A 134,205-nucleotide genomic window follows, 5' to 3' on the forward strand; every position below is an offset into this window, starting at 1 on the left:
ATTAATCTAGTTTAATTAAAAGAAAGATATAGCAAGAAAGAGCCATTCTCCAAGGGTTTTAAAAATTTTCATACTTTCAATTGGTAAAAAGAAAAATTCAAATCTATTGATGATTGTGCTTTAGCATTGTTATTATTTTTTCTTTTATATATATATTTAAAAAAAAAAAAAAAAGATCCTAAGTAAATGAGTATCTATATCATAATGCAATTTGCTTTTTAAGAGTATTTCACTTTAAAATATATCAAAATAATTTATTTTTTTTATTTTTAATATCAAAATCATTGAAAAAACATTAAAAAATTAATTTAATATTTTTTCAAGCAACAATTATAAACACAAAAACAAATGATGAATAAATCATAAGACTTTTTATATATATATATATTTTTAGAGCTCGTTTGGTATTATAGTAGTGGTTATTTTTTCAAAATGTTTTTTATTTGGAAATGAATTGAAATAATTTTTTTATTTTTTTAAATTTATTTTTGACATCAACATATTAAAACAATCTAAAAACAATTAAAGTAAAAAAAAAAATTAAAAATACTTTTGAAACACAAAAACAGATAGGTATTGTTTGGCTAATTACATCATTATTAAATTAAGTAAGTTAATCTTGAAATCTCTTAATCTAATTCTTTGTCTAGCCTAAGTTTAAAATTAAATTATATAAAAGTTATCCCGACATGATCTATTTAGCTTGATGGATTTAAAAACTTGAATGACTAGAAAAAGCATGGTTTGATTTTTTAAAAGAATTCAAGATGATTTTTTTTAAAAAAAATATTGACATAGAAAAATATTAAATCGATTTGGACTTTACAGCTTTACTTGTTAAATCTGTAATCCAAGTTCATGGACTCCACTGGCTTTAAGAATGTTTTTAAAACTATTTTTTATTTAATCATAAGATAACAAAAATAATCACTCATAAAATTCAATACAAACCAAATATTGTGATGTTTGTTTGAGATTATGATAATCCCATAAAAAACATGCAAAATATTTTATAAAGATAAATTTAAAATCAACCAAATATTAAATGATTAAATTAAAAAAAAAAACCATCTCTTTCGATGTTCATATGAACAATATAGGAGGTGTGTTGCACCCTTAGTTTTTTAGTATTTAGTATTTATTATTATAATAAAATAGATGCTTATAAAATCAGTAAAAATAAAATATCAAAATATTTGTTTAAAATTGCAATAACTTTATAAAAAACAACTCAAAATAATTTATGAAGATAAATTCAAAATGAAGAAAATATCAATATTAATGTTGAGTATAAGAGTTTTCTTCTACTTGAATGATGAAGAAGAAGACGTCCAACCCCTTAAAAGAAGAAAGGAAAAAAAATTATAAATATACTCTGAATAACCTAAGCAAGAGGTTTATAATCTTCACTTTCAAAATTTATTCTCAACATTTATATAAAATGAATAAAAAATAATTTATTTTAAAATATAATGCTCATTTACTGCAAATTTTTCATAATAAAATTACTGATTTAATTATTTAAAGGTCCCTAAAAATCTTGAAAAGAAACTATTTTTGTAAGAAATCCGGTCTCTTTCACCAACCATTAGAATCCTTGATTATAGATAATAGAAGATTGACATAAACTTGTGATTATTTATTGTCCATACACGATGAAAAAGATTATGGAGAATAAAAGATTGACATAAATTTGTGATCATTCACCATCTAAACACAGGGAAAAATAACTTTCTTAATATTCTAGATTTTTGAAGCATCATTAAAAAAAAAAAATAGCATAATAGGCACGCTACTTGGGCTGGCTATCAATTGGGCCTAGGGGGGATGAACTCACATTGAAAAAAAAAAAGCCGAAGAGTTCATAGACTATTATTGAAATTTTTTGTTTTGAGCCAATTTTGCCCTGACCAAAGGTTTGATCACCTCTTAGCGTCCTTATGCTAAATAGGAAAGAGAAAAAAAGGAAACCATTTGCATTTTATAGCCTTGTTTTTTCCAGGACTTTTTTCCCTGCTCAATTCCAGTCAACGGAAAACGTTAGCGTAGGAAATGTTTTTGAAAACACTTTCCTTTCTTTGTCTCAATAAACCAAATCTCTCCCAAATAATTCACGCAGATCAACTGCAAGCATCTTTCATCTTCCAGGTAATTTTTTTTCCTTGGCAACCATGCTTTGTAAATGGTTAGAAGCCGGGTATTTCACTGCAACCTCCCATGCTCTGTTAATTTCACTGGAACCTCTGATGAGAAGGCAACCCATTCAACCATAGCAAACCGAAACCTCAACCACAGCAAACCCACCCAAAAATTAACCAAACACAGACCCATACACATACACGGTTCACCATTGTTGGTGGGTGAATTCAATTCAATTGCAAAAAATGGAAAAAAACCTGTTGGTAGAGAAAGAGCTTGATGAATGGAAAAAAAATGTTGGGATCGGTTATGCAGAGGGAGTGCTTGTAGTGATTTTATTTTTGTTTTGATTGCTTTTTTTTTTTTTTTTTTTAAATATTAAAGAGATAATTGCCTTTACGTGTACAAAAAAATATGTATCATAAAAATATTTTTGTATGATACAAAAAAAAAACCCAAATATATAACTCTTACCATAAACTAACATATGAAAAAAAAAAACTTATTTTAAGCTTTTAAAATTGAAAAAAATATATATTAATAACGTAAATATTTCACAAGCTTATTTCTCTAATTTATAAAATACTAGCATATGCTTTTAGATTTCAATTTTTTTTATTGTAAGTGATATTAAATATTTATATATATTAGATAAACTTGAAAAAAAAATTAATTCATTAATAAATTATTTTCCAGTTCATTTTCCATACTGGAAAGTGTTTTCCAGTTCATTTTCCATAACACTACCAAACATCGGAAAATACTTTCCCGGAATTCACTTTCCAGGAATTCACTTTCCCCGGAATTCACTTTTTCATGTTTATATATTATACGATTCCCCCTAGCTTTGGACTTTGCAGGGTGCGTGGTGGTCTGGTTCTTACCAAGGCAGCCCCGCAAATATGTTGGGGGGCAGGCAGGGCAGCTGTTTTCAATTTGTTATATACTTTTTCTGGAAGGCCTGGAGATAACCCTTCTCCCTTGTAATTTATATAATATAATAGTGGGAACTACTACAAAAACTCAAACCTTGATTCACTGAAATAAACTGCCAACAATAAGCTGCCAAAAAGGCAATTCCCACCTGCAATCTGCAATTATCCGTTGTTAATCGTCCTAATCTGCTTCAGATTTCAAATATGCTGCCGAAACTGCAATCATCCCTCATCTTCCTCTACCTACAAGCCTTGTTCTGTAGCATCCATTCATTTGCCTTCAAAAAGCAATAAACTTAGGGTGGTTCCCCACCTTGGACGAGGCAAAAGAACACTAACAGCAAGCTGAACACCAGACCACTAAGTACTGCAGATGAGAACATCTAGATAGATACCCCTAGTTTTGCAAGATAATCAGCGAACATGTTGGCTTCACTACGAGCAGACGAAAACTATTCAGATCTTAATTTCTCTCTGCATTCATAACTTATGGGTGCACACTGACTGCAAAAACTCGAAAAGTATCAGAATATGGAACACTACGTAACACCCAGAATAGAGAGACTACTTATGTTTCAACCCTCAACTCATTTAAAATGGCCGCAGCAGTTTGAGATCACCCACCAAACTCTTAATTCATTTCGAGGGTCATTTCCAACTATAGAATAAATTAAGAGTCAACAAAAAATACAAATAGAAACACATTTTTGTAGCTTATCAAGACAAAAAAGATGCCAGGGAGATCAAGATCCATTGTGATTGTATCACATTCGTACTATTAAGGTGTCGTACAAAATTGTCACAAAACCAATTATAGGCATGGTTAGCTCTCATAATGCTCCAACTTTCTGAGCTTTATTTGGTCTCCCATAATTGTTTTCTCTAGAGCGGGGATGTTTGCCACCACCCCTGTAGTGTTTCCCACCCCTGAAAAACATAAATAAAATTTATAATGGCAGAAATATTTAGCAAAAATGAACCAGCATTATACCCATTGAAGTGAATAACCATATCCCCCCACTCATCAAGACATCAACCACCCCTGGTTTTGGAGGGAAGAACCATTTTTATCAAGTGCTTTATCATCCAAGAGAAGTGGAAGTAAGAATTACAATAATACTGACCTTCCTCGGTTGCCCTTATTTTCAAATCGCCTTTCTTTTTGTCCACGGAGTTGGTTCCAGTATTCCTTTTCTGCCTCACCTGAGATTAAAAATAACAGTACCAGCTCTCTCAGTGCCACTTAAAATAATGCATGATTAAAACAAAATAATCCATCAATTAACAAGGAAAATACAATTTTATGACAGAATTCTAGTCGAAAAAACACATCACGACCACTGAAAATAAAGAACCCAAATCAAATTGTAACCAGGGACCCATGAAAATTATCTTTCCACATTTAATGACAGTAAATAAAATTGGTCAACAAATAAAAATGTATATGCAACAAGTTCTGCTTATGTAATCTTGTTATCAAAACTAGAATTCCAAATCCAACAGAAACATTAGATACTGGACTAATCAGCCTTGGAATAAAAGACTAGAACATAGCTAAAAAATAAGCATTTTTCGTCTCAAGAATCACATACAAAGAAAAACATTAGTGTTTGATTGATCCATATTTCCGAGATCCTAGATCCTTCTATTTTTCAACAACAATTAATACATTTTAACATTCTTGGATGTCAAACACCAAAAGCAACTGTGAACCTAGCATGGGAAACAGTTTCATGCTAGCTAGCTAGCATCTATCACAGACAAACAGATTTCTTAAAAGGAATCCATACTGAAACCTTTGTAACAGAAGTATCAAAAGCGCTCATCTTAAAATAACAATTCCAGACAACACTCTCCTAAAAGTCAGTTTTGGTGCTCACCAGTCACAGGTTCTAAAGTCACAATGAAATTCTTCACAACCAGACCCTCTTCTTTAGCCAGTACTGCAGCTGCTCGAGCTTTCTGAGCTGCTTCTGCTTCTTCAAATCGAAGGTATCCTGATTCATCTCCCATCTTGAAATCAACATACTACCAAAGTGGCATGCATATGAAAAGGAGTCAGTATAACAGATAAAGAACAAAAGACTAGACAGCACCGCATGATTGAAAACAGAAAGAGAAGGCATGCGAGATATCCATGAGAGATCAATGAAAACAGTGTCAAACTTCTAAATAATCATTGCATAACACACACACACACAGAGGGGGGGGGATCATAGAACCTTCACAGTGCCAAATCTTTCGAAGACAGCCTTCAGATCTTCACGCAGAACAACATTCTTGTCATCCTTGGAAGCAGCTGGGTTAGGTTTTTCCTTCCCTTCCTCCTTTTCATTTGAATCTTCAGATGATTTCTCCTCTCCAGTTTTTATTACTGTGCTTTCAGAGCCATTGTCCCCATCAACATGATCCACATTGTTGGCATCATCAGTCTTGACATTTTCTGGCACCTCCTGTTCATTTTCTTTGGTTGTATTCTCTGATGAATTTGACCCTCCATCTGTTTCACAGGCATTTGCATCACCATTGGCAGGCTCCTGTGCACCATTTTGTTCTGCAGAACCTCCAGCTAGCTTACTCTTTAAAGCAAACGCAATAATTAAGCCCTTCGGGTAGCTGTCATCAACAAAAGTGAGAAAATCAGGTTAACAAACAGTCCTATGTTTGAGTTGGTGGTTGAAACTCAGTTTCATAGCATGAAAAAACTCAAATTGATGCTTTTCATGCTATGAAACGCGGTTTTGACCGCTTAACCAAACCAAGCCAGAGAAGACTCCACAGTCCCATAGGAATACATGGGAACTGTTGATTACTTACTTGCCCTCTCCATTGGAACTGTTCTTGTTATGGGGGCCTGTTGAGGACCGGGAATTTTCAAATTCCTCTTCTTCTTGTGCTCTTTCTGTATCAAATTCCTTCCTGAATTGGAAAGAGAGCATGTTAGGAGCATAAAATATGGAGCAGCAGCTTCTTTATATTAAGTTCTACACTGTGCACAAACAGTATAACTGATTAAAATTTAGCAGCAAAAGATAGATCAAAGGCCCAAGGACGTCATATATTTCAAAAATTATAGTGCCTTGTCAAATATTGCCAAAAAAACTTGTTATACCATAATTTCCAACCTTTTTGTTCCCACAACTTTAATTATCACATGGAACTCTAACTGTTCTACAGATCAAATCACAAACATAGCCACTTCCATCTAAATCAAATAAAAATTTGATAATGATTTCTGTATGATTTAGGTCAAAGCTTTAGCTCATCTGTCACCGCCAAAATGAGAGCAGAGAAACTTGCAAAAGTATAGAATATCACCATTGTATATTTCATGTCCCCCAACTATTTAGTTTAAAATGCTTTGACTATATAAGAATAGATATATAACCACAATTTTCTTATAAAGGTCACCAAGTATCTTATATCACAAGAAAGTTTTAGTCCATTTTATATTTCTACAATGAGAGTAAAGGATAAATAGGAAACCTAAATGTTATAGCTACTAGGTATTTGTCTATGTGCATTAGCTTACTTTGGTTTTAATTCTAGCTCGGCACCTTCAAACACCAAGCTTTGATTTAATATCTTTTCAGCATCTTCCTCTGATGAGAACTCGATCAAAGCAGTGCCACAAAATACCCTTTTGTCACCAACATGACGAGGCATCCTCACACTTGTAACCTGAAATAAGTGTAACATAATCACTCATACTCCAAGCAAAATTTGCCAAATATTTCCCATATTTCCCTCCTCACATGTCAAAAATTGAAATTGAAAACGCAGAGCATTAACAACCAAAACAAACAGGGACCCTTTCATTACCTTCGCATGTTGACCAAAAAACGACTCCAGTTCTTCCCGCTTCGCATTATATTTTAACGGTGAGACAGCAACTGTTCTTACATCTAATTGCTCTATAGCCTCATCCGGCTTCAATAGAGCTGCCATCCTGCCTACTTTCTTACCTGCAAACCACCCACCATGAAGATAAAAATAGACGAAACACTGATTACGCACATGTTCTTAAATCATATCCATTAAACTTAGACCCCACCCAAACAAGATATTTTGCACTCTAATTTCTCCCAACATAGCACAAGCATTCCAGAAATTCAAAACTTTCTTTGATCATCCACTTTCTAAGTAACCATACATTAAAATAAGATCACTTGGGAAAGGAAAAAACAACTAACCATCTTCAGAAACTTTAAGAGAGGTAGATTTTCTCAACGTTTCTGCCACAGCCTGAACAGTAGATTCAGGTATTTCTTCAGGCTTTACGTCCATTAATTTCAAGTAACCTTTCATCTTCTTAAACGAACAAATCAAAGCCAAACTCACCACTATTATCTAAAGTCAAGACCAACAACGGCAGCAGCAGCAGTAAAAAAACAAAACTAAACTCAAAAATAACAAAAACCCACAATTTGTATTGAAGAGAATAAGGATACAGCCATCTTCACTGGATTCGATTGTGTTTCTCAAGAAATTATCACGAGGTATGTTGCTGTCACTGAAGTAAAATTCAACCTGAAAATAAAGAGGGAAAAAAAAAACAATAAAATAAGGATCCTTTTAATGGTTCCAAGAAATTAAGAGAACTATAGTGGAGAGAAAGTGACCTGTCTAAGGACTTCCTTAGCGGTTTCTTCGTCCAGAGAAGGAGTTGCCATTGTGGTGAGGATGAAGGTAGAGAGAGAAAGTTGTAGAGAGAGTTGTTTTTGTTAGGGTTTTGGTGATATTTTTGGAACTTGAGAGTGCGCTTTTGTAGAGCGGAGCGTGTGTTATATACTATTTCAGTATTTTGCTCTTAAAATAAAAGGGGCAAATTTAGAGGAGAGTTCAGGAAAAAGAAATGATGTTAATTTTTATTAAAAAATATATATATTCCCAAAATTACTTTTCTAAAAAGATCTGTAATTTTATATTAAAAAAAATGATTTTGAGAAGAATGTTTGTAAAGATTTAGCATTGCTACAAAGAAAAACCTAAAATTTGAATGAGATTCTATGAAAGGAGGAAAATTTATATGAAATTCACTTCAAAATGGAAATTACATTTTATCTTATAGGTATATCAAACCCGACTTGAGGGTTTAACCTGGTCAAGAAACCGAGTTTCAGATTACATGGAATTGAATCTGGTCAATCCAAAAAAATTTTAAAAAAAATATTTGAATTTTTAATATTATATATCAAAAAAATTAAAAAAAACAGTCCATATAGATATAAGCTAAAAGATTATTTCAAAATATTTTTATTCCCGTTAGAAATATATTATCTTATCCTTTTGAATTGAAGTATTTAAATTAAAATTTTTTTTTTTATCCCGCATTAAAAAAACATAATTTTTTTTCTTGTAAACATATAAATATATATATTAATGGGTTTTAAATTCCATATTGAAAAAATAAAATATTCTTCTAATATTTATATAATGAAAATTTGATATAAGCTAGTAACTAACTAAAAAGAATGAAGAAAAAAAGTTCTTTGGCTATAGAGAAAAACATAATTGAAAAAAAAATAGATTTTTATTAGGTTTTATCAGGTCACCCGAGTTTTGAGTTGATCCCAACAAGTCTAACATTTTCTTCAAGTCAATTGCAGACCCGAGTTTTGAATGAAACAGTCAAGTCAGACTAGGTATGATAACTATGTTTTTTTTCCCAAGAAAAGCTTGCGTATAAATATTTGAAAACATCATATTTTTTTAATAATTTCGCTAATACGAAATATAATATTTCCTTGCAACAAACGTAAAAAATAATACCTGGTATATTAAAATGAACTAAAACCCTTTAGGAAAGTAACGTTTTTTTACTATTCATCGGAATAGTTTAAAGATATTTTCACCCCTAACACTAAAACAAACTTAAAATATGCTTTAATGCCTTTTCCTAGATTTTTCTGGAAATCATTTTTCTTATTTCTTTATATTTAACAAATATAACAAAAATTAGTTAAAAAAACTGAATTTCAGTAATATACTGCCAGGAAAGTATTTTCCTTTCTTTATTTTAAGAAAAATACTTTTTTTTTAATTGATAAAATATGTACTGTCATCGAGTGATTATAAGGAATGGTGGATAAAACGAAGGGAATTGAAAAATAAAGGATTAGGTATAGCCACCATGTAAGAAATTAAGATAGAAAATTAAGAAGGATCCTCTTAATTTGTTTTAGATAGAAATGGAAGAGCTCATATTCTTCCATTTCTTTTTTATTTCTAATACTTTCAATTTATATAAACAAATCTGAGAAATAATGTTATTTCAGCAAAAAAAAAGCTAATAAGAAAATTATTAATCATTTTATTTCAATTACAAGAAACCTTTTTGTTTTCAAATTAAATTTAATTGGTTCTCAGTGACGGAAAAATTAAAATTAAAATAGTTGTTAACCTAATGTAATATTTTATCCTCAACACAATACTTATTTAAAAAAAAAAAAAAGGACTAATAATCACTCGTCAAATGCATATTAAAAAATCATCAAAAAAATAATAAAAAGGGACTAATAATCACTTGATGTTTTTTCAAGTTTTTTTTTTGAAGTAGGAATGTTTTTTTAAAATGCATTTAAAAACAGAAACTACCGCACTCTCGAATACATAGTAACAAATGATATACAAATAATTTTCATGCTTGTATCTATTGATCTCAATCATATATATTCCTGTTGTTTTAATCCAAATCACCTTAATGCTTGTATCTATTTTCATGCTTGTATCTATTAATCTTGATCATATCATATCAAAACTTAATATTTATGCATGACCTATGTTTGATCTAAGATATTTATATTTATTTCTTAATACTTATTTGATATATATTAAAGGGATATTATAGGGATAATTGCCTATACTCGTAAAAAAAAAACAATCTTTATCAAAAAAACCAATCAAAATATTTTTGTATTTATTTATCTTTTAAAAAAATCTTCATAACCAAAAAACCCAAATATCTAACTCTTATTTAATACCATAAACTAATTTGACTTTCTTCATATGAAAACAAACATATTTTAAGCTTTTAAAATTAAAAAAATATATATTAACAGGTTTTATTTATGAAAAATTCACAAGGTTATATCTCTATAATATTATATGACATATATATAGTTATATTTTATAAAATAAGCTATATATGAATATAGGATATAATAAAAAAATTCATCATTATACTTTTAAGATTTTATTCTTTTATTGTAAGTGATTAAATATTTATATTTAATATTTTTAATATATTAGATAAATTTGAAAAAAAAATTAATTTATTAATAAATTATTTTCAAGTTTATTTTCCATAACATAATCAAACACTGGAAATGTTTTTTAGTTTATTTTCTATAACATTACCAAACATCAAAAAGTAATTCACTTTTCAGGAATTCACTTTCCTAGGAAACCACTTTCCAAAAAAAAACTACTTTTCTGCAAACAAACGGGCCTAAAGAGCATGTTTTTTTATGATTTATTTATCATTATCAAATAAAATGGAGATAAATAAGTTTTTTTTTTTAATCTTAATTCAAAATAAAACAACTCAAATAGAGGGGGAAAAAAATTAAATCTTTCGTCAAATGGTATTTTTGTATTTTCAATAATTGAAGCATAAGAGCACTTTGGTATTTACACATATATAAAAATAAAAGGTAATAAACAATTTAAATTTACAATGAAACTACAAAAATAATATTAAATAAAAAAAATAAGTATTAGGTCAAGGGATATTTTTGGCTTTTCAAAATGATTTTTTTATAATTATATATTCAACTTAGGGGTAATTTCATGTTTAGCTAAATAAATAAAAAACAAAACAAAAAGGTGGGCGTGTGGGAGGTGATCGCTCCCTTCGAGTGGCGTGTGTGGCTCCTCAAGGTGTCAAAAAAATGCCTTTTCACTGTGTTATTGAAAGGTGTTATCGTGTTCTTTTCTTGATAGTGTGACGCGTATTTTCATTGGTGGTCTAATTTGGTGCCGATATGCCTTTTTTTTTCCTTCTCTCTCCTCCCAAAAAATTAGAGTTTAGTCCTCTTAGTTGTTGGTATTTTCAACTTCAATCCCTATTATTTTGATTTTTGATTTTTTATCTTAGCTTTTTTATAAAAGTTTTATTTGTTTTCAATTTCATCCTTCATTCTAAATTTACCAAATATTATACTCTTCCAATGTGGTCCTTATTATTTGGATTTATAATTTTTATCCTTGACCCTTTTATAAAAGTTTTAGTAGTTTTTCAATTTCATCATTTGATTCAAATAAATGGTATTATATTTTTTCAATTCGATCCTCGTTGTTTTGATTTATTATTTTTTTCTTGGTTCTTTTATAAATGTTATTATCCTTTTTAATTTCACTCTTTAATTACAACATTGTTTTTATTTTTTATGTCAGTTGGATCCTCATTCTTTTTTTTTAAATGTCTTTTTACTATTTATTTTTTAATTTCATCCTTAAATTAAAATATAAGATTTGATTTTTTATTTTTTTTTATCCTTATTTTTTAATTGTTGTTTTTAAAAATTGTTTTGTATAATTAAAATTTTTTCATAAAAAAAAAAAAAAAAGCTTTATAATTCTCTTTATTTTTTAATCGAGTTATTCGAAACTTGTGATATGGGTTATTGGTTTAGTGAAATATGGGTTGGCTCACCATTAATTACTAGGATAACAAGTTTACCATGAATGATTTTTTATATCATTTCAACACTTTAACATCATTTTTAACAAAATAAAATAAAATAAAAATCTTATAACAAAGCGCGGGGACAAAGCTAGTAAAAGTCTTAAAAATCATTGTTGCCATTTTTTGAACATCATTTTTAGAAAAAAAAAAAAAAGGTCTTATGGCAAAGTGTGGGAACAAAGCTAGTAAAATTTTTAAAAATCACTGTTGCCATTTTTTTAAGAAAAACAAGTGAAAATTAGAGTTATGTTCTTTCTAATTTAATCGACTGTCTATGAATCTGGAATTTGAGATATTATATGGATCTGAGCTTTTTTTATTTATTATCTTTTAACGTTTTTTTCAAGTGGATTTAAAGAGTTTAAAGTATGTTTTAACATTTTTTAAAAAATATATTTTAACAAGATTGAGAATTAGGTATCTCATGGAAAAATATTAAAGAGGGTTCTTTAATTAAACTATTCTTCTTCCACTACCTCATTTTATTTGGTGTAAAATAGTTTCTGAAAATTATTTTTTAAACTTTTATATATTTATTTGCTATTAAAACCCTCGTTCTTTGTTTTTTTTTTTTTTCTGCATATTTGTTTTTGCTATATGCTTAATCTACATATATTTACTGTTAAATACAAATCTTCTGTGTGATGCATCTTTTTTTATTCTTAAGCATTGATTATAAAAATGATATCATAACTTGATGTGAAAATGCAAGCTGCCATAGCCTTCTTTGCAGCTGAATACATAGATAGAAGGGGAAATCTGGTTGCCTCTATACCTAATTCAAATTTACAACCTTTTCTTATTCAAAATTCAGCAACCTATAATTGTGATCCAAGTAAAAACTATTGAAAGAGTTCTTTGAAACTGCTAATTAACAAGGTCTACTCTCTACTTGAATCCCTAACTAGTTTCTTCAATATAGTAGTATTTCAGCCAAATTAAAAATTATAAATCAAAGTTGGTTGTTTCCTTGCCATGATTATTTAAAATAAAAAAAAATGGTTTTTTCTTTCATGAACACTTGTACTGATCACTTCTATGAATATACGTTGTTGTTGATGAATGAGAATTTAAGAGGATAGGATTTTAGGATTTCAAGAAAAACCAACTCTCTTAAATTCTGTCGTATTTTCTGTTTTTTATTTTTATTAATTTGAATTTTCTTTCTTATTTTTTAATATTTTCTTAGATGAAATTGAAATATTTTATATAAAATTTAAAAACAATATTGAAGTTTATTTATATATATTCTGTGTTACAATTACTGAAAATGATAAAAAAAGATTGTTACAAAAATAAACAGGCTGTTAGTGAATTCATTTATATCCTCTAGTGTTAACAAGAATGTCTGTACTATCTCTTGCAAATGACACTGAGAAGTTTTATAGATTTTTTATTTGTGTATTTTAAAAATAGTTTTGAAAAAAATTTATTTGTTTTATTTTTTTTTATTTTAGATAAATTTAATGTGCTGATATCAATAATAAAATTTTTAAAAATAATAATATTATTTTAATATATTAAAAAAACACTTTTAAAAATAAATGTTACTACACCAAAACTAGGGTATTCGGTTTTTAAATCTCCAAGCATACGGCTCCATCTCGTGGAAAACATTGCATGATGGCGATGGGTCTCACGGACCCATATCATGAAAAAAAATGCATCCGGTAGAAAATTTGCTGCAATGTCTTCTGCATCAAAATCCTTTTTGTTTTGATATAAAATATTTATTTCGTGTACATTTGAATTAGGAAGATTAATAAAATAAAGTTGAAAGGATTATTTTTTTTTTCATATATTTTTTATTCAATGATTACTTAACATCCTTATATTAGTTTTCAAGTTTTGAGATATAAGTTGATAGCTCTTTTCTCTTCTAAGAAAAAAAAATATACCACAGGATTAAAAACTAGTTTATATTTCATTATAATAAATAAATAAATTACTTATATAGTAACAATTTTTTTTTTCTTGAGTAAATAAATTGGTTTATGTTATAAAATTATGTATCAAGAAGTTTACAATAATAATATAATTATTAAACAGTAAATAGAATATATAAAAACAATAGAAATTAGGGAGATAAAAAGAAAATATTTTTATTTTATATGGATTTGTAGTTATATTTATTGACAATACTTCTATTTACTCTCTCAACAATGCTTTTATTTATAAATACATATATATAAATACTTGTAAGCTCAAAAATTATTAAAAAAATATAAATTTAAATGAATTTTGAAATATTCTAATTATAATAAAGCATTTATATTTCCATTAATTAATCGGTAGTTCCTTTTTTTTCATGATACTTGAAAAATATATTAAAATAATTATTTAAAGAATGATCAAAACAAATGAACGAGAAATCAAGTCAGTTGAAATTGCATATTATTCCTTTTCAAGCGGCAATGGTCTCACTGCCCATCTTGTAGAAAAAACGCTTGAAATCATTAATGGTCTCACGGACCATCTCAGTGACGCATATAGTAGAAAAATACAGATGACAATGGTCCCCACATCTCACATGTTAAATAATATATTTATTTTGTTTTATTAATTAAATGTAAAATAATATTTTTAATTTAATTTATATATATTTTTTTATATTTAAATTAAAACAAGTATTTTAAAATAAAAAGATTAATAAGAATTTTTTTATATTTTATATTTTATATTCATATTTTTTTATATTAATTTAAATTGCTTTAACATCATAGACCAATTTACACTGCAAATCCCTATCTCTTGACTACATTAAAATAATAGATGATAATAATGTTTGATTTTGCCAACACCATTACAATTAAGGCATGATTTTCTTCACATGATTTCCGTAAAGAAAACAGCGAGGGCTCTAGTATCCATCATGAGCTGGCTACTCAACTTTTCAGTTAATTATTTTTATACAATTTAATTTAATTTTTATTAATGTTAATGTTTGAATCTTATATATATCTTTACTAATCTCACGAGTCCTAAAATTAATAATTATATAAACTTTTAATAACTATTATATTAACAAAATTCAATTTTATTTTACTACGTGGTATCAATCAATGCTAGTTAGATCCAGTTTAGTTTGACAGGTTCATCCATAATATCTCTCTATAATATCTTTATAGGTTTACATACCTCATTTTGCATGAAAAGATATAATTATCAAAATTTTATATTTTAATATTATAATTCATAAAAAAGATTCAGGTTCCTTATAATTTATGTTATCAGAACCTTGAAATATCTAAGATTTTCATTCCAAAGTTTTTTGAAAACCAATTTTATTTTTACCAGAATCTTTTTTTTTCACACTTGAGAAATTCAGCCAAAAAAAAGTTCTAAGGACATTTGTGGTCAGATTTGTAGGCAAACAAAAAGGGTCAAAACCCACTAATATTCGTTGATGATGGCATTTAAATTATTCCCCTTTATGAATCCTATTCTTTCTTTAAAAGTTCGTACCCAACTTATCAATTATACATTGAATTAATTGGTGCCGCACAGATTCGTATAAAAAAAAACGTTGCGCGTTCACAGCCTGCAAAAGGAATTATTTTCTAGACCTTGCCTCTTCCATTTTGTTGCCATTTTCTATAATAAAAATTTGTAAACTGATTTGAAAATATCTTTTACTGTGAAGTTAATATTATTAAACTTTTATTTTTCCATATTTCAAGAAAAAAATATCTCTTACTTTAATTTCATTCTCATTTTTATAAGAATAAACACAATATTTCAAACACGCACGAATACAATATCTATAGAATAACTTTGATATTGAAAGTATTTGGCAGTTTTGAATTTGACCTACATATTTAATTTTATTTTTTGAATCATATTATTCCTTTAGTTTTGGTGGGGTTAGTATTGTCCTTCTAATTGCTATTGTTTTGTTTTTTTACCATACAATAAGTGAAATAAATTTGAATTGATATTTGTTTTGTAATGTATTCCCTTTAATATTAAATATTTTTAGATATTTGTGTTATAAATTTGAATTGATCATCTGTAAAAATCAAGTAATAATGTAATATACAAGGGAAGTAAAAAGTCATGGAATTGAAAAGCCCCCCTGTATATAAAGCCTCAAAACCAAATGGAACTGTATAAATTGATACAACATCGCTTAAGTATGCCTCTAAATTTGTTTAAATCTTAAAACTAGAATACACAACGATGCACCAAGTCTTGGTACCATCAAGGCTTTGAAAACCCAAACTTTGATAAAATGGAAAGATTGTCCACTAGAAAATAATAGCAAATGTTGATGCTCACCTCAATAAAGTGAAACCAAGCTCGTCGCCAATATGGATTTATGTATAGAACTACACCTATTACCAGCAACACCATGATGTATGCAACCCAAAAGGTCACATAGAAAACCTTCATATCCATGAAGCCACCATTATCTTCATTGTTCGTTAAAGTTGGCGTTGGTGATGGTGGCATAGCCGCACCACATATTTTGGGTAGCGGTTCTCCACAAAGAAAAGGGTTGTCCTTGTAGCAGCTCTCCTCAAACGTGGCAAACTGTGCAACTCTCGTAGGAGTCTTACCGGATAAATTATTGTTAGCCACACTAAAAACTTCTAGAGAAAATAGTTCAATAAGTCGAGGTGGGATTTCTCCATCCAGTTTGTTGTAGGAAAGATCCAAGCTCTCTATTTCCTTTAAGTTTGAAAATGTTGGTGGAATTGGTCCGGTCAAACTGTTGTGTGAAAGGTTCAATGCCTTGATCATATTGAGGTTTCCAATTTCAAGAGGAATCTCTCCTGTCAAATTGTTGCATGAGAAATCAATTCCTTTGAAGTACCAGATAATATCGCCTTTATAAGAAAGGGATACATTCTTCGTTGTAAACTCGAAGGATTGTTGAGATATGACCAGAAAATCAAAGTAAGTACTTTTTACTGGGAAATTATGAGTAGATATCATCCAAGAGAGGATGTTACCAGAAAGGTGGTTGTGAGAAAGATCAATCAGGATTAATTGGTCCAACTTGGATAATTGAATTGGGATTTCACCTTCAAGATTGTTATAACTCAAGAGTAAAAATCTCAAGTTAGATAACCTATCAATCCATTCTGGAATTATACCGGTTAAATTATTATGGGAAAGATCTAATGCGAATATCTCAGAGGAGTCATAAAATGCCATTGCGATCGACCCTTGCAACTTATTTCTAGACAAATAAACATATCTCAAATTTGAAGAAGTGCCAAATCTAGGTGGTAAACGACCAGAGAAATTGTTCCATGATAAGTCCAAGAATTCAATAGGAGACATAATCCCTATCCATCCAGGGATCTGCCCTTGCAAACTATTGTTGGATAGGTCTAACACTTGCAGCAAGCTAATGTTACCCAACGAGAAAGGAATGCTTCCATTGAAACCATTGTCAGACATAATTAAAAATTCTAACCTTGGTAAAAGAGCTCCGATTTTTGAAGGGATTTGGCCTTGGAAGTGATTCATGGATATACTTAGGAATGACAAATTCACATGAGAATTCTTTGGCAACAAGAATGGACCCGAAAGAGAACAGTTTTCTAAATCAAGCTCTTGTAGGTATGTGTTGTTCTCAATCAACCAATTTGGAAACTCTCCCTTTATTTGAATGTTTGCAAGACCCAAAACTTGCAGGCTGAACTGATGGTAAAGGAACTTGGGCAATGCTCCCGCACCTTGTCCATGACCGCTCAAAATGAGGGACTCTAACTGGAACTTTGGGCTCAGATTATGATCATCTTTATCTGGGTATATTTCATTATCAAAACCATTAAAAAACTTAAGTTTTGAAAGGTTGTATAATGGGCTCAATGAAATAGGAATCTTTAAGTGATTGAAAGAGAGAGAGAGTTCTTGAAGGGAAGTCAGATTTGCCAGACACGGAGGCAAGATACCACTAAGATTATTGTCGCTGATATATAGCACTTGGAGATGATGTAAGTCGCATAGGCCTGGTCACATTATAATTTAGAGAAAAATAAATTTCCGAGTGTCTAATGAAAAATATATAACCTCAAGAGAAAGAGAGAGTAAGAGTAATCAACCTTACCTATGGTTTGAAAGATGCTATTGTTAAGAGTATTGGAACTCAAATCCAAGAATTCCACATTCTTGAGATTAAGAAAGCCTGCCACAATTTAGAAATTATAATAATGTAGAAGCAATTAAAATTATAAAGGAAATGAAAGACTAAGAGTTATTAACCTTACCTTGGGCTATAGGTATTCGGCCATTTAGTTTGCAGCTCTGCAAATATAAAGTTTTAAGAGAGGTCATCGTTTCGATGGCTTGGAGGATGCTATTACTGAGAGTATTGTAACTCAAATCCAAGTATTCCCATTTCTTGAGATCAAGAAAGCCTGCCACAATCAATTAAACAAAAAATTATATTAAGGTAGAAGGAATTAAAATTGGAAATAATTCATTACTTATTAATCATGGCTAAAAAAACTAAAAACATATATTAAATGTAGAAATTGTATTGTCCATTTAATAGAAGGATTTTTTATACATCTAACCCAAAAAATAAAAATACACCATTGTTAATTTATTCTCCTCCTAAAAATAGCACTCTCTATGTATGAAGTTACCTTTTCATTAAAGAAGTTATTGTTTTTTATGTTATCATTTTATTTACATTATACTGAATTAGAGTTGAGAGATAGGGGGAATTAAATTGAAATATTATTTATATTAAATGGATGGTAGAATTTTAAAATAATAAAGATTTCAATTGAGTTAATTTCTAAATTTTAGATTTAATTATCTATCCAAGACTTGTTTTGTAGGTTGCTAAAACATAAAAGAGAAAATCTATAGAGACACCTAATTGTAGCAGGTATAAAAAGAAATAAAATGATCAATGATAAGTAATAGTAGAGTTAAAATTTGTTAATTTACCTCTAGAAGGTACAATGCCATTAAGTTCTTGCAATGACAGATTTTTTAGAGAAGGCAATGCTCCAAGGCTTTGAAGAGAGTGTTCATCTAAAGAACAATCATCCAAATACAACATTTCCAAGGAGCTTAAATTTTGAAACTCTGTTTGTTGAAAAGTAGCAAATTGAATTTTTGAATTAAACCCAAATATATAAACATCACTATATATATAATATAATATATAACTTACCGTCTCCTAATTTTCTTCCTCTAAAATCATTGGATGGCAGATGAAGTGTTGTAAGGTTTGGGAATGCTCCTAATGATTGCAGTAACTGGAAGCTACTTCCATAGGTTGTGATATTACCTAGCCATAGAGTACTCAAGTTGCTTGGACCTGCAAGTTAGTTAGGGAAGAAACATATAATTAATATTGTATGGATATTATCTTCTTGATGCTACCAGCCAAGTAGGTAATGTGAATGTGTTACTAATTACCTCTTGAGGTTACTAATTTGTTGATATTATTGCCGTTCAGACTCAAGTGCTCCAAGCTGCTTAAAGATTCTTGATATTTATATATAAAAAATAAATTAATACAATACTCATTAATTGTGTTTTTTCAAATTAAATTTAATAGATAATTGTGTTAATTAAATTTAATATTTATAAAAATAATAGTATATAAAAAAACTAACCTTTCAAATCTATTAACCCCTCCAATCTATTATAATCTAAATATAGATATTTGAGAGATGGAAGCCCCTCTATATATGATAGAATACTGTTAGCAAAGCTATTATTTCCCAAGTGAAGGTACTCCAAATTGCTCAATTTCTGTAACTCATAACCACCTATATAAACAAATAAAAAATAAATTAATTAAGACTTCATGTAGGGAATAACAAAAAGATATTATTGATCAAGAGGCATGTAATTGGTACGATGAATTCATGTAAAGAGGTTGAAAGAAAGATTATAATTTACTACTTGTCTATTGCTTCCATCACTGGCTTAGTGTTCGTTATGAATATACATTTACAGGTAAAGCTGCTAGCATGCATTTCACCGTCAATGAGAACCAAAATGATTATATTGATAATGTAAGGAATTAAACAACTCCTTTTTACTAAATATGCTTTCTATTTTCTTCCATAGAGAACCAAAATTAATGATAGTAATTAAACAACACCTTATTTGATTAATTCTAAAAAAATAAAAGTAACATAAATATTTTGTAATACTTGAGAGAGCAAACCTTTCTTCTCAACCCAACTAGCTATATGATTATCCATCAAGGAGAGATACTGGAGTTGGTGGAAAGGAAGGAACAAGGAGGCATTCAAGTACCAATCTCCCAGCTCCTGGTTCCTCACGCTGTCAAGATAGAGCCTGGTGACTCGACCTGTACTGCGGTTGCAGACAATACCTTCCCAATTGCAACAGTTGGCGTGGGCTATTCTCCAGGAGGGAAGGGAGGTGCCATTGGGATAGTTAAGAGAATCTTTGAGGTGCAACAGAGCGATCCTCTCTTCCTCCAAGCAACCAAGAGGCAGGGAAACCATCAGAATCACTAACAGTACCGTCAACATCTTAATATCAGAATATAAACCCAGGCTTGATCAATATTTGTTATAGAGGACAACTAGCGAGGAGGTGAAGGCTTTAATTTATAGAGGGCTTCACGGGCCCACCTCTTGGAAACGATTATCTTGGCAAGTAGAGAGCGTTGGAGAAAACTGCATGATGGCGATGGTCTCCCATCCCCTCTCGTGTAGAATATATATAATTCATGACTTTCTTATACTAGTTTTAGTACATTTATCTTTAATATATATATAATCTATTTCTTTCTTATTATAATACTTTTAATCTGAATATATTTTTGAAAAAAAATAGATGATGAAAATTTGGTTATTAAACTTTTAATTGTTATATATATATATATTTTTTTAATTTTATCTCTTATAATTTGATTTAATTTTATTTTTATATCAACTTTGGTTCTTATTTTTTGTATTGTCATTGACTTTTTTCTTATTCTTTTTTCAATTAAATTTTTTATCTGTCAAATTTAATACTCATTCTTTTAATTTCTATTTATTTAGAAAAAACAAAAAACGCTTGATAGCAATGGTCTCATAGACCATCCCACTGGTCTATATCATGGAAAAAAATGCAGATGATAATGATTTTACAGACCATCCCATTAATCCACATCGTGGAAAAAATGCAGATAGCAATGATCTCACAGACCCATTTGACACTGCATCCATTTTTTACTTGTTGATTATGTTATAAAAAATACTGATAAGTACTTTAGAAATAGAAAAAAGAAGACTTGTTTGAAAATTCTATTTGGCAATGTATGATTTGAAAATTCTATTTGAATGGTAGGTAAGCCAAATAAAAAAAAAGGAGTCTTACCTCATCTTAATGGTATTTAAAACTGGCTAACATTATTTTTTAAAGTTTTTTTTTTTATATTTTTTATCTTAAAATATTTTAAAATCAATATATCAAAAAAAAAAAAAATATATATATATATATATATATAAATTTAAATAAAAAATCAAGGGCATATCTAAGAACAGTCTAATAAGGAACAAAGTGTTTAATTGATATAATAACAAAAAATTTGGTATACTGATTAAAAAAAATCTACTAAAATAGGTGGCATTCAAACAACTCTGAATGTTCACATGTTTTATCTTCTAGGCAAGAAGAGATAATAACAGTAGGTGATGTTCTTTTCTCTAGCTATAAATGGATGGAGACATTAATATCAAAAGCATGGATAATTTTTTTTTTTCAATTTGAATATTTATATTCACAAAATCTGATCAATAAAATATCTTCATTAAATACATAGCAATTTACATTAGGAATATTGATAAAAAAATAAATATAACCAGAAAAAAAAACAATTTTTTTTTATAATATTGGAGAAAAAGAGTATCTAATTCTAGTAAAGCATTTAAATTTGCATTGAAAGATGCATAGTATATTAATCTAAGGTCCATTTTTCATTAACTAATCGGTCGTTGCATTCTAATGCTTGAGATTTATTTTTTATGTTTAAGCATTTAATTCTTTTTTATACACTAACTTGAAATTAAAGCATATTACCCCTTCTCGAGCTTATAGGGCAATGGTCTCATGGACCCGTCTTGTAGAAAAAACAAAAAATGCTTGATAGCAATGGTCTCATAGACCATCCCACTGGTCTATATCATGGAAAAAAATGCAGATGATAATGATTTTACAGACCATCTCATTAATCCACATTGTGGAAAAAATGCTGATAGCAATGGTCTCACAGACCCATTTGACACTGCATCCATTTTTTACTTGTTGATTATGTTATAAAAAATACTGATAAGTACTTTAGAAATAGAAAAAAGAAGACTTGTTTGAAAATTCTATTTTGCAATGTATGATTCGAAAATTCTATTTGAACGGTAGGCGAGCCGAATAAAAAAAGGAAGTGTTACCTCATCTTAATGGTATTTAAAGTTGGCTAGCATTATTTTTTAATTTTTTTTTATATTTTTTATCTTAAAAATATTTTAAAATCAATATATCAAAAAATTATATATATATATATATATATAAATTTAAATAAAAAAATCAAGGGCATATCTAAGAAAAGTCTAATAAGGAACAAAGATATTTAATTGATATAATAACAAAAAATTTGGTATACTGATAAAACAAATCTACTAAAATGGGTGGCATTCAAATAACTCTGAATGTTCACATGCTTTATCTTCTAGGCAAGAATAGATAATAAAAGCAGGTGATGTTCTTTTCTCTAGCTATAAATGGATGGAGACATCAATATCAAAAGCATGGATAATTTTTTTTTTCAATTTGAATATTTATATTCACAAAATCTGATCAATAAAATATCTTCATTAAATACATAGCAATTTACGTTAGGAATATTGATAAAAAAATAAATATAACCAGAAAAAAAAATACAATTTTTTTTTTTGATAATATTGAAGAAAAAGAGTTTCTAATTCTAGTAAAGCATTTAAACTTTCATTGAAAGATGCATCGTATATTAATCTAAGGTTCATTTTCCATCAACTAATCGGTCGTTGCATTCTAACGCTTGAGATTTATTTTTTATGTTTAAGCATTTAATTCTTTTTTATACACTAACTTGAAATTAAAGCATATTACCCCTTCTCGAGCTTATAGGGCAATGGTCTCATGGACTCGTCTCGTAGAAAAAACAAAAAATGCTTGATAGCAATGGTCTCATGGACCATCCCACTAGTCTATATCATGGAAAAAAATGCAGATGATAATGATTTTACAGACCACCCCATTAATCCACATCGTGGAAAAAATACAGATAGCAATGGTCTCACAGACCCATTTGACACTGCATCCATTTTTTAATTGTTGATTGTGTTATAAAAAATACTGATAAGTACTTTAGAAATAGAAAAAAGAAGACTTGTTTGAAAATTCTATTTGAACGGTAGGCGAGCCGAATCATAAAAGGGAGTGTTACCTCATCTTAATGGTATTTAAAGTTGGCTAGCATTATTTTTAATTTTTTTTTTTATATTTTTTATCTTAAAAATATTTTAAAATCAGTAAATCAAAATATATATATATTAAGGGCATATCTAAGAAAAGTCTAATAAGAAACAAAGATATTTGAAGAATAATAGAAAATAAATCAAATCAAACTAAAGCCCTGGAATTAGAAACAAAAAGATGGACTAAATTTGTCTCTACAGTGAGCCATCTTAGTGGTGGGGCAAAAACTTGATGGAGAGATAATTATTTATTTATCAAAACAATTATTTATTTTAGAGAAAAACCCAAGCTCAATTTTATTTGATCAAAGTCACACCATCAAAGAAAACAAGAAAAAAAATATTTAATTGATATAATAAAAAAGAGTTGGTATACTAATAAAAACAAACTACTAAAATGGGTGGCACTCGAATAGCTTTGAATGTTCATATACCCTATTTTCTAGGCAAGAAGAGATAATAAAAGTAGGCGATGTTCTTTTCTCCAGTTGTAAATGGATGGAGACATTAATACCAAAAACATGGCCAAAAATTGTTTTTTTTTTTTCAATTTGAATAGTTATATTCACAAAATCTAATCAATGAAATATCTTTTTTAGTTTTATTATGATGATGTTATAATTAACTCTTTTTTAGATAAGTTTGAATTGATTTTATTTTATTTTTGATTTTTGAACAATAATCATATTATTTGCTGATTATAATAAATTTTATCCTCAAACTTTTAATTGCTATATATTTTGTTTTGAATTTTTTTTTTTCAATTTCACCCCTTAGAATTTGATTTAATTTGATTTTTATATTAACTTTACTCCTCATTTTTATAATTATTATTTAATTTAATTTGATTTTTATATTAACTTTACTCCTCATATTAATTTCTATTACAAATAATTTTTAATAAATAAATTTATGTAAACACAATTACGTAGATGACCGTTTTCTTGCTTTTGGAAGAAAGAAATCTTCTCATGTTATCATAATTGTTTTATTTATATATATTTTACCGTTTGTTATTATTATTATTTTTTAATCTATCTCACATAAAACTAATTTATTAAGTTTTTTTCCTTAAAAAAAAACGCAATTGCAACACATAAATATTTTACCAGTCTAGTACTTTCCCTTACAAAAATTCCATCTCCTGTCAAGGGAAATCCAGATCAGGTTGCAGAGTGTACGGTTTCTTTCTTGTGTCTGAATTTGAAGTCGAAACAGCAGCAACTGGAAGTGTCCTTTTCTACCTGCGCTCTCCTTCTGAAAATACCGAAGGAACAGATAGAAGGAATCTCATTGCTTATGCCTGTATTGAAAATTTATGAACTAAGCTTTGCATTTCACTAATTGCATGGATCTCGAGATAGACTCAGTTCTCACGGGGAGGGATGGGGTAGCCATGATGCACCTGGTAACTCTGCAGACATGGTCAGCTCTCATGATCATAAAACAACCCTCCAGATCACAGGAAACTATGCATACAGATTTTCCAAAAGAATTGATTACTCATGTCTAGCAGTTGAAAAATATGGCGTGATAACCCTCGTTTTCTTGCTCTTCAAAGTTTCCATAACTTCATAGTTAGTAGTTTTCTAAGATGCACTGGTAAGCAAGTCACAAAGAATCCATCTAATTCAATATCCACTTTTCAATTTGTGAAACGGAAAGGATATGCCCATGACCTGAATACACCACATCAGACCGTGGAGCATTCCGTGTGAATCAGTCAGCAAATGGCTGACCTGAAAAAAACCAAAAATCTGAAGGCTTGATGATGACCTGAAAACCAACAAATCAACCATGAGAAGGGAACTACCAGGTGATTAAGATTGTGACAACCAATCGCAGTTCATTTCTTGAAATCCTTTGAAGAGTTATTGACATGAAATTTGATAAGCAATGCTAAAAATCAGAATACTGAAACTTCAAAGGATCAAGACTTATTCCACATATTCAGATCAGCGTGCATGCATGTGTGCGTGACCTAAGAGAAAAAAAAATTCAATAAACCTTGTTGCACAGACTGAACGGCAATATTAAAAACTATCAACTGTGAAAAATGATGTCTATCACACATTAACCACAATTAAGTCTCAACCATGATTGTCTGTCATCATCATCATCAGAGTACAACTTACATCAGACAGGTAATTCCCCATCCATCAACCTCAACCCACCACTCTCCTCCCTCTGCTCGGCATTAAAAATTCCCTTCCCAAAATTTATAAGTTTATTCATAAAATGCTTGAAGTTACAAACTGAATGACAAGCCCGCTTCTTTAAGGGGCAGCAGTATGGCAGAACCTTTAGATACTGTTGTTTCACATAAAGTCATCTTCCAGCTCCTGCAAGGATTTGTTTTCAGATGCTATTTGTTTGTTAGATGTCATCTTTTCAGCCACCATCAAACCCTTGTAGCTCCTCATCTCTGCCTGTCTCTCCTTTTCAAGCCTTTCCATTTCCTCACGTCGTTTCTGCAAAGCCAAAATTGAGATTTTTATGCACCTTATAATTGACAATAAAATGGGACAAGATTGGCTCCAACCGGAATTGAAGCACTCCATCATATCTCCTCATATGGCAGAAGAGCAGGAGTCATACTGTCATTGTTGCCACTTCATTGATTAAAGCAAATATTAAGTTTTTATCTCATGGAAGAACTTATATTTTAACTATTAAACAAAAGAAGCAATAAACAGAGAATTGGCAATCCTCCCACAAGATAAAGAAGAAGACTTAAATATGAAAGCCCAGAAAGAGGCACTGATAAAATAAGAGTCATCAGAGAGAAACTCCTGCATAATCCAGGGAAGCGTCACATTGAAAGGAGAGTAGAAAAAATTCTATCCCACAACAGTGGTTCGGATAAAAAGCAGTTTTCAAAGTTTCAAGCATCCCTTTCCTTCCATGAGCACAAAATAATCAAAAGAGGAGCACGTTTCCAGAACATCCAGCAATTGTTAAACATAATAAATTTAACCACACCCTAAGAAATGAGATGAAACATTCTAGGCGGGAGACCAGCCAACATATGGAATGTCAATAAAATTTGAAGCAAGGATTTGCTTCACTTAGATGCACAGTGTACTTGAAACTACAGACTAGGAAATGAACAGGTATCACACAACTAACCAAAGAACATGAACTTGCAAGACAAAGTAACTTAATGGCCAAAATTGCTTAAAATGACAATTGGCAGCTTAAAGTAGATCTCAGCACCGAGAGGTTAACTCAATGACAAGTTTTCTAGATACCAACTGCACAGAAACATGATCCAGATATAAAAGGCCATACTGTTGCCATCTAGTATTCATCAAATTCACCATGTGAGAGAACCTCCTTTTTTCAACAATACCCAGGTCAATCAAATAGCTAAAAGAGCAACCAGTGAACATTTGCCAACATTAAATGCTAGGAGAAGATTAAATCCTAGGGACAGTTAAAATGGTAATACAGCCAAAAATCCTGCAATTTAAAACTTAGAGTTCATAACATTAATCCCTAAAAACAAAACAGGTTGCAACTAGTGTTAGAGGCATTGCAACTGGTGATATAACTAAAAAATTTGCAATATAAAGCTTACAGTATTCATCACATTAATGCCATAAATATGTAACAGCTTGCAAGTGATGATACTAGGAGAAGGTTTTAAGAGTTTCCACAATGTTTGAGATCATTGGAAGCATGTGCAGTATTTCTTGCAATGTGTTTAGATAAATTGTGTTGGAGTTTTTTCATTTCAATCACATCATCACTAAAAAATTGGGTATCAAAATATCTGATAACTGTCCTGGTGCTGCAAAAAGAAAGCAAAAGGAATCTGTTCTTTCCAAAGGAAATTAAATGGAAGAATGCTCAGTATGTTTTAACCACTAACTAAGCATGCCCAAACTGACATTTCACATCCTGAAATTCAAATGCAGGCTTAATAATCTCAACCATGATAAACTGCTGCCCCTAAAAGACAGTCGCTTGAGGACCTAAGAAGAGTCCAAATCTTATGGAGACTAGAGGAGCAACAAGGTCAGTTGAACTTCCCAGTTAAATCATATCCAATAACAAGAACAGAAGGACGGGGTGAAAAGGGAGGAGGAGGCCAAGGAGAAAGAAAACTATCCTATCTTCAAAGTTTGAGTGAAAAAATCTAGACAAGATTGCAAATAGATATATTTTCATCAGGTATAGCTCAATGTTACAACTCCAAACCACTCGATAAAACTCACTTTATCTCTCAGATGAAGCTTTCTCTCTGCTCTTTCTGCTGCATTGACTGCTTCTCTCTCGGCTGCAATGATACATGGTAATTCATAACTATTAGCATCAACAAGGCAGACGAGAAGAATTTATAGAGCTCAACAACTAAGCAATAGAACAGAAAACATTGCTACTGGAAATACTAAAGCACTCAGTACTTTTGGTTCTGTGCTTCAAATAAGACCTAAGATGTGAAAATTTTAAACTTCCCTGCCTTCCATTTTCTGAACAATAGTTTTGTACTAAACTAAATGATAGGTGAGATCAAAGGCTTACCTTTCAAATCAGGCTTTCTTTCCACCTTTGTTTTGTTCAATCTATTAACTATCTCATTTATCCGCTTTTCCACTCTCACCGTTCGAACCTAGATTAAGTATATCCAAAATCAGAGAAACATATATCATGCTAATTATTGTTCTAGCAAGTTGTGAACATAAACTACAAAATAAAATAAATCACCATCTTTGAATTGTGGAAGCCGACTTGGCCAACATCCATGGAAGCAGTTTTCTTCAAATTGGCCCATGGAGTGTAAACAACATCGATGTTGTTCACCTTGTTGCCTGCAATGTGAAAGAGAAACAGCTTAAAACAACTAACTCGTTGTAACTTGCCTCCATGTTCAAAACGAAAAGGAATACTTTATTAAGGGAATGGCTGTAACTTTCTATCACGAGACAAACATTGAGCTTCTTATTTAAAATCATAAAGTAGCAAATTCACAGTGACAAGGGAGAAGCTACTTTATAGACCATCCAGGCATAAAAAACACAAACTCCTGAATCATGTAAAATTAAAGGGAGGTTCAGAGACTTTGCCTTGAATCGAATTTGCTTTGACAAGCTGCACGCAATCCTCAAGTACACCTTCACTTATACCATCGATGGTCTGACCTTTATGCAGCCTTAAATAAACATGGGCAGAAGACATTTTGTCCACGTGAAACCTACAACAAAGGAATCAAGAAAACTCCTTCTCAATTCAAACAAAACCCGATTAATGAAATTACAAACACCCTTCCTTTCAAGACCCTATTCTAATACATGGGCTCTTCGAATTCTAAGCAATGACTTTGACTTAATAGAGAAACCATCACACTACCTCCTTGAATTACTCCCTACCCACTTAAAAACTATGACCCATAATAAATAAATAAAGCAAAAGAATCAATACGCAGATGGAATCCTGATCTTCTAAAAAAGAAACTAATTAAATTACAATCGACCAAAATAAATCAAAAGAACCAATAAATCAAAGGCCCAGATGGAAGAAGATTGAAAATTTGAATTGGATTAGCAAGAAACTGTAAATAAAAATAGAAGAAGAACAAAGAGTACCAGATGTCTTCAGGGAAACCATATTTGATAAGCTCCTCGTTCTCGTGCTTGTCAAGACCCATAAAAATAGTGTAATCTCCTGCCTCTGGTCTGGCTTTGAAGTAGAACACCATCTTTTTTGCTTCTTTTTTCAAACAACCAAAAAAAATTCAGAATAATTTCTGTGGTTTTGTGTTTTTCCCCCCCTCAAGGCTGCTTTGTGTTTCTGCTTTCTTTTTGGTTTGACAGAGGTTCGCTGATTTTGGTTGATCCGGGGATAACGTGGAAATAACCTGGGCGTATTTTATACGCTCTTTGAATTTCTTTCTGTCCATCAGAGCGGTGGGCCTATCAAGGAAGCTACTTAGGCCCAGAATAGAATAATAATAAAAAAAAAACCATGTTTAAACTTCAAAGTTATGTTATATGTTAAGACACCATTTGACATTACGTTCCAAACCATGTTTTGCCTAAATTAAATTTTTTTTTGTTAAAATTGAGTTTGGTTTGTACTTTTTGGATCATTTTGATGTGCTGATGTCAAAAATAATTTTTAAAAAATAAAAAAACATCATTAGCATGTATTTCGGTACGAAAAGCTATTTGAAAAGCAACCGCCACCACACTGCCAAACACGCTCTAACTATTTCACTTAGCGTTCGAGCCGCGTGTCATATATATATGTATTTTTTTAAAAAGTTAGATATATACACTATTTTGATATATTTTTTATTTAATAAAATTTAAAATGTAAATCAAAAGGTTGATGTAAATATCTAATTTTATATATATATAAATAAATAAAATAATTAACAACAATTGAAAGCAAAACTTGAAAAATTAAGAGATAAATATAAATTAAGATATTTAATTCCATAAAATAACATATTTACTCAGTTGTGCTTACTAAATTTATTTATTAAAAAAAATAGAAATGGACACACATGAAATTGATTGAATAAAAAAAATTATTATACAAGATTGACATATTAGAAATATTATCTAAAAATAAATATTTTTTATTTTAAAAATAAATTTCATCTATATAAAAAAAAAAACATAGATGAATCACAATAATATCTTTAAAAATTAAATACATATAAAATAATTTTTTTAAAAAAAATTATTCTAAAAAGATATGCAAAACCCATGATTTAGGTCTTGATACCAATGTAAATTGATAGAAAAGATTTTGAAGATGACCATGAGACCATTTTTTTAAAAAATAATAATATAAAACAATGAAATCAAAAAAGAAAATGAGCAAAAAAAATAATGTCAAATCACGTTAATTTTTTAAACCCATGACTCCAGTTATTAGAGTAGAAGCATTACAAATAAAAAAATTGTGAAGCTCCATCCCCAACAAATCAAATGTTGAAGGATGAAACCATAAAAAAAAATCAATTATATAAAAGGATAAAAAAAATTATAATTAAAAAATCGATAGTGAAAATTGAAATAAAAAATAAATTAGAGGGCAATAAAAAAATTCCAATTGGAAGGATAAATTAAAAGGAAGTATAACTAACAAAAGAAAAAACAAATCAAAAGAATAAGAGCTAAGTTGGAAAATAAAATACACCATAAACTATGATTGAATGATGAAAATGAAAACCAATAAAATTTTAACAAAAGGGTGAGGATAACAAAACTAAAAATCAAAAGAATATAGACCGAATTAGAAAAAAATAATATATGACAAATTATAATTAATTGTAATTTCAATTGGTTTGCCCACTTCCAAGATGTTAAATAGTATAATCTATTAGCCACTGCTTCTAATCATAGTCATATCATGTTGGTTGTTTGTAAATGCTTGTTACATTATAAGCATGCTCGCTTCAAATTTGAAAATGTTTGGACAAGGTATCTAGGGCTTTTATCCTTTGGTGTGTATGATGTGAGAGGATTCAAGGGATATTGATATACTGAAACAATTTGAATCGTACATGAGAAAGCTCACACAATGGGGTAAGAATTTATCACAACAATTTAAAAATGAGATTCAATATTGTTATACTCATCTCAACACCTTAAAACCATTATGGGATAATGTATCATTACAGTCTTACTCTAATTACCATGAGAAGTTGGCCTAATTACTAGCACAAGAAAAGGCCCATTGGAAATAACATGCTGAAAATTTTTTGTTGCAAGAAGAGGACTTTAATACACGTTATTTTCATGTTTCAGTTACATCTAATAGAGAAATCGAGTTATGAGATTAATTGATGAGAGGGGGTGATAATTGAGGATAGAAAAGGTATGCAAGATGTTATGATTAATTACCTTACCTAACTGTTCAATGCAAGTCCTGACTTGAATAGTGAAGTTATTAACTATATTCATTCATATGTATCAATTTTTATAAATGGCATTTTGCTAGCACTATTTCAAGATGAAGAATTTAAGAAAGTCATATTTCAAATGGGTCTAGACAAATCTCCTAATCCAAATGGGTTAAACATGAAATCTTATCAACAATTTTGGGATTTAATTAGAGCATACATAACTAATGCTTGTCGAGGCTGGTTAGCTAGCAAGACATTTCCATTATCACTAGTGGAGACTCTAGTGGTTCTTATCCTAAAGGTTGAAAACCATAATCAATGAAAGACCTTCATCTGATTGCTTTATGCAATGTGTTGTATAAGATCATTGGAAAAACATTGGAAAATCGGATAAGGAATATCTTAACAAATATTATTTCACCTATATAAGCAATATTTTTCCCTAACAGACCTATTACTAATAATGTGGTGATTGCTTATGAATTAATACATTTTATGAAGAGGTACACAACGGGTATGAAAGATTGGGCAACATTAAAAATCGATATTAGTAAGGCCTATAACATGATCATCTGGGAGTATTTCAAAGAAATTATATTAAAATTAAGTTTTACTTCTGAATGGGTAGAGTTGGCGATGCTTTATATGAAGTTTGTTCCATATTTCATATGTTTTAATGGCATAAATATGAGACCAATAAAACCTTTAAGGGGATTACATCAAAGGGATCTTTTGTCCTTATATTTATTTATATTGTGCAATGCAGGTCTTACAACTCTTTTCAGGAATGCAGAAGCATGTAGAAAGGTACATGAGTGCAAAGTCAATTGAACAACTCCACCAGATTCTTAGTTGCTGTTTACGGATGATAGTTTCTTATTCTTCATATAAAATTCATATGAAGGCATAATTATGAAACATCGTGTACATTAGAAAGGGGAAACTTTGGGTTAGGTCATTAATTTTCAGAAGTTGGGCATATTTTTTTATTAGAAATGAATATATTCAACATATATCACATATCTTAGGTATCTGTTCTTTTTTAAACCAAGGGAGGTACTTGGGTTTGCCATTACTTATTAGAAGGAATAAAATAGTTGTATTTTCTTTTATTATAGATAAAATATGGACATGGATTCATAGGTGGAGGAATTGCATATTATCTAAAGAGGACATGACAATTATGATAACTTCAATTGCCTAAAAACTTCCAACTTATAGTATGAGAGTCTTTCTTATCCCATTGATATTATGCGAAGAGTTGTAATGAATGATGAATAGTTTCTTATAAGGGAATAATCAAGAGAATGGACATGTCATAAGATAAAAAAGGTGAGAAAGATTTTGTAGAAGAAAAGATGATGGGGGCATGAGCTTTCAACATCTACACAACTTCAACTTGGCTTTGCTTAGGAAGCTAGGATGGAATTTAGTAGCTAGATGACACTTGGTGAGTTGAATCATCAAAGCTAAATATTATCCAAAATGAGATTTTTTAAATGCCGATCTAAAGCATGGACCGAGCTTTGTTTGGCATAGCATTCTTAGTTCTTAGGGGATTATAATGAGAGGTTGTAGATGGCATATTGGTAAGGGTACGGAGGTGAATGTATAGAAGGATCCATGGTTGCTTACGTGTCCTAACAAATTGTTGGAACACTTATGAATGAAGGATTGGAATCACTGCGGGTATGTGATTCGATGACTGAGGGGGTTACTTTTTGGGATGAAAATTTAGTAGAGACATTGTTTTCTTCAGCAGATGTCATTGCCATTCTGAGTACCCCACTATCAACAAGACAAATAGATAACAAAATCAGCTGGCACCATACTAAAACAAGTGTTTACTCATGTAAATCTAGCTATCACGTTGTCGTTGACATTAACAAGCCCAATCTAAGAGATCATATAGATGGAGATTAGTGTGAATTATGGAATTTGAAGATCCCTCTAAGGATTAAATATTTCATTTGATGAGTGTGTCAAGATTGCATTCTAACTCGTAATAGATTAATTGAAAAGGAGAATGAAATTTCATGATATCTATATTTTTTGTGAAGGAGTAGGGGGATCTAGAGAATATATCTTCTTTCAATGCCTATTCAAAATTGCATATTGACAGGAGATGGAAATGGTCTTTCATATATCAGGCACGATCAACTTTCAACAATGATTTTTTAGTTTGTTTGCTATATTGTATAAGGAGAAGATGGAACAATATGCTGCAATTATTTGGTTCTTATGGAATCGGTGCAATAAAAAGCTATGTTATAACAAAATGCTAATGGTATCAGGTGCAATAAAAAAGGGAATTGATTTTTTAAATCAGTGGAAAACAACTCAGGTACGTCGAGATGGATCCTTTGTCAATCACTCTCTTATGTCATGATGAAGAAACCACCACCAAAAAAGTTAAAATGCAACATTGATGCAATGTTTTTTTAAGGACATCTCTACAATGGAATATGATATATTATTAATGATAATGATAGGGCAATTATATATTGTGGAAGCCAGACATTTAAAGGAGCATTCACTTTAGTAATGAGAGAGGCATTGGTATTAAAAGATATTCTACAAAAACTAATTTCATTGAATATGAGGTGTGTTTTTGTGAAAACTGATTTAAAACTTGTAGTAGAACACCTGGCATCTATCAATACTAATCTTAATGAGTTTGATTTGGTGATTGAAGATTTTCAAATCTTATTAGGTGTTGCTGAAAATTATCAAGTGTTATATATTAAAAGAACTACAAATGTTGTTGTTCATTGCTTAACTATAAATTATAAAATTATGATCGGGATATAAGCTGGAGTTTTGTTGTAGAATTGTTTTTGAATGCAATGCTGATTGATAGTTAAAGAATTAAACTTTTTTTTTTTTAAGGCTATTCTTTTAGAAAAGTAAATATTAAAAAAAATTATTTGATTTTATAAAAATAACTATTAAAAGTAAAAAAATATTTTTCATGAAAAATAATTTAAACCTTGTTCAAATTTTTAAAAAAGGTCTTGAGCCCAAATTAGCACAAAATTTTAAGCCTGTGAAATAAGCTACTTGGGCCTAGAGAGAGAGTTTCGAAATCCGAATTCTTTCGGATTTTTTTTTATTATTATTATCAATTTCTTTTCTTGTGCAAAAATTAAAGTCTTATAAAAGAAAAGCTTTTAATTTCCTTCACCATACAGATCACAGACACCTTACTTCTTTCTCGATCGAAACTAAAGTGTAAGTCTTTCTTCCTGAAAACCAGTTATTCTCACAAATTTGTAATGGGTTTTTGTTAGTAATCTTTTTTGCTTCTTTTTTGTTGATTTTTTCAACACAGCTTAATCAATGGAGTCTAATTCTGAAACCAAACAGCACACCCTTTTGAGCTCTGACTATGGCATTCAAAGAACCCAGTATGCCACCCTTACCATCTCTTTCTCTATCTGTCAATGTTTATGTGGATTTTTTGTTGCAAAATAGACACATTTTAGGGATATAGCAGTTTAGTTTTTGAGTGGATTTGTTGTTCTATGTCTATGTAGGTACCCATACGTGACTGGAACATCTGTTGTTGCTTTGAAATATAAAGATGGGATTTTGATGGCTGCTGATATGGGTGGTTAGTTTCCCTAATAACCCATTATCTTGTTATAATCTTTGTGGGTTTGTTTGTTATGTTGCCTGTGGATATGCTTATGGTTAATAGGGGGAAAATGTGATCTTTGGCCTTATTTATACCTTATAAGTGAACCCTTTAGGAATAATTGCCTAAAAGTACTATAATAAGTCCTGTTGTTGATGCATTTTGTGACATTGATAATTGCTAGGTTCTTATGGGTCCACACTTCGATACAAGAGTGTGGAGAGAATTAAGCCTGTCGGGAAGCATTCTATTATCGGTGCTAGCGGAGAAATAAGTGATTTCCAGGAGATTATGCGATATCTCGATGAGCAAGTGTAAGTTTTAGGTTGTGTTGTTGAGGGAAGAATTCTTTTTTTTTTTTTTTTTCTTGTATTGTTGTTGTTTTTTCTCTTATGTTTTAATTGTTGGTTTATATTGTTTAATATCTGCAGCCTGAATGACAATATGTGGGATGACAGAAACTCTTTGGGGCCCAAAGAGATTCACAGCTATTTGACCCGAGTTATGTATAATAGGCGTAACAAGTTTGACCCGCTTTGGAATACACTTATTCTCGGTGGTGTGAAAAAAGGACAGAAATTTCTTGGCATGGTAAGGCATCGGTTGCATAGGTTGTTTTCTTTTCTGTTTTTAAATCTTGAAAAAGGAGGGGTGAAAAGGTGTGTGCATTTTGGGGACATGGGTCAATTGTGTTTTTGATTGTGTTGCAGGTCACTATGATAGGAGTAAACTTCGAGGAGAATCATATAGCAACTGGATTTGGAAATCACATGGCACAGCCATTACTTCGTGCTGAGTGGCATGAGAACTTGACATTCGAAGAAGGTGTTACGTTACTGGAGAAATGCATGCGAGTGCTTCTGTATCGTGATAGATCTGCTGTCAACAAGTTTCAGGTTCCACTCCTTTTTCCTTACAACTGTATGAGATTAACGTGTTATGGAATGCGATTTCTAGGAAAGTAATTAAATTTCATGTTAACTTGCTGGAATTGCTGCATTGTTTGTGGGTGGATATGTTATTGCTGTATTCTCTTTTAGTTCAGTTTTATTTTTCCTTTTCCACTACTTTTCGAGAGAACCTCTTGATCATGCTTTCTCTTTGCTTTTGCTGAATTGTCACTGTTTTCAAAATTTTGATAACAACGTGGTATCATATCACCTCATATGATGTTTTTTTTTTTTTTTAATGTTTAAAATTCTCTATACCTGTCCACAAAATCGGTGCTGAGAAAAATCAGAATAACAAGCTTTTAATTAGTTAAACACCTTGAAATAATGTTATTTAAGTGTTCTCCCCTGATCCAAGTTAAAAAAGCAACCCTAACAATTTTTGGCAACACTAACTTAACAATGGGGTGAGAAAGATGAAATGAATCATTTTATGTTGTTGAAACTTGAAATAATCTCAATTCTTTTCATCTCTTGTATGATGGGAATAGACAGCATTTCATAATGATTTGTAATGAATAGAGACTTTATGAAGGGAATCCTGTGCGTGTTAAAATCTTGTCCACTCGGATGTGCTGAGCATCCGTGCAGTCACACACCTTAGGAAGACTTTTTTCTAGTAAAAGATCTTCAATCTGGTAACTGCGGCAAGCTTCTTTGGGATTCCCTAAGGTATTTCTTACAGGGGCTTAAACTGGATGGCCGAGGAACATCTTGATGTTGTCCTCTTTCTATAGCTATTTGTGCTCAGGGTCTAGCTAAGGATAGAATGCAACTAAAGGGAACCATTCTTCCAATTATTGTTGTAGGGTATGTTTTGTTAGGTCTAATACCAGATAATTACGTGAAGCAATGTATTGTCTGATTTGACATCTGACAAGTTCACAATTTCCCAACTGCAGATAGCTAAGATTACTGAAGAAGGTGTAACAATTTCTCAGCCTTACGCACTGAAGACATTCTGGGGATACAAGGCATTTGAGAATCCAACTGTTGGTGCTGAAGGATCATGGTAGTCAGCTAGGAAGCAGCCACTTCGGAAATCTTCACTCAGTCTACAAATGGGACCTAAAGGCGTGATGAGTTGGAAGTTATTGAAAGTCCTTTCAATGTTCAATTAATGTTTAAAACCTTGAATTGTTAGCTTGGCTTGATCTATGCCACACCAAAATTTCTGCTTTAGGGTTGGTGGCTGGCTTGTGAGGGAAAGGAATATTTTGAAATCACCTGAACTATAAATGCTCATCTTCCTTTACTAGCTGCTACTTCACTGCTATGAATTATGAAGTTTGCTTTTGTAATTTGTAATTTTTTTTTTATTTTTATTTTGCATCATCAAGTCGGGGTTTAATTTATTTGATGCGCTCATGTCATTCCAATTAAAAATGGTGGGTTGGGAGGAAAAGCTAAGGGTGATTTGTGAATAATAAACTTTTCTGAAGTTAAAGTTTTGTAAATGTTTGATTGATCATTCAATTCATGTTATACTTTGGAGGAGTTGTGGTTCGGTTGTGAATTTTGCCTGTATTGGCAGCTCTCAGACTCAGTGGCTTGGTTTTTTCAGCCCTTCTCCTCTTCCTCCTCTCCTCTCTTCTCCTCTCTCTTCACTTTCCTGGGTTCAATTGGCTTTTTTTCCCTTTTCCTCTTTTTCTTCCCTTCTCTCTCCTACCCTTTTCTTTCCTTCTTTGGTCATCTTGGAGCCCAAATAGGCTTGTTTATCTTGCCCCGTCACATACGAAGAAGATTCTTGACCTGAAATGGGTTAGGTCCTATTTGATCTCTGCTATCCTGTGGGGATTTTATTATTTTTTAATAAAAAAATTATATATGCAAGGTTTTTCGACAAATATTTATATATAAAAAATTTATAAATGTAAATTAAATTTTTTTGTATATATATAATCTAATAAATTAAAAACTATGCGTGTTTAAAAAAATTATTAATGAAAATAGAAGAAATAATAAATATATATATCAAGATATTTAACATTATAATATGGACAATATATATATATATATATATCCCTGAAGTTTTTACATATTTGGTGATAGATGTTAGGTAAAAACGTACTAGAAAGTGTGGATGATTGGTAGCCAAATTGATTATTATGAAGGAAAAATTGAACCAGGGCCCACTATCGATACCTATCAGAAATCAGAAATCCGGAGTCAGCAGACATTACGGGCACGACTTGTCCACAGGCAATGATCTTAGACCAATCTGTGGAGCATCCGAATCTTTCTTTTCTATTTTTGTCCCAATCATTGACAACGAATAAAGAGGCTTTAATCCATTCGGGAACCTGCTGAGGTGTAATTATATCTATACTTTACTGATTAATCACGAGATCATTATTTAAAAACGAAAAAACATTGATTAAAAAAAACCTATAATTTATAAATTTCTTTTCTCAATCCGGAATAGCCATCCATCTTCAGGAAACATTGAATCTCTCCCCCCTCCCCCCGAATTATCAACAAAAAGCGAAAAGGTGAGAAGTTCAAGCATGGATCCAATGGCAGGCTGCAAGCCGTTGCTACATGCAAACTTGAAGTTACGTGAAATTTCTTCATTCTCTGGATGCTTGCTGCTACAAAATGAAACTAGAAAACAAAGTTCAATGGCATTTTCAATCTATCTTCTTCTCAGAACTATTGTTTCCCGCAAAGAACATTGTCAGGTACGACATGGAAAGCACATACAAGTTCTTGAGAAGTGAAATTTTTTTTATTACTCCTACATCCTACCAATCCAAGCCCCCAGAACAGAGAGGAAGCATGAGGCATGATTTGCGGCCTCAACAGATACATTACAGCACAGGGGCATAATTTAAATGTGCGATACAAAATTTAAAGACAAATATTGCTAGCCATCATACTTGCAGAGGTTCTCAAATCCCATGTATTCATGACGATGAATCTTTCCTATCATGTTTGCTACACCAACACCACCTGCAAAGGGAAGCGAAGAACTCTTTGAGGATTCATAGAGTTCAGAGAGTTTATAATTTCAGGCCTCAACTAGCAGGAAATAGAAGAGCTCACCTAGTGAGATTGCACTGATAAATATGGTGGAAGCTAGAATGAAGATGATAAGAGATGCCCTTCCGAACACAATGATCAACCTTCTCACAATATGCTGCCCTATGAAGGCAGCAAATGTAGCAACAGCTACGAGGTAAACAGCTGCCAGAAAATTTGAAATATTTGAGTCCATTGGAGCTAGCATAAACTATATTCCACCATACATTAAGAAAATAAACATATCTATCACTTTACAGGGTGTCTTTAGACTGATAAGAACAAATAAAAGAAAGGTTGCATGGATGATGTGGGCACTTACCATAAGGAACAGGAAAACGTTTCAGAAGGTAGTATTCCACGACAGACATGGATGACGAGAAAGTCATTGCAAAGGTGGCAGTTGCACTTGAGACCTGGAAGGAAATCGTAAAGAAATTACCAAACTATTTGGCCTTTCATATGGCTTTGTCTTCGAAATATACAAGCTTCAGTTTTTCCAGTTTGTAGCTTGACACATGATCATACACTATTATTACACACTAGAATGTAATAAAACAAAACAAGCTAACCTGAGGAGGGATTCCGAGCTCCAAAAATAGTGGACCCATGATAAATCCTCCTCCCAGTCCGAGCAGCCCACCAACCACTCCAGCTAGTATACCAAAGAGACAGTAGATCACAAGCTGAAGGACTGTGAAATTTGTGCCTCCAGTTCCCTTGGATGCAATTATTCTGTGTCCCTTGTACAGACTGACTGCTTCATACATTGACACCCCAACAGAAACTGGGATCTGGAAAACAAAGAAAGGATGATTCGAAGAACTGTTTTATTAAAGAGTAGGACAGATTTCGATATGCTACAAGATCGTTCCCCATTTCACATACAGACATAAACAAGAAGGCACAAAAAGAAAGGATAGAGACCACTGCTGTGATAAAAGCACCTGTAACAAGTTTAACACCCAATATGTTGTCGAACAGGTAGATGTACCCTCCTGTTACAAAAAGAAAAGGATTTCTCATCATGTATACATTGATTTAATATAAGCTAGGAAAACAAATGTAGGATGTAATCATTATGATAAAGCACAACAGACCTTTGTAATCTGCAGCACGAGGAATGAAACCCAGACAAAAACAAGAAGACCAAGTTCTTTCCAGTAAACATTCTCAAGAATAGAGACCTACGGTAATGAATTGTATTAGTTTTGAGAACTCTTCGATGCTGATTTCAGCTGACAAAGTGTACTCACCTCTTGTTCCTTGTCAGCCTTTTGAGGGCCGTTGCTCGGGCCACCAGGAAGAGGCTTGTATTCCACTTCCCCAGCGCTGGCACCTGATACAAAGGAAAATATATACTGAGAAGCAGGAATCACTCGCTGGGCTTCCATAAAATCAGGAAACAGTAAGTCAACTCACCATCTGACTCCACACGCTTTGCAGCCTCCTATAATGGGAGAAAAAGTGCCATTCAAATGGTTAGACTTAAATTTACATGTTTCTAACACATAACTATGTGAAACTCTAGTCATAAATCCTTCCATTTGTTTTGAAGTTCATGAAAGCACAAATATATCCTCATGGGGCAGTCACCTTGGCAATTTGAGGACAGTGCCACATATAATTTGTTCTAAAATTAATAATTGAAAACCTTGTTAATAATAAGCAGGCAATGAAACAATTTCAGTTTGAAATGCAGCCTGTGCACGCCCGAAACCTATGCATAAATCATGAACAGGCTGATGAGATTACCCGTTTCATTATTGTTTCCTTTTTCCATGTTTCAACACCCTTCAAGAATGCCTTTGTTGATGTGCCTGCAAGCCATTACAATTAGCAAAAAGAATTAGACGAGAGAAACATGAGTAAATTCCAATGAAATTCAACTAACATTACCTAAGAAAAGAACGATGAGCAGTACTGTGACCATCCAGTCTGCGAAAACGACATTGAAAGCAACACCTATACTAATTCCAAGCATAAGCATTGGTTGGATGAGCAGAGCCAGATCATAGTCAATAATGGGCATGTCAAGTGTCGGATGCCTTAGCTTAAGATTATAGTAAACTGTTGAGATTGCTGCACCCATAATCATACCTGCCAAATTTATACATACCAAAAATCCATTACTTTTTAAGTAACATATGAAAGAGCAATTTATTTTCCAACAAACCAGCCCTTTCACATTTGCTGTAAGCTACCTCACTGTTCACACGACACATTGCATGTTGTTAGCTGCTTACTAGTCAGACTGATAAATCACAGCAGATGGATTAGTTACCCATACTTTACTGTGCAATCTGAATCGAAAAAAAAGGCATTTTTAAATGCTGAAAGTCTCCTCCACTGTTCAGTAAAGCCCATCCCTCCTTAGCATACAGAGGACACATGAACAAATAAAATTTCAACTGTTACAAATCTTTTGAAGAAATAGGCACTGCACCTTCCCCTGACTGTGCTTCCAAGTTTCTAGCTCTAATTCAACATTTTCAAGTTTAACAAAAAATGCCATGACAAGAAGAGCTAGTGAAAGGTGCCAGTCATGGTAATAAATTAGTTCTCCGACTCGAGAAAATCTTTGTACTTGAAAGCTTCAATGATTAAAAAATCAGTTAAAATAGTCATTACTTTTATGTAAACTGAATTTTGAACCAATTAAGTAGTAGATTCAATAATTTAGTTACCTGCCCCACCCAATCCTCTACCTCTCCCCATACTCTAATCAAACGAATCAAAAAGGTTTTCCTTTCTCTATGGTGGGGAAGAGCGGCGTAAAAACAAAGGTCACCCTTTTCACACAGAAGATTCAATGGTTTCTTACATTTAGAAATAGCTGTTGCAGATTTTGGATCGAACCCAATTACCAGGCTAAGCATGGGAACAAAAATGCCGCCGCCACCAACACCGCCTACACTCCCAAAAGCAGCTCCAAAAAACCCAATAATCGAACCCAAAACAATTTGCCAGCCAAATTTCATTTCCTGCCCACACAAAAACATTCATATATCAATAATTAAAACAAAAACCATACAAGACAATCACTTTCTGATTCCTTCCACAAAATGATCACATAATCTAACAAAAAAGATGTACCTTTCCTACATATCAATCACCAACTAAATAAGTAACCAGCACATAGAAAGTCACCCGTCTTCTCATTTCATGTTATTTTAAAGAGCACTACAGATTCTTACAGAAAAAAATACTTAATTCAATAAGTTAAGAAAAGGGGTATCGGAGCTTTTACCGGCCAAACATGTTGATAACCTTTGTGATCAGGCTGCCACAAGAAATTCACAGCTTTGAGAACATAACTTGACACAGAATCTCCTGTTTCATTCATTCTAGTAGATGTTGCTTCACGTTTCAAACCCCTCTCAGCTGAAACGAACACAAAAGCTAACAAAAAGTTGAGCAAAACCATTAACACCGATCTTAAACCCCTCCATTTCCCTCCAAATTCAGCCATTTATCAGATCCTGGATTCTCTCTCTCTCTCTCTCTCTGTAAAAAAATTCTCTCTTTTTTCCCCTCCTCTCCCTCTCAAAGAGTTGACCTTTAGCTAATCCTCAATAACTCAACACTAAAAAAACAAAAACCTCTGTGTAACAAAGAAACAACCCTTGCATGCAAATGGTTGGTTTGTCGGAAAACCAAGAGGAGAGATAAAAGGAAAGGAGAAATGAGATGCTTGTGACTCGGAGTTATGTTCCTACGAGAGATAAGCGAATAGATCCTTGAAAACAGGAAACAGGATGTTTGTGACCAGGAAAGTTTGGAGTTGAAACAAATAGTCTGCGTTTGGTCTCTCTTCTGTGCTCTGAATATGGGAGGGGAAGAGAGAAATTATGTTGAGTGAATATTCACAGAGGTGGCAGATATGATACAATCTTGCTCTTGACAAGAGGAGGAATGGCATTAATTTATTTCTATTTGTGCCTTTTTAAATGATAGCTCCCTTTTTTTCCACCACAATTAAGCATTTTTGTGTTAGTGTAAAAAAAATATTTTTTTCACTTTTGGTGGCTTGGACTCTTAAAAAATGCTTGGTCACAAGAAAATCATTGTTTAAACTGATATAATGGGTTTACACGTGAATCACGTTATTCGGGATTTTGATTATGTCAGATTTTAGCAAAAAATAAAATTAATATGGTGTAATCTAGTAAAAAAATCTAAATTAACTTGTTATTTGGTCGGTTTGGAAAAAAACGGGATCAAAACTCATTAATTTTTTTCTTCAAAATGATGTGATTTATATTTTTTTTATAAAAAAAAAAATAATAAATTAACGGCATGAATTGTTTAAGAAAATAATGAAATCACTCATCATGATTATTATTTTGCCATCAACATTATAATAATATAATTTATATAAGTAGAATTAATCCAATACTTGTATATTTTATTGTTCTATTTAATGAAACATGATTTGAGTTTTAGCGGCCGTCGTTTTTTATTTAAGATTATTTAATAATAAAGTGTTGAACCTTTTACTAGTCAAAAAAATAATTTTTTCATCCATGCTTTCTTTTTCAAGGCCATTTTTCCCCCTACATCACAAGCATATAGAAAAACAGTTAATTCTTAAAAAAAAAACCGATTAAATAAGGATAGAACACTAATATTATTACAAGAAATAATGATTTATAAACAAACTTTTCATGTTAAATTTTTATCTAAAATGATATGTCATCATGAGATGTAAAATTCATGAATTTTAAATGATTTAGATTCTATAAAAAGAATTATTTCATATGCTTGTATGTTTTTCTAATGTAATATTAGTGATATGGTTTTGGAAAAGTTGATTTAAAGTTTGTTTATGTAGTTAAAATTATATTTTATCTTGATTATAATTTTAAAAATATTTAATTAATTGTTATACATCTTAGTTTTTTTATTGAAAACCTTCTCTTAAAATATTTATTAAAAAAATTAATAAATTATAAATTTTTTTAAACCACAACTATAAAAACTATTAAATATCATTAAAAAAAATTATCAAATGCAAATGATATGTAATTATGGTACATATAGTAGTGAAAGAATGGGAACAGAAGACTAAGACATAATAATTTACAGTTTTAAAAATATTATCAATTTCATTAAAAAATTTATTTTTAAATTTTAATTAAATAAATTTATAATTCATAGTCTTTTTATTTGAAAAAAAAAATCTATCTCTTTAAAACCACAATAAAAAAAAAAAAACTACTCGCATAAGATAGTGTCGAATGCAGAGGATTTGTAGTACGGAGAGTCTGGGGACAGAAGACTGGGACCCCAGCGACCTAAATGAAACGACGCGGTTAAATGCTCTTGTCTGCTTGTCATTCAATGGGGGCCACTGGTGTAACAGTAAATACTACAGCCCATAAGAAAAAATCAAATTTACCCCTAAACTATTATAATTATTTAAATTGATTTCACAACTTTTTTTTATTCTTTATATATATATATATATGGAAAGAGATATTGGTAGAAATCTAAAACTTAGTTTTTTTATATTTAGTTTTTTAAAAATTCATCTTGAATCTGGTTTCAAGATGATAAAATCCTGAATTAACTGTTAGATTAGGTCAAATTAATAATAATTATATATATATATATATTAAATTTATTTTTGTTTCAGCTAGAACACAATATATGGAGGTTTGAAGCTTAATAATTGATTTTAGAAAATTGAATTAAAAAGTAGAATAAAAATACCACGCTAGTAAATATTATAGTGCAAGTGGCATGAGTTTAAAATTGTTAAGTGAAAATGATAGAGCTTAATTTTTCTTATCACGGTTTTTTTTTCTTGAGTTATTATATTTTATTTTAGAAAAAAATCACGTAACAAAAACATGCTGCACAACTTGAACTAGAAAATAAAGAAAATTTGTAAGAAGTTATCAATTAAATTACTCTAACAATTTCTTATACAACCGAAGAAACGGTCCATGCTAAAAGATTAGCAGCTAGCCATATACACACATTAAATAACATCGTTGCCAATCTTCTCATCAATGGCTAGCTAGTTTCTTCATTTCTTTTTCGTTTTCTTGTCCGTCTATCAAAATACAATCTCCTCATTAATCAACAATATTTTATAGGATATAAGAGACAATGACATATATATAGCGTATGGTTAGTGTTTCGTTATAAAAAATACAGAGATAAAAAAGTATTTTTTAAAAGTATTTTTACTTTAAAAATATTAAATTGATGTGTTTTTTTTAGTGTTTTTCAATTATTACGATGTGTTAATGTCAAATATTAAAAAAATATCTGAAAAAATAATTTTTTTAATATATTTTTAAATAAAAATAATTATTTTTAAAAAATATTTTATATTATAATATCAAACATACTAAGAAGACAGACAAAAACAAAGGCGTAAAACTAATTTATCGTTCTTTCAAAAAGATTTGGAATAATTTTTTAAATAAAAAATACAAAAATATATGTTTTATATATCCTATTATCTTTATTTTTTTATTATTATTTTAATATGCTAATCAAATGCTGCTACCGTATAGATTTTGAAGATTAATAATTATCAGCAGCTATTTACTTTCACATTTTTACAGTGGCACTAACATTAAATAATAAATACACATTGATTGACATAATTGCGAATCTTCTGTATGGCTAGCAAGCTAGTTTCTATCTTCCTCTCTTATTGTTGTACCAAAAGAGCAATCGTGGCTGCCTTCATCACGACAAGTTGCTTGGTCCATGGCGTGCATGGACCCTTTATTTATTTTTTTTTTCTAAGTTTTCTTGTTCTTCTCTCTTGTTTCACCAACTACAATTTAATTTCTCAACAAAGAAAAACCCTAGTTGAGCTTTTTTTATATATAACTGACAACCATACCATGCATGTTCAATGAATGACTTTTTTTATATATTTAGTGAGTATTTGGAATATAGTTGAACTCGTCTTTTCAAAAAAAAAATTAATTTTTTTTATAAAAAATTAATTTTTTATATATTTTGAATCGTTTTAATATGCTGATATCAAAAATAATTTTTTTAAAAATAATAATTTATTATATTTTAATATAAAAATATTTTATAAAACAACCACAACTATATTTTTAAAATATCATGAATGAAACACGCTATGTCACAAAATCACGCTGAATGATGCTCTTGATTTTGTGTATATATATATATTTTTTTTATTGAGATGCATGATCAATGCATGTGTTAAAAGCTTTTTTCTTTTGATAAATGTATTAACAACTTTTAATAACTAATGCATATATATACACATAATTATACATACACACGTATATATATATATATATATAAACACACATCCCGTCGACACAAGGACGAAGCCAGGAGTATATTCCTTGTGTCGATGGGATGTGTGTTTATATTCTGCTCCTGCAAGTTATGCTCATGATTTTCAACAGGAGGTTAGGACTTAACAATATATATATATATATATATATAGTTTTCAAAACCATTTATTCTTACAGGGATGATTGACTAGACGTTTACGTACACAAGAGCATCTACCTTAACATTTTGTGGTTCTTGTTTCTTTCGTACCAAAGCAAGCTTGTAAGATTGCGAAATATCACCGTAGCTTTGAGTTGTAAATTGATTTCCGTGACAACCTATTCGTACATTTTTTTCGTAAAAAAATAAAAAAATTGTTCAAGTCTTTTGCACAACTTGCTACCTTGAATTTTTTAAAAATATAAATTGTCTAGAACTTTCGCATAATTTAATATAATATAGTTATAAAACCTAATATAACATGACAAGAAAGGTGATTCAAGAATTGATAAACCTTGTAGAACATAGTCACAATCCCATTACAGATTTCTCCATTTCTTTTTTCTTTTTTACTTTTTATATTCATGACCTAGATTTTATTTTAAATCGAATTTTAAAATCATAAAATTTTAAATCATGTTAATTTTTGGGGTTGAAAAATGTGTTTGTAAAAAAAAAAAATTTCAAGTGTTTAAAAGACTTAGTTAAATTTTAAAAATATTATCTTTATATGAAACAAATAAATATTTTAAAAATAATGTTTTCATATTTCAAAACCAATTAATTTTATAACTTTTTATTTGTTTTCATATTCAAACAAACACTCTGAGTAGAAGTCTTGTGGGTGATTTTTTAACCTATTACAAAAAAATTATATATAAAAACACTATTAGAGTATTTACAGTCATTTTCTGTGTGTTGAAAAATTAGGTCAACTTCAATTTATTGTCTAATATCTGGGGCGAATCCATTTTTTTTGCCTGAGATTTTAATCTTAAATTATAATCATGAATCAACCAAAGTAATTTTTTTAAAATATTAAACTTTTGAGATTTGACTTGATGACCTTTATTGAAGACTTTGATAAGGTTAAATCTTATACTCCCGATCAGAAGATTTAATCAATGATCTCACCTTGGCTGTTTATATTTAAAAATATAGATACGAAAAATACCAAAAAAATAGTAAAATATATATCAAGATAAAATGTGTATATATACACGAAGAAATTCTAAACTATAAATTCATTAAAAATACATAAAATGAATATAATTATTTCATGTATCTTTTAAATTGATGAGCCACGCATTTTATCATAAGTTTCATGTCATCGTTAATTGGCTTATTAAATATATTGTTGATTTGTTAGTTGATAATTAACACGTTTTCATGCTTGGGTTAACTACCGTGTCCAAAATTCTCCTTCCACAGCCTTCATCGTATCTAAAAACACACTTGTATTTTGATATTGGTATCCATAAAATTTTTTAAAAGTATTTTTTATTTAAAAATATATTAAAATCATTATTTTAATATTTTTTATTTTTTTATATCAACATCTTAAAATTATTAAAAATATATATTATTTTAATATTTTTCAAGTTAAATACATTCTTAAATTAAAAAAAAACACATCACTCAAACACCACACAAATCCAAAGAAATAAATTTAAGTGGTCAATTCAGATAATAATAGTAATAAAAAAAAGGGTCATCTATGTTGAAGGTCCCACTATTAACATACGTGTGATTAAAATAATTATTTAAAACATGCATAAAAGGGACTCTTGGAGGAGGTGTGTCCTGCGTGGTAGAAAAGAAGTCAGAGAGGGGAGATGGCCACAATAATAATGCACGTGCTATTTACCGTGGCTTAAGATCTGCATCTCTAACAGGTGTCTGACCCGCAGGGGTGTCGGACAGATGGCGGGTGGGAATGCAATCGGCAGCCTACGAGTGGCTAAAGCTATGTGAAGTTAGTTCGTCTCATGGATGGATGTGAACCTGACATGGATCACATCACTCAGCCACCACGTTTTTCATCCACAGGCCGCTCTTGTACATGTTTTAATCACAAGCATCACAATTCACAACAATGCCGGTGACTTCAACTTCTTTCTCAAATGGGCATGATTATACTTTTTTTGAGATTTTTAAATTTTTTCAGTTTTAATTTGATTTTTTTAGTTTATTTAAATTATTATAATATGTTAATGTTAAAAATAATTTTTTAAAAAATAAAAAAATATTATTTTTAATATATTTTCAAGTAAAAAATATTTTGAAAAACAATATCACACTGATAAATAAGTACTAAAAGTGTTTTATATTAAAAAAATATTTTGAAATTATAAATTAGTTTATTGTTGTGAATGATGCAATTAGTTTGGTAATCAAAGCCAGAAATATAGACATTAAGCATAGATATAAAATGTATTTTTGTTTGAAAATATATTAAAATAATATTTTTTATTTTGATATCAACACATCAGAATAATATAAAAATACTAAAATAAATTAATTTTAAAAAAAATAAATTATTTTTTTTCAAAAATGATTTTATACGATTTTATACAACAAAAACAGAAAGTCATTGTACACCAATAATTAAAAATGCATTGGTTGAGCTACTCCTAAACCGAGGATCTTGATAAACTAATGGACAACATAATTATTCCAAGATCCGACTCATGTGTACGTAGGCACTCTGTTTACATCACATGTCCTTTGTCCCCACACGGACTGCCAAACCAATAACGTGCAAGAATAATTAATTTCTTCTTGTTTTCTTCGAAACCACGAAAGTTTTTTTTTTTTTTTTCAACGGGGAGAATGATTCAACATGCCGTTCTTAAAACATTTAATATTTTCTTATTTCATAAAATTACAGAACGTGGCACATCAATCCCACATGCCTAGAATTTGAACATGACATTGATCCCAAGTTAAAACTTACCAGCCAGCCAGCCAGCCAGGTACGGGGTAAGAAAATAAAATTAGAAGAGTCAAATTATAAATTAGAAAACTAAAAAAAACTTAAGTTATTTTTATTAAAATTATAAATATTTACAAAGAAAGGGTATTTTCTTGTAGGGCCCTTGCCAGCCCGCTTCCTCCACCACTGTAGCTAGCTACTCAAGATTAAAAAAAGAAAAAAGTATTTTAGAGACTGAAACTCCTAATTAATTTGGCCAAGAGCTTTATTTATAATTCGATCAATTATATTTTTTTGCTTTTTCTCGATCTCTAATATGTTTTTTGGTCAACTGTTTTCTTTTGTAAAAATTAAAGAATTTATGAAGATATATTTTCAGATAAAATAATAATATTATTATTGTTATTGATGTTAATATTATGAAAATATTAACATCCTCCGACCATCTAGATTTTCCTGCTTGCCTGGCTTGTCGTTCAATAATAATAGACGAGTCAAATCAAAGAATAATTAAATAGATTTCTCAAAGAAAATAAATACTTAGAATTTATAATCAATTATTACTATCACGATCCTTAACATGTATGCATAATGCAAGCAACAGAGATTTTCCCTGCTGTCGTCTCGTTCATGATTAACTCCACTGTAACTTTGTTTTACTAGGATGATTAGCATTTTGATAGCAGCTTTCGTACGGTGATGTGAATGTTTTTTTTAAAGTATTTTTTATTAAAAATATATTAAAAAAATCTAAAAAAAATAATTTTAAAAAAATCAATTAATCTTAAAAAACACTATTACACCGAAAAAACAAAGAGGCTGAAACTTGACAACTAGTTAAATTATGTTGACGTGCGTGTGAAGTCAAAGAAAAAGATAAATATGTACACGTCATGAAATGTTGGAGCTCTTATCGCTTCTACCGAACCCGACAGCCAGGAAAAAACGAAAAGAACAGTCGTACCCCACTCATTTCATCGATTTATTTCAAAAAGAATATTCTCATATTTTAATTAAATTTATTTCCTAATTCAGTTAAAAATATTTTCCGGTCGTTCCTCACTCAAAAACTTTTGTTTTTTAGGTTTTTTTTTAAAGTATATTTATTTTTTTAAAAATTAAATTAATATTTTTCCCTCTCTCTAGGGTTGCATGTAATGTCAACCCTGGATTCTATGCTGCTAAAATCTCAGATCCTAATTCTCACCGTACTATATTAATAATCTGTCCTCACGTTGAACCTTAAACACCGTTTGGCATTGGTGTTTTACCTAAATTTAAATTTTTTTATTTTTTTTGTTAAAATTGAGTTTAGTTTGTATTTTTTGGATCGTTTTGATGTGCTGATGTTAAAAATAATTTTTAAAAAATAAAAAAACATCATTGGCATGTATTTCGGCACGAAAAACTATTTGAAAAACAACCGCTATCACACTGCCAAACACGCTCTTATCGTAGCATGTGATCCGCTTTCTTCTCAAGTTCTTCTCGACTATTAATGAGAAAAATAAGAAAAAAATAAAAAGAAAAACCCACGACAGCATCTTTATAATTATTTATTTTGAATAATTATTTGATAAAATAAGGTGTGCATGCGTAGAGGATCCACATACATCTAGCAAAAAAAAAAATGCTTCCCAGGTTCAGATCCGTTTTGCGAGATCCTAATACCTTCACCTTCAATATAGATGATTTGTGCTTGAAATTATTTTTTCAAACAGCTTTTCAAATTATATTTTACTTGATAAAATATTAAAATTATGTTTTTTTAAGGATTTTAATATGATGATGCAAGACTTTTTTAAGAAAATTTTAATATGTTTTTAATTGAAAAATAATTTTAAAACAATCATTACTCTATAAGACCTCTGATCAATCTTAAGGGTTGATAAATGCATCACACTCGTTGCAAATGAACTACATAATTAACTCAAAACAAACACAGTATAAAAAAATTCATAAATAAAATATTTAAAACTATAACAAAAGAAAGAAGAAGAAGAAAAATAGTATCATGGATCTGAAACCACCGATCAAAGAGGAGGGGGTACCGCAAACTAAGCTCAAAATATGCTAATAATTGAGAAACGCCAAGGCCATGGTCCTTCTAGAAGCAACTTAAATACAAAATCACATGGTTTTTAAATCCGCCTGATTTAAGATTTGAAATTCAAGTTTTGACCAGTTTTTTCAAGTCATTTTTTTAAAATTAAAATAATATCATTTTAATAATAAAAAAAATAAAAATTAATAGGTTATAATTGGATTTTTAACCGGGTCAACTCGCTTGATTACATCGAGTTTTTTTTTTTTAATTTTTTTAACTTGACTTAATTCTAGTCTCGGGTTCTGAATTGATCCGCCTGGCCTGACAGTGTTTTAAAACTATGCTAAAATATTGTTTGCTTGTTTAAAAATAACTTTTTTTTTTTAAGAAAATAGATTCAAGAAAGGTTAATTAATTTATGATGTTTGATAATATCATTAAAAATTATAAAATAATTTTTTAGTGTATGTCTATATACACCAAGAAATTTCTTTTGTAGAACATGTAAGAACTCTACCATCTGCCTCCAATCTGGTGGTTCGGATGGAGCACATCTTTGAACCAGCACCTGGACTCGAAGATATATATATGATCATGCCTGATAAATTAAGATCAACCTGAGCTCCGAGGAGATCTTTGTTAAATTCGTGGTGTTTTTTCGAGGCAACCCAAGGGATATTATCCTGCGTCTTCTGTCAGAGTGGGAAACGAGGGCAGATCACTAGGGTTTCCTGGTCCCCATGTTCATGTCGCGAAGCTTTTATTGCCACTTTACAGTTTGCAGTTGACAAGTATGGCCACCATGATGGGAGGCAAGGTCATTCATTATCAATGCCAGCACGTATAAGCACGCATGATCTTCTCTTTATGGCCAAGCTTGTATTGCCACTTCAAAATCATCGAAGTAACTTTATCTCAAAAATTGAATTAATATAACAATTTCTCTGCTTGTTCTTGAGCAGATAACCATTTTTGGAACTATTTTCTTTGCCCTAGCTCCTCTGGCAATCGAGGAAATATTACTTTATTTTGTTAGCTTTTCCAATCAATCACCTGCAAGCACATGGTGCTGATAGCTCTAAATTTACCAGAGTATTTAACACTGGCCACCCCCACTTGATTATTTTATTTATTTTCTCAGAATCCCACTTGCAATTCTTGAATTCCCAGCAACAATAATGTATACAATTTAACAAAAAAGAAGAAGAAAAAGATAATAATAATAAAATATCGTGATCAACCAAGGTAAGAACAAGGGAAGTGCAGAATCAACCCTGCCCTGTGAGAAGATGGACTCCGATGCTAGTTTTACACGGTGGTTAATTAATCAAAACAACTCCTAAGATCGTTCTCTTCTGGTGGTGGCGACAGAAATAAAGAAAGAGACTTCATCATCTCACAATATTTTAATTATAATTACACTCCTTGAGAAGAGTACATTATGCAGATAAAAAGCATTATTTGACTGCTTGCTTGCTGATATTAATTTCTATTTAGCTGAGAACGTGCGAGAAGATGCATGAAGGAAACTATATATTATACAAACTCTCAGCAGAAATTTGTCCAGATAAATCCATACAAAAAGGGAATGTGATTATTCTTGCTCACGAACGTGTTCGTTTGTCGTAGATGATGGCATGGATGAATGAAATTCATGTGAGATTGCGAAGGACGGACTTTAAAAAGTAAAACGACAGAAATATTTCAGAAATTCTGTCTCACACGCATAGCGCACTATCAAAAGTCGGCTTCTACCTTTGTCAAGATTTTATGTGCCCTTCGAGCATGGGCAAAAGACACCCTTTTTATACATGGGTTAGTTCAAATAGTTCTTAATCATAGGTGCTAAAATTTATAACATAACCATAGGTATTAACGCTGGTCTGACCTGATATATTGTTCTTGCACCCGATTAATTTGGTGATTGGATTAATATGAGCAAAGTAAAAGATTAGGATGAACAAAAACCTGATAAAATCTGGTTTACTCGTTTGGTTGACCAGTGATTTGGCAAAACCCGAATGTAACTTTTTTTTTTTGTTTAAATGTTTTTTTTTTTCTAGCTAGAGACCTTATATATATATATATATAGTTGGTGTTATTATCCCTTTTTAAAGTTTACAGTATAAATACTAGAAGAATATTTTATTTTTTTAATGTGAGATTTAAAATTTTTTAGTATCTTTTTAATGTGAGATAAAAAACCTTTTAAAATAAATTTTTAAATTTCATTATTTATAATATATATAGCCTATATTCATATGGATTGTTTTTTTTTATTTTTTTCATATAAAATATTAAAATTTTAAATATATATTTTTTAAATTTTTTCATGTTGACCAGGTCAACCTGTTTAACTCAAGACTCGACTTTTTAACTACATCAACTCCTGAGTTTGGTTTAATATTTATCAATCATTAATGTTCGTGTGATGAAAGTTTTCATGTTATCAATTATTTCACAAGTAAAAGCTCCTATGTTATCGATAATCATTTATGTTAAATTAAGTGGAGAAAAAGAAACTCTTTAAATTAGACCCAAGAAAATCTTGTAAAAATCTACAGAAGCATGGGCATACACCCATTTTATCTTTGAAAAGTCTTTACATCCAACAAATAAATTTTTTTACAAGTTTCAACAATGCTTATTAAATATTATTTATTACTATCAATCATTGAGCTTTTTATATGTAGCGATCAACCTCAACCACCTACTTAGAAAGAATAAATGATATTGCTTAAAGGAGGAGATTATCTAATTATTCAATGCGTTAAACTTATTTCTAAGCTTTCTGGATCTTGGAGCTTGTCCTTACCCATCATCAATGTATCAACTTGATCGATGTGTCGGACAATGAACAATTTTTAAATATGTGGTCAAATATTTATTTTAGTAGGTTTGCAACTTGGGTGTCCTTCCTTCTGCAGAAATTACTTTCATTCAACTTTCCAGCTGTGAGTTTATTTATTCGTGTGGTTATAATTGTTTTTTAAATAATATTTTAATAATTTTTTTTATTTTAAAAAATTAATTTTAATATTAACATAAAAAATATATTAATTTAAAATTAATAAAAAAAATTAAAAATATTTTTAAAACGTAGAAATAAACAGTATGGCACAACCCACATATTTAAAAATGTTAATTAATCAACACGTTACCGTATAGATTTTATAGGGAGATTAAAAAGAATTATAATTTAAAAATTTATATCTTGTAATTGGAAAAGCTAACTGAAACTCGTACTTTTAACTTTCTATATTTATATTGATCCCTGGGGAGACCAGGCAGATAGCTCAGGATAACGTGTTCGCCATTTAAGAGCATGCATGCTTGTCATTTGCAGAGCGAGAGGGGGGAAATCTTGAGAAGCAAAAACTGGAGCCCAGGGTTTTGTGAAGACAGGTGGCAATTCTCAGGCCACCACTATCATCTCATGCATTGATTATCTATACATCCATTTGGAGGAGACAAAAATGGATAAATCTTCCTTTTTCTTCGACGATTCTCCCTTTTTTTACCCCTCCTCTTAGTTTTTGCTCTAGTGGGGTTGTCTTGGATCCATGTTTCCCCTTGAAGACTGCAGCCATTAATGGAATACCTTGAATCTGGGCTCCTTGGTCAACAGCTATCAGCGTCGTAGCTAGTAACCAGCCCACTTAACCTAGCCATAATTCCTTCATTATAGCTAGGAAAATTTCCTTAAACCGTGGTTCAATTAATTACATTAAATACCTTTCAAGTACTATGCCCGATGCATAGATATATATTATATACAAGATGACCTCCTTACAGTAACCATCATGACCTGCATAAAAGAACAAGAACGCTTGCTAATAAAAGTATATTATAAAATTTAATTTTTAAATAATCTAATATTAAAAAAAAAAAAAAATAAATAACTCGAGTTAGTATGAAGGATTCTTCCTTGCAAAATAAAACGGTATGTCGTTCACTCACTCCATCAACTGCTATATAGACAACAAGAAATAGAAATTCCCTCCAAAACACCAAGCAACGGGGCAGTTTCAGTTCCATTTCCAGCAAAAACTCTCAACACTAAAACCTTGTTACCCATCACCATTAATGATCAACCGCCATCACTTCACATCACGCTTTCTCAAGGTCCCTCCCTCGTCTTTTTTTTCGGTCCAAAACTCACCGATCCTGCGGATTCTCCTTCTTCCCTCCCTGCCACACCGTCTTTTTTTTTTAACTGAAGGTTCGCAGCGTTAAATCTCTTTACTTGTACCATAATCCGCTCGCTTGACAGCAACATTCTGCCATGCTAGCTGATGAGATCTTTATGTTGTTTAAGCTAGCACTGAATGTTATTTAAACTTCAAGAGCTTGATAGTGTTTATCTGAAGCACACAATATCATTGTGGAGAAACCCTGTATTTTGATTGTGAGGGGAGTCGTCGTACTGCACATTTCTCTGGTGTGGCATTGGTATTGCTTGTCAGCAGAATTCCTTCTCCTCCAGATCATGAGGGATCAACTTTGCAAGGAAAATCAGGCAAGATTCGACAGACGAATTCATGCTTTGTATATCCAACGAGTGTATATACATGAAAGGAATCCGTGATGTAATCTGTATCTCAATTCTTACGCTAATTTTACATGTTGGAGATTTGTGAATTGTATAGCACAATATAAAACTTAAACTGATCAAATAACGTAGCAAATTTTCTCTTCTTGTTTAATAGTTGTTATTTAATGGTTTAATGAAAGCCATCATGAAGAAAAGATGGCCATGATAAACAAAAAGATGTTCTGGGTTCGACAACGAACTCCTCTTGGTCTGAGCTTGAACGGCTTTAATGGCCAACGAACTTAAATTTAACGGCGACAGGGAAAGGTAAAAATCATGAGGTGCTAAAACGCACAGAAGAGCTCGCTTTTCCTTTTGCTTCATGGTTATCAACGAATTATAAGTAGATACATGGCAGCAAGCCCCCAAAAAAAATATATTCCTATAACTATATACAACAGTATGATGGAAAATTCTTTTGGGAGATATGGACATAAATACACCAAAAGAAAACAGTATTTGGCTTTCCTTCAGTTCAAGAACACCGCTGTACATGACTGTGCAAGCTGGCCTGACAGACCAGGCTGTGCTTGAGACTGCTTGCGACAAATAATTGGTAAACTTACCCAAAATCTACAGCTATGAGGAAGCGACATGTTTCTTGTGGCAAGCCATGGGCACTCCACTGAAAAATCATCATCTCTCAACACCATCCTGCCTTTTCTATGAGTTGCAGGAGACCCTTTATGGTCACTTGTAACTGTACTTGGGTTCTGCAAGATATTGGAACACGGACACCTGCTGTTTGCTTTTGATACAGTTTCTCTATGTTTCCTACTGCTATTTGATTTTCCAGTCTCTTTTTGACTGATCATTTCTTTTTTGTTTATTGTACCAAGAATTCTGCTTGCCTCTTCTGTCATTCCAGCAGCACGCCATGCTTCAGTAACAAGCAACATGGTCGATTTCTCAGGCTGAACCTCAAATTCTGTCATAACCTGGAGAATTTCTTCTCCCTTCCATGGCTGCTTGGCTTCAGCAAATCCCAAATCAGGGTCTCCGAAGTCTTCAAATTAGGAGTGATTCCATGTTCACATATCTTGTCAAAAATTCTAATTGCATATTCTGCCAGCATTGCACCTGCCACTGATAACAGTCTGCATGAGTCGAAGCACTTCTGCATGGTCAATGCAGCCAGGAGAGTTCTGTATGATATTAGTCGAGGCACTATTCTTTACAATAATAATAAAAAAAATCATTCTAATTTTTGTTCAAATAGACTTCTATAAAGCCATTTCAAGTTTCTTATTGAATTCATCCTTGCAAAAAGCCCAGATAAAAAGGTCTACGTAATTGAAATCCGAGAGAGTTTTCACTCACTATTGAACTCACCTTCTGTTTATTTTTTCCTCTTCAATGAATGAGACATGAAACATACATCCCCCCAGCCATCTCAATCAACAAGTTTCTACAGCCCTATAAAATGTCTGATTTCTCGTGAACCTCTTTTCTCATTCTTTGCACACCCTTTTTCTTTTTTCTTTTATTTGAGGTTTTGCTGAGTAAACTACCCTAATTTTTTTAGATTCTTTTTGGATTTTTGGGTGTTAACTTAAAAATATTTCATTTTTTTTATAAATTATTATAATCTCCCTAATATATTATGAAATCAGAGAGAAACCATCCAAAAATTAAACATTTACCATCCTCACTCAAAAAATCAGACGTTTCTTACAAACTACAGCACAACAACATAGACCTCTCAATTCCCAACTCAAAATCTTTCTTGTAATGTAGATATGAGCATAACAGTTCCCTGAACTGCATGCTATCCTCAAGTACTTTCCACACAAGTTCGTACATCCAACTCTATGATTAAAAAAAATCAGCTACTTAGATCTACTGGAATTTCCTTTCCTAAGCATGTGAAAATTCCCATAATTGATCATTCACACACACACACACAGACTCAAGAACAAAAAAATGCCCAAGAGGACAATATAGATCTTCACAGACTCAAACAATCAGTGAAGCTCAGCAGCACAAAAGATTGAAAGGCAATGATCTTTTTAGTAAACATAGTGTTGGAACAACAGCAACATTTTGCTGGCTACTGAAAACATAATATAGAAATCTCACCACAACCACTCATCAAGACAGAGATGTTTGAGAGTGTGATAACAGTTGTTTTTCAAAATACTTTTCGATTAGAAATACATCAAAATAATATATTTTGTTATTTTTTAAAATTTATTTTTGACATTAACACATCAAAACAATCCGAAAACATAAAAAAATAATTTTAAACAAAAAAAAAAATGAATTTTGACCAACCTCTGTTTGGGCCGCAATCCCAAACAGGCACACAGACACAAACTATTAGTTTAGCAATTGCAATGATTTGGTGGCAAGTAACTAGTTTCATTGTTAAGATATTGACAAGGTTGAACTAAAAATTAACTTACATGTTGACGAAAAATTACTTAATATTTGTCAGCATGGGGAAATAAAAATTTACATCACCTTTTCACCATGACGAACTTCACGTAATCCTGGATACTCCTTCAGAACAAGATTGTCTTCATTAGAAAACAGATCTTCTACCAAGTTGTGGTCCCCGCTTCTGCAACAAAACCTCTGTCTCTCATTTCTCCAATAAGCTGTGCTGCCCTTGATTCATCCTTGTGCTGGAGAAATCCTCGAATAATAACATTATAAGAAAATTCATCCGGAGGGCAGCCATCCCCTTCCATATTTCGGAAAGCTTCCAATGCTTCATCTAACAACCCTTCTTTACAAAGATTATTTATTATTGTAGTGTATATCTGAACATTAGGCAGCAATCCTTGGACAAAGAGTTCTGAAAACAGTTTCCTTGCATCTTTAAGATTACCAAATTTGCACATGGCATCAATCAGGATGTTATACATTGCTATATCAGGCTTCAAGTAAGTACTTTGCATTACTCGAAACAGTCTGAATGCCTTACCAAGATACCCTTCTTTGCAAAAGCCATCAAGCAACATCGAGTAAGTAAATAAATCTGGGAGATTGCCATTAGAGTGCATATTCTTGAAAAGATCTTGTGCTTCCCGAAGCCTGCCTAACTGGCACAAGCCATGAATAAGAGTGTTGTAGTTAACATTGTCCGGAGTTAAGCCTTGACGAATCATTTCATTAAAAAGCTGCTTGGCCTCATCTATCCTTTTGGCCTTACAGTATCCTTTAATTAGGATATTATAACTAAAAACATCAGGTTTACAACCCTTGGTTATCATGGCTTCAAACAGCTTTCTAGCTTCAACAATTTCCATCCGCAAGGAATATCCATACATCAAAGAACTATAAGTAACAACGTCAGGCTCCACACCCATTTCAGTCATTGTTTTAATCACTCCTTGAGCCTCTGAAACCTTGCCTTCTTTACAAATTGAATCAACTAGCACGTTGAAGGTGAAAATATTTGGCATGATATTCAAACTCGTCATTTCATTTAGCAATGCCGAAGCCTCCTTCCATCGCCTGAAATTGCATAAGCCCTGGATTAAAGAGTTGTAAGTGAAAATATCAGGGGAAATGCGTTTAGCCTTCATATAAGAGAAAATATCTAAAGCCTCATTCACCAGCTTATCTTTGCAAAGACTGTCAATGAGTATATTGTATGTCACCACATTCGGCTGGCAGCCTGCCTCTTCCATTTTCTTAAACAATCCAGCAGCCGCAGTAGTTTCCCCGATCTTACATAAGCCATTGATAATCGTAGTATAAGTGTAGACAGTAGGTTGACACCCGCTTGCCTCAAAATCATCAAAGAATTCCACGGCTTGGGCAAATTTACCAACTTTACAGAGCCCATTGATTAAGGTGTTAAATGTGACAGCATCGGGTTGAAGACCGAGTTTAATCATTTTGGAGAAGACAGAGAAGGCAAGATCGACACGTTGCAAGTGGGAGAAGCAATCAATCAAGATAGAAAGAGTATAAATATCAGGGGAAAGCCCAGCTAATTCCATTTGTTTGGAAAGAGAAATCACAGCACCGTAATACTGTCCCATTTTGACAATTGCAGACAATAATTTAGTGAATTGGATGATACAGGGCAGGGGTTCCCTATGAAGCATGTGATTGAAAGAAGCAAGGGCATCATCAATGTTTCTAAAAGAAGAAGCATCATCATATTTGTGTTTATCTCTACTGCTACTGCTACTGCTAATGCTAGAAGAAGAAATGGAGCTGGAGTGGTTGCTAGACAGCAGTGATGAAGTGGTTGGAGATAGAAGAAGAAGCATACTCATCATTTTCATTTGACATCGCTGAGTTTGGGAGCCAATAAAAAAGGTTTCTGAACCTCCTAGCCTCACTGCCGCAGCCGCAGCCGCCGCCGCCGCCATCATCGACCTTCCTCCGTGTTTTTTCTTCTCCTCGTGGTCTTTTTTTTTTTTTTTTGGTGAAAACTTTATCAAAACGACAGAGGTTGAAGAAAGGGATTTGGGAAAGCAGGAGAATGAAGAAATTTCGGGAAGAAAATTGGGTGGGAATGAACGGTTGGAATGGGCACTTCTAAAACGCTGGCGTTTTGAAGAAGAGGAAACACAAAATTTACAGCTAATACAATCCAGTCCACATTTGCTTTCAAATTTTAAATTGCGTCCATTTTCAATACTGGCTTTTATTTTCTTCAGGGAACATCTTCCGAGCAATCTTTTTTTCGTGTGCATTTTCGGCGAGAGTTTCCTCACTCTACTTGCTTAGAGTGTGTCTGCTAACCAGGATTCTCCCTGAACATTTTTCTATGAACAGGGCAGCTTGCTGATGATGAGGAGGGAAAATTTTCACGGTTAGCTTTGCCCAGAAATGCAGTTTCTGTTGAGCTTCCGGTACCGCTTATGGACTCTTTGCCATTAGTGTTCTTGTAAAGGTATCAAGCATTCATGAAAAACTGATCAAATAGCAACTTCGCAAGGAAAATCAGGCAAAACTCGATTGAAGAATTCATGCTTTGTATATCCAACAAGAGTGTATACATGCAAGGAATCCAAGGCGTGATTTGTATCTTAATTCTTATGCTAATTTTATTAAACTGATCAAATAGCATAGCAGATTTTCCTTGCCTTGTTTAATAATTGTTATTTAATGGTTTAATGAAAATCATCATGAAGAAAAGATGGCCATGATAAACAAAAAAATGTTCTGGGTTCGAGAACGGGTCTCCTCTTTGACTGAGCTTGAACTGCTGCTATTGTCCAATGTCTTGTCTGATACATCCTCGGGATCGTTATTGTGAAAAGCATCATGAAGAAAACAGTACTTGGCTTTCTTTCAGTTCAAGAACAACGCTGTACATGGCTGTGACTGAGACTGCCTGCGGCATATAATTGGTAACCTTACCCCAAATTTACAGCTACGAGAAAGAGACATGCTTCTTGTGGCTTGCCATGAGCAATCCATTGGAAAATCATCATCTCTCAACACCATCCTGCCTTTTCTAAGAGTTGCCGGAGACCCTTTATGGTCACTTGTAACTGTTCTTGGTATCTGCAAGATATTGGAATACAAGACATGAAAGAATCATCCAGAAACAAATACAAAGCTTGCATCACATTATACATTACAACAACATGAACTCTCAAAGGAATCGTTACTCGTAATTTTCATCACGGCATGGCTAGTAACAGTAGATCATTATCATCTTTTAGGCAAGCCAATTTTCAATATCAAAGGTTTCACTTTTTCTATTAGAATTACACTATAGGCTATGATATATATTTAGTAAGCTTTTTTTTCTTTTTTGATAAATGGGATCATTAAGGATAAAATAAGTTAATTGCAACAAGCCAAAAAGAGAATGGCTAAGCAAAAATACCACGTGGTATCTAATACCCACTGCACTAGAAACACAAATTTCTTTCATATTTCATCTTGTCACAGCAAGTGGACAACCCAAAAACATTTTCCATGATAGCATAGTATATACTAGTCTAATGCCTGCACTCCACTACGGGCTAAGGAAAAATAGTCAATGATTGATAGGAAAAAAAAAGAGATGCAGAAGAACAAGGGAAAACAATCCACACAAGAGAGGGAAAAAAGGAAAGGAAAAAGAAAAGCTATTTAGGCATTTTAAGCAAACCAGCTGGCCAACACTGCCACCTCCTTTGTCTGGAATGAGGCATCATCTCCCGATGAGCTATCAGAATTGAACGTTGCATTGTCTTCTTCCCTATCTTACCTGTATTGAAGCCATTTAGAAGAGAGAAAAAAATGTAAGGAATATATTCCATGGCATAAAATTCTTCAACAAATCATTAAGAAAAGAAGGATCAGCAATCAAAAGAACATTTATTAGAAGAACTATCGCATAGGAATTAAGGTCAAATAGCTGAGATTTTCTAACAAAACCTAAAAAGCCTGCATAACATAAAAAGCCAGGAGGGATTAAGAAAGTATGCAGATAAAGAAGATGGTTAATTTAGCACATCCAATGTAACAAACTGAAATTTTCATATCTGTGCTGTGCATGCTTCTTCTAGGAATTCGATATGACTCCATCATCCTCGTAAATTTATGGACAGATCACAGAAATAGTGTTGTTCCAATTTACTTGAACATGCTAACAATCTTTTTTGGAAAGAAAACAAAAAGAATGGTGCAAGTAAAAAAGATGACTTGACCATTCTTAAAATACAAAGCAATCTTATTTTCACATCAATGTTTAGCATTCGTGGACTGTCTTGACATTTTGGTGGAAATCGTAAAAGAATTACAAAAATGATTGGTTATTTGCATTTTATTCCCTATGAGTAGCAAGATGACCCAACCAAGCAACCCTAGTGTACTTTTACTTAACTCATTTAGATAAGTATTGCAAGTGGAACAAAAACTATCCAAATTTTGGTACATGGCCATGAATTCAGAAATCTTTCACTTCATTTCACTAACAAAAAAATCATAAATCACTACTATTGAATGGACAGGTCATAAATCGATTTGATAAACCACCTCGAGCTGCATTTTAAGCAGAAAAGTGTGGGATTTGGAAGCTTGTAATATATGCCTAGAAAGCGGCGTGTTTAACAAATTACCTCGTTCCGAATCTAAAAACACACCAGGCCCGAACAAAAGAACTTCAAAAACATGAAGGAGATTACAAATATTAACCTGTATAGAGAAAGGTTAAAGAAAAGCAGCGAACAATGTTGGAGGGAAAGCAAGGAACAAGTATAAGCAGCAAAGAGAAATTGATGGGGGGAAGGAAAACACAAAGAACAAATATACAAGGGGAAAAAAAACAAAATAGAACCAACTCAATATGACGGAGAAACTGCTAGAGGTAAAAAAATCACCTTGTTCATCAACAGAAAAAGAACCCAGGCCCCCACAACTAAAACACCAAGGAGAATACACAACAAATGACAACCTGCAAAGACACCAGATAATTTATCGTTGTGAGGGTAAGCATAAGGACACATAATTTAGTACCAATCAAAGTTGAATCCCATATATTTTCATGGGATTTATATTTTTTATCAACAAAAAATGCAGACGAAAAGTTTGTTTGATGATGTCAACCTAACCAATTTTTCAATTAAAATTTTATAAACTGAAGAAGAGTTTGAATATAAATATGAACAGAAATTGACATGCAAGGATATGGAGTAAGAATACTTGCATGAATGCAACATTACTCAACTGAATTAGAGCCCGATAGAAAAATCCATAGGTATTTGAAAGTAGAAATAGAGAAGGAGCTTGTTTAGATGGATAGTGGTGTCATTTGTTAGATACTGTTACGTTGCAGAGATAATAGGTGGGAGAAATTAACTAAATGCCAATGGTTTGAAACTATATTCTAAAAGTTGTAACAGATTTACTTCCTGCTTTTTTCTTCACTATAGTCCAGTTTGTCATGTCTCTTGCAGCTAATGCTAGTTTTCTGTCTTTTTTATTTGCCACATTGCCACTATTGATTTAATCTGTCACCACTCAATTTTAATAACTCTCATCCTAAATCTCTACTGATTATTTTATTCTACATACCTTATAATTTTGTTTAGATTTTACTTCAATGAGATACACAAAGCACTGGAACCAGATGGTATCAAATTTAAAATTCACTATCGTTGGATGAGTTATAACCAATGTACGACACCCCTCCTAATCCATAGCTTGTCACACTACCTATCCAACTTTCTTTTCATGATCCACTAAGAAACTTTTTTCCTGAAGAGTACATGTGTGAAGGATTCCTTTCCATAACTTTCACCATGATAATTGTTTTCAAAATTTTTCTTAATGGTTAGCTAATTCGATGGCACTATATTGCAGATTTTGCTAGGGGTGGTTCTAGCTAATAAAAAAGAAACCAAAGAAAACAGAGCACCTGTATAAACACTGAAAAGAAACAGAACGGTGGTGTGAGCTCCAAAAGTCAGGGGATGAAATCCACAGTCAAGAAATTCTCTCAATCCAAATCAATAATGGCCTGATCAAGAAAATCTGTGATGGCTACCACTGCTTGCTGTGTTGTTCCAAATCAAGGAAACCCCAATTCCCAATTTTAAAACAAATCACAAACCCTAAACCATTGGCCCCTTCTGATTAACAGCTCTCCCTGGTTGTTGAGGCATTCCTGAATCCAACCACCCTCTCTACTCTTCTCTTAACCAGTCTATATACATAGACTCGTTGTTGCTGTGGATTCACACAGTATAATGAGTTTTTTCCCCTCGATTCACTTCTCTTCTTTGGGTGACTTGGGAGCATGCTTGCAATGTTTTTTTTCCTCCCTTTTCTTCTTTGTCCCAATGGCAAGACCCTACCGTGCTGAAAAAAAGGACAAAACACAGAACAAGCCAACTATCACAGGGCAGTGTAGAACCCCCAGTCCCACGTCAAATCAAAGAAAATTAAGTGGCCGCAGGAATCAAGGAGCTGCACACAATCCCAAAAAACCCAATTAAATAAGCAGCCCTAGGAATCGAGAAGCTGCACACAATCCCCAAAAAACCCAGTCCTCGAAAAGCACAAATTGCAAGCAGGCTCCGCTTCAAGAAGAGGACACCCGTGAATGAGAAGAAAAATTGAGGAAGCCAACCACTATTTGAATCCACAGTGATTCTGTCTCTGGGTGTATAGTGAAACCATGAGCCCGTTTAGTTTTTTGTGTAATGTAGATAAATTAGCCCAGGCAGTATCCAATAAGCACTATACTTGCTTTCCAAATTGTTGAGAAAATTTGCGCCTCCACAGGTTGTCTAGTACCCACCAATATTCGCAAATTTCAAATACTGTAAGGAACATTTCTTCAAGAAGTTTCAAAAACAGTAAGTATGAGTATGACACATGGATCCTAAGCTACAACCTAAGGGACTACTTGTTTTAAAGAAGTTTCTTTTCACAATCTAGATACAATGCAAGTATCAGCAGCAAATTCCAGTTCTATAAATAAAGCATTCAACCGGTCCAACAATTAGCCTTTCACTGAACTGCCACTTTCAAAGCATGGTTCTTTTCACTGACTATGGGGTCACACTTGTTTCATAAGTTGGGCTGTTCACTCCATGTTCAATAGGTTGGGCCGTTCACTTCCACATTCAAGGACTATGATTTTCATCGAAACCAGCTTGAAATACTTGGAACCATGACAATATAACAGCAACAAGCACATCAACCAAACCATTTAGTGTCACAGGACAAATACAAAAAGGATAGGTAAGTGTTTGGTTGGAAGGACAGAGATATAAAATAAATCCATCTTTGGGATAGTTTTGGAGTAATTTCCTGTCCTTTCAAATCAAGAGGTACATGAGACATGTCCCCTCTATCTCCACTATCTTTGTCTCTTCACCAAATGCTACTTACAAGAACCTCCAAAAGCACCAATAATTGACATGCAAGGAAGACCATACTTTAACATTCAAATTCCAATATGTCAATGATTTCTGATCAATTCCATCAAACCTTGCTGTATAAATCAGCATAGAAGAAGATGAAATATGCACTACATTTTTTTCAGACTTTTCTTACAAACTATAGCATAACAACATAGACCTCTCATATCCCAGCTCAAAAGCTTTCTTGTAAAGTAGATATGAGCATAACAGTTCCGTGAACTGCATGCTATCATAAAATACTTTCCACAGCACAAGGTTGTACATCTAGCTCTATGAATAATTCATAAAAATTTCCTTTTAAAAAAAATCAGCTACCTAGATCTGCTAGAATCTCCTTTCCTAAGTATCTGAAAATTCCCATAATTGATCCTTCACACACAAACAGACTCAGGAAAAAAAAGAAGCTCAAGAGGACAATATAGATCTTCACAGACTCAAAATATCAGTGAAGCTCAGCAACACAAAAGATCGAAAGGCAATGATCTTTTTAGTAAACATCTTGTAGGCGGATTGCATAACAACAACATTTTGCTGGCAACTGAAAATATTATATAGAAATCTGATTCAATGTACGACCACAACATTCATTAAGATGAACATTTAGTTTAGCAATTTCAATTATGTGGTAGCAAGTAACTAATGTCATTGTTCAAATGTTGACATGATTGAACTAAAAACTAGCTTACACGTTGAGGAAAAATTACTTATTATTTTCCACATGAATTTGCAGCATGGAGAAATAAAAATTTACATCACCTTTTAACCTTGACGAACTTCACATAAGCCTCGATACTTCTTCAGAACAAGATTGTCTTCATTAGAAAACAGATCTTCTACCAAGCTGTGGTCCCCACATCTGCAATGAAACCTTTGTCTCTCATTTCTTCAATAAGTTGCACTGCCCTTGATTCATCCTTGTGATGGAGAAAACCTCGAATAATAACGTTATAAGAAATTTCATCAGGAGGGCAGCCATCCTCTTCCATATTTCGGAAAGCTTCCAATGCTTCATCTAACAATCCTTCTTTACAAAGTCCATTTATTATTGTAGTGTATATCTGAGCATTAGGCTGCAACCCTTTGACAAAGAGTTCTGAAAACAGTTTCCTTGCATCTCTAAGGTTCCCGGATTTGCACATGGCATCAATCAGGATGTTATACATCACCAGATTAGGCTTTGAGTAAGTACTTTGCATTGCTCGAAACAGTCTGAATGCCTTACCAAAATACCCTTGTTTGCAAAAACCATCAAGCAATATTGAGTAAGTAAATAGATTTGGGAGGTTCCCATTAGTGCGCATATCCTTGAAAAGATTGTGTGCTTCCCTAAGACTGCCTAACTGGCACAAGCCATGAATAAGAGTGTTGTAACTAACATTGTTTGGAGTTAAGCCTTGATGAATCATTTCATTAAAAAGCTGTTTGGCCTCATCTATCCTTTTCACCTTACAATATCCATTAATTAAGATGTTATAACTAAACACATCAGGTTTACAACCCTTGGTTATCATGGCATCAAACAATTTTCTAGCTTCAACAACTTCCGACCGCAAGGAATATCCATACATCAATGAACTGTACGTAACAACATCAGGCTCCACACCCATTTCAGTCATTGTTTTTAACACACCTTGAGCCTCTGAAACCTTGCCTTCTTTGCAAATTGTATCAACTAGCACGTTGAAGGTGACAATATCTGGCATGATATTCAAACTCCTCATTTCATTTAGCAATGCCGAAGCCTCCTTCCATTGGCTGAAATTGCATAAGCCCTGGATCAAAGAGTTGTAAGTGAAAATATCAGGGGAAATGCCTTTAACCTTCATATAAGAGAAGATATCTAAAGCCTCATTCACCCGCCTATCTTTGCGATGACTGTCAATGATTGTACTGTATGTCACCACATTCGGCTGGCAGCCTGCCTCTTCCATTTTCTTAAGCAATCCAGCAGCCGCAGCAGTTTCCCCGATCTTACATAAGCCATTGATAATCGTAGTATAAGTGTAGACATCAGGTCGACACCCTCTTGCCACCATGTCATCAAATAATTCCATGGCTTGGGCAAATTTACCAACTTTACAGAGCCAATTGATTAAGGTGGTAAATGTGACGATAGTGGGTTGAAGACCAAGTTTAATGATTTTGGCTAAGACAGAGAAGGCAAGATCAACACGTTGCAAGTGGGAGAAGCAATTGATCAAGATAGAAAGAGTATAAATATTAGGAGAGAGCCCAGCTAATTCCATTTGTTTGGTAAGAGAAATCACAGTATCGTAATACTGTCCCATTTTGACAATTGCAGACAATAATTTAGTGAATTGGATAATACAAGGCAGGGGTTTCCTATGAAGCATGTGATTGAAAGAAGCAAGGGCATCATCAATGTTTCTGAAAGAACATGCATCATCGTGTTTACGTTTATCTCTACGGTTACGGCTACTGCTGCTGCTAATGCTACAGGTAGAAGAAGAAATGGAGTTGGAGTGGTTGCTAGACAACAGTGATGGAGTGGTTGGAGATAGAAGAAGAATCATACCCATTATTTTCATTTGGCATTGCTGAATCTGGGACCCAATAAAAAAGGCTTCTGAACCTCGTCTCACTGCCGCCGCCGCCATCATCACCATCGACCTTCCTCTGTGTTTTTCCTTCTCCTTGCGGTCTTTTTTTTGGTGAAAAATTGACCAAAACGACGGAGATTGAAGAAAGGGATTCGTGGAAGCGGGAGCTTCTCTTTCTCAAGGAATGAAGAAGTATCGGAAAAGAAAAATAGATGGGAATGAACGGTTGGGATGGGCACTTCTAAAACGCTGGCGTTTTGAAAAATGAGAAACAGAAAATTTACTGCTAATACAATCCAGTCCGCATTTGCATTTTAAATCACATCCATTTTCTAATACGAATCCTCTTTTTTCTCTTAGGAATAAAGGCATGTTGAGAGTCATGAAATTATTAATTTAGCAATTGAAGGACCTGAGATACCTCAAATCTTTTCAGAAATTGTTTCTTTTTTTTCAATGAAGTCCCTGTTAGTTTTTCATTCAATTAAAAATATATATATATATATTAGCTCCCAGCATTATAATCCCAATTAACATTGTAATAATGGTTTTTTTTAAAAAGTATTTTCAATAAAAAATTATTATTATTATTATTTAAAAATTTATTTTTTACATATATTCAAAAACATAAAAATAATTAAATTTTTGACAAAACCCAATGCTAAACTCCCTCAAAATCTCTTAACTTGTGTAGCAACTACCAAAAGGGATACTATTGATGGCTAGTAGCTTGACTTGTCTAAAAGTTTGACAGCAAACGAAATCTTCTGGGTTGTGGTTGGGTTTGGCCTGGATTCATTGACTAGTTGAGACTCGATGGCTGTAATTGTGATGATAGAAAATAGTCCAAATGTTTGCATACACAGCCTCACAATTTTCTATGAACAGGGAAGCTTGTTGCAGAAGAGGAAGGAAACTTTGCATCGTGTCTCTCTTGTATTCTTACAGGTGTTGGAGGAAATCTTGTTTCATGGTTAGTTTTGCCCAGAAATGCAGTTTATGTTGGATCTTCTGGAGCTGTTTTTGGACCTTTTGCCTTGTAAAGGTATCTGCAAGTAGTTTTTCAATTACTATCTTCAGAAACTTTTGACCTTCTTTCTGTTAAATTGTAGATAACCTGAGATTGGAGGAAGATTCTTGAATCCATGATGTAATTTGTATATTAATTCTTTATATGTTGGAGATTTGTGAATTGTATAGAATTTAAACTGATCAAATAACATAGCAGCTTTCCCTTTTCCTGTTTAATAATTGTTATTTGATGATTTAATGAAAACCATCAAGAAGAAAGGACGGCCATGATGAACAAAAACAGTATTTGGCTTTCCTCCAGTTCAAGAACACCGCTGTAAATGACTGCAAGCTGGCCATACAGACCAGGCTGTGCTTGCGGCAAATAACTGGTAACCTTGACCCAAATTGACAACTATGAGAAAGAGACATGTTTCTTGTGGCAAGACATGAGCACTCCACTGGAAAATCATCATCTCTCAACACCATCCTGCCTTTTCTAAGAGTTGCAGGAGACCCATTACCAAAAAATAGCATACCAACTCCCACTCATATCTCTCATCTCCCTCTCGGTGCAAAGCACAACCTCCCAAACCAGCCTCCTTCATTTCAACTGTCACCACCACCGATAGCCTCCCATCAAAACCCACGGTGGCAGCTCCTCACAGCAATATCCACGTGTTTATTCTCGGCTCATAAGATGTTGAAAGAGAAGAAACTAGAAAATGTACCCGGTTTTTGTTTTTGGGCATTGCTTTATCCTGGGAGGGAGATTTCACCAAGTCCTGGTGGATGAGCAGCCCCACCAGTGGATCCGCCAAGTTTCCTTCTCAGGAGAAGCTGGGTCGCCTTTTTCCGAGAACTCCTGGTGGATGAGCAGCCCCACCAGTGGACTCCAAGGTTGTTAAGTGAATTACTTGCCAAATTGATTAGGATTGCTTTCGAGAAGAACTGGAAATGGGGGTATTTCAAGGAGTTTGGACGTGCGCTAGAAACAGAAAATTTTGACAAATGGAAAAAAAGACTAAGAAGAACAATACTAAAAATACGAGAGCAAAGAAAGGAAAATAAAAGAAAATTTTATTTAACGTTCTTGACAGCATTAACATTCCCCAACTCCTAAGCAAAGGCAGTCAACTAGAACAATAGCACAATCACATAATGCAAGAACGAGGTCATTATCTTCCTTTCTCGGAAAATAGCCAACCTCATCTCAGTTCCCCGGAAACCATTGGAAAGAAAAACAAGAGAATGAGAAAAGCTTCCAACTTTATAACTAAAAATTAGATTCAAAAGAAACCCTTTTGAATATTCACTAATCCATGTAGAAAGAATCTGTCTTTTTCTTTAGAATCTCTCTCTTTCTCTCTTAAAGAAAATATATAGGGAGAAATGTTGGAGTTGTGGAAATGGTACCAAAATTGCTTAGCTGTGCATCCAGTTAAGAAACAGGTGATTAGCTCAGGATTTGTTTGGGGATTTGGTGATATAGCTGCAAATCCATCACTCACTATACAGCCAAGAAATATAATCAAATCAAGATATTTATTAGCATGATAACCTGTCATTCAAGAAAATCCTTTTTTTTTTTTATTTGATGGTGTTTTTTTCTTCTTCTTTTTTTGGATATATTGCCTTGTTTTGGAAATGGGCATGTCTCAAGTTTTTGTCCTGTTGGCCACTTCTAGTAAGTGTTTTCTCGCATTTTCATGTATACAATTCACTTCAAATTTGAATGGAAGTTATTCTCAGAAAATTTTATCTTGAAAATCGTGGATCCTGGAGTTAGCACTTCACTGCTGCTGTCAAAAGATTTTTAATTGATGGGACTGCATGTAGTACTCGTCCGCAGATGTGTGTGAGCCATATGTCATGTGCTTCTTGTTAAACTGTTGCAGGTATGAAGGGTTACCGATTTATTAGATCACGACTTCTAATGCGTCCAAATTCCTTGCGGTTTGTTGGTTCTAAAGTAGCAATTGATGGGTTCCTCTTTGGACCACTGGATCTGCTTGTATTTTTCAGTTACATAGGTTTTGCCACTGGAAAGAGCGTTCCCCAAATCAGGAAAGATTTGAAGAGGGACTTCATACCAGCTTTTGTTTTGGAAGGAGGTATATGGCCAACTGTTCAAGTTGCCGATTTGTACCTGTGAGGTATCAACTCTTGTATGCTAACTTCTTCTGCTTGTTGGATAGTTGTTTTTCTGTCGTGGCTTGAGCAGCAAGAGGATGCTCCTTGAAAGCAATGGTTGATATCTCTTCTCCCTTCCGAGGAGCAAAAAGATCTAGGAGGATGATTTCTTGTCTTCAAGACAAGAAATCACAGCGGGTGTACAGGTAAGAGAAAAGGGTTTCGAAAAAAGTAAACAAGGCTGAATCGGCAACTTCAAATTTTCATGCGAGCAATTCAGACAAGTCATAGGATTACTCTTTTGCTATGCAGGTTTTGCTTCGAATACAAGGAAGCTTATATTGATTGTTTTCCCAACCCTGTCTTTTCTATTTTTGTAAAATCAAAGACATCATTGACACTGTTTTTGTTAGTGGTTTGGAGATTTTACTAGGTATGAAATCTTTAGAAACAGATGCTGATGGGATTCTATTTGCATTGCTGGGGTCTTCCCTACTTCTGGGGTCTTCTGTAAATTAACATATGTAACTTGTGCAAAACACGACCAACCGATTCAAGTGTTTGATGGAATGGATTCCCATTTCTAATCCCAACATGTTTCTGGAGACGGAACTTCTGAAGAAAAGTCACAAGTACCTAATGAAGCATTGCTCGAAAGTGTATTTGATACACTTAATTATATCTTGCTTTCCAGGTTTCTTCTTACCTGTAACAATACCTGGTGGCGTTCCAAAGTGACCGAACCGTACATGACTTGAACGACAACCTCATTCTTCTAATTGTTCATGCCCAGACTCGTAAAGAACATGTGTATCAGTAATCTGTATGTACATTCCACTAGTAAGCTGTATGTTTAGCAATGAAGCTAACACGATTTTCCTCTAAAAACGTGACTGTTAGAGAATCAAGAAAGAAAAAAGGGCATTACTTTAGTCATCAAAACTCTCTCTAATAATCTGGCTATACGCATATCTTGGTTATCTGCTGCTAGCCTCGCTACTTGAGCTAGATGGGTTAAGACCATACTCGCTGGTGGTTCCAGTGTTCCCACTGATGCCACCCTGCGTACTGCCCCTTGCCATGTTGAAACTCTTCATGTTCTCCTTGTATTGGTAGGTACTGGAACTTGAACTTATTGAAGAACCATACAGAGTGTTATTTCTTGGCCTGAATATTCCTTCATTGAGATCCTGTGCAGACATTCCGCCTTCCAAAGCATGAGCAATCTGTTTGACACGAAACAACATTTTTTACGTTTCGAGAAGCATCCCAGCTCAATAAAGTTTGGCATAGCAGGTATAGAACAATCGTTAAATGATAAGTCATCTGTGACCATAATTTTTTTGTTCGATTTCGTGTGGGTTATGGACTCACGAGGAAGGCATTTTATGCACAAACTTACATTTGTGACTGGCCAGAGGTAATTCTTATATTGAACAGGATAAGGCAAAGAAGTTACCTGGCTCATTCGTGGTCGGATCCAGGATGAAGGGTGCACACAAGCAGCAGCACAAGCAACCATGCTAGCCATCTCACTGTTATTATACTGAGTCCCTAGTCGTGGATCGAGAAGAGCTTCAAAATTGCCATCTTCCAGAGCTTGAGTGAGTAAAGGCCTAGCCTGGAACACCAGTATAGTGGGAGGGAGTTTCAACAAGGTGATGTCAGAGTCAAGCTTACATAAACTAACGGGCATGTCCAGAAATTGAAAAGAAGATTCAAAAGCCATGTAGAAGGGAACTCACCCAGGCAACCAAGCTTTCATTCATTACCGATTCTGCGGGACTGATAGGGGGACGCCCAGTTATTAGCTCCAAAAGCACAACTCCATAGGAATAGACGTCTGATTTATCTGTTAGCTTGCCACTTAATGCATACTCTGGAGCCATGTAGCTGAAACCATAGCAAGCACTAGTGTTGAGGTTGAGGAAGAAAATGCAAGGTTTAGTAATGCACACTAAAAAATTTCAAAGAGAGCAGAGACAATTTAGTATGACCTGCAAACCAGCAGTGCTTTCAAAGCAAAATTATTATTTTTTTAAAGAGAATGGTTTGCCTACTAGCAAATGGAGTTCTAGGTTTTGGACAAACTAGTGTAGAACCGAACCAATATAGTTGAACACTCAGACAAAAGCAAGCGGAAGCCAGCTTAACTGATAACAATAGAAATTAAATACAAAAATCACATAGAAAATGCAAAGAAAATGGCCAAAACTCATCCCAAACAAACAAAAATATCTGAAGAGAAGACATGGCCATACCCAAAAGTCCCCACCACTCTGGTGGAAATGTGAGTGCTGCTAGCACTGGCATCAGAAAAACTTTTGGCAAGTCCAAAGTCAGAAACCTGAACAAAATATGAAAACATTAATCTATTAGTATGTGCAAGAAGACTCTTATTCCTTACCTCAAATATCATTAGACAAGATGATGAAAGGATCTCATTTCTTACCCTATGAAACCATGCCTATAATAGGACCAGGTCTAAACTGTTTATCTAGAAATATGAAACAAGTGGGATCACTTAATCAAAGGTGGTCTTGAACTCAAGTCCCCATGAGATGTTCCATGAAGTACTTGGAATAATATAGTAGTAACCTAGAATAGTTCATAGGTGAGCTCGAAAGCTACGTATCATGAACTGAAAGACTGATGAAATAAGAATTAGAAGTCCTACCTTTGCCTCAAAATTATGATCAAGGAGAATATTGGATGCCTTGATATCACGATGAATGATTTTCGGATGACCTGCATGCAGGAATATTTCATTGGAAAATGTACTATAGTCACAAGCGTAAGGATGTTGAAATTATTGATTTTTTTTAAAAAAAAAGCAGCATTTCACAGACATCAAAATTCCTTGTGAACTCAAAATATTTTTACTCTAAGATAACTCCCCCCTGTTAATTCGGAAGAATGGGCAGCATTCATAAACAACTACAAAATCTGATAAAGCTATTCAATAGAGAAAAAAAATTGCAGAGGCGAAGTGAAGGTGGCTGGGTTGGGGAAGATCGGGAGAAGAGAGCATCCAAGCAAACTCACAATCTTCATGCAGATATGCTAGTCCTTTTGCTGACCCTATAGCAATTTTCAATCTGGTTTCCCACTCCAGAACAGCCTGCCCAGTTCCTGCAATGTGCAATTCTTACAATGAACATCTAACAATGAAATAAGTCTCATTTCAGATCCATTTTTGTAATAAAGTGTTGATTAGATCGAAATCTTACCGTGCAAGTGAAACTCCAAAGTGTTGTTTGGAACAAACTCGTAAACAAGCAGTCTAGCAGAACCATTATTGCAATATCCTTCCAATGAAACAAGATGTTTATGATGCACCCGACTAATGATCTCAACTTCTGCCTGAAACTCGCGCTCACCCTGATTACTTCCTTCCTTCAGCTGCTTAACTGCAATTTCCTTCCCACAAGGAAAGAACCCCTTGTGAACATAGCCAAAACCACCTTGTCCAAGAAGGTTGGCATCTGAAAATCCATTAGTGGCAACCACTAGTTCATCATATGTGCAAGTTCCATTCGAAAAACTAAAGGCAGCTTCGGGAGGACCTTGATGTGGTAATGCATTCCCAGTCCATTGTGAATTTATGGAACGAGAACGTGTGTTGCTGGTTGAAGGAGGTGGCAGAAAGGTCTTTGTTTGCACAGTGATAACACAATCCCCTGACTGAAAACACTTCGTTTCAGAATGGTGGACGTGAGCATTTTTACTGTTATCTAGGAATGCAAACAAAAAGGACTGATTAGTAAACCAGATCATATACCCTTTAAAGGACTCATGCAATAAATTGGGAATATCGTTAATTTTTAGCATTTCTATTGATTCTGAAAATTAATTTCAAGGAAGAGAAAGGGCTAATTGCGAAGTATTGGTGAGCCAGTTTTAAATCTTTACCTGTTGGGGGCAAGATTTCTGATGTATTGTAATGCTCTTTGGTGCTGTGGTTTCTCCTTCTCTTATCTTTGCAACAGATAAAGAAAAGGCCAAGCACAAGTAGCAAAAACACCCCACCAAAGGCACATGCGACAACGAGCCCTGTTGATATATGAAACTGTTTTGAGCTCATGGGCAGACTTCCTTTTGCTAATGGGAGTGACGGTGGTGAAGATACCATAGATTTGGGTGGTGGTGGTGGTGGTGGAGGTGGCGTCAATGCGAGTGATGGAGGTGAAGATACCATAGATGTGGGTAGTGGTGGAGGTGGCGTCAATGCGAGTGATGGTGGTGCTGGTGGGTAACTAGGCCTTGTCAGAGGAGGCATAATGGGTGTCGATGTTGCTGGAGCTGGAGGAGCAGGTTTTGGTGGAGATGGAGGTGGCCAAGAAGTTGATGGTGGCTGAGATGGTGGACTTGTTGGCAGAGGAGGAGAAGGTAGTGGTGGTTGGGGTAGTGATGGTCTCGTTGGCAATGGTGGTGGAGAAGTAACTGACGGTATTTGAGGCTCAGGAAGCAATGTTGGAGGAGGTACTGGAATTATAGGATTGGTAGAAGCCTCAGGTGGTGGAGCTAGCTCCACAGGTGGTGGTGTTGAGGCAAATGGGGTTGATAAAACTGGAATTGTCCTTGGTGGTGGCGATAGGACTGGAGTCACCGGAGGAGGTGTTGGATTGGAAACAGGGGGGATTGCAGGTGGCAACACCACCACCACAGGAGATGGTGGGGAAGCAAATGGTGCTATTTGCGGGATTGTTGGTGGACTAGTATTATCCATCCCTGCTGATGGTTGTGATGGTGGCAGAGGCTGTGAAGTGGCCGCCGGAGAATCCACCGGTGCCGGTGACTCTAATGGTGTTGATGACATTATAAAATTTTATCCCTTGGAATATTAGTGGACGTCTCTTTTAGTACATAGCATGCAATATAGTAGATCAATCAACCCACAATTTAGTTAGTGGGATTCATAGCTGTATTCCTTTAGGTGGTGAATTTCTCTAATCAAATGGTTAAGCGCAGAAGAGTTCAGTTTTATTATTATACTGACAGTTGCAGTTAGAATCCTGCTCGTGAACAACCAATTTATGAGCAGCAATCAGGGCAGCAGTTAGTTTTAGTCACAAACTCCAACACCTATCAAACAAAACAAGAGTTAACACTCGAGAAGGTCTGATCTGTATAATGGTCCTAGCCACCGTGGGGCTAGTAGTTTTTGTGTAAAATACAAAAACTTTTGTGCTTTTGTAGACTATTAGCTCTAGGCAGCTAGTCACCTTATGACTCGTTGTCTTTTGCGGATTGTCATGGTCATGCCCCATTAGAACACTAGTTCACATGAATAAGATGTTAGACAATGGGAACTGGGAAGTACAATCCTATTGTAATTTGATTGGTATAATATCAAACTGTGAACATAAACAAAGTCGAGCAACCATGCTTAAATTCCTCTCAGACAACAACATATGGCAGAGATTTGCCGATTAAAACGGCAGCGTAAGCAGGGGACACAACCATTAATCTGTAACGAAAAACCTCGTCTTCCGAGAAAAAGGTTTTAGAGAGTGTTGTCTGATTATATCTTCACTGCATGGCTTGAGTTTTTTTAAAAATAGTGCAGGCATGCTCCACTGAATGCAAGAGCATAAATGGAATCCACTGAACTACTCGGGTTTTTCCAGGAGGCAATCTTCAGAAAATGTAGGAACTAATTAATGTCAACCTATTAGAGGATCTCATATGCCAACAGCATATCCTTAAATCACAACTTGCGAACCTGTTCTGGCAAATTCAACCCTTGAAACTTCAGTGCTAAATAGACTTCATCGTTCAATTGAGCCAGTAATATCCTACCAAGTAAACAACTTAACAGAGCCCATCTGAATTTGTTAGAGCTTAGCATCAAAAGCCAGGAAACTATAATCCTGCCAATTTCATATCCTCCATCACTAAATTCAACTTCTCCATCAATCCAACTCTTCTGTAACCAGCAACTAGCAAATCATAAGTTGATCTAGTGAGCTTATAGTAGCTCTTAATATGTTCCAGAAACAAGTCTAACCTCTCATAAGCCTCTTGCCTGAAGTAGGAAGAGATAACCTTCTCAACATCACTTGGACTTTGAAATGACATCCCCTGACTCATCATCCTCCCAACAGAGAATTCAACATCATCCAACCTATCCAGCATGGCGTAGAATCTTATAATCCCACAGTGCAGCTGCAATAATGCTTCACCAACCTGATTGAACTCCATTAACATTTCGAGTAGCATCTCCATTTCATCCACTTTCCCAAGCTCAGAATACAGCCTGACAACATTTTCAATCATATTCCCATTGATCTCAAACTCACATTCCAGCAAAAAATTTAAAAACTCTTTAACTTTATCACAGCTTCCCCGTTTGCAATGCCCTTCCAGCACCCATTCCATTATGTGTAAACTAGGCATAATTCCCAAGGACATCATCTCTTCATATAGTCTATCAGCAGTATCAAAATCTCTAGCCTTAACACAACCAGAAATAAGACACTCATAGTTTTGTAAATTAGCAGAGAAACCAGCAGCCCTTTTCCCCACAAACCATGCTTGCATTTTATTAACATCTCTTAAATTCGAAAACCCTGCTACAAAATTGTCATAAGTTTCAGAATTAGGTTTATAGCTCTCGGAATTCTCCATTATCTCAAACAAGCTAAGAGCTGTTATCACATTGCTTGATAACAAACAAGCATATAAAAGAGAATTGAAAACTGAAGTTGTGGGTTTAATTCCACGAGCCTCCATCGAAGTAAACACGTGCATTGCAAGGGACACATTTTGAATCTTTCCACAAAGAGATATTAAACTGGAGTATTCATCATGATCTATCTCATTATAATCAAGCATTCTCCCCAATCTCCATTCTAAAACCTGATTAATCAAACAAAAAGGAAAAAAATAAGCAACCTCTCTTTTATCTACTAAAGAAATTGAGCAAAAATCATTACTTTATAACTCTTAACAACTCAATTCAACCAAACTTTCAGTTCTGTAATAAGCTGAACTTTACGAATAATAATTCTAAAAGAAATTCCAATTATTGAAACTCTTCCAAAAATGAATTTCTTTAAAACCATCAGTCAAAATTCAATGACAAATTGAATATTATGATACTTAACCATTTAATCAAGCTCAAATTCTTTGACTTTATATAAAAGAAATAAAAAAACATTTTGGTATTTCTCTACTCTTTAGTCTTTAATTCGTCTTGAACTTGCTATACGACCCCAGAACAGAACCAATCACTCATGTTTCTCTACCAAAACACAAAACAAGAAAAACCCACATTCCCATTTCCACTGTTTTTCTTTCTCACCTTTCATTTCTTACAATTTACAAGAAGACAAGAAAAAAAATGAAAAGAGAAAGTGAGAGTAATCACCAAGTGTGCTTTCTCAGGAGAGGAAGATCTGAGATTGGTAATGAGAGGATCCCATGAAGGTTGGGAACTTTTAAGGTTAAAACTGTGGTCTGAATCAAGTGTACTCATGATTTTGGAGGTTGGTGTTTGAAGCAACTTTGAAAGAAGAGGATCAGAAGAAAAAGCGGTGGAAAAGGAGTGCTGGGTTTGGAATGGAATTGGAAATAATAATTGAATAATTTGAGGGGTTCTTGAACCTCGTTTAGCAAATGATGGAACTCCCCTGAGTACCAATGCCATGTTTTCTACTTTATTTCTCAGGTTCAAGTTTCCGAAGTACTTGTATTTTGCAGTCCCAGTAGAGTTAACAGTAGACGACATGTCGTTGATCCGTGACGTGTGGCTTATTTACACCTACGGGCTACGGGTATTCAAGTACTCCCAATTTTTTTATACTGTTACGCTAAATTGTAAAATATCCCTGAAATAAATATTTTGTTTAACAAAAATAAATTCTGATTTTGCACGCTAAACTTTAAGATTTCTTGAATTTATTCCTGTATAATAGAAATTGAGAGGAAATCTTAAAAATCCTCTTGATTTTGATTTTGATGATGATGATATTTGAATAAAAAAAAATCAAAATTTTTAATATTTTTATTAATATAAATATCCAGATTAGCTTATTAAAAATATCTTATAAAGCTAAAAATATATAAAAAAAAATTTATCACCACAATCATTGTTCGGTAGCATTTACAGCATATATGTGTAATGCGTGCACTAAAATGAAGTATTTTAGCATTTTCATGATGTTTAGAATATCTATGAAAATATAAAATCATTTCTTTGAGCTGTATTTTATTCCATAGTTTGTGCATGATAAGATCTGAAAGGAATGTGTAGAGGTGGCAGCTCTTGTCATTGGTCTTTGATATTTGGCTTAGAAGATTATTTGTGTTTTTATGTTATAAAGAGCGAAAATTAAGACCTCACATTATTGTTAAATTAGTTTGAATAAACTCTCATTAATATCATGCAGCAAAATAACCATATGATAAAATAGTATGTGAAGATGTATTTAAAATTAAATATTGTAGTAATCTTGGAGATTTAATCTTACATAGAAACTTCCTTTTATATATATATATATATTAAACGAATGCTTTCAAGAACCAAATTATAAAAAAAGCATGTAAACTCAAAATTCATAACAATTATATACTTACAAGTGAGTTAAAAAATACAACTAGTCGAATTCAAATCAGAAGAATTTTCTCCTTCTAATTAACTTCTTATCACTATACTATTATCATTTATGTTGCAAGTTTACTTACATGGACCTAGATCTATAAATCATCTAATTCAAATCTAATTAACTCTTTTATCATTATACTATTATCATTTCAGTTACAAGCTCATTTATATAGGACCTAGATCTATAAATCATCTAATTCAAATCAGAAAAATTCTCTTTTTAATTAATTCTTTTATCACTATACTATTATCATTTTAGTTACAAGCTCACTTAGATAGAATGTAGATATACGTCATGTAATTAGTTTCTCTTTCTGAATTAAACGACTTATATCCATGCAAATTCAAGTAAGTTTGGATTGAAATGTCATCATCGTTTGTTTTTTTTAAGAAAAGCTCCATCATTATCATCTCAAGTGTTTGCAACTAGCTAAAGCCGCTCTTTAACTGTTCTCTCTCTCTCTCTCTCTCTATATATATATATATATATCAGTGCTTTGGGCATAGCCCAACCGGCTAGAATTGTTCGGCCATTTGAGCTAGGCTAACATAACTAGCAAGAATTTCAACCCAAAACTTCACCCAATACCCGGGTGTTGACTGATTTGTCTAATTATGTCCAACACAACCTTTTATGCAATTTTCTATGACCATAATTGAGATCCGCTTAAACAAGGGAACAATTTTTGTAAACTAGTGAACACGGTATAAAAACCAGCAGAAAAGCATTTGAACGAGAGAAAGAATTCCGATAGTGTTATTTGCCAATATGCCTTCGCCTTTGTGTTCATTTTCTGTGGTGCAATAGAATGGGTCCAGGTATAAGTACTGTTCGTCCTTCTTTTTTATAGCTTTTGGTTCTCGTTCCAAAACAACACAGAAGGAATATGTACACTAGAGAGGTAATTTGTTTGCGGATATATCCTGTCTCTAGGACAAATTTATGTTTGACCTGCCCTGCTCAGTAATCACTGGTCAGTACTCGGAATACGGTGGTTGTCAACACAAACCATAAGAACGGACTGGTTTTTTCTTTCTAACTATATTTTAACAAGCAGCTATTGCCAGACAAGGAATGCTAGGTCCAAAGCTGGCTCCATTCCATGGTTCCCTTCCCACCCCACATTCTTGTCTACCCTCATTCCAGGGGCCACCAGTTTAGGATTGCTCAAGGGAGGGGGCGGGGGAGGGGGAGACTACAGGGGCAACTAAGATTACAGACACATCTTTATCACAAAGAATAGCTACACGATGTTAACAGGCGCCCAGAAATTAAAATGACTTTTGTCCCTAATTTGCTTCTTACACACAAAACCTATGGAAGCTCAATGACATCGAAGTGAAAAAAGAAAAGGGCAACCCAGTAACATAATCAATACAACAATTACCATGGTTCTATAAAATGTTGAGCAACTGAAATTGAGTCTAAGCAAACAAAAATATGTGACAAGAAAAATCAAAAAGGAAGAACTCTTTGTTTTCGATCTCATTGTACACTCATCTACAGCAGTCCAATAATTTTTTTGTTTCTCCTCATTATTTCATTTTTCACTTTTCAATCTTCCTTGCAGAAACGAGAGAAAAAAAGCCCTACCTACCGGGAGCTTGAGTGAAAAACTGTGGATATTCATGATGTGCCAAACCTGGACAACGCTGACTGGAACAAAGTAGAGAATGCTTGAGACATGCTCTGATCATCAGCTTTGATAGTTATCTGTGTTTTAGCTGATGATGTGTTGATTTTACACTCTATAAGAAAGATCGATGACTCTTCTGCTTTTTGAGCAAAGAAGAAAAACTTCAAGTTAGGTGATTGACCGCCAGATGCAATACATTGGATGGAATGCCCTTGCATATGCCGGAGAAGGGCCTGAGGTGTTGTTAACGCCGCAGCTCCTTGAGGACTTACAGAGAGTTCCTGTAACAATGATCGATCCATCACAAAGATGAGTACAAGTCCAGTGGGGCTAACTGTTAAGTAAGCCTACACATAATGAATCAGAAAGCTATCTCATTCTATCCATAAGTTTCAATACCACAACTTTTACCCCACAAGTCTTGACTTATACTAGGAGCTGGAAACAAAAAAATGAATTCAAGCATTTTCATAAACATAAAGCAAACCTCCGATAAACATATTGGTAGTTGACGCCATTTTTGCTGAAAAGTGCCAGGATCAAGGACAGCTCCGGCATTAAGCTTCAAAGAAGGAGGTGAAGGAGCAGGTGAAGGAGCAGGAGGTGCAGGTAGACCTAAACCAAGTAGATCATCAATGGCCAAGCTAGATTGTGGACTCAGGCCAGCTGCTGCAGGGTTTGAAATTGGCAACTCTGGTTGTACTTGTGTAGCAGTAGATAGCAATGAAGTGTCATATAAAGGAGCTGTGTATGCAGAACCATTGGTACCAGAACCTCTGCTTTCTTCCTTCTCGGAAGTACCTAGAAGCAGATCCTTGTCATTTGCCTCGACTACATGAACTGGAACATCAGATTCTGTCCTGATAGCTAAATTGCCCAGCTCATCTGAAAACTCAAATGGTCCACGGTGTTCCTTATCAGTGAACATGTATGAGGGCTGCAAGATTTTTTTAATGTCAGTTAATTCAGAACATATTTTGAAACAATTTTACCTGTTCTACAGAGATACCAGCCAAAAGCAGAAATATGAGGATGGTAATAATGCACGTGGGTTGTGGGTTGTAACTAGTGGAACAAAATTTTGTTGAAGTGATTTCAATCGAGCACAATTCAATATCTTTTTGACAATAAGAAAAAGCTAGAATATACTAGTAGGAAAGTTTGTTACGTTGTTGAGGTGCTGTTAGATTGTTACAAGAACTGCTTTCTTGATTCTTAATAACTCTGGCACAATCTGAACGTGTGTTTTGAGTATCAGTCTGACACCAGCCTACTCCTCTAAACCTATTTCTTCTTTCTGATCTCTAAATGTTATTTTCAGCCCCCCCCCCCCCACCCCACCCCCAAACAAAAACTTCAAAACAATTCTAAAGGATAATGGCAAGGGGTAACCAAGAAGTAAGGATGAGTTAATTCCAACTACCAAGGGTAGCAAACAGCAGTTACCTTCTGGTACACAACAGAGAGGCTATTAAATTCATCAAAAATGCGGTCTTTGATTTCACTGCTCTGAGTATCAGCAAAGACAGAAACAGCTTGCTTTGGTGGATTCACAACACGTTCTGCAACTGTTACATTGTGTTGCAATAACCTGTAGTAGAACAAGGCCCTGTCATGAACATCCTGCAGCCAAATGTGAATTAAATTGAATATTTGAATAAAAACTAATTATTATTAAAACTAAGATAAACAAAACATGTTGATCCATAAAAAACAAAAATTGGGAGAATGAAATACTGATCAACCCACACCTGGTGAAAATCAGCAAGACCTGCAGCCAATGCAACTCCTAATGCTTTCTGAGTCTCAGGTGGCCTCTTGAAAAAACACTTCATTACTGCCGTGAGAAGATGTAAACGGACCTGCACAATTTGATAACTCATTACTTACATGGTGAACAGTATTTTGTTATTCTAATGAAAATGTTTTGCTATGAGCAAAAGCAAAGACAAACTCAATCACAGCCATGGATGTGGAAGATTAGGCAAATCATGCCCCTTGTTCTGTATAATGAAAAATCTCATGTCCAATGAGAAAAACAAATGTAAGATGCTAAGATCACTTAGCCAAAGACATGTGTGAAGACAGGGGAAAAAACACAACAAGCCAAGGATAACTTGAGCAAATTTAATTACCTCTGCAGAATGCTCTTCATCCCAATTCTCTGTTAAACTCTCTAGGATATAAGGAGCATCACTCATGTCTTGAGAATATTCCCCTAGCATCCATATAAGAGCAGCTTTGGCCTTCGGTTCTTGAACATTCTGGCTGCTGATATTCCCAACAACTGCAATGCAATCATGACTCCACTGAGGGTATTTCCTTAGAAGATCTTTAACAAGAACCTGAATATCAAAACCCAACATGTAAATCTGATGCTCATAGTTAAAATCAAACAAGGGATAGTTGTTTATTTGGCAGCATTGTGTATTTTCTCAAGGAATCTATAAAGCAGTATGCAGGTGTTTATAGTCTTAGGCCGCGTTTGTTTCCCGAAAAGTGATTTCCGGGAAACTACTTTCCAAACTTTCACGTGTTTATTTGCCATTAGAAAAGTTGATTAACGAAAAACACTTTCCGGTCAACAGAAAACACTTTCCAGACAAAGAAAAATTTGGCTTGGTTTCCAGGAAAGTGTTTTCCTTTTATTTTGGGCGGAAAATACTTTCCGGAAGTTGTGAAAAATTTTGAAATGTCATATTATTTGTTGATTATTTCAAATTTGATCCTCAAACTTTTGATTGCTATATATAATTTGTTTTGAATATTTGTTTTTCAATTTCATCCCTTAGAATTTAATTTTTATATTAATTTTGGTCCTTATTTTTATAATTGTTATTTGCTTTTCTCTTATTATTTTTTAATTAAATTTTTTTATCTATCAAATTTGATCATCATTCTTTTGATTGTTACTTATTTTATTTGAAATAATTTATGAAATGTTAATTATTATTATTTTAATTTATTCATCTTTGAATTTTTTTTATTTTTTAGATTTGATCTCTATAATTTTTATTATTATTTATTTTATTTGAAATATTTTTTTTCTAATTTCATTCTCATTCAACTTTTTAATTTGTAAGATTTGTTTCTAATTATTTTAATAAATTTTAAAAAAATAAAACATTAATAAGTTATTTTTCAGCTCATTTTTCATGACATAACCAAACACTGGAAAGTGTTTTCCAACTTATTTTCTATTACCAAACATCAGAAAATAATTCACTTTCCCGGAATTGACTTTCCAAAAAAAAACTACTTTCCAGCAAACAAATAAAGCCTTAACATTGGATAATTGAACCTCCAAAGATTAGTTTCTTACCAAAGCTTCAGCAGTCACATAGTCCTTTTCCATTTCCAGAAACTGAAGAAGCCTATCAACAATAGCATTCACGTCATACTGCTGCAGTGCTATTTTTCCAACGGCCCGAATTGACTCTCTTGCAATAGGAATATCAACATTGGCAGCATATTCACACAGCTCGGTCACTGAAATTGACTCAACGAGGACATGCATCAGTCAAACACGTGGAAAGAATATAGAATTGCCCATTCAAATCTTGCCACACAGGCTGCAAAATGACACTGAAAATTTACACTCACCAATTTCATAAGTACTGCTCTCATTTGCAACTGCAGTCAACATTTCAAGCTTCAGCTTTTTGACATAAGATGGCTCATTGTACTGGCAATAGAAGTGTTTATAGTCTGAGGAAAATACATATGGTGCACGCATCACCAAGAGATGGAGGTGGCTTAAAACTGCATATGATTGCTCTGGACTTCCAGAACTCACTAGGGTAAGCAGCGGGGCTTTAATACGTTCATATACCTGATCAACAAAATCTTTCATTAGTAAAACATTGGTCTGGTAAAGGTTACCAAAGTTATATATTATGAGGCATGATCATTCCAAGACGATAAAAGTTGGAGTGACATTACAGCCACAATGATTCTTTTAAAATAATCAGATTTGCTGCCCCATAAAAAGTCTGACTTTTGATAGTAGGCTGGACCTAAAGTACCTGACTACTTCGGAAAATAGCTATCAAGGAGTAGAAATGCTATTAGGATAAAGAAGGGAACTCAAAGAAGAACCGTGCAATGGATACCCAATGTGAATTGTTAATATTGCACAGCTATCAATCAAAACACTTTCACAGTAATTCATCAAGGCAATCTGGGGTGATTTAACATGGTTGACCATGTTCTACATAACTAGCTAGATGATGTTTTTATTTCTGATTCCTGAACTAAAGCTGGGACGACACACAATAACTTAAATTCTTGAATTATGCATATCTACACCATGACAAAACCATATGCATTCTATTTATTATGGGGATTAGGGCCTTCATAGATATTGCATTACAGATGAATTCAAACAAAGTAGATTCCCATAAAAATATTCTGTGTGTTAATAAAGTAATAACATTTACCAAGTTTCCTAACAATGAAACCTCACTCCTGTGATTACATGCATGCAAGATATTTACTGTTAAAAAAACTCATAACTGTACAGTTTCCCTGCTCTTTAAAATAAATAACTAGGGAGTAAAAGGATTTTTCAGTAGCACCTGCTGGTGAACATCAGTCATGGATAATGTCATATGTAGAAACACTTTAGCGGTTGCCAAAACAACAGCACCATTCGCATGCTGAAGCCTATCTTCAAGAAGATTCATGATATCAAATATCTCATTACTATCTGCGGGCACATATTTCACAGCCAAATCAAGCACAAGACATTGAGCCCATTCACTGAACTCCTTAATCCTGCCATCAAAAAACATATCAAGAATTTACCAAAATTGTTATAATGAAAACACAACCTCTCAAGCAACGAACACAATATAATCAGGCATTTAAATGAATTCTTAATAAAACATACCGATTCAAAAGGTAATATATAAGCGGCTTGCTAAGCAAAGCCTCCCTCTCCTTCAACGCTTCCTCTGACGTACTAGCTTCCCCATTCCAAATTTCTTGCAATGCCAATAAACAATTTGCAACAACCTAACAACGAACCCCCAAAAAATCAACACAACACAACACGGCAATCACATTAAACCTGATCACTTCTAGTTTATCAAAACGAAAACAACAATTTTACCTGAGCATCTTGATCGTTGAGCAACAAATGCTTCAAAACCGCGGGAAAATCAGCATCAATGCAAGTAGTCACGGAAATATGATACAATTTAAGAACACCAATAACCGCGACAATTCTAACATAACTATTGTTATCTTTCAACCCAGCATTCAACGGTCCAACTAAATACTCAACTAAATTCGCAACGTTAAGAGAACCCAAGCTCCGTAATGCAAGTCCTCTAATCATTGGATCTTCATCTTTACAGTCTCTTTGCAAGAAATTAATCGTTAATAAAGCTAAATCAGGATTAACTTTCGCGTAATTACCAACATATAAATAACACATCTTTTTCAACACTATATCTGATGTTGCTGAGCACATAACCATTTCACCGAATACAGACGACACGTCGATTCCGATGGTCATGTATGATATTACTTTTTTGAATAGTTCGCGTTTCGAATCGTCGACGCCGGGGAGTCGGCTTCCGGCGAGTTGTCGGAGTTGCGATTTTAAATCGGTGACTTCGCTTTTTCTGTGTCGAAAAAAAGATGAAATGTTAGGAGTTGTGGCGATTTTGTAATTTGAAGAGATGAGTTTTTACACTTACCCGGACGGTTGTGATGGCGACGGAGATCGGTTAGTTTGGGCCGGAGGAGCCATGCCGAAGTTCTGTGAGGTGCGGTTTGTACAGTGAGATCGAGTAGGGAAGGAGAGATCTGACGAAGAGGAGAAAAGCAGAGGGAGACACCGAGACAGTGAGATGAATTAATTAGAGGAATTCGTGTCCGGGCTGAGGTGGCTGTGGCTTATTGGTCTGTTGTCTGGATATTTACGGAGAACTTTTGGTTTATTAGTGATGAGTACAGTTGCTAAAACGATGACGTTACAGCTTAATTCCCTTTTCTTTTTGTATAATGGGGAATAGATATAAAGGAATTAAATTAAGGGTGCTAATAGATATTTTTTAAAATTTATTTTTATATTATCATATATAATAATATGAATATATTAAAAAACTAGTTTAAAATAAAAAATAAAAAATAATATTTTTAAAATACAAAAATAAAGAAGCTATTGGAACATAAACAATTAGCTTTATCTCAAAAATCTTGATTTTAAGTTTTGACAATATTTTGATATATTTGTTGAAGCTGTGTAAAATAAATTTGTTGTGAAATACAATATCAATGATTTATTTTAAATTTTTTTAAATAAAATTTAGTATGCTATTTTATCCTTTTTCTCCTTATAAATTTTATTTAATAGTAAATTTAATATTTTTTTTGTTTGAGAATTCATGTCCAATCTTTTTAATAAAAAACAATTACAAGTAGTTTTCTCCAACAATTAAAATGAAGGCCAGGCCGATAGCTGGCTTGTTCTCTTCTTTCTTTCTTTCTTTCTATATATATATATATATATATATATATATATATTATTTTTATTTTTATTTTTTTCCCTGACGCTACGGAATGCATTAATTGAAATGGAAAATGGGGATAAGTGGGCCAGAAAGAGTGGTTTGTTAAGGGGAAAAATATATGAAATTCATAAAAACAAAATACAAAATTTTACTTTTTACGTGTCTAAAATATATGAAATGATAAATTCAGTAGAGAGGCAGAAAAAAAAATAATTTATTACAAGTAACTATATATTAGTTTTAAATAATTTTTATATCTCAATTTATAAGAACACATATTTCCTTTTATAAAAAAAATAAAACAATATGTATCTATTTTTACAACTCTAATAAATATTTAATATTTAAAAGAATATCAATCATAAACATTTCATGAACAATATTTTAATATAATAGGAATTTCATAATTATAACAATTTTATAATTTTATTTGTAAAATATTTTTGCTTCATGAACTTTATTTATACTCTAGAATCATAAATATAATATTATATAAATAATAAAGATAAATTAAGTTTTGGTTCATAATAAATATATATTTATATAAATATAATAATATCATGTGTAACTAACCGGTTAATCATAGGGCATATTAAACTAAAAAAATAATATATATATATATATATATATATATATTATTGTATTTCAAATGAAAAACTATTTTCAAAGCATCCATATCATAATTTCATACACTCTCTTAGTATTGAATTTTTAAGTTATATATATATTAACTAGTACAATAAAAGACGTGGGGAAAGTATTGTAGCTTTTCCCACACCACATACTTCTTTTTTTTTATTTTTTTTTTGTTTATTTTATTTTATTTTTATCTTTATTTATTTTTTTGGTTTTTTTCCCACATTTTTTTTTCTTTTTTTGGGCTTTACATGTTTTTTTTTCCAAGATTGTCTCCTTCTTCTTTTTTGTTTTTTTATTCTTTTTTGTTTGTATATTTTTTTAAAATTATCCTTGTCAATTTTTTTTTTAATATTGAATTGGTTGAAAATTTAGTTTGTAATTTTTTTCTTTAAAACATTATGGATTACTTTTTTTCTTCTATTTGTTCTTTTTTTTTTTTGTTTTGTCTTTCTTTCTTTTTTTCCCACATTTGTTTTGGTTTTTTTTCCCTTTTTTTGGGCTTTACATGTTTTTTTTCTTCTTCTTTTTTTTCCAAGATTGTCTTCTTTTTTTTTATATATATATTTTTTAATATTGAATTGGTTGAAATTTTAGTTTTGTAATTTTTTTTCTTTAAAACATTATGGATTACTATAATGTTTTGCTATATGGCTTTTTTTTTTCTTTTTTTTTTCAAAATGGTCTTTGTCGATTTTGCTTCATAGTTTTTTCTTTAAAACAATATGAATTGTTATAATGTTTCCCTATATTATTTTTATTTTGCTACAGTGTTTTCTCATATCTTTTTTTTTTAAATTATTTTTGTTGATTTTTTTTTTAATATTGAATTGGTTGAAAATTCAGCTTTAACTTTCCCCACATGTTATTTTTTTTCATTTTCTTGTGCTTTTTTTTCCCCAAAATTATCTTATTTTTTGTGTTTTTTCAGAATTGTTTTTGTTGATTTTATTTTTTTAATACGGAGCTGGTTGAAAATTAAGCTTTGTAGTTTTTTTCCCTAAAAAAAACTATGGATTGCTGTAGTGTTTCCCCACATTATTTTTTTTTCTTTTTTTATATTTTTTTTTCAAAATTTTCTTTGTTGATTTTTTTTTATATTGAGCTGGTTGAGAATTTAGCTTCGTAGTTTTTTTCTTTAAAACATTGTGGATTGCTACAGTGTTCCCCCACATGATTTTTTTTTTGTAATGAATTTTTTTAAAAATTATATTTGTTAATTTTATTATTTAAATATTGAGCTGATTGAGAATTATAACTGTATATTTTCTCGTGAAACACTATAGATTGCTACATTGTTTCCCTGTATGTTTTTTTTTCCTTTCAGTTTTTTTTGTTATGATTTTTTTCAAAATTTTCTTTATTCATTTAATTTTTAAAATATTAATTTAATTAATAATTTAGCTTTGTAATTTTTTTTCTTGAAAATATTATGAATTGTAACAATATTTTTATGTGTAATTATTTTTTTATTTTCTCATAAACCCATGACAATGCATAAACATATCACAAACCCGCGGTATCCTGTAGACATGGCATCTAGTATATAAAGGAAGGTTAGTCGACTTTGTACAACACAACAATAAGAAAACATATACTAAAATTTGATGAAAACTCTAGCTTGAATAATTGCGCGTGCATATATAGCTATGTATAGAATTTGATGAAAAATTTAGCTTGTATAATATATGCTTTCATCCGAACAAGAGCCCAATGACTCCTTAAAACCCCTTGTCCATGTTTTTTATTTTATTTTTTATTCTATTTTTTATTCGACTTCCCTTTCTTCATTGTTCCTTTTCAACCCTTTTAAAAAAGCTAGATTTATATTATATCTAGCATGACTTTTGAATTTTTTTATTAAAAAAATAAATATATTTGGTTAGAAATAACCTTTGATTTAAATAAAAAGTTAATCCGCGTATGAAAAACAATCTGGATAATGTTCTTTTATTTTTATATGTACATAAAAAGAGGGAGTTTTTTTTATTTAAATTAAAAATTATATAAAAAAAACTCTTTCGTACTCGGAATGTCTTTACTGTTAAAGGAGGTACGTTAAAAATCACATGGATATTGTACTTCGTAAAGATATTTCGAGCAAAAAAGGATTTTGTAATAGTTTATTGAACATTGTGGGAGTGGCAAGATAAAATATTTATTAATTTTTTTTTTTTCACGAGAGAATATAAATATTAAAATAATTATTTTTATCATTCCAATACAAAAGACATTGAAAGAAGTGTTTCTACAGTAGTTTCTGTTTGTTTTTTAGATGTTTTTAAAAAAATTATTATTTTTTTATTTTAAATTAATAATTTTTTGGTGTTTTTAGATTATTTTGATGGGCTAATATCAAAATAATTATTTGAAAAAAAAATACTTTTTAATATATTTTTAAATAAAAAATATTTTTTAAAAAATTATAAATATATTACCAACCATGTTGAAAATACATCATTTCTTTCGAATAAAAGGGAAAACAAATCATGAGAGTAGCCAGCACAACTATGATAGATTTTGTCCGTAGCTTATACTCTTTAAAATGTTTTTTAGGCTGTTTTTTTTTAATTTAAATTAATGTTTGTTTTTATATTCTTTTATAGTTTTGATGCTGATACAATAAATAAAAAATATTATTTTAATATATTTTTAATAAAAAAATATTTTACACTGTAATATCAAACACAAATTTAAATAAAGGATATTTCCATTCTTAAACAAAATGAAAATATTCAGGTTGTTCTATACTTTATACGAGACCTTAGAAGTTATTGCATTTTATCATCATTCAACAACATCATGTTGTTGATAATAGAAATTGACTCCTTGTTTATATTTAACTAATTAATTATCCATTAGCCGTGAGACTTACATGAACTATATAAAAAAAAAATGTGCGTAAAAAATTAAAAATAAAAACAAAAACAGATGTTAAAGCACAAAAAATACTGGATTATAATTGTAACTTTGTAATTAAAAAGGAGTTTTATTTTAAATGAATTATAAGCTTCTTTTATTTTGTTGAAGCATGAGAGTTAAATAGGGAATTGAATTCATAAATTCTTATTAGAACTCTCACTCTATTTAATATAAAATATTTAGTAATTCATTTCATGCTCCGGGACTGTTTATTTTTTAAAAATTATCATGATATCAAAACTTGTTTCATGGTTATATCATGGATGGATTGTGAATATTGAGCATGTTTTACAAATATTTTTACATGATAAAACTTATTTAGTTGTTTTTTTTCTAATTATATTTATATGTTGGTGATGTTCTTATTGATATGCAACCATGGTTATTGAAACTTGGTGGAAAGCTTGGGTTTTACTATGATAAATAGTTTCTCCTGGTTGGCGCGTGCGAGTCAGATTAATTGTTTTTAAAATGTTAAAAACATATTAGGAATATAGAGAATTTTTTAGTAGTGTTATTAAATCTAACTAAATGAGTTAATTTTTAAAATCTTTTGGTTTAGCTCTTTACTTAACTCAAGTTTTCAATTGAATTGTGTAGAAGTTAGCTCGATTTAAATTAATTGATTTCATAAGTTCAAGTACAACCTTGATAATCTATAAAACACGACTTAGCTTTTAAAAAAAAATTAAAATGATAATTTTTTAAAAAATATTAAGACCATGACATATTGGATCGACCTCGGTTTCTCTGTGATCCATGTTATGGACTCTATTGAGTTTAATAGCTTTTTTTATTTAACTATATAATAAAAATAGTTGTTCACAAAACTGAACACCAGCCTACAAATATATACTTATTTGAGACAATAATTCAATAGAAAATTAATCAAATGTTCAATCTATCTCCAAATTAATCAAATGTTAAATGATAAAATAAAAAAATTAAAAGAAAAAAAAAGCATATCCTATCGGTAGGTAAACTCGTCAAACCTGTGAATTTGGTAAGCTAGACTTGTAAACTAGGTTACGAGTTCCACCAGGATTATAATTTTTTCTTCAAAATTATTTTTTATTTAGCTATATGATAACAAACACAGATAATTGTGAAATCAAACACCAACTCAATACTTAAATGTTTTTTTTTAGATCAAGGTAACCTCATAAAAGAAAAAACAAAACAACTTATGAAATTGAATTTCCAATTAACCTAACATCCAATGATGAAAACAACACTAATTAAAAAAATTTAAACTTACCAGACTAGCGAACCAAGTCAATCATCTAAACCTATGAATAGGTCCACAAACTTTATAAAGTTTAATAACATAACATTTCTCTCTCTCTATATATTATTAACTCTATGAGAAAAAAATAAACGATAAAAAAGTCAAGTTTAATTGAAAAAATCCACCAAATTCGTAAACAAAGGCAAACTCGAAAATCATGCTAACCTTATAGAAAGGTAAAATAAAAGAAACAAGTTATGAAATTAAATTCTCAACCATTTTAATATTAAAAGATGAAATTGACAAAAATAAATTTAAAAAAAATCATAAAAAAGCAAAAAAGAAAAGAAAGCAAAATAGCGTGGAATACCATTGTTATTCACAATGTCATTTGTGTGAGTGAACAATAATTCCCTTTTACTCTTTATTTTTTGTTACTTTATAAAGTTTGATAACAACTTTTCTCTAAAACTATTTTTTTAAAAATATATGTGAAAAAATAAACTATAAAAAAATTAAGTTTAATTAAAAAAAAGAGAAACAATTCACCAAACTCGTAAATCGAGACAATTTGAGTTACTTGGCAATCCAGCAAACCATGCCAAGCTCATATAAATACAAAATAAAAAGAAGCAAATTACAAAATAAAATTGTCAACAATCTCAATTTCAAAAAATAAAATCAATAAATTAAAAAAAATCACAACAAATTTATAAAAAGAAAAAAAGAAAAGCAAAATATTGTGGATTATTATTGTAATTCAAAGTACAATGGGTTCGGCGAACAATAATTTCTCCACATCTTTTAATTTTTGTTACTTTATAAAGTTTAATACCATGATTTTTTTCTAAAATTATTTTTTAAGTATATAAAAAAAAATAGATTATGAAAAAGTAAAGTTCAATTAAAAAAAAAAACCCCACCAAACCCATAAACCATGATAACTTAGGTTGCATTGACAAACCCGCAAACCATGCTAACCTCATAAAAAAAAAAATTATAAAGTTAAATTCTCAATCATTTCAATATTAAAAAATAAAATCAACAAAAATAATTTTAAAATAAATCATAATAAATTTTTTTTTCAAATTATTTTTTATTCAAAAATATATTTAATTTTTTTTTTAAATTAACATATTAAAATGAGCTAAAAATTAAAGTAAAAAAATAAAAAAAAAATTATTTCTATTTTTAAAATACTTGCAAAATATAAAAACAACAGGTTTAATTAGTCAGATTTATCTTTTTGCTGCCTCCTCCTCTCCCTCATCAAGACCTCACCACAGCAGGCATAGCCGTAGCTGATGCTTCCACCCGCAAAAAAACTGCGAAGAAACACATAGAAATGGCTCTTTCTCAGCTACCAAGATTCACTCACTGCCCACCTTCTCTTTACAACACCCATATCAACCTCCCTCTCCTCACCAAGCTCAAACTACCAACCCTTACAAGACTCAAATCCACACTAACCACAACAGAACCTATACCCATCACCGAAGCCCACAATTTCTTGACACCCCAAGAAGAAACCCAAACCCAATTTTCACTTGACAAACTATTTATCCCACCAGACACTGAGGTTTCAATCAATGAGAATAGCGGTCTAAGTGCTAGAATTTTGAAAGGGTCTAATATTGTGTTGAGTAAGTATGCAAGGGATGCACAGGTTGTTCAAGCTGAGTTTATTAAAAGTAGTGTCAGAACTGAAGATTGTCCTTCTGATGGTTTGCCTGAGTTTGCTCTTGTTGGAAGGTCTAATGTTGGAAAATCTTCTCTTCTTAATTCTCTTGTTAGAAGAAAGAAACTTGCACTTACCTCCAAAAAACCTGGTCAGTTCATAATAAACGTGTATTTTTTTTCTTTACTGATTCATGTCTATTGTTGTGTTATGTGATAAATTATGCAGCAACAAATGATGGGCTTTTTTTTTTTTTTTTTTTTTTTTTGTGGCATTTGTGTTGTGACTAGTGAAATGACATGTATTGAATTTGGGGTACTCCAAAGGAGGAGACTTTGTTGCTTAGAACTCAATATTATTTGTGTTTTTGTTCTTGGTGAAGGGAAGACGCAGTGCATCAATCATTTTAAGGTCAATGATAGCTGGTACTTGGTGGATTTGCCTGGATATGGGTATGGTTTCAATGCCTTGGTTCGTTTTGATCATGTGCGAATTTTGTATAGGTGCAATATGGAATAGTGTTCTCTGGTCTAGAATCTATTTTCTGGAGAATAAACTAAGTTTAGTTGATAACTATCTGTTGGTTGATGCTTATAAGTACCTATTTCGCTTTCTCATGCCTTGCCGCTAATTTTACCACTCTGTTCTCTCTCTCTCTTTTTTTATTATTGAATTTTAACTTTTGTTGTTGATTTATCTAGGTAGTCCAATTTATTGAATTTGCAATGTTTTCTCAAAATATGTTAGTCTTCTATTCTATCGAGACAGAAAAGAGCTTTGAACGTGTATGAATTGCAGAGTGCAATGATTGATACTGTCATCAAGTTATTCTTGCTATTTCTGCTGGCAGTATTTAATGGTTTTGAATCTCTGTTGTGGCAAATGAACTCTTTTTTTTTTTTAATAATAAAGATGGTAAGGAAAGTAAATCTTTGTTTTTGATGCCTAAGCATCTATTTATACTGTATTGAGCTCTTAATTTTTTCGAGTTTGTCCAGTTGTATTGGATTGTGAACTGCTTCACGATTGTGTGGCGTTTCTATTCTATTGAGACAGTAAAGATGGATTTTCTTTGTGCATAGGATATATTTGTTCTGTTGTGCTTACAATGCTCTACCCTGTATCCCTCATGCTTGCATATATCTTACTTGACAATTTTGTGACAATCGTTGAGTTGATCTTAGGATTTGACAGCTGCCAAATCAAAGTTTGGTGTTTTCCTTTTTCTTATTATATTAATCATTTAGTTATTGCTTATGATGTTGCTTTTTATTCAACCAAAACTTATAGGTCCATGTTCATCATTCATGTCAGAGAGTTTTAACTGTATTGCATTTGTTTCTGCTCTGAACAGGTATGCATCTGCACCTCAGGAACTTCGGACAGATTGGAATAAGTTTACTAAAGATTATTTTCTCAATCGCTCAACCTTGGTCTCAGTTTTCCTTCTTATTGATGCTAGTATTCCTGCAAAGAAAATTGATCTTGAATATGCCAGCTGGCTGGGTCAGAATCAGGTAGACTCATCTTTCTAGCTAGAATGAGAAAAGGAATACATCAACTGATGACCTGCTGTGCCATTAGCTTTTGAGTATGCTTTTTGCTAACGATGCACGTGCAATTACAGTTTATATCTTCTCCTTTCCCTAGCTGTTCTGGAGACTGTTGATTTTGGTTAGGATGTTCCGGGCTTAAATTTGCACAACACTTGCCAGTGGCTTCAGTTGCATCTTCTTTTTCATGTATTGATATGAATGGACATTAGGGTTTCACCTCTGATTTAAATCTCCTCAGCTAACTTGCTAATAGTTACATGTAGATTAGAAACTCTCCCTATTAAAGATAGCACTTGCTGTTATATCTAAGTCAATGTTGGAGGGAAGGGGAGGATGTCTATGAAGGTGATTTTCTTGTCTCTCAGGTTCCCATGACATTAATTTTCACCAAATGCGACAAGCGGAAGAAGAAAAGGAATGGTGGAAAAAGGCCTGAAGAAAATGTGAATGAATTTCAGGAGCTCATACGCGGCTTCTTTGAGACAGCACCTCCTTGGATCATGACCAGCGGTGTTACCAATCAAGGTCGTGATGAGATGCTACTGCACATGGCTCAATTGCGGAACTACTGGCTCAAACACTGAGATAAAAGAATGTGGAATCAAATATGTTCCCTCATTCCCTGGTGAGTTTTCCTATATTAATAGAGCCATGTTTCCATTTACATCATGGACAGACCATTCTGGTAACATTGCAATTCCTAATCCTGGCAAGAATTGCAACTAAATTCCCAAATTTGTCGAGTGGATTACAAGATGATTATAATCATTAAGAAAGCTTTACACTTCCTGCTGAACTCCATGCATTTGATGCCCCATAGATGATAGATGGGACGGAGACCTTAATTGACGTGAGGTGGTTGTTGTGTTTAACAGATTGCCGTCACGCTCTAGCAAGTCCCACAGTGCTAACTAATGCAAACGAAGTGTAAAAGAAAAACACATTGGAGGGCAGAGCAGGACAGTTTGAGCGGTTCACCATACAGTATGTATTGTATCCTTGCTCCGGTGATGAGAGGGCAGTGCTGGAGTGGCTGTAAGTTTCGCTGGCTACAAAAATGGAGGAGCTATTACTTGATTTCAGTGATTATAAAGTTTGAGTTTCACTCTGGCACTGGTTTAACCAAATAACTCAAGGATTTTGCTGTTAAAGTTGATTAAGTAGTAAACTCCGGGGATTAAATGTTTTGAAAAGCACGAGTACATGTAATTTATCTTTAAGCTTATTTTGGCTTTTAGAATGAGCTGAATAAACGTTGTGTCTCTAGGCTTGTGGAGCGAACTTAGAAGGTTGGATTTCTGGCTGCTTGCAAAAATATTAACAGAAATATCAACAAGGTCAGATCATGCTGTAATATTTGAAACGAATATGAAAAAGATAACCTTCTCAGGTTCAATCCTAGTTAAGGTGATCACAACAGGGTGTGAATGTTGCGGACGTTTAACCATCAGTTGGTTTCACAACAGGTCGGTCCATATTTCATCCAATGAAGATCATGCTTTCCAGTAAATGGCCCTCAACCATACATGGGTGATGTTAACATTTTACAACCAAAGTTGCTTGTCCATGGATAAGTTCAATCCTGAAATTTTTGTTTTCCTTGACATGGTCTAACTTGGAATAATAACAAGTAAATAAGGCTCAGACATTCAATCAAAATAATGCTTTGTAATAGAGCACAAAGCACACCGAGACTACAAAATCCTGCACTCGAGCCTCTCACAACATACACAATCAGGTTTGAAGCAAGTAGCTCAGTCCTTAATATGGACTGCGGCTGGAATTGGCAAAGATTTTGTTTGTAAAAACCACTCAACCAATCCATGCTCTTTAAGCACCATAGATGCATTTCATTGCTGTCAAACTATCAAATATCATACGACTGTAGACATAAAAGTGATGGGCAGACCTACAGAATACGTGAAAAGGTGATAACCATCCATAACCATACTAGAATGGTAAACATTTGTAAGTCTCCATAGTTGAAAACATCTTTCAATGGCTAATAAGTAACAGCAATTAAACAACAATTCAAAACTTCTTGTCTGCAAATTTAAAAGCATTGAAACAAAACAGACTTTCATTGCCCTTCTATGTCTTACTATGCTGCTGCAGCTCCCTTGTTCCTTGGAGTAGCTTGAGTACCTAAATAAACCAAAGAATAACATATCAAAACTGAAACAACAAATAGATTTTGCATCAACAAAGAAGTGAACTTTAATTTTACCTTCTCTAAAGTTAGTCTTGAACCTGCGTGGTAGGTGACGGAGGTACTTCATGCGGCCAGTTCCAGTGGTCTTTCTGCGGATAGCTTTCACACTCCAGTTATCTAGGAAACAAATGACAAAACATTCATACAAATTCGTCACAGTTTGCGAAAAACAGCCCTCCATTCCAAATTCGCTCAAACAGAAGAATTCCTTAAAAACAAACCCTATGATGCGAAAACAACATGCTTTCTACGGTTGAAACAGCTCTATATCTCTCATTCTTATAATCAGAGTAAATCGAAAAAAATGTCTTAAAAGCTGGCCAAAGTAAATCAAAATACAAATAAAAAAAATCCCAAAAATGTTAAAAAGATTCAAAGAACATAAAGGCAAGCAACAAGGTCATAACAATAAACACCGAGAAGCAATCGAGAAACCAAATCTTGCTTTAAATAGTAAAAAAATTAACATCTATCTATCAATTCTTGATCTATTAAAAGGGAGCAACTTACATTTTCTGACACGGGCAGCAGGAAAGGCACAAGCACTACAGCGGCTTTTCTGGAGATGAAAGCTGCGGCGACCGCATCGCACACAGAGAGTGTGTGTCTTGTTCCTTCTCTTACCAAAACTCCCTGTTCCTTTCCCCTACAAAACAAACACGTCAGAATCATATCATCAAGCAACAAACGCTGTTGTTTACTATTGTTCGGAAGAAGTGAGAGGAAGAGTACCATTTCTTCTTCTTCTTGAGCTGCAAAAACCCTATCACCGGGGACAAAATTTTAGGCCGTAGAGAGAGTAAGGAATTTATATAGTGAAGATTTAGGGTTTTCTTAAAAGGACTGTTTTGGGCCGGTCATTATGCCAACTTTAAAGTGAAATGGGCCTTTGGTTCTGACTCATCTATTCAATATTGGGCTTATTTTGTTTCCTTCGATTGTAATCATAGCTGCCAGAACTGCCCCGACGGTGCCTGAGGCATTGAATAATTAGGTTAACTTCTAAATCATTAATTAAATTTTTTATTTTATTTTATAAAACAGAGTCATGGTCTTACCAATTGATTTGGCCAGATAAACAGGATTTTTTCCAGATTAATATTTAGAGAGTATTTAGAATACCTGTAAGAGTTATATTTTAAAATGTTTTTTTTAGAAAAATATCAAAATAATATATATATATATATATATTTTAATTTTTTAAAAATTATTTGTGACATCAAAATGATCTAAAAATATAAAAAAATTAAATTAAAAAAATAAAAAATCTTCAAAACTTAATTGAATTACAATTCCAAACACCCTAGCATGATTCAACTAAAAACCTACCTTAAATAAAATTTAAAGTTTATTTACTTACTTTGCTAATATTTATCACCTTCTAATTAGTTTTGTAATCGCTGTTTTAATCTGTAGATAAAAATATGCTTTACAGGCAGGTTAAATCATTTTTTTTTTAATTTTTTTCAAGTATATTAATTCAAATTTCAAATAGAGAATTTAATTACTAAAAAATAATCAAAAGTAAATAAGACGAGATTCTCTGATTTGTTCCCTTTAAAATTAACTTTAAAAACAATATTCTAAAAATACCGTGACTATTTTTTACAACCCAGAAGCCTCTTTCCTTCTCAACACACAACATATCAACCAAGTTCTCTGTATAAATGCTTATAGTGTAGAGATACTGTTCTGGGAGAATTGAATTTTGAAGGTAAGATTATGGTCAGTAGTATGCTTTCTATTCTCTAACCACGACAAGTTCTGAAATCATTCTTGTTGAAACTTGAAACACACAGACAGGTTGCTCATAACATTAAAGGAAATTGCGAACAGGTCCATACACGCTAGGAGACGACATTGCAAGCATTGCGGACCCTTTCCACCATGTCCGATTGCTCAAGCTCCTGGGCGTCTCAGGGCAAGCAGACGCCGATGTTAGTTTCCGTTCGCATTTTGTATCAGCCTGTCGTATTTCTTCTTTCAGTGTTCAAGAAATGCTTTCTCACAGCAATGAATATTCGCATTTTAAAAAGTAATATCTACTATCAATGCAAAAGGTCCCATTTTCTTCCACCGGCCACTTGATTTCTTCAGGATTTTAGGATTCGAATATGCACAAGGAAGGTACACCTCTGGCTTGGTATAATTCTGCTTGAATCCACAAGCTTTACTGTGGAAAAAAAACACTAAAAATAAAACAAAATTTCATCACCCATGTTGTGCTTCCATTTCAAATCAATAATGCCACAAGCACAAGTTGAGCTGCTGCATTCAGGCCCAGCTCCAAATTGCCTATCCTCCTCCTCTGGCGAAGCTCAGGCAAGTGGACTCTGGCAAAGATGACTTAGTAAGTGTTAGCTAGAGTCCTGACCACTTGTGTCAAATTATATACCAATACCTTATTGGGCCCATATCGATGCCCCAATCATTTTTTCCATGTTGAAGCCTAGGAATGATCATCTCAAGATGTTATTGATATTTAATGATTCAAGCTCGTTGCCTTGCCAAAAAGGAAATCTCTAGAAGCATTCCTCCACCATCTATATTATCCTTTTCAAATGAGTGTAGTTACATGAACCTAAAAAGCGACCATGATATCATTTATGACTGCACGGACCCCATAATAAAGTTATCGAATTATACCTAAATTATTTATTATGAATATATGAAATTATATTCAAAACGAGAGGAGGAGACATCAACAGCGGGGATAGCTCAGTTGGGAGAGCGTCAGACTGAAGATCTGAAGGTCGCGTGTTCGATCCACGCTCACCGCACTTAGACTTTTTTTTTTTTTTTTTTTGGTTTTTGAAACAAAATGGGCTTTTCTAATATTGGTTTCTGGGTCTTCCTGATCTTTCCAAAGCCGAATCCCTTTCAATATTTCCCTCGGAAGAGGTTGGAATTGCGCTCCAAAATCTCACCCTTGTTGGTTTAATATCCTTGTCTATTTCATTTGTGATAATTATGGGAATATTGTGCTTGTCTATTTCTTGAGTGGGAATTTTGATTGCATTCTAGAGCAAATTGACAAGGCAGCAAAGGGAGATCGTGAATGGAAAATGGTTTGCTAGAACTAGAAGGAGCATGCATGTACTAGCAGAGAAAAATAGTTGACTTCGATCGATCCCACTAGAAATAGAAAAGGCTAAACCATGCAAAACCATAAGCTACCTTTTATGATTCAAGGTTAGAAAAAGAAAAAATAAGTAGCTTCTTCTTCTTCTACCTACTTCTTTTGAATATGATAGCATCAATCACTCAGAAAACTAGAAAGTATCCCTACCCAACACTCACAAAGATTCTAAAAGGAAGGGAAAAAGAGAAAAAAAGTGAGCAAGTGGCTTGGATCTTCTCCTTTCATAGCAGCTGTCGCACATAGCTAGCTAGAGAGATTAAAAGCTATCCCATTAACTCGGGCAAACTCAAAACCTACGTCTAATAATCCTTGTGTTTTCATCTACAGAGAAAGTGTACATGATCACGGACCTGCAAGAACACACTTCCACTTTGGAATCTATACACGCGTGTGAGGATGAGAGACAGAATGCGATCATCAAGTGTGCAACTAAAGAAGAATGGTCGCGGTCTTGCTGCGGTCCCAAAGTTTAGAAAGAAAGGAAGAGATGAGGATTATGGATTATAATGTGGACACTTTCACGTTTACATGAAGGTCAGATGCACTAGTGAGCTAGTGACATGATCTTCGAGCTCATGATCAGCACTGTGTCGTTCTCATGTTTATGCACGCCTTTGCTTGTCTTGCACCTTTCACGCACACATGTCCTAATAAAGATCTAGCTAGCTAGCTCCCATCGACTGCTCAGGAGTTTTGTGAGCCTTGGAAACTTCAAGCTTACTGCTCCCTACTTGCTATTCCCTGTAGCATGGGCCCGGTCTGAAAAAAGTGAGCTTCATGCAGTAGTTGAATCCATTGGGATCGATCTGGATCTTTGTAATATATATATATGTTCTGTTGAATCTTTTCCTACCCAACAACCATGTCTTTGGTTTAAACCAAAGCCATCATACATAGACCAACGGCTATAGATGTAGAACAATAAGAACCGGTCATAAATTAATGTAGATAAGAATTTATTATGACAATATGGTCGAGCTTCGTATCCATAATTTTCTTTTGTAAATGTAATAGTACTGTTCTTATATAAATCAAACTTGATGGGAACCTTTTCTTTTCAATTTATTAAATTTGAACTTTATTTTCAAACAAGTAAGATTTTCTGTTTTAATCTAATTCTTGTGCTTAATCATAGGTTGAAATATTAATATTGTTGTAGACATTATTAAGAACTGACAAAACAATCCAAAATCATAATAAAATAATTAAAAATACTTTTAAATGCAAAAACATACCCACTATAATAATTTATATTTTAAATATAAAAATAAATCAATTTCAACTATCATCTGGAAGTTAATTGGTACTAGAGTAGAATGAGTCATTTTAGCTATCATCAATCACATCTTGATATATACATCTCCAAATATTACAACAGGACAGGTATATCTAATGCAATTTATCTTTTCTATTTTTTTAGCAGATTCTTTTTTTTCTTGTTTTTAATTTTTTTCCCAAGTGCCTATGCTCTGCCATTAAAGGAAAAGATAATATGGGATTAATATAGGCATACATGGAGGGCTACAAATGTGTAGACATGGCTCGATCTCATCTTGCCCTAGTGTCGTGACAGACATTCCAAGGAATAATGGATTTATACTGTCTGATGGATGACTTTTCCATGGACTAAACAACTCCCCACCGTCCGATTGTGATACCGACCCTGGCAAGTCAATCATAAAAGCCTGGAAAATGGTCCATGTCAAACCGTTAGGACATCATCAATTTTTTGTTGTTGGACCACAAGGGCTAGCCGCCCAATCAAATTGGATGGTCAAGATCAGTGACCATGTGCACCATGGGTACCGTACTCTGGGCTAGGAGAGGAAATATTGTGAAAAATTATATGCCTATCGTCTGCTTGTGGCTGTGGATGATATTAACACACACACCATGGCTGGACCACTGCCGCTTTAGGGTTTTCCATGATATTCATCTACGTATTTATTTTTATATTTTAAAAATATTTTTTTAAAAAAAATTATCAAAAGATTTCTTAGATATTTTCATAAGATTTTGATATATTGAAGTAAAAAATAAATATTAAAAAAAATAAAAAATATTATTTTAATATATTTTTAAATGAAAAGCATTTTGAAAAATAACTGTTACCACAATATCAAATGAGTTTGTATATTTTTTTAAAGTGTTTTTTTTTTAATATTAAAATATTTTTTTTATTTTTAATATTAGCACATCAAAATTATAAAAAGCACTAAAAAATATTAATTTAATATTTTTTTTTCTAGAATAATGTATTATTAGCAATTTAGTAATTAGGTAGTTATAAAATTGTTATTAGTAATTTATAGTTAGCGAACGGATGAATTGTGTTATGTATTATCACAACACACATGAGTTGGATTGGCCACTAATAAATTAGTAGTTAGTAAAACATAATATTCGTATTATTACAACATGGTTGAAGTGGTCACCACTATGAAATTAAGGTGCTATATATTTTGTTATAGATAAAGGTTAGGGGTTGGAGTCCTATAATTAATATTAAATATTAACAAATGACTTGTGATTGAGTGTTTGATAATTTTTTTTTTAAAAGATAAAGGTTAGGGGTTAGCATTATCATATTGCAATTTAATGAGTATGACATCTAACAGACACACCATAATTTACACTGAAAACCAGTAGTACACTACTATGTAACTATTTTGTTACACTCCCACACATATAGGCAACCAAAATGTACAGACAATCTGTTAACCATTCTGTTAGCATATTCGTTCTTCAGTGTGTGTGTGTATATATATATATATATACATGTGTAATGCATTTAATAAATCATGCCATTCCACAATTCTATTATTTATCTTCTTCTTCCACAATTCTCTTGTTATTGTTGTAATTTAATGAGTGTGGCATCAACAATTATAGCGTGCCAATTGTCATCTTTTAGTAATTTGTTAATTATGCAACAATAATGGCAATGGTGATGCTATTATTGTTGTTTTGATGATATTACTATTATTAATAATTATTTTAATAATTTCATCATGATAATTAGAAGGGAGTTATTCATGTCTGAGTAATTAAGTTTCAATAATAATAATATGATTCTTATTAATGGAACAAGATTTATAAGTATTTTTTCAAACAATCTTTTTTTGTCCCAGACTTATGGCTTATACCCAACACCCGTGCTCCTGGAATTTTTGACTCACCTAGACTTTTTCACTTGGATCCAAAATTAGGCCGTATAAAAAAGAATATTAGGCCGTATAAAAAAAGGATGGATAATTGAGAAAGGGGAGAAGAGAAAAACAGGGGAAGAAAAAAAATGAAAAATTAAGAAACAAAAAGAGAATAACGTGTAAAGAAAACATTAAAAGGAGGGGAAAAACATTTTCAAGAAAAAAAGTGAGAGCGAAAAAACATTCAGGGAGAAAAAAAATATTAAGAGAAAAGGGGGATGATTTTGAAAATTTTGAGTGAAAAGGAAAAAAAGATAAAGAAAAAAGAAAGAAAATAAAGAAAGAAAGAGAAAAAAGGAATAAGAAAAACACAACAACACTCTCTCCTTTTATCTCACCCATAGAAAAACAACTCTAGCCACCAACCCCCTTTCCTCGATTAACATCATAAACAAATCTCTATCTTTAACGATAACCACGACTCTCCAACAACTCCATTAGCCTTCTCTTTTCCTAGCTGAACCAAACCAATATCAGTCACCATGCCAGCAATCCATTATCTCCTCCATGATGTGACCAACCACCTACCACCAACCACTAACTCCCTATAACCCGCATAACCAACATTGTCTAAACTTGCTAGAAAGTTAAAGAAACTGGTAGATAGAGAAAATCAAGAGAGAGAGAAAAGAGAAAGAAGATAAGACTCGATATTTTAGGCAATTCAAAGTCCTCCCACAAGTGCCAGTGAATCTCACCACCAGTATAGAAAGAAAGAGGAAGGAGTTGTGCATCCAACCAAGTCATCATCGATGTGTGTAACCATATGCAATAGTCTAGTAGTGTTGGCAACGCGTGAGCTACACATGCCAACACAATTTCCCGCCATTTCAATCACTTCGATCGACTTCAACTACTTTAAAAGGTTGATTTTGAATCTCAAATGAAAATTTGAATTATTCTTAAGATATTTCTGAGTTTTTATGACAAATTATTGATTATTGCTGATGATTTTTAATTGATTGCACAAGATTATGGATTTTTAAAGTGTTAGGGTCTGCACTATTATATGGCAAGTTGGAGGGTATGATGTTGTTAGAGATTTATTTTAAAATGAAATAAGGTCAAAATCAATACCCTGTGGTAAGGTTGGGAATATTGAGTTGCAATAAGTTTATCTGAGGTATAATAGTCTGGTCTTGATATGGTATTGATGTGTTAATGTGGTTTTTAAGATGTAATGTTTTTGATTCGTTATGATGATCATTTTTTTTTTTTTTATCTATGTTGATGTTATTTTTAAATTGTTATGTCATATGTGAGTGAACGTCGTTTATTATTTGTTCTTTTTAGTTGTTATATGGTGTGTTGATGTTGTTTTTTCATGGTTGTGTTGATGTTATTTTTGACTTTGTTATGTTGTGTTTTAATAGTTTGATATGTAATTTTGTTGCATATCAATAATTTTATTATTCATTGATCTATATCTATGATACATGTATCATAATTGAGTAGTGTCATAGAATAAGGTTATTAAATAATAAAATTATTTAATATACATTACATTATTGTATTCAAAATATTTTAATATTATTTTTCCTCATAGTAATGTCGCATATTAACAACTTTTTTATTCACTAATCCTCTACCTATGACAGATAGTAGTGTCATAGGGTGAGATTAATAAATAATAAAATTATTTAATACATTATATTACCATATTTCAAATATTTCTATGCTTGCTTCTTCTTACGGTATTTTCATGTATAAATAAATTTTTACTTAATTGTCTCATGCGACACTAAGTTCTGTCCAAAATGTAATCCCTATACAACATAATGGTTGCATGTTTTTTTAAAGAAAGACACCTAGTGAATAAATATTGAAAAAACTTCAAGATAGATACTTTGGTTATTAAATTTAAATTAAAATAATTTTTAGTTCAAACATAATTCTGATTAATAGATTAAGTTCTTATTTATCTATAAAATATTTTTAATATTTCAATTCCAAATTCTGATGGTTTTAGACTTTTAGTATGGAATTTTGATTTTCTTTTCCTTTTATTTTATTAGCTCAACTATAACGACGGAATGGATCGATCCATCAGTGAATAATTTAGCAATACGTACAGTATCATTTCTCTGTTTTTTTTTTTTTTTTTAAATGTCTTCCCAACTTTTTAAGAATTCCTTTGGAATTCTGTAAGTATTTTTTTTGGCAACAAATAAATAACTACCGGCATGTTTTTTCATCCATAGTTCGTCCTTAAACGCAATTACCAATGGGTGTTAATGATTTTATAAAAGTTCAAGGCTCATCTAGTAAAAACGGTGCTTGAATTCATGGTGATTTGTCCATCGATTGGGGCTCGAAATCATGCTAATAAATGGTATTTCCGAGTTCCCAAACAAGCCTTAGACCTTCTTTTTTTTGCCCTCTTCTTCAGAAGCTTAAACAATCATTTTCATTCCAAGGTAATTGGAGGAGAAAAGGGTGCATTGAATCTACAAAAGGACATTCTAAAACTCACAATATTGGCTAAAAGACTAAGAAAATCTTTTCCCATATCAACAACAAGACTATAGAAGCTCAAGATTAGTACGGTGCTCAATGGGTCCTAAAGGCTTCAAGCATTATCTTTGCGGGGTGCTAAAAAAGCAAGCAAAAAAACCAATCTAACTTTAGATGTGAGAGTTGATTGGGCAGTCAAAAAGATCGCTATTTTTTTATTAAACTAGTTGCAAAATAATTCCAAGAACAAAGAGAGGGGTAGAAAGGACAGTTTACGGGGGTAATAAAGGCCCAAAGGGGTCCAATGTAGATAGGCAATTGGATCTCATGGGCCATGCAAGGAGTCCCTGCTAAGGGCTACCCTCCCTCGCATGCCCTTAAATGGAATTTGCAGGAGAAATAATGGCCCCCCTTTGATGTTGATCCTTCCTCCTCCTCATCATTGTTACTAGTGTCGTAGTGTCCTCATGATTCGATTTAATATTATGTGCCTATGCTCATCAACAACACTATGCGGTCGGAATAAACCCTACCACCTACTTTCTTAAAAATCCCAACTACCCTCTTCCATGTAATTATACACATATTGTCAAAACCAAGCTCGTATGCCATGAGCGCATATATATATATATATATAAACAAATTATTTAGAAGAAAAGTAAAATGAATGCGTTACAAAAAAGATAGGAAAAAACAAAGAGAAACATAAGAGGAAAGAGGAGCCAAATTTCATGGTCCACGATCTTAAGTAAAAATAGTAACTTTTGGCTGAAGATGGTGTTAAATATCTAATATTAATAAGTATAGGATAGTATAAATTTACAAAAGCTTTAATTAAGAGCAGAAACAGTCCATTCTCCTCTCTTGCATTAAAATCTTAAAACATGAGATTTGAAAAAAAAAAAAAAAAAAACCAAGAAGAGCTAGAACTCCTAGTTTAATGACATATATGCATGCCGAGTTTTGTGATTGTAACGTGATTAATTAATTGTTCTTGTTCTCACAACTAATTAATTACTAGTTATTGAAAAGGGAATTTATATATATTTTTATTTAAAACACAAGCAAAACGAGGGAGAGAGAATTAGGAGCATTTGACCATAATCAGGTCGAGATTTGCTATTCGCTAGTTGAATAAAACAAGCAGCTTCTTCATTCATGAAGAAACTTCAAAGTCTTTTGCCCCTCTGTTCATACTTCTTACACTTGGGATCGATCGATGGGAAAAAAAGTAAAGGCCAATTTGAGGAAAAAAGACATGGCACAATAATGACTTCGGACACAACCCTCTTCCACATAACAACAATATTACCAAAAAGCACAAATCAAGAAAATAATGTTAAGTGATCGTATATAGATAGTGATGGGAATTTTGGAGCTGTTTTCATTCCTCTTAATTTGGGATAATGGGATTTAACTAGCTAGATCCTAAAAAAAGTATGGGGTTCCATTGAATCATTTCCTATTATACTTATTTTAAGTCTTAACGGAAAATCAAATCTTTTCTGGATTTCTTCTTCGATTTTTTACAAGCATTTCTTTTTTTCCTGTTCATCGGGAGATCTGATGAGCGAGTCTTTGGATGCTATAGCGATGGATAATCCAGAAAAGATTTGATCCGATTACTTGTGGATTCTGAACATAATTTTAGGAGAGGTAAAAATAGTTAAGTGTGTATATATTAATTACATATCTTTTTAAGAATTTGTATTTTATTGCTTAAAAATAATTTGGATGTTAGGAAATGGAAATAATTAGATATAACCAAGACAAATATTGAAGATGTTTTAGGAGTAGATTTTATATGTATATATATTACAATCTACCTATTAAATTAACAAAGATTGGAGTACTATAGTTGATTTTAATTTCCAGGTTAATTGGTTGTCACCGGGTAATTTTATGTCTGCTGCCATGTCCAGCAGCTGTCATATTCTGTAAGAATCAGACACACTAATTACCGATGCCATATCTTATGGCAACATGTAGCTAAAGTCGAGAAATCTATGCTTACAACTTTTCTTCTGATAGTTTCCTTTATATTTGTGGGTCAGAGAACCTTCAGTCCCACCTGATATTAATCCATTTTAACTTTTTAAGGTTGATGAAAACTGTAATGGCTATCAAGAGCGTCCACATTGCTTTAAGATCACTAGGAAGATTCGAAGGATATCACATCTGCTTGCCCATTTCAGGTTACCCACTTACTTGTTGGGAAAAAAGAGAGGTCATGATCTTTCGTGGTGCTTCCATGGTTTGTGGAGACACTAATTTGCACAGAGAGCTCAGATTGTGTAAAATTAAGCAATGTATATCTCTAATTATATTAATTTAGATGGTTCTAATTTGAGAGCCAAATTGAAGCAGTATTTAATAGGATTCTGAGGACTTCTGATTGCGCACATACAGGTTCTGAAGAAAGGTGGTGGTCCTGCTAGCTGCTTGCTGCTACATTATGAAAATCAAGATTATAGCAGAAGTCACAAAAAAGGAAAAAGAAGAGGAGAAATTAAGATAATTCCTTGCACAGGAAATTCAAAATCCAAGAATATATATGTAAGGATTTCATTAGAAGTCATCAATGCCTCCTGTTGAAAGTCACCATGACATACATCCATCCCAAAACAAAGCCTAGAAACGAAGCATGCAAAATTAAGGGCTACATCAGAGAAAAACTTCAGAGGGTTAAACAGTCTCATCATCCCAAACCCAGCGATGGAAGATCAAAACAAAGGTTAAGCGCAATCATATCAGCACCTAAGCAAACAAGTGCCAAGCAATCTAGCTACCACCTTCTTCATCCTTTTCCCTCTCTAAGAGTCATACCTAATCAGAGAAAAAATGTATTGTACAAGCTGTACATGATGATCGATCATATAGCTGAGGTCCCCCCAAGAAACAACACAGTTACACCAACCTTCTTTCACTCTCAGACCCCTCCAATTCCCCAGCCGGGCTTAATTTGGATGGTGTCATCTTGACAAGATAAGGGTTTCCCCCTCCTGTGTAAACCCTTTTAGTTTCTCCACTATTGGAGGATGATATGTCGAGTTTGGCACCATCACCATGTTGTGTCTATTGGCATATACCACCCAAAAAACGCCTCAAAGGCTATAGTTCTTCAATCAACATCCTCTATAAATCTAACTCAAAACAGGAAAAACTTCATGGTGATGGTGATGATGATGATGATTTCAACAACAGTACTGACCGGTGATGATGATCATACGGTGCCGCTTCTTCATCCCTACACCGTTCAATGTCTTCGGCTATTCTTTTAGCATCCATTGAAGCTCCTAATATTCCACGTTTAGTGAACCCCACTGCATATAGCCCACACTCTCCTCTCCATCCATTTGGAAATGGTCTTTTAGGAAACCCATCTTTCTCCGAGAACATGTCTCCTTCCTGACAATTCAAAAAATAAAATAAAATTAAAAATTAAAACCCCTATGCTCTTTTTCTTTAGCCTTTTGATCATCAACTTGGTGCAAAAATATTAACATATATATCCTCAAGAATCAAGAAGCTTGGATAACAAAGGAAATGAAGGGAAAAAAGAAGAAGAAGAGTTACCTTTAGCCAAAATGGCACGTTACTTTTGTAGCCCGTTGCTAAAATAATAGCATCAAAATTCTCGATTTTCCCATCAAGAAACTCAACGGTATGACGTCTTAGCTTCTTAATTCCTGGACATACCTAAAACAACAAAGGGAAATTCAGGAAATTTAGGGCAAGAATATAATTTCTTAGAGTCACTAAACAAATGGGAACTTGCTAGGAAGGGGAAATTAAAAAGTGGGGTTCCATCTTCTTCTTTTTCCTTCAAAAAGATGAAAAATTGAAGAAAATAAATCAAAAGGGAGTTAGAATTACGCGACACAACCAATGAAATCAAGAAAAGCAAACGGTACGATTGTTTGGCACAGTAGGATCCATTTCAAAACATACATATGGTGCCAGAGAGTGCAAAATGAAAAGTGATGTGATACACACACACTATATGATACGTGATATAATTGTGAAAGTACCTTAACGTCTCCACTTTTGATCTTGGCCAGTGTCCCAACATCTAAAACTGGGGTCTTCCCGGACATGTTCTTGAGTTCGAGGGGACCCAATCCCGGCCGGTCCAATCCCAATCGTGCCGTATCACCGAGCATTAGCCTCGACACTATCAGCAGGAACCGGTCGACAAGGCGCATGGGCAGCCACTTGAGCAACCACATGGACAACCCGAAAGTTGATTTGCCTAGCATCTCTCGAGGCAGAACATGCACCTTCATTCAAAACAAAAACCATCCCTCAGAAAATTAAAAGACAAGTTATTACTACCACAACTCAAAAGGCTTAAAGAATGACTAAAAAAGAGCTTGAGTTGATCTTGGTGAGCCCCCTCTGGTTGCCCTAGGGGTGTGTAAATATGGGCTAATTCATGCCAGGCCATAACTGAACATGCATGCCTGGAGGTCTTTACAGAGATAAATAAAATTAATCATGGGAGCATAAAAAAGGGAGATGTATGATTATGACAATATATGTAAGATCCTACGACTCTGACCAATGTTGCGCATGCTTGGGAATCCCAAGAAAGTGAAAGATCATTTTTTTTTTTTTTTGTATTTAAATCTACATATCCCTATTTTTTTCTTCTTTGATCATGTTACAAAACAAAAAAAATAACAAGAAGAAAGCTGTTGGAGCTTGAAGTCACTGTGCACACCCAGCCAATTGGAAATTGTTCTAAAACTCCTAGGAGCCTCAAATACATGCCAAGATAGCAAAAGTTTTGAATGGGTTTTATTTTATAAATTAAAAAAAAAAAACATTTTGCAAACATTTCCAAAACCAGGGATTTGAATGTTCGAATTGAATTTTCCAAAAAGAAAAGAAAAGAAAAACAGTGTATCTTATTGTTGAATAATCAAAACTAGCTTTTCTCCCCATCAGGACTTTAGAATAGAAATTCTCCAAAGGCTCCTCGAAGGAAAAACCAGTCCTTTTTCCTCATAAAAAACATGCGGAATTAATTGGACTGGGCAAAGGCTTAAAATTTTTTGCTACAAGGTTTTAGAGAGAGAGAGAGAGAGAGAGAGAGAGAGAGAGAGAGAGAGAGAGAGGACGATGCTTGATTAAGATGAGTATACTTACTGTATCTCTAACAACAAGTGAAGGCTTAGCGCTATGATTGCAGAGATCCAAACAAACTTCCATTCCTGAATTCCCACACCCCACCACCAAAACCTTTTTGCATCTAAACTCCTCTCCACTTTTGTAACGACTTGTATGCCGAATATCCCCTCCAAATTCTTCCATTCCATCAATCTTTGGCACCACTGCCTCCGCATTCTCTCCGGTCGCCGCCACCAACCACCGGCATATGTACTCAGTCTCCTCTAACTTTTTCCCAACAGTCTTCACGCGCCAAAACCCAATAACTTTATCATATTCGGCATGTAACACAGTCTCATTGAACCGTGGTCTAATCTCAAACTTGCGTGCATACGTCTCTAAATATTGAATAAATTGTTGCTTAGTAGGGTAAGTTGGAAATTCACTAGGGAACCCCATGAGAGGAAGCTCACAGAATTGTTTCGGTAAGTGAAGGCGTAGGCGATCATAAGTCTTTAACTGCCACAAAGATGCTATACAGCTAGATCTCTCTAGTACCATACTCGGGAAACCTTTATCTTTGAGACAAGCTGCCACGGCAAGGCCAGAAGGACCAGCGCCAACAATAACTGGACCAGGGACAAAAACACGACGTGAAGATTTATTCATGATTTTGTCAAAAAGAGGATCATGAGCTTGTTTGCCCTCTATTTCTCTCAAGTATTCCATGAACAGTGCAAGAACTGAGTAAAATATACGAGTGTGGTTGAAAAAAAAAAAAAAAGGGTTATCAACACACTGATTAACTGTATTAGCTACTACTAATACAAGTCAAAGCTGGTTTGGTTGTTGAGCTCAGGAGAAAGGGCAAAATGAAGAGAAGCCATTAGGCAATAAAACGTGTAATTGCTTGTTGATTGAGGAGAGAGTAAGTGGGGGACTAAGTTGAAAGATTAAGCCGAGATTTAGTGATGAATTTCTCTCTTATCTAAAGGGAGAGTAGGCTTTGTGAGGGTCTTGTGAGGGGATTCCTTAAATATTGGAGTGGATTAAGAGGACTTATCCACTTATGAGAATAGGTTTTCGTTTTGTTTTTTTGAAAATCTCTGTGTTGTGTGGTGTTGTTCAATGGTGGTTAAATCCGGAAGATGAGCAATGAACTACGGGGCAAATCAGCATTCAGCAATGAATGTGAGGGAGAAAGAGAGAATGGGGGGGAGAGGGAGGGAGGGAGAGAGAGAGTGTGAGAGAGATGGTGATATGTCTATATATATATTCCTTTTGTTCATAGAATTACAACTTAAATATGAGAGAGGGCTTGAGTGGTAAAGTGTGGTTATACTAGTGGGGATATATTTATATGCATCGACTATAGAGTACGAAATATTTAATTAACATTTACCAACACAATATACATCGGGCTTTAGCTATGCTTCAAGAATGATCTTTATATATGTGTGTGTGAGTGAACTTAAAATAGAGATCCATCGACGTCACTCCACTTGTCATCGGAGAGAATGGGAGATGCTATTGGGTATGGATTAGTAAAACACAAGTGAAGATCCTTGAAGCACTTCACTTCCTCGACAAATCATGTCTTAAACCAGTCACGATAGTATTTAGGATTAGTTTAATTAATTAAGAGCCACTAGTCTAGAAGGTTGCTCCTCCTGGCTAGCTAGCTATAGGCACTGTGATTTCCATGTTGAATCTAGCCATGTTGTAGATGGAAGTGATGTAATTCTGTGGGTTGGCAATGGGTTGGACCAAGGACCAACTTGGGCTTTGTGTGGAGTGTGAATTGTAACCAAGATGTCTTCCACGATGAACTATGCGGCAAAGGTGTAATCATGGACGGACATGTAGGGCTGCCTGAGGCCAGCAAAAAGTGAAAAACATACTGAAGTGAAAATCTAAGATTTCCATTCATGTGTGTTTGATTCGAGTAATTATGATGTGCCTCAAATTTCAAGTGGACGTACTCATAGTATCAGAATTTCCATCGAGAAAAAAGTCATCCATTAGAAAATCAACTATCTCAACTTTGAATTGACTTCAGATTATATATACATAATCGGAGCAACATTTCTGATGATATTGCGGTGGTCAAGCTACCTGCTGCTACGTATACAACCGTGAGACTACATACACAATTACCTCTAAGCTGTAGCCATATGCCTTGCGAGAACGATGACGTTGGCGAATACTATTCTGTATATCTAGCTTTGATGGCTCCATACTACTACGATAATTAATGAGTAAAATAATCCTTGATCGAAGCATAGATTTTGTTAATAAATGGATTTACTTTTAGAAAAATTGAGAGAGATAAATTCTAATTTATCAAAAATGATTTAATTGCATGTTTGATGAGTCAATTCAATGACTTGTTGGCTCGGTACTTAACTCGGGTGAAATTAATAAATTTTTTAAAGAAAAAAACACTCAAAGGTTAGGTTAATCTTTTAAAATCTAAATCTTGAGCTGGGTTTATCATGTGTCTAATCTTATAGCTATTGTTATTAATAAAAATATATCCCAAGATATAATAAAAATAAGATTAATTTAACTTCTTAGTGGTAGTGGTAACAGCACTATTGTGCTTATAATAACAAGATGATAAAAAAAAATTAGTGTTATTATTATTGTTAATATTATTTGTATTAAGGAGTTGACGAAGGCCATGAATTCTATGTGGCAGCACCACGCCCAAATAAACCACCAAATCAGCCCATTGCTTCTTTGTTAATTTAATTAATTGAAGATCGTGTCAAAAGAAATAAACAACGGAAGTTTCCTTTTTCGTACCAACGTGACTAATTAATCTTTATATATATATAAACAAATTATGGGTGCTAAGGTTTATATATGTGTGTGTGTGGGAAGGTAGGTCAGCAAACCTAAATTTTTCAAGTAGAAATATCACGCTCATATTGCATTGCTTTTATATTTGAAAAAATTCCCACCATATCTGTACTATATATTTTATATTTTATGGTTCTAAAGATAACATAACTATTCATTAATGCATATTTAACTTGTACCAAACTAATCCCAATGTCATCTTAGCAGCTTGAATTTGAAATTCATATTGAAAGTTCATGTTTATATTAATTTTATGAGGATGATGACGAAAACTGAAAATTGAATCTACGAGGATAGCTCGTAGCAGTAGCGCTCCACTTATTAGTATATTTTAATTATTGATTTTTTTTAAAAAAAATGTCTTAAATTAAAAATAGTGTTTTCCTGCTCTAAATAGTCATTTATATATCATTATAGATATATCATTTAATTATTATGACGTGTGATACTTTTTAAAAGTATTTTTTATTTGAAAATATATTAAAATGATTTTTCTCAATTTATTTTTTTATTTTTAACACTACATTTTAAAATCATAAAAAATGATAAAAAAAATATTAATCTAGTGTATTTTCAAAATAAGTTTACCTATAAAAAACATTCAAAAACATAAATTACAGTGGTTCCAAACAGGTAATTACGAGCAAAGAGTGTGTTAATTAATTAATAGCAATATAGGTTTAAATATAACCAAACAAATTGATAAGCGGAGGCAAATCAAGGTTCAATATATACTTAATAGGCATGTTGATTACACGCTAATTAGCCTACCCTCTAATTTCTAGCCATGTTGGATGTTCCTTTGGTGCAAACAGCATCACTGTTGAAACTTGTAAGGTTCAAACTTTAACGTACAATTATTAAGAACTAATAATTTCCTGATCTGATTGCAGAAAGCAATCTGAGCACAGATGTGTAACCACTAGCTGGGCTTCAACTTGGTCAGAGGAAATATCAATGAGAGGAGCTACACTCAAATGGGTGGCAGCCTTGGGACGGATGGAGGGCCACCACCCCCGGAGACATGACAATGTAGGTGGTTATTTAACTACCTCCCCCCCCCCCCCCTCTCAGATGTTGATTTCTTGATCCCCAGTGAAATTTATCATATATATATATATATATATATATATATATATATATATATATATATTGAAAGAGAATTCATTCCATGCTGTTCCATCTCCTTTCTTTATGGAAACAATGGAATATTATTAACTAGTCATAATATTAGCTAGGAATGATCATGGAATTGTGCTTTCCATGAATTATTCTATTGATTTTTTATTTATTTATCAGCCACTTGGTATACAGTTTATAGCATACATATTCTATATCATCATTAACTTTAAATTTCAATGATTAACTATGTTAAATAAATCTTGGTTTATTTATTAATAATAAAATGATTAAAGTTTTATCCGATAATTTAGTTAAATTTTTGAGTTAAAATGATTTGGAATTAAAAAAATTATTTGAAAAAGTATGTTATAAAGTAATGGAATGTTAGTACTTTCGAGGCTAACAATAATATTAATTGGGTCACAAGTTGGAAACAAATCCCAAAATACTTTATTTAATTAAAAATCTGAGAATATGATCTTGGACCTAAAGCCACACGAGATTTTCAAGGGCCAAAGATTTCTTCTCCGGTGAGAAATTTTCCACACGAAGAATTAAAGGGTGAAAGTGGATTAAAAACAAGGGGATGGTCTTTCTTTCTCTCTCCAATCCTAACCGCGCATAGATTATGAGTTATTTATTAGTTCATCATATTATAAAGGGATTTGCCTTTGAATTTTTATTTAACGAGAATATCTGAACTGGAATATAGACAAAAATCTGTTTGATTAAGTTAATAAAAACTAAAATATAAAATAAATTTATTTAATTTTGAGATAATTTGTTTCTAAACCGCAAGAATTTAAATATGAGATGAGTCGTGAAGAGCAAACTCAATTATAATTCAGATTAAACTTCTAAAGTTGGTGGTATATTTTTAAGTATTTTTGCTAAGAATGTTTACTTTCCTTCTTGATAAACTATGCAAATTTGAAAAGATTAGACTCATTAAGTGCTTGTGTTAAACAAATCATTTACTTTGTTGTTAAAATATTATGTGCTCTATCATTAAAAAAACATAAATTCTCATATTCAATTCATGGTGTTGTATAGATTAGTGTTCAAATGCTCTAACCATACATATCTAAATTAATGTATTAAGAATATTTATTTTTGTAACCTCCCTAAAATAATATAGAAAATAAATTTATTTACGATCTGAGCTAATATTTTTAAATTTCATTATTATTTTAGGATAGAAAAGATATAGATATTAAAAACAAAGAGAACATATTCCTTTTATACCTCTAGATTTGAAAATATAGAAATTTATTTTTAAATTTTTATCTCATTTCTTTAACAAAATATGTTTATGTTTTTATTATTCATCTATCAAGAAATTATTAAATACATAACAAATAGAGCCCATTTGTGCTTAATTAAGAAATCCTTAGAAAATCACCTCTTACTTTAAAAGGTCCAAATCATTATTTAAGATAGGCTCGCTAATAACTAGTAACTTGAAATATCTTTTATAATCTCTCTTTTGTTCCCCTTTTATTTCTTTTTATTTACCATTTATTAGAAATATATTGACTCAGTGTTTGAGTGATGTTATGGACAACACTCTAAGATCATCAAAATCTTCATCCATTTTGTATATTTAACCACTTCACCGATTTGTAAACTATGATGACCTACCTATATTTTTTGTTTTGTCTAACCTTTTTGGCTAACAAGATTAGTACTCCAATAAATAAGAAACTAAGATCACCTTTTCCTATTATTAGCAATCCAATCCAAGTTGAATGTTCATTATATATATACTCAACCAATCCCTAAAATTAATTAAATAATGTGATTAATTATATATTAATTCATGCTATTTTTTCTTAGTGGCCATTTAGCATTGTAGTCCAACCGCGCTTTTGAAAATTTCTAAATTTTTTTAGCTTTAATTTCTTTTGATTGTTTTAATATGTTGATGTCAAATGATTATTTTTAAAATATTATTTTGATGCATTTTCAAGAAAAAAAATATTTTAAAAATCAACCATTACAACACTCCCAAACAGACATTTAATTTGATATAAGCTTAAGTTGTAAACTTAATGGATTGACAATTAGCTTTGTTCGACACAAGATTAAGGCCATATAAGGATAGACACAAGTATTATGGTAGGGCCAATGTTAATAACATATTTTTGAATTGCATTAAAAAAATTGACTTGGTGAACTTCGAATAGAGTAAGGAAGACTCAATTGTTACTTTATTTAATCTATTGTATTTTTTGGTACAATGGAAGGGAATAGAAAGAACTAGCCTCCCTTATGATAGACAGAGCCCATAGTGTCAGCTAAAAGATGGAACATCCCTATAGAGGGGTGATCCAAAACCCTGAACTCAACCATTCACTAAGCACCCATTCTAGTAAGGTAATCTGCACATGAATTAGCTTCTCTTAGGGTGTGTTGAAGAATGACCTCCCAGTCCCTAGCTAATAGCTCTTTAATATTCAAGATAATAGCTCCAAAATGATGGCACTAAATGTTGTCCTCTCGAACAAGTCTTAAACCTTCCACAGAATTTGAATTACATAAGACTTGTCAATAACCCCAATTCTAAATAACCAACAAACCATGCTTTAAGCAAGAAGCTAAGGAAGTAAGATAGAAGCATGACCTGTAAAGCCTGTAAAACCTATAACCCAATTCCCATCATAAGTCCTCACAAGGCCCCTAAAACCAGTAGATCCAGGATTGCCAAAAAAGCTGTTATCCACATTTAAATTAACAAAGACATGATCAAAACACTACTATATTATCATGATTATATTCTTACAAGCTAAATATTTACTCTCCCAAGTAGAATGTCATTCTTAAGCAAGAAGATGAATTTGATGCAGCAACCAATGATCTTTATTTTAATTGTTACCATAAGCTAATATGTTTTGATGCCACCAAATCCACCAAAGTCCCGCCAAGAATGTATTTGCAACATCATTTGACACCATATCCATAACCCACTTGCATATATATATATATACCCTAAAACTTGTGGTTGCTTGTAATACCTAAATTGCTTTAGATTTATCTCGTAAAACTATAGTCTTTTAAGCAATGAACGATATCCTCTTGCTCCTAGTTGTATCAATAACATAAGAGACTAAAAATTAGATGACATCTGAATAAAAACATATTTGTTGGGAGACAATTGTGGAAGACCGTCCAGATTAGCATCTTAATCTTTTCTGGAGTATGAATTTTCTAGAGCTAGCTCCATTTTGAATTATGATACAACTGATTAGTCTTGAAGATCAACCAAGAATAAGTTAATTAAGTAGAGTAGATGCCAACAATATTAGTTATGCCAATAACATAGTCTTCGGTGTATCAAAAAAACTAAATTGATATAACTAAAATACGATGTTTGATATAATCCAGGATAGTAGTTGCAAGCATGTTAGAACCCTAAGAGCCATTGCACTAAAGCTCCTTAATATTACAGATTTCAATCGCATTCATGTAATCAATTAAAAAGCCTATGATATCCTTTTTTAGCCAAAGATCATGACACATTGAGACATCCCTCTTGCTAAGCTTGTCTATAAAACCATCTCGCAAGGAGGAAAATGCTTTAAAGATACAATGCCCTCTAAAAAAAGCTACAGGCCTGAACAAAAGCCTTACACATGTCTTTGACATTTAGATACTTGTGTCCATAAAGCTGAACCCATAGTTTCTTGCCATTATATGGCATATACCAAGCTTATTTCCCTAGAAGAGTAATGTTCATAGATGAAGTGTCCCTTAATCCCAATCTACGAAACTTTATAGGGTGATAAATAATATACCAATTCAAAAGGTGAAGACCATGTTTCTAGAATATATAATTCTAGATTTATCAAAATTGACTCTTGAACCAGATGCATTGCAAAAACTCAAAAGCACGTTGATCATGAGTTTCATTTGGGATGTACTTGCTTTCGTAAATAGCATGACATCATCTGCAAATAAAAGATGGGATATCCTTGGTCCTTCTCTAGAAAAATAGACTAGTTGTCATGTCTTGTTTGACACATTTTTAGAAATAAAATAATATAATTTTTCCATCTATATAACAAATAGATACTGCAACAAAGGGTCACTTTGCTAAAGCTCATGAATAAGGGAGAATGAAGGAGCTTACATTCGTTTTAAATAAGGGTAAGAGAAGAGGCATGGACACAAAACATGATCAGACCTACTATTTTATGAGGTAAGCCAAAATCCTCAAGAGTAGCCTAGAAAAAATCCCAATTGACATCGTAAGCCTTCTCTAAATTGATTTTTGCTACAATAATACCCTCTTGCTTTTAGAGTGGTGCATATAATATATAATCTCTTGGGTGACTAGAGCATTTATCTATAGTACTATGACCTAGGATGAAACTATTTTGAAAGGGTCCAATTAATTCTTCCAGGTATGACCTTAACCTTTTAACTAGCACCTTTGTTATGATCTTGTAACTAACATTACAAAGATTAATAGGGCAAAATTGTTTTTTGTTTTTGCTATCCCATTATCATATTGGCTATTAACAAATGTTGAATTCACCATATGACAGACATTGTTTCCTACAACATTGATACAAGTGATTTTTTTTAATAAAAGACACAAATCAGATGATAATGATTTGATGGACATATCTATGAGTTCAAAGCCTCCTCTCAATTTCCATAAGCTTTTAAATTTCATATTCAATTGGTAGAAACCAATATTTTTTAATTATTTTTTAAACTTAATTTAGGCAAGGAGTCGAGTTATGAGGTTTTACGATTGATTTAATAGATTGAGTTTAATAAAAATATCAAATAGTTCTCAATAATTTAATTATTTTTTGTAGTGTTAAAAAAATTAATTTAATTTGTAGCATATCACCCGCAGTAAACTAGTAATATGACTAAAAAACTTGTACTTTTATTATAGAAACAATCTTGATTGTTATTAAGGCATCGGGGACAAGAGTTTTTAGAGATTATTTTATCATTTTTTGCATTTTTTAAAATTAATTTTTATTCGGTGTTTTGATGTGCATTTTCCTTGTAAAAAAGTTACCAAAGGACCTTTTTAAGATTACTTGATTATATATGAATACGATTGATTGAATTAAAAAAGTTCAAAGACATATCACAGAAGAAGTTTAGTATAGAGGATTATATGTATAGTCTGCCCTCTCTCACGCACTGCATCTTAGGGCTACACGTCCCCTTAACTTGAAATTCAAGGGATAATTTTTATTTTTTTGTCCCTAAAGATTTATCAAAACATCATTTCTATCTTTATAGTTTGAAATTTTCAAATATTACCCTTCTAGTTTTGAAAAACTTCCACCATTTCTTTTCAAGGGAGCGTCTAGTAGAGAGTTAAGGAGGGTTAAATTTAATCCTTATAAAATTTAAGCTTGTTTATATTTTTTTTTAGGGGGGTTAATTTAAATTAGTGTTTTTGGAGGGTAATTAAGTTTTACCTCCAAGCAATATTACACTAAATATCAATTAATTGATAACAATTCACCTCCATTTTCTTAACTATAAAATGCCAATTAAGCACTAAATAGTCTATTGTTTTAATTTGGTTTTTGAGTTTTTTATTTTTTATATTTTTATGTTTTATCAAATAATATAACATGTATGGGGGAATTGGGAGGGAAAAACAGAGTGAAGATTTAGAAAAAGAAAAAAATTCAACTATGAAAAAAGAGGGAGCTTTTTGTTAGTTATTTAGTAATGAAGGCTAAAGTTTGAACTTATTAAAAACTATAGGGTTATTTAAACTATAAGAGTAGAAACAGAGCGTTGATGAATTTGTAAGGACTAAAATGTAGTTGATCCAAATTTAAATTGTTTTTTTTTTTTTTGACGTATACAAGAACGTTTTAGATAGATTATCATTTTCCTTGGGGGGCTATTTTTTCATGTTATATTTCTTCCCATGCGCAAAGCTCAAAATTCAAATTGGGAGGCTATCTTTTTCCTTGTCTTTTGCATTCCATACCTTTTGAATTGCAACATAGGTTTACATTGCTTAATTACAAATCTAAATGTATTTTGAAATTCAAATCGGGGGGCTATCTTTTTTTCTAATTTTGCATTTAAAATTTGTATTTCTATTTATTAATTACTTAAATTTATGGCTGGGAAAATAAAATTAGAATTTAAAATGCAAACTGAAAAAAAAGAATTAAGAAAGATAGCCTAAATATATGAAATAAAAAAAATAACATTGGATCTACACCAATCTTTTCTGTATTTAGCTTTGGAAAGTGGAAAATTGATATTTATGTTGTTACTTTCAAGATTGAATCCACTTCAAAAAAATTCCTATTTTTTTTTGTTTCATAAAAAATACAATTTCCACCTTGATATGGCGAGCCGTGTTAAAATGAAATAAATATTCTTTAATTTCATTAAAATATTTTTTTGTTTTAGATTAAATTCATGTAAAAAATAATTTGTGTTTTGATATATTGATTTAAAAATAATATTTAAAAAATAAAAAATATATTATTTTAATATATTTTAACAAAAAAATATTTTAAAAATTAAACACGATAATACCTCCTAACAAATCTCGTAAACGTGCCTGGCTTGCTTGTACCCTCCATGAATCTGCCAACTATTTGGATTTCTTCTTTGAATGGTTTTGTTTTCTTTCTTGGGTACCATCTTTGACTGAATTAGGGCATGGAAGGAAGCAAAAAACAATTTTATAATTGCATCGAATTGGAACAGAGATGGCTGTCAAAATCTCTAGGAAAATTTTGTCCTTTCGTAATGCTTAAGCGTTAGCATACAGATAGAGGCAATGTACTGGATCATTTGTGTTGATTAATTGTAGGCTTGAATTTTATTTCATTTATGGTGGATATGATCTAGTGGTTTCTCTGAGTTTGCACATCCATGCACGTAATAATTAAGAGAATGGAGTTTTGACAGCGACCCATTAATAATTAATTTCAAACTATAATTAATGTGGATATTACTTCAAACCATAATTAATGACGATATTTACAGTCATATTCAATCAATACATATATTACTCATGAACAACATCAGTAATTTATAGTTTGTTGATGAGTCTATCAGCAATAAATATACTTATAAATTTATAAATAGATAAAGCATGCCAAAAATAAAATTTATTTGTTTTATTTCGTTAGTATGCCATTGGTAAATTTAACGTATTACCGATAAGAAAATTACATATCATATGTAATGACATCAATATTTTTATTTGTCTGTCGGTATATTTATAGGTAAATATAGCATATAATCAATAGAATACTATCTGTAATTTTTTTGGCGAGTTAACAATAGCAATGATATGTGTAAGTAATTCTTTTCCAACTCTCTTTGAAACATACCAACAAAGTTGCCCCGTCAGTAACCCTGTCAGTAATACTTTAAAATATATATATTTTAAAAAATTTATTGAACATAAGTAGAAAAATAATTAAAATGAATAAAAAATCAAATATTTATTACAAATTAAATATTTGTATGTTCAAATACAATAAATTTAAAATAAAAGCAACGCTGGAGGGGGAGTAGGAGGAGGTTGGTTGTCCTTGAAACCGTGGGGCCAGTTAAGGGGTGCAAATATAACATCCATCTGTGATCTCATCTCTATTACCAATTGATAGAGTTCTTCATAATCAATAGCGAGTTGTTTATATTTTTCATTAAGATGAGTCGTCCGAGTCTATACCCGTTGGTCCAACATCATTGTGCAATTTAGAGTTTAAGTGCTTGAAATTGATTACAAGCATCAAATGGTCGAAAAACTATGCATTATCAGCAAGTTCTCGGTCGTAGTGTTAGAGAGTTCATACACTTTATTTCTATCAGGTCCATTAGACGATCTTGCCTCCAATCACAAACCTAGATCGAGATCTAGAGGGGTTAAAAAATCATCCTTGTATCTCTCCTTCAATCGGTTGTTATATATGTCCTGAAAAGAAAAAATAAATTTATCAAACTCAAGGAAATAATAACTTAAGAAAAAAAAAGGTTAAAAACCAACATACCACAAATTGTTGAGCTTGAATATCAATGAACTAATACATCTTTTTTTGGCGGTCATCACTTTGCACATGTGTTTCAACAAAAAGCTTCATCGGGCTTGGCTCGCATCTAAGAACCATAGCCTGCAAGATAAAAATATTGTCAGTTAAATATATTTATAAAAAACAACTAATAAAAAAAAATGGATGTAATAAAAAAAATCCTAACATTCGCTTTGCAAGTAAAATGAATAGAATGGAGCCGCTGATGTGCGTGTTAATGGAATCGCGAACACCTCGATTCTGATTTGGCACATTAAATTATGACTGTTGCTTGAAACGCATGGACACCATGTGTTAAATGTATTTTGCTCATGCAAAATATAAGACGTACGATGGTCTGAAATCCTTTTAAACTACCATGTCATTCCAGCCTGAAAGCTCTCTTTCTTTCATATATTTTTTTGCTTTCTTTTGCGCCTCGTACAAAAAATCACATACCTAATATGGGAAAAAGTAATTATCTATTAGTAAATAAAAAATAAAATTTTAATATTTGGAATAGAAAAAGTTATCCTAAATTCAATCTTACCTAATTGCAGTGTGATTATCTTAAACCCTCCTCACAACATTATCATCAGTTCTCTCCCTTTCAATCTTCCCTTGAAGTTAAAATTTATATATAAAAAATTAATAATTTCAATAAACAAACCAAATTAACATTAAAAAAAGTATTTAAGTTAATACTAACCTTGAACCTTGAAAACCATACATAGACCTGCGGTTTCTATTCGGAATATTTGAAAACTTGACTCAATTGAAACAATGAAATTTCCATCGATAATTTAAAGGCCAATATTATTATTCTCACAACCTCAATATTCATAAACCTAAAATTACATTCATTAAATGAAATCACTTTTTTAAAAATTATTAAACATGTCGTTGTGAAAGCAAACAAGCTTACATTGAAATTTCATCCTTCCATGGGACCTCGTACTTGCGGGTAAATAGATCACTTTGTGAAAGGAACCCCTCGACATTGCTACATTGTACTTGATAAGCCTGCGTCATGAGTCGATGTATGTACCTCAAGTGCTTGTTATTGATTGGTACCTAATGACTCGTGGTCATCAATATCTCTGCTAGAAAAACTAGCAGCAATCGTGTCCTCGCGATGTGCAATAGACTTTCTCTTATGCATCTATACAAATTAAAGAATAAAAAAAATTAAACGATTCCTATTTTTTAAAAAACTTTGGCAGCTTCTCCCCTATATGGGAGACTACCAAAAAGTTTTAAACATGCAAACACAACATATATGCCACAAACTAGTTGATTTTATTCAATTTCTTAACAATTTAGCATAATTTAATTTCGTAGAAAATTTTCATTTTCTATTTGATAATATTTTTAATCCTAAATTTACAAAAAAATATTATAAATTTATAAAAAAATCAAAATAATAATTAGAATTAATCCTACATATTTAATTGAAATTGAACAACAAAATTGAAAAAATAAAACTAAAATTAAAAAAAATAATACAAAAATTATTACAATAACAAATAAAATTCAACATAATTATTTCTAAGTGATAATATTTTAATTCTAAATTTATAAAAAAAATTATTCTAAATGGAATAAATACAAAATAATAATTAAAATTAATCCTACACATTTAATTGAAATTGAAAAACAAATTTGAAAAAAAAAACTAAAATTAAACCCAATAATGCAAAAATTATTTCAATAACAACTAAAATTCAACACATTTATTAATTCATAAAATTATTAAGAACACAAAATTGAACAAAAAATAATGACAAAAATAATGAAAAACAAAAGAAGAAAAAACGAATAAAAAATTCTTACCTTAATAGCATGCTTAATTTTGGCTAATAATTAAAAATAAAAAGAAAAGAAAAGAGATTGTTAATAAACCAGAAAAAAAAATAAAAAGAAAAGTGAAGAAAGACAACATACTTGAGCATGAAAAGAGAAGATAATGCTCAATTTTGGCTGAGAATGAGAGAGAGAGAGAGAGCCTCTCTATTCTGATTTAAGTCTTTTAATTTTGTTTTACCAACAAAATTATTAAGGAAATATTAAATATTAATATTTTAATATTTTCATCAATGATTTTTTTTTGTACATTCAAATTAAAATTTAATTGTCTTGGTACTTGGACAAATTTTAGCAATCGAATCATATAAGAAAAATTAAATATTAATATTTTTAATATTTTCATAGGTGATTTCATCTATAAAGTCAAATGGAAATTTTTTAACTTGCATGAAAATTTTCAGAAAGCTCTTTAAATATTCTGTCGGTGATATTAATTATCAGCACATTAAGAAGTGAATAGTTTTCATAGTCGCTGGAATATACTGATGGATACATTCCATCAATATACATGTATGTAATGAACATCATGAATAGTGTCAAGAAGAAGGGGAACAATTCTCATACTGAAGGACATATTCTGTTGATATACCTATATGTAATGTATAGTCTATCGATATTTTCATCGATGTAAAACAATGTCTAATGCTAAATAGTATTTGTATTTCCTATCTATCCATCCTGCAAATACTTAAATTCACAATTGCACACACAACACAATAACACCAACTCACACCATAATAATAAATTAACATCATTGTAATTATATTGAACTGAAATTCTTTCATAAATATTACATTATAGTTTATGACATTACATATTCGTGTTGTTCAAATTAATCAAAATTATGTTCTTCCCTGCCAATTGACTCGTCCTCATCTCTATCGCAATCTTTCACGTTGATTTCATCGTTATCATCTTCATCAACTTGTGTATGTCCATTGGAGCTCAAAACATCATTCAACTCCTTAATGTCAACATCAAAAAAATATTCTCAAATATGCAAAAATTTGAATATTCTTCTAAGTTATTAGATAGAGCAAATTGATATGGATCAACTAACTCACTAAGTTGAAAGACATCATCTCTGACAGTTAATTGATCGTTGATATTACTCCATCCACTGTATCATTTGATTGATGCTATGTCATGTGCTTAGCAGTCTTTAGTGATATGAATAACCTTTGCAGTCTTTGTGTAATTGGGAAGTATCTAAGTTTTCTATGTGTGACAAGAGTCCTTCCTCAACCAGTTCTGAGTTTATAATGAAAATACACACATATTCTGCACTCGGTCAACTTTGTATTTTAAAAGTAGTACAACATGCAAAAGTTTGAAAACATGTCAATTTTCTGGTATCATTGTTTCATCATGGATTTAACAGCCTATGAGTTCTATTTTAATATGTTCTTTTCAAGTAGAATGCTTCTCGTCTATTCGATAATTTTTTCATAACTAGCCTCACTCAGCCCATAATATGACTTGATGGTGAACATTAGTGCAATAATCGATAATTTACTGTAATTTGTGCAATCATTCATATCCCATAATGATTCATCAGAATCTTTTAAAAGATAAAAAAAAAAAAAAAAAACTAGTTGTGTCTACATTAGGTTCTTCATCTATGATTAGATATGGACCAACATGACCCTGATTCATTTCTATCGCATCCATACCCATATTCCTATAAGGATCACTATTGTCATCTATAACTTCATGCACGTTACTAGAAATAGAAGTTGAATAAGTTATCCTTTCTACCATGGTATCATGAGGAACATATGGTTCTCCATATGCATACCAACACATGTATTTCTCCATAAACTCTTTTGTAGATGATGCTTTGTTACAACATCTGAATCGAGAAATTTTTTATTTTTACATCTCTTGCATGAACATTTAAAATCCCCTCAATAAATTTGTATAAGAAAAAACTATAAAACAAGTGAATACCTAAACAAAATATATTTACTATAAAAATATACAAAAAATTAACATTTTAAAATTGAGTTTAAATGATAATAAAAAACGGTAGCTTGGTTATTTAAAATGAAGAATTCTTAATAAAATTTGAATCAGAACACAAATGTTGACTAACTGAGAGTTGTGGTTGCTGAAGTTGTCTTTTTGGAATCCACTATAATACCCTCCTTAACTCCTTTGGTATATACTGAGGAAAGTTTTCCATCGATATATTTACAAACATACTTTACCATCAAGTTAATTTTATTGGTAATGTCGTTTATAAAAGTTACATGTCATCGTACCGTTTTACTTTTTATTCCTTATTTACCACTACAATTCTCACAGTATATATCGAGAGAATTTTCTTGTCGGTGTTTACTGATGGATGCAAGGTTGGAAATTTTGGCAGTAAAGGTCATTGCAATATACCGATGAAAAAATTCCGTTGGTGTTTCCATTTGTATTTGCCAATTTTTTAATAATATTTTTAACATATTTCTTAAGCATGTTTATTAAAACCGGTCCAAGGATCAACCCAAAACAAGATTAAGTTAAGAGATGGAAGAGTTAATCTGGGTCAATAAAAAATATGTTGCTTTTTTAAAAGTTAAATCGAGTTTTTACCAAGGTTGATCGAGTTGTGAATTGATCTGTCAAATCGATAAGGTCAAACTATGTCAAATCTGGGTTGAATTATTTACACACGGATCGAGTCAGAGGACATGTGAACTGGGTTTAGGGTCAACTTATCGAGTTAACCGAGTTTAATAATAGATGTATTTTTTCCATTTTAAAAAAAATTATTAGGTCGATCCTCTTTTGGTAATTGAATATTTTGGAGCTAGGCCTATAAACGTCCCATTCATGAAAGATGCTTCTAAAGTTTTCTAAGCCACAAGGACACATGTATGGAGTTAAGAGGTAGCAAATATAAATCTTGATTTAAGACTCCTTGATTATTCGTTGAGAGCCATATATTCTTTAGAGGCTAGGAGACTTATGCTTTTTGTCCCCGTCATGATCAATAATTCAAAATTGCGACGTTTATGCCCTCAATAATTAAATGTCATTTGATTTGAGGCTATTAATTTTATTTTATTTTAGCTTGATCACAATGCAAATGTCTTGAATTGTATGTGAAAGCTTGAATTAATTTATTGGCGTAAATCAAACATAAATTAAATAGCTAAACAACTAATTAAAAATTTAATCAATCTACACAAAAGAACAGTCTGCAAAGCATTCTTTATATTGTTATCAAGGGTTCATTGCATGTAACTTGTAAGTGAATAATTTTTTTTTTAAATCAATAAAAAAAACATAGGAGATCAAAGGGGAAAAAGTATAAAAGTTTAATGGAGCATAAACGAAGTAAAAAATATAAATGAGCCGAAAGCTTAAAGTTGATCGCATACAAATTAATAAGTGTGCGTGTAGCGTAATAAATTATATTAACAAAAAGAGTGTTGAAAATAATAATAAAAAAATTACTTTAAGGTTGGTGGTGGGAAAATGCCTCTTCATTCTCCCTACTACATCGAAGATTAGGTACCGTTCGGCAAGGTTGTATTTGTTTTTAGATTTTTTAAAAAAACATATGATTGTTTTGAAAAAATATTAAATTAATTTATAATATTTTTTTATAAATTTTATATGCTAATATTAAAAATAAAAAAATTATTTTAATATATTTTTAAATAATAATTTTTGTTTTTAAAAAAGCACGATACATCAAATTACAATTACAAATCACGCACGAAATAAACAAAAAAAAAAGAAAAAAGGAGGAAAAGTTAGGTTAGATTATAGAGTACCTAGCTAGATAGCCTTGTTTTTTTTCTAGGAAAAAGTGGTCGATCAAAAAGTTCGTGCTAGATCAGATTAAAATTGCTAAAAATAGTAACCGTTCTTGAGTCCCTCTCAAATGGGAACTAGAATCGCAGGCTAACCTAGCTTAGCCTACCAATACTAAAAGCCTACCTATATTGTGGCTGGAAATAAATATAAACACAGAGATGGTCAGAGAGAGAGAGAGAGAGAGAATGTGAAAAGAAAGATGGGGACCATTTTGTATTTATTTAAAATTGATGGGGACTGGTGAAAAGGAGCTTTTCGGAAAAGCCCAAACCAGCCATTGATTTGGGCTTTCTTAGCCTAGGGGACTCTCTCCTACCGAAGACCTAACCATGTGGGCCTCCTACTTGCCCCCCTACTGTGGCCCTCCGTACGGTATGTGAAGCGCGTCTTTTACCTGCTTAAAGCGCTTTAGGGAATAGTGTTCGATTCAAGGATCACCATTTAATTTGACTTGATAGATATGCACTGACGAGAGCCGGTTTTAATAAATGATTGTTTTACATATTTGATAAATAATTGATAGTATTTAGATAATAAGTATTTAAAATTTAAACTTGATTAATAGAATACAAATATCTATCTTTTTAAATAAAGTCATTGATTCATATTTATATTTTAGGGTTATTCTTTCATTTATTCTTCAATTTTTACATCAAATTTTACCTTTAAACTATGGTGAAGATCATGATGGTTTTATACTATGATTTTTTAATAAATATAGAATATTATTTAAAAATGTTTGAATAATTACAACCCAAGTAATTTTTTGTCCAGTTAATACTTAATATTTCAAGATAATTTTTTTTATTTAATGATAAAAGATATTTTTGAACCGGCGTGCATATCAACTTAAATAAAATATTTTCTTAGACGATTATAATAATTGTTATAGCATATAGCTCATAAGTAGATGTCAGAGCAAAATGAGGGGGAGCAAAGCATATCAGGCAGAGAGCATTATTGAAAATTACTAATATCTCTTGTACAGCTAGGGTTTATTATGAATATATATTATATATATATATATATAATTTAATTTAATATATAGTAAAATACAACTCTTCACTCTTATGGAAGTATATATATTGTCGAAGCATGTTAAATATATGTGCTTTTTCTTGTTTTCTTTCTTTTGCGAATTTCATCCTTATGTTAGAACTTATGTTGAAGGTAGACAGTACCACAAAAAGTGGGGTGGCTAACCTTATTCCTGAAAATGATCCAAAAAATGTTAAAAATTATGAAGTCATGGACAGGAAGTGAACACACAAATATAACATGGAGGTAAGTACATGCATCTTTTGTACCACTTTTTCAATGTGTTTACTCGTAAGTTCTTAATTAATTTGTGTGGTTTCGCATCTCTTTTAGAATAGGTCCGAGAAAATTGTTCTTTCTAAGTAAATGACTAACTTTCATATAGTGTTGTATTCAATTAATTTATAGCGGGTTGCAATTTATCTGTGACTTGGATGACCTAGCAAAACTCAGTTAAGACTTGATTTTTTTTTTTTTCAAATGTGTTTTTTCTTCTAGCTAAATATTCATTTTTTTTTGTATATTTTTTATTCGAATATTAATCTTTTTCAAAGTTCACTATATAAATACTAGAAGAATATTTTATTTTTTTAATATGGGATTTGAAACCCTTTAATATATATACTCTATATTCACAAGAAAAATATTATTTTTTCAATATGAGATTTGAAGCTCTTTAGTATATATACTCTATGTTCATAAAAAAAAAAAGTTATGTTTTTTTAACGTGGGATAAAAATAATTTTTGGTTTAAATATTTCAATTTAAAAGAATAACATACTAACATAGTATCTTTTCAATGTAAGATAAAAAATATTTTAAAATAATCTTTTAAACTTCATTATTTATAACATATATAGCCTATATTCATATGGATAATTTCTTTATTTTTTCATATAAAATATTTAAATTTCAATTTTTAATTTTTTTTTTAGAATTGACCTGGATCAATCTATGTAATCTAAGATCTAGTTCTTGACTGGATCAGCTCTCGGATCAGGCATGATAACTATAAGTGTTCATTGGATACAAAGATAATAGACTTAAGTGAAAAATATTTTGAGAAAGAGGCTCCATCATCATTAACAAATATCTTATTTGTGAGAAAAAAAATATCTTATTTCTATATTTACATTGTTGTGGCTCGTGCATATATTCTTAGTATTTAGTGACCGTTTGTCTGTGTTTGTGACATGGTTTTTATTTTGTTTAAATTAAATATTTTTTGACTTTTTTTATTTTAATGTGCTAATATTAAAAATAAATTTAAAAAATAAAAAAATATTATTTTGATATATTTCTAAAAAAATAACTGCTATTATAATATTAAACACTATCCTAGTAATATGGTGTAGGATACTTTTAAAAGAGTTTTTTTTTTTATTGAAAATGTATTAAAATGACTTTTTTAAAATGATTTGTTTGATATTAGTATATCAGAACTATAAAAAACCATTTAAAAAACATTAATTTCATGTTTTTGAGGTATAAATCAATTAAAATAACACTTTTTGAAAAATAAAAATGATCAAAGGGTCATATATTAATTTCAAAGAAAGAGTAGAGCCGCGATGATATGGTGTCGCTGAAAAATATGTGAGCGTCCTCACAAGTAAGGTAGACCCCAAAAACAAATAGCCATTGATACAAGTGTTCAACTCACTAAGATATTTGTTCAAGCAATAGTTATTTTAAATTTGACATTTATACAACTCATTTAATACAGTGTAATCAAATTTTAGCTGGAATAAAGAACAAGGGTTATTGAAAAGTTACATATATAATTATTTTTCATTAATTTAATTATGGATGAGATCGATCGAGGGTGCTTCCACGCACTAATTCGTGCTCCAATTAATACACAAACTTGGACGTCAACAAAATACAAATTGAGATTGGTGGGACAATTGCTAACATCCTTTTCAATTTGTATTTAAATCTATAGTTTTTAAACGCAGTTAGTGGCCGATCGGTTTAAGACCCGGATTTCAAGTTTTAATCAGATTATCAGTTTTGACCGGGTCAATTTTTTCTAAAAAAATCAAAACAATGTTGTTTTAGTAAAAAATAAAAAATAAAATCATCTGGTTGCAATTGGGTTTTTAACCGAGTCAACCTGCCAGGTCATACCGGGTTTTTTATTTTTTATTTTTTATTTTTTCTTCAACTTAGCTCAGTTCCAACCCCGGATCGGTCGGGTCCTGAGTCGACCGCCGGGCCAGGTTTCAAAACCATGTTTAAATCTATGAAATTAAAACCAAAGAAAACCTTTTATTTATGCTCCCAGTATCTTCAGTTCTCTCCTTTCCTTGGTATTCTACCTATAATTAAGAATGGAATTCTACTTTATATATATAGAAACATCAGAAGGATCTCGCACCACTTAATAAACCATTAATTTAGAGACTTTTTTCTTATGCTTATCCTCTTTAAATACTGGTAATCATGAACAAAATCACATATATCTTGTATGCATAGCTAGCCAGCCCACAGAAACTTAATGATGGCCATACATTATAATACTACTTGCTCGATCACATCTGTATCATTGATTCAAGTTGTAGCCATTTCTCCAACAAGCCCTCGCCACTAACCTTCACCAAATCAAGATTTTTTTTTCTCTTGGTTATATATGCTTGAAGCCAATACATCTGGTAGGTCCAGAAGAGAAGGTGGTTTCATCACATAGCAGCATAAATTCGAGATGTGACGGGGAAAGGTCGCCAGTCTATGATCTTCATTGCAACAAGAAAAAACAGGAAGGATCGTAGGAAAGATTTATTAACCCCACATATATTATACACTTGGATGAAGAAATGAAAGCAATAATATTAATTGTTCCATCTAAACTTTATTGTATGTTTTCTCAAGTCTTATCCTTGTTTTAATTATTTGACGGCTTGTAATTTTCCAGCTTTGATTACATTATTAATCAATCCTACAAGAATCGTTTACTTTGTGATTAGGAAGGTCACCACCATATATGATGCTTGATTAGTGTGAAATCATCCAAGAATATGGATAATCCCATGTTAAAACAATAATTAAAGATGCAAAAAAAAATATTAAACAATTAATCCTAATACAAGCATATAGTAATAAATAATCAGTAACTATGCTCATCATTAACAATAGAAAGCTACGACCCGCGTGCTCCTATGCCTACTTTAACCTTCCAAAAGAACTCTATAGTTTTTGTCTAAGTTGACAATCCTTTGTTCTTATTAACCTTGATTAGACATTAAACCGAAAGCATATAGGATGATCCCAAGAAAATATCTTTAATTACTAACATTATACTCCAAGTGAGTTGTATTAAGGATATATAATTATCTAATCCATCTAATCATCGCAAAATTAAGTGGGGTCGTGAAGAAAGGGGAAAGCAAAGCAACTAGCTTTGGAAGTACTTAAAAATAAATAAAAAAGAGCCTTCGCACTAATAACATGAATTATTTTTTTATGTTAATGGG

General features: G+C 32.2%; 11 protein-coding genes, 1 non-coding gene and 3 pseudogenes across 14 annotated transcripts; 3 read left to right on the forward strand and 12 right to left on the reverse strand.

The window, feature by feature from the left end:
• Nucleotides 1-3,683: 3,683 nt before the first annotated feature.
• Nucleotides 3,684-7,854, reverse strand: LOC118053493 (la protein 1). Its single transcript, XM_035064775.2, has 10 exons — nt 7,697-7,854; nt 7,526-7,604; nt 7,268-7,417; nt 6,897-7,039; nt 6,607-6,755; nt 5,892-5,993; nt 5,297-5,690; nt 4,955-5,102; nt 4,199-4,277; nt 3,684-4,001 (listed from the first exon to the last, which is right to left on the reverse strand). Exons 1-10 carry the CDS (start codon nt 7,745-7,747, stop codon nt 3,905-3,907), a joined length of 1,392 nt encoding a protein of 463 aa, XP_034920666.1. The 5' UTR covers nt 7,748-7,854; the 3' UTR covers nt 3,684-3,904.
• A 7,972-nt stretch (nt 7,855-15,826) lies between these two features.
• LOC118053492 (cuscuta receptor 1-like) lies at nt 15,827-18,261 on the reverse strand. The gene is made up of 2 exons (XM_035064774.2): nt 17,825-18,261; nt 15,827-17,726 (listed from the first exon to the last, which is right to left on the reverse strand). Exon 2 carries the CDS (start codon nt 17,239-17,241, stop codon nt 15,964-15,966), a length of 1,278 nt encoding a protein of 425 aa, XP_034920665.1. The 5' UTR covers nt 17,242-17,726; nt 17,825-18,261; the 3' UTR covers nt 15,827-15,963.
• Nucleotides 18,262-24,287: 6,026 nt separating this feature from the next.
• On the reverse strand, nt 24,288-29,075 carry LOC118053491 (uncharacterized). Of its 3 annotated transcripts, XR_012170210.1 has the most exons (7): nt 28,802-29,075; nt 28,283-28,410; nt 27,924-28,027; nt 27,741-27,828; nt 27,434-27,495; nt 25,349-25,684; nt 24,288-24,989 (listed from the first exon to the last, which is right to left on the reverse strand). XR_012170210.1 is itself a non-coding variant. In XM_035064773.2 (6 exons), the coding sequence occupies exons 1-6, from the start codon at nt 28,912-28,914 to the stop codon at nt 25,532-25,534; spliced, it is 648 nt and encodes a 215-aa protein (XP_034920664.1). In that variant the 5' UTR covers nt 28,915-29,075; the 3' UTR covers nt 25,259-25,531. The 3 variants fall into 3 exon arrangements, 2 of the variants coding, with proteins under 2 accessions (XP_034920664.1, XP_073266278.1); XM_035064773.2 differs by lacking the exon at nt 24,288-24,989 and having other exon boundaries at nt 25,259-25,684; XM_073410177.1 differs by lacking the exon at nt 24,288-24,989 and having other exon boundaries at nt 25,259-25,684; nt 28,283-28,436; nt 28,802-29,070.
• A 5,115-nt stretch (nt 29,076-34,190) lies between these two features.
• LOC118053490 (proteasome subunit beta type-4) lies at nt 34,191-36,962 on the forward strand. The gene is made up of 7 exons (XM_035064772.2): nt 34,191-34,305; nt 34,406-34,481; nt 34,611-34,687; nt 34,896-35,025; nt 35,143-35,302; nt 35,422-35,607; nt 36,564-36,962. The coding sequence occupies exons 2-7, from the start codon at nt 34,414-34,416 to the stop codon at nt 36,675-36,677; spliced, it is 735 nt and encodes a 244-aa protein (XP_034920663.1). The 5' UTR covers nt 34,191-34,305; nt 34,406-34,413; the 3' UTR covers nt 36,678-36,962.
• A 1,304-nt stretch (nt 36,963-38,266) lies between these two features.
• Nucleotides 38,267-42,604, reverse strand: LOC118053489 (sulfite exporter TauE/SafE family protein 3). Its single transcript, XM_035064771.2, has 12 exons — nt 41,933-42,604; nt 41,507-41,666; nt 40,582-40,782; nt 40,438-40,502; nt 40,105-40,132; nt 39,939-40,021; nt 39,783-39,869; nt 39,630-39,680; nt 39,255-39,476; nt 39,005-39,098; nt 38,707-38,847; nt 38,267-38,613 (listed from the first exon to the last, which is right to left on the reverse strand). Exons 1-12 carry the CDS (start codon nt 42,152-42,154, stop codon nt 38,528-38,530), a joined length of 1,440 nt encoding a protein of 479 aa, XP_034920662.1. The 5' UTR covers nt 42,155-42,604; the 3' UTR covers nt 38,267-38,527.
• Nucleotides 42,605-55,824: 13,220 nt separating this feature from the next.
• On the reverse strand, nt 55,825-56,762 carry LOC118053484 (pentatricopeptide repeat-containing protein At5g25630-like; annotated as a pseudogene).
• Nucleotides 56,763-56,903: 141 nt separating this feature from the next.
• Nucleotides 56,904-59,245, reverse strand: LOC118053481 (uncharacterized; annotated as a pseudogene).
• A 1,307-nt stretch (nt 59,246-60,552) lies between these two features.
• On the reverse strand, nt 60,553-68,071 carry LOC118053482 (uncharacterized; annotated as a pseudogene).
• A 3,656-nt stretch (nt 68,072-71,727) lies between these two features.
• On the reverse strand, nt 71,728-76,255 carry LOC118053478 (proline-rich receptor-like protein kinase PERK1). The gene is made up of 8 exons (XM_035064748.2): nt 74,993-76,255; nt 74,311-74,814; nt 74,126-74,212; nt 73,758-73,828; nt 73,342-73,427; nt 72,826-72,973; nt 72,540-72,701; nt 71,728-72,306 (listed from the first exon to the last, which is right to left on the reverse strand). The coding sequence occupies exons 1-8, from the start codon at nt 75,897-75,899 to the stop codon at nt 72,058-72,060; spliced, it is 2,214 nt and encodes a 737-aa protein (XP_034920639.1). The 5' UTR covers nt 75,900-76,255; the 3' UTR covers nt 71,728-72,057.
• A 464-nt stretch (nt 76,256-76,719) lies between these two features.
• LOC118053479 (uncharacterized) lies at nt 76,720-78,827 on the reverse strand. The gene is made up of 2 exons (XM_035064749.2): nt 78,453-78,827; nt 76,720-77,941 (listed from the first exon to the last, which is right to left on the reverse strand). Exons 1-2 carry the CDS (start codon nt 78,810-78,812, stop codon nt 76,946-76,948), a joined length of 1,356 nt encoding a protein of 451 aa, XP_034920640.2. The 5' UTR covers nt 78,813-78,827; the 3' UTR covers nt 76,720-76,945.
• A 2,204-nt stretch (nt 78,828-81,031) lies between these two features.
• LOC118053477 (beta-adaptin-like protein A) lies at nt 81,032-87,217 on the reverse strand. The gene is made up of 11 exons (XM_035064746.2): nt 87,031-87,217; nt 86,439-86,955; nt 86,217-86,341; nt 85,903-86,101; nt 84,929-85,157; nt 84,648-84,814; nt 83,461-83,670; nt 83,077-83,187; nt 82,772-82,948; nt 81,813-82,262; nt 81,032-81,606 (listed from the first exon to the last, which is right to left on the reverse strand). Exons 1-11 carry the CDS (start codon nt 87,081-87,083, stop codon nt 81,316-81,318), a joined length of 2,529 nt encoding a protein of 842 aa, XP_034920637.1. The 5' UTR covers nt 87,084-87,217; the 3' UTR covers nt 81,032-81,315.
• Nucleotides 87,218-93,867: 6,650 nt separating this feature from the next.
• Nucleotides 93,868-97,091, forward strand: LOC118053475 (GTP-binding protein At2g22870). The gene is made up of 5 exons (XM_035064744.2): nt 93,868-94,461; nt 94,693-94,762; nt 95,665-95,827; nt 96,232-96,491; nt 96,742-97,091. The coding sequence occupies exons 1-4, from the start codon at nt 93,978-93,980 to the stop codon at nt 96,448-96,450; spliced, it is 936 nt and encodes a 311-aa protein (XP_034920635.1). The 5' UTR covers nt 93,868-93,977; the 3' UTR covers nt 96,451-96,491; nt 96,742-97,091.
• Nucleotides 97,092-97,783: 692 nt separating this feature from the next.
• On the reverse strand, nt 97,784-98,942 carry LOC118053476 (large ribosomal subunit protein eL37z). Its single transcript, XM_035064745.2, has 4 exons — nt 98,811-98,942; nt 98,589-98,724; nt 98,094-98,195; nt 97,784-98,011 (listed from the first exon to the last, which is right to left on the reverse strand). Exons 1-4 carry the CDS (start codon nt 98,811-98,813, stop codon nt 97,968-97,970), a joined length of 285 nt encoding a protein of 94 aa, XP_034920636.1. The 5' UTR covers nt 98,814-98,942; the 3' UTR covers nt 97,784-97,967.
• Nucleotides 98,943-100,785: 1,843 nt separating this feature from the next.
• On the forward strand, nt 100,786-100,858 carry TRNAF-GAA (transfer RNA phenylalanine (anticodon GAA)). Its single transcript has one exon. It is a non-coding gene; the product is annotated as a tRNA-Phe (tRNA).
• An 8,559-nt stretch (nt 100,859-109,417) lies between these two features.
• Nucleotides 109,418-113,316, reverse strand: LOC118053474 (indole-3-pyruvate monooxygenase YUCCA6). Its single transcript, XM_035064743.2, has 4 exons — nt 112,035-113,316; nt 110,915-111,163; nt 110,460-110,582; nt 109,418-110,291 (listed from the first exon to the last, which is right to left on the reverse strand). The coding sequence occupies exons 1-4, from the start codon at nt 112,722-112,724 to the stop codon at nt 110,049-110,051; spliced, it is 1,305 nt and encodes a 434-aa protein (XP_034920634.1). The 5' UTR covers nt 112,725-113,316; the 3' UTR covers nt 109,418-110,048.
• Between the last annotated feature and the right edge of the window lie 20,889 nt (nt 113,317-134,205).

This window comes from Populus alba, chromosome 6, assembly GCF_005239225.2.
Source record: "Populus alba chromosome 6, ASM523922v2, whole genome shotgun sequence".
NCBI classification, from domain to species: Eukaryota; Viridiplantae; Streptophyta; class Magnoliopsida; order Malpighiales; family Salicaceae; genus Populus; species Populus alba.

Excerpts from the sequence above, each read along its gene's own strand:
- LOC118053493 (XM_035064775.2), bottom strand. The coding sequence starts at position 7,747 with ATGGCAACTCCTTCTCTGGACGAAGAAACCGCTAAGGAAGTCCTTAGA. Across the intron at positions 6,756-6,896 it reads TTTTTGGTCAACATGCGAAG|GTTACAAGTGTGAGGATGCC; the intron begins GTAATGAAAGGG and ends CACTTATTTCAG. Across the intron at positions 5,994-6,606 it reads GAGCTAGAATTAAAACCAAA|GAAGGAATTTGATACAGAAA; the intron begins GTAAGCTAATGC and ends TTTCCAATTCAG.
- LOC118053492 (XM_035064774.2), bottom strand. The coding sequence starts at position 17,241 with ATGAATCACTTCCAAGGCCAAATCCCTTCAAAAATCGGAGCTCTTTTA.
- LOC118053491 (XM_035064773.2), bottom strand. The coding sequence starts at position 28,914 with ATGGTGTTCTACTTCAAAGCCAGACCAGAGGCAGGAGATTACACTATT. Across the intron at positions 28,028-28,282 it reads CAAAGCAAATTCGATTCAAG|GCAACAAGGTGAACAACATC; the intron begins GCAAAGTCTCTG and ends TTCACATTGCAG. Across the intron at positions 27,496-27,740 it reads AAGAAAGCCTGATTTGAAAG|CCGAGAGAGAAGCAGTCAAT; the intron begins GTAAGCCTTTGA and ends GTATCATTGCAG.
- LOC118053490 (XM_035064772.2), top strand. The coding sequence starts at position 34,414 with ATGGAGTCTAATTCTGAAACCAAACAGCACACCCTTTTGAGCTCTGAC. Across the intron at positions 34,482-34,610 it reads TATGGCATTCAAAGAACCCA|GTACCCATACGTGACTGGAA; the intron begins GTATGCCACCCT and ends ATGTCTATGTAG. Across the intron at positions 34,688-34,895 it reads GATGGCTGCTGATATGGGTG|GTTCTTATGGGTCCACACTT; the intron begins GTTAGTTTCCCT and ends GATAATTGCTAG.
- LOC118053489 (XM_035064771.2), bottom strand. The coding sequence starts at position 42,154 with ATGGCTGAATTTGGAGGGAAATGGAGGGGTTTAAGATCGGTGTTAATG. Across the intron at positions 39,477-39,629 it reads GGGTGTTAAACTTGTTACAG|ATCCCAGTTTCTGTTGGGGT; the intron begins GTGCTTTTATCA and ends TTTGTTTTCCAG. Across the intron at positions 39,099-39,254 it reads AGCTCGGAATCCCTCCTCAG|GTCTCAAGTGCAACTGCCAC; the intron begins GTTAGCTTGTTT and ends ATTTCCTTCCAG.
- LOC118053478 (XM_035064748.2), bottom strand. The coding sequence starts at position 75,899 with ATGTCATCAACACCATTAGAGTCACCGGCACCGGTGGATTCTCCGGCG. Across the intron at positions 73,829-74,125 it reads AGCATATCTGCATGAAGATT|GTCATCCGAAAATCATTCAT; the intron begins GTGAGTTTGCTT and ends TCCTGCATGCAG. Across the intron at positions 73,428-73,757 it reads ATCATAATTTTGAGGCAAAG|GTTTCTGACTTTGGACTTGC; the intron begins GTAGGACTTCTA and ends TATTTTGTTCAG.
- LOC118053479 (XM_035064749.2), bottom strand. The coding sequence starts at position 78,812 with ATGTCGTCTACTGTTAACTCTACTGGGACTGCAAAATACAAGTACTTC. Across the intron at positions 77,942-78,452 it reads CTCCTGAGAAAGCACACTTG|GTTTTAGAATGGAGATTGGG; the intron begins GTGATTACTCTC and ends TTGATTAATCAG.
- LOC118053477 (XM_035064746.2), bottom strand. The coding sequence starts at position 87,083 with ATGGCTCCTCCGGCCCAAACTAACCGATCTCCGTCGCCATCACAACCG. Across the intron at positions 86,342-86,438 it reads TCAACGATCAAGATGCTCAG|GTTGTTGCAAATTGTTTATT; the intron begins GTAAAATTGTTG and ends GTTCGTTGTTAG. Across the intron at positions 86,102-86,216 it reads ATATATTACCTTTTGAATCG|GATTAAGGAGTTCAGTGAAT; the intron begins GTATGTTTTATT and ends TTTTGATGGCAG.
- LOC118053475 (XM_035064744.2), top strand. The coding sequence starts at position 93,978 with ATGGCTCTTTCTCAGCTACCAAGATTCACTCACTGCCCACCTTCTCTT. Across the intron at positions 94,462-94,692 it reads ACTTACCTCCAAAAAACCTG|GGAAGACGCAGTGCATCAAT; the intron begins GTCAGTTCATAA and ends TTCTTGGTGAAG. Across the intron at positions 94,763-95,664 it reads GTGGATTTGCCTGGATATGG|GTATGCATCTGCACCTCAGG; the intron begins GTATGGTTTCAA and ends TGCTCTGAACAG.
- LOC118053476 (XM_035064745.2), bottom strand. Across the intron at positions 98,196-98,588 it reads TGCTGCCCGTGTCAGAAAAT|ATAACTGGAGTGTGAAAGCT; the intron begins GTAAGTTGCTCC and ends TTTGTTTCCTAG. Across the intron at positions 98,012-98,093 it reads CAAGACTAACTTTAGAGAAG|GTACTCAAGCTACTCCAAGG; the intron begins GTAAAATTAAAG and ends TGGTTTATTTAG.
- LOC118053474 (XM_035064743.2), bottom strand. The coding sequence starts at position 112,724 with ATGGAATACTTGAGAGAAATAGAGGGCAAACAAGCTCATGATCCTCTT. Across the intron at positions 111,164-112,034 it reads CACTTGTTGTTAGAGATACA|GTGCATGTTCTGCCTCGAGA; the intron begins GTAAGTATACTC and ends TTTTGAATGAAG. Across the intron at positions 110,292-110,459 it reads ACGTGCCATTTTGGCTAAAG|GAAGGAGACATGTTCTCGGA; the intron begins GTAACTCTTCTT and ends TTGAATTGTCAG.